Genomic DNA, 141783 nt, shown 5'->3' with positions numbered 1-141783 from the left:
GAGCTTTGCCTTTTGTCTCAGCTTCTTCTTCACCATGACAGACCAATGCAGGGCCCCCATCACTGCTGATGCCGCACCAATCCGCCTGTCGATCTCCCGCTTCACACTCGACTGCGAACTGCTCCAGTGAGAGCCGAAGATCGCGGTCTAATGAGGCCAACAGAACCACATCATCTGCAAAAAGCAGATACCTAATCCTGAGGTCACCAAACCAGACACCTTCAACGCCCTGGCTGCGCCTAGAAACTCCCCACAGGACTCCCCAAGGGCCGTGGTCGAATGCCTTCTCCAAGTCCACAAAGCACATGTAGACTGGTTGGGCAAACTCCCACGCACCCTTTGGGACCCTGCTGAGAGTATAGAGCTGGTCCACTGTTCCACGGCCAGGGCAAAAACCACACTGCTCCTCCTGAATCCAAGGTTCGACTATCCGACAGAGCCTCCTTTCCAGCACCCCCAAATAGAACTAACCAGGGAGAACTTACCAATCCAACACGCACTACACCTACTCCTACAGGAGGTGAGCCCATTGGAAGGGGGACCCATCTTCTTCGGGCTGTGCCTGACCAGGCCCCATTGGTACAGGCCTGGCCACCAGGCGCTCGCCATCGAGCACCGCCCCCAGGCCTGGCTTCAGGCCTATCTGTGCTAGCAATGGAACGTTGCTGATTCGAATCCCATGAATGCCAAAAGTGATCCTACTCCATTGGGCCCTTCAGCAAGGCCCTGAACCTGCAATTGCTTCATCTTGGGTATGACGTTAATCTACATTCAGCCCAGCAAGGACACTTACAGGGAAAACTTGGAGGTTGGTGGCAGGATTGGTACTCCGGCGCTGGGAAAAAACTCAAACTGTTTCATTCAGCGTAGTGTGGTGCTGAGGTATCATCCGCTGCACAGCTGCACTCCGGTTCTCATCCCTGACATGGTTTGTTATGTGGTGGGGTGTCAACGTGCTGTGACCAGCATGTGCTCCTTTCCTTTCTCTCATTTAATATGTTTAATATTTGTTTCTGGTAATGCATTATTACTAATATATTGTTTCATCACATCATTAATCAACAGGCATATATTTGTAAGTCCCCAAAAAGTTGACAGTCAGATCTAAGATGCTCTGCTTCTTGTAAGTCTATGAAAAATACATTTGTAATTCTTTTAAAGCCAAAGAAAGATATGCATTTCCTGGTGGAGCTTAACAGTGAATACAAGAGTCTCCTCGGCTGCTTTCCAGACACCATCAACATTCACAAGGTACAATAAACATTCTTTCATATATCTCTAAAAGTGATGGAAATGGTACTAATGCATTGAGACAGCATTTGGTGTAATGTATGGTATGATATAATCAGGGATTGACATACTGTAACTGTATGAAAGTACCCATTCACCCTTAAAAGCGATACATGCAGCAATCGACTGTTGTCTTAGCGTTAATGCGTGCATATTTTATGTCCATTTGCGCTAATATGACATGAAATTGCATGGACATGTATACATATATATTTTTTTTCAATTCTAGTTAATATTGACTATATAATATATAAAATATATAATATAAATGTTTTTTTCCCCATCAGGCAGCCATAGAGAAAGTGAAGGATGCAGATAAATTGGTGACCACAAACAAGATTAACCCTCAGCACAAGCACACCATGGCTAAGCGCCTCAGCAACATGTCGTATTCCTTACAGGGTAAGCTCATTATTTGGCAGAATTCAAGCTAGTTATATGTTACATATAAGATTAGGTCTTATAAACTAGCTAGAATATTTAGTATTTAGTTTATATACACTTACCTAATTATTGTATTCTCCAGCCTTTAGAGAATATATATGGTTTTAGCACCGGCCCGCTGCATCCGCCGCTCCTACAGACATCAATAATTCACAAGTTGTACTGTAGGAGACACTTGGTTTTCTGAACACAGTAACTCTAAAAGTATTTTATGGATCATTTTCAAACTTTGCAGGGTCATTGTAGGGGTAAACAACTGGAAGTACTCAAATTTTGCGGCAGATTAGCCTAAAACTGAAGCAGTGCTGCATAGTGGTAGCAAAATTGGGGTGGCTTCAGACATTTAATTCCGTTCGCGCATTAACTGAAAAAGTATTATCTTTTTCAGACAATTGATCTTTTCAGCATGATAATTCACAAATTATCTGGCTGATCTTTTCCAAACATTCTACATTCTCTGGGTGAATATCTGGACCTCTTCAAATTTTGAGGCAAATTACACCAAAACGAAAGGAATAGCACTTAGTGACAGCAAAGACATGGATGAGATGATTTGAGATTTATCCTTGTGAACAGGATAAATCTTAGTCATTATTTACTTTACATTATGTGGATGAAAATCTACGCAGAAGAATGTCCACTAAATCCATCCATCCATCCATTTTCCAAACCGCTTATCCTATTGGGTCGCGGGGGGTCCGGAGCCTATCCCGGAATCAATGGGCACGAGGCAGGGAACAACCCAGGATGGGGGGCCAGCCCATCGCAGGGCACACTCACACACCATTCACTCACACATGCACACCTACGGGCAATTCAGCAACTCCAATTAGCCTCAGCATGTTTTTGGACTGTGGGGGGGAAACCGGAGTACCCGGAGGAAACCCCACGACGACACGGGGAGAACATGCAAACTCCGCACACATGTGACCCAGGCGGAGACTCGAACCCGGGTCCCAGAGGTGTGAGGCGACAGTGCTAACCACTGCACCACCATGCCGCCCCTGTCCACTAAATCAGATCCAAAATTGCAACTGCAATGACAGAGGGCAGCAAAATTGGAAATGCTGGCTGAATGTAGCTGAGAGCGAAAACGGAGCCTCCAGCAGCCATCTTTTACAGTATATGCTTATCTTCCGTAGATCTTTTAAACACAGATATTCTTTGTACAAATGTTTGTACAGATGAGTAATTTTACAACTAGTGCCGTGTTTTGTTTTTGAACGCAAGAGTAGTTTCTGCTGTGACTTCTCTGCTGATCCAGTTCTTCAGTTGATTTGGGGATCAGTGAAAATCCTGACAGTGTGCATGGTTTAGTGAAAAGTGAAAAGTACAGGAGTATTTGCAAGACTTTTCTTTCCCCGCTTGTTGTCATGGATACATGTTACAGTGAAGCTCCTCTATACTTTCTGCAGACTGTAGTGCCAAATATAAACAATAAATATACCAACCAAGGGGTAACTTAAGATCAAGATTTTGTCAATTTCCACTTCTGGGGACCTCCATGCTAAAATTATATATAGTATAAAATATATATATTTCTTAAAATCATGTGTTATTATGTGTTTTGTAGATGAGTAATTTTACAATTGTGGGGTGCAAGATAATTTTCTGAATATATTTATATTTTTAATATTGATTGTTGATCGCTAACTTCCCCGTTCAGCGAATTTTATCTGTAGCAGTGCAGCTTTTTAAATTGTGCTGGAATCTGATGGCAACCCTACATTCTAACCACTGATCTCTGCCCCCCCCCCAGCTGAGATGAACCATTTCCATAGCAATCGTATCCATGACTACAATAAGGTCATGCAGCTGTACCTGACGGAACAGGTGAAGTTTTATGAAATGGTAAGAACTGAAGCTTATTTTCTGAATAAGCAAAAGTATTAATTATCTTTTAACAAAGATTATAATTGCACTATTGCTTAGTTATTACAGCTGTCTATGTTTTATATGTCTATAAATAATAAAAAAATAGAAATAAAACAACTTGACATTAAAATACTCAATAAGCTAACAATGAACAGGAAAATAATGAAAACTTAAAATGAGACACTAGTGATAAAACCTGTAAATAGATTTTGTTTGGTACATGAAAATAGAACCTCAGAAAACAGGTTACGTAACATTTTTTTCTTTGATCTTGCTGTTGCTGAAAAGATGAGAAGAGAAAATGAGTTTGGGGTTAAAAATGTGACCTTTTCGTAGTGCCGTGTTTTGTTTTTGAAGGGAAGAGTAGTTTCTGCTGTGACTTCCCTGCTGATACAGTTCTTCAGTTGATTTGGGGATCAGTGCAAATCCTGACTGTGCATGGTTTAGGAGTGAAAAGTACAGGAGTGTTGGCAGGACTTTTTTTTTTTTTTCCCCTGCTTGTTGTCATGGATACACGTTACAGTGAAAATCCTCTATGCCTTCTGCAGACTGTAGTGCCGAATACGAACAATAAGTACACCAACCAATGATAAATTACTGTACCCTACAAATAATACAGAAACATGAATATAGCACCCTGAAATGAAAACCAACTCGAGAAGAGTGGGGGTAACTCAAGATCAAGATGTTGCCAATTTCCACTTATGCGGACCTCCGTGCTAAAAATCCCATTTCGGAGTTACATTATATATACTTCTTAAAATCATGTGGGTTTACAATTTTATGTGTTTTGTAATTGTAAGTTGTTCTGACCTAGAAACCTGGCACCAAGTATGCTGTTTAATGTCATTTCCTGTGTACAGGCAGCCAGGCTGCCGTTATTGCGAAAGGTATTTCTGTTAAAATATTTCTTCCTTTCCAACAACATGTCGGGACCTGTAACAGCCAGTGTTTGTTATGCTGATTGACAGTTTCAGGTAGTTGGCTTGCAGGCGTATAAGCACTTCCTGTGCAGTTGATTCATTTTTGTTTGTTTGTCTTTTACAAGACCTCTACAGACTCACTGCTCTGTGTTTTGAACAGAATGGTCAAGTTCAAATTGAGGAACCCACACACACACACATTGTCTTAACAACATTATAATATTAATATTATACTGGGTAATGTAGATACATTTGTTGAGGTGCATCTGGTTTGAGACCTTAAACTAAAACAGGAAAAACCAGCTACCTTGGTTGCATTTGCAGGAAAAAGTAATCGCAGCACAATGGAACATTATGGGTGCCTTGGTGTGTTATGCAACTTAAAAGTGTTTAAACTTAAATTTAGTTTTTTTTATTGCTTTTATGTTTCATGTTTTATTCTTTAAGGAGCACAGTAATGGCTCATCAACAGCATTTAAAAAGGATGTGCTTGCAATTCAGAAATAAATATTCCTCTCCTGCTTTTAAACTCACTTTTAAGTATGTCTCTCTCCTGTAGATTGCTGTTAAGCTGCGAGAGGCTCTCAACCAGTTTGCCACACTCTAGAAGACATCTACTGTACACATGGACATCAAGGAAAAATCCCTATTGCGGGGAAGATGATGTAAATGTCAGAATTTTCTGTTCTCGAAATTATCCAAAAACACTTTGTAATTGTTCCGAGACCAGTTCTTCTTAAGAGGAGGTACTGAAATCACTGCAGAGGTCAAAAGTCAGCGTATGTGGAAGAAAGCCATCTACTAAACTACATCTACAACCCATCTACAGTGGGAGTTATTGTAAAGAAACATTTTTATTTAGAGTTATGTTTAAAAAAGAGAATATATTTAGAAACATTTTCACATGCTGGTCCAGGTGTATATGCTTCGAAATAACATGCTTACTGTACTTCTTACCTCAGGGGTTCTAATGATAAATGACAACGGAATTCCTCCAGGAGACACCAAGGTTTATGTGTGTTAGTTTTCCTAATCATTACTAATTATTTAAATGTAACTGATATATTTGTACTTGTATGTATTAATGGTTTATAAAGTGCTTTGCATTACTTCGGTGGCTTCGGTGCTTTTAACATGATCACTTGTGGCACTGCAGTTAAATTGTCGCCATGCTAAAGTAGTGACCTTTCTTTTATGTTAACAAATGGGACATCATACTCTATTCTGCTCTTTCGGAGATCGTGGGGGTCTGAAGTTGCCTACATTTCATGTGTCATAAAACTTCTAAAGATTTGGAAAAATGATAAATATATAGTATCTACTATGTGATGTTTCTCTGTGAAACTTTTTAAATACGAACTGTATTAACCTTTCAATTGTATAACAATCATGTCATTATGAGTTATCACTGTGTTATTAATATATAAGAAAATAAAGTAATACCATTACAATTCTCAAACTGTATTTGATTTTAATAGATACTGTTTTGCATCACAGAAATGTTTCCCCCAAACCTGTGCAGCATGCGATTGAGGCAGCCAATTTTTACTGCCACTCAGCTTCTGAGGGGAATCGTGACGATTGTTTTCGTGCCCTTCCAGTTGTAAAATGACATTAATTATCTCTGTTTTTCAAGCCAGGCACAGCTGTTAGCAGCCAAAGCGAGCTCCCCCCGGAACGAACCGTGATTTCAAAGGGCACCCATTGGAGGAAACGGGAATCTGGCCTTCGACAGGAAATGGTGGAAATGGTTTCTCTCGCGATCCACCGTCAGGCTCCAGTGTTGCTCCCTCTCAAATCTCACGTAAAGGGTTATCTAAGAAAATGCTTGAAACGTTCATTCTAGGGTATTTGGGACACAGTTTTCTCAATGTACTCATTGTGTGATGTTCTGTTATATATATTTTTTTTCTTCCTCTCCTATTTCAGCAGCACAAGCCTCTTTGGGGCAATTCTCAGTTCAAGTTAATTAAATAAAAGGTGACAAAACTCTCTCTTCCTCAAAATAAGCCCACGTTAAAAATGAATTCATACATTTATACGCAGTATTTGATACTGTCATATGACCTACCCCAAATATTTATTTAGTATAAATATATTTTATATATTTTTATTCTGGCGTAAATTTAAGTAGCTCCACATTAAAAAAAAAATCGATAAGGAAAATAAAGCATAATTTGCATAAACAAAAAATACAGAATTAGCTTTGTGCATAGTAATATATAGTAATGTGTACATATGTAGCCTGTAATCAACCATAAGGTTGACATAATGTGCTGATTTCTCCATTATCCTACTTGCATTTTTTTCCTTTGATTTTGTTTACCCCATTATCCCGTAAAGGTTTTTTAAGGGTTATCGTATTTTATTTTTATATAATTTAGTAACCCATTTCAGAAAGCATATTGGTTACAGGTTTAGTTCTGCTTTGGACAGCATAGGAGAGCAAAAGCCAAGGTCACATAAGGTACCAGTATAGGTCAAAAGGGTCTGGTCCTTCACTTCTGAAAGCCCCGGGGTGATGTCATGTCATATAGACAAAGCCGTGTGCCATTTCCCAGACTCCTCTGTGGTCTATCTATGGCTCTCCCCTTTTTTTCCTCTGATAGGATTGTGTCGAGCTGTTTGGGCAGCGGAAGATACGTTTATCTGGGCAGAAGCGGACTGACAGCTGTGTTGTGACAGCCTGCGTTCGGAGATAAGGGACTTGGCACTGTCCCAATCAACAGCAGAAAACTTTTTGCCTTTTTTTCTACACTTAAGTAGACCTGGAAATAACATATTTTTCAAACTTGTGAGGCCCAGATATTTTCAGCATTACTCATCTTTGCACAAGGCATCAGTCATTCATTTTTTTACTTATGAAATCTTGTGCAACTGTATTTTTTTAAATAAATTGCTCTAGTTTGTGAAACAAAACCGTTCACCAATATCACCCTGACACTTTCTCAGCATATATTAAATCCCTACAAGTTTACCCTGAGAACACTGCTTGGAGCAACCTCTACCGCCCTAACAAAGGAAAGCATAATAAACTATTTACAGAGATACAGTTTTCAACAGCCAACAATGCCTGCAAGAATATTACATAACATACATCATTAGCCGTGTGAGTTAGATAATGTAACACACAGAAGTAGTATGTAGAACTGTGCAGATGGAGACTATTCCATGTTGAACTGCCTTCAATTATATCCATCACCCTTTTATAAGTATTTAATTTTCATTATTTTTTGACACAGCTTTTCCAGCCTGCTTTTCATTTTTTTTTTCTTCAGAATTTTAAAGTGCATTAGCCTGCAGTTAGAAGCATTCAGCTGACAAACAAAAGACTTAACTGCCGGCATTCTCTAGGCAAAATGTAAAATGTTTTCAGCTATTTTCCACAGCAAACAGCGGCAGCTGTGTTCTCATCCTCAGAATTATCAGCCAGGAAGTCGACAGATAAGTCCAGACTGCCGCAGTGCCGTTGCTGTGACCTTGATTATCACTGTCGTCTTCGGCCATTACGGCCAAAGGGGGGGCGGTGCTTTGGTTGTCATGGAGACAGGCGTGGCCGGAAAGTGCGCGGGCGGATCATCATGCTCACCTTCTTGAGTGAATAGTAATCCGAGTCCTTCCACGAGTACCATACGATGCCATTTGGACCCAGCAGATTCTTTCCGTTGGCTGAGTAACGACCACCCTAATTAAACACCAAAAACATTTTGTTCTAGTTTTAACCTCATAAAATCTTTATTTACTTCCTCATAGCCCACTCAGGTTCTTTGATATCATTTGCTCTGTTCCAGTTAATATGTGTATGTGGCTTTGGTTCATACGAAACATTCATACGGTTGATACAAAATTTCTCTAAAAAGCCGTAAAAATAATATTTCCAACGCTTGTTTCAAAAATCTAGATACCTATATTACAAGCTCATCATAAAATGAGCCAAAGACAAAATTTTACTACATATCCTATAACTAATTTTGCTTTATTTATGGCTCAATGTAAATAGTGATATAATCATACTGTACATGGCTTTTAGTATAATATCCTGATCTGAGCTGTGAATACTCAATCCATTGCTTAACATGGAGGATACACATGGATTGTGGATATGCAGGTGTACCTTGTAGTACACCCCGTTGAGGTTGGCGTAGAAGCAGTGATGGTACCACCAGCCGGCATGCGCGATCTCAGCACACATGTTCCCCATGTCGGGGGTGCTGAAGCTTTGCTTGTCGTGGTACCAGCTGAAGCTGTCCTCCACGGTGCCACTGAAGCCACTCACACGAAGGCGGTAGCCGCTCTCCTCATCACCCACGCTGCAAGGAGGGATAACACCCACTGTTTCGGATTACATACCCTTGGTTTGGGGGATAATGGGGGGGGGGTATTTAAGGGGGTCTGGGGGTTATAATGGCTGGCTTTGATTACTGGGGAGTTTACCCCCCCCCCCATAATTTATACCTATGCATCCTGTAAAAAAGGGTATGTCCAGTTTCCTTAATTTTTTCACTTTCCTTGGTTAAACTTTTATTATATGTCTCTGAAATAAAAATAATTAAACCATAATTTTATACTTGTCTGAAGTTCTTTTCATATTTCAATTAAAACACTTCCCATTAATTTCTAAGCATTTTAAGTGCAATAATGTTTCTGAATTTCACTGTTCTGCTATGGGTACAATCAAGCCTTGTTAGATTTGGCTTGATTAACTACAGTACAAGTCATGTGACTAGTGTGCCGTCATTCAGGAGAGTCACCATCCATGTATTCTACCTTTGTCCCTTTGATGAATCCTAATCATTTTACTTCTGTACAAACTCTTCTCCTGACAAATAAATGTGTTTGTCTTTCTGTCACATGCTCACACTTAGTTACTTTTCTACTATGTCAGCAGCCGCACCACCTGCAGTTCAGGTCAGGTACTTCACCTGAAGCTAAGCAGGTTTGGCCTTGGCCAATACTTGGATGGGAGCTGAGTTGCTGTTGTAAGGTGTTGGTGTAGCCAGCAAGTCAGCCCATCCTGTGGTCTGTGTGGGTCCCAGTGCAGTGACAAGGACACTCCACTGTACCAATGGTGCTGTCCTTCAGATGAGATGCAAAACTGAGGCCCTGACTCTCTGAGGTCATAAAGGATCCTGAGGCATCTTTTAAATGAGCATGGGTGCTATGCCAACTTTCTGCCAAAAAATTGCCCACGGCGACCTTTTCAAATCTGGACTCCTGTTCATCTCCTACATCTAACAGGTGAATTCTCTCCTGGCCCTTCACCACCTTAGCTACTGTGTGATAAGCTGATTGGCTGCTGTCACATCATCCAGGTGGGTGATACACAATGGGGTGGTTCAAATGGCTTCCCACTGCTCCTGTGAAGAGCTTTGTCTTGAAGAGTGCTATATAAATGTAACATTCATTCATTAATACTAAGTCTACTAACTAATATAACTGATACCCAGATTCTCATCCGCAATCATCTTAAAAAGACTTCTAATTTCTGTGGTATTCGGTACAGCCCTAGGAATACAGTAATTTCTCAAATTTCTATCAAACACATCTGGCAGCCAAAACAAATCAGCAGTCTGGGAGCAGCTTCAAAATTGCACGTAACTGGCAATATCAGCAATGCACTGTTCTATGTTGGCACTTTGCACCTTCGGAAAAGTGGTTTGTTGGTATACTATAGGTAGATAAAATAATAGGTTATGTGTGCATCAGATACATGCATTAACACATAAAGGAGGGTTTGCACAGGGAAATGTGCAAACTGCGTGGCAGACTGTCCCTCCAGGACTGGAGGTGACATAAAGTAAACAAGATGCAGTTTTTGCCCCTCCCAAGTGCAAACGGCAAGCTCTGACGATGCAAGAAACCCTGACCGAAAGTTCTCGTAGAGGGCATGCTTGTGCTTGCTCTTCCAGTCTTCCAGATCAATGCGCAGCATGTAGTCTCCCTGGCTGGATATCTCATGGATATGCTCATTGCCCAGCCAGAACTCTGTCTGCAGGTCCCCGAAACCTTCCCTGTACTCCTTCCAGCTGCAGCTGAAGTTTACTGAGCCATCCTGACGTCGCTGGATCACTGTCCACCCACCACCTAGACAAGGAGATGCAATACGAGCACAGATCCTCCTCGGGTTACCGTGGTCCATGTTATGATATTTTGACTTTTATGATGGGTAAATGTTTTTCACTTTCAGAATATTATTCAATAAATTACACGAGATATTCATTACTTTTTTATAAAACAGGCTTTGTGTTAATGATTCTGCCCAACTGTAGGCCAATGTAAGTATTCTAAGCATGTTTAAGGTAGGCTAGGCTAGGATATGATGTCTGTTAGGTTAGGTGTATTGCATTAAAATGCATTTTCACCTGGGGAGAGGCTGTATATAGTACAGGAGCATACATTGAGAAATTCCACTCCAGTGACACAGAGGATCATACTTAAGCAACACATCAGAAAAATTTCAACACTTTTTTCTTATTTTAGCAACTACCTGCTTACACGTTTGAGTACTATTTGTGGCCAGCTAATCCAGATCTGTTTGCCTGTTTTTCCATCTCAGATCAAAACACATCACAGTTGAGAAGTATGTGCTGTAGTCCACTGTTTCCCCTAGTTGACGATGCCATTCCCTCAGCCTTTTATACCAACACTACCTCAGCTAATTCCTTATGAAACTCCTGCCAAATGTAGCAATCACCTTTCCCAGAATGCACCAAAACAACTAGCCACAGTAAACAAACGGGCTTGTTTAGCACTTCAGCACATTTTACATAATCCAACCCGGTTTCAATACCATTTATATCCGTTACTCATTCAAATGTTTTCTTTATTTTGGTAATCCACTGTATCTGACTGCTTGCACTGATTTATATATTTAGAACATATTGTATTTGTACTGTAACAGTCTTAAATACAACAGAAATTACAAAAAAAATCCTTACCCTCAGTTTCCATGTCACAAAACACTTCAACTGGCACTGTCCTCAGTGAAGGAACCACAATATAGATTCCAGAGGTGTGCACCCCATTGTAGTAAAGGGAGGCGCAGTCAATAGGGCAATTTCTCACATGTTGGACCTCTGTAAGAAAAATGCTGTTAGGGATCTTACAGACAGCACAGCAGTCTTTGAAATTCTATCAGTGCTTTAAACATTTATTTTTTTTAATTTATAGTAAAGTCGTTTTTGAATTTTGCTTGTGATGTGCTGAAAGTCTGTCAGACTCCATTTGCGTAATCAAATGCCAAACCTAAGTATGAAAACTAAAACCCTTTTACCTTATTTTTTACAAGTGATCAGCCAGACTTAAAAATTTTCAGCAAGACTGGAACGTAGGAAATATTATCCAGAGACAGCCTTTTGGAAAATCTAGCTCCCTCTAGTGTATATTTTTAATAGGAACCAAGTATGTTACATGTTACAGAGCTCTTAGAACTCAAGTCATGATGGTGCAAAAAAACATCAAACTGTGTGATTATATTACAGATTGTGTTTGATTTGGATATTTATCTATTTATAATGGGAAATGCTTTGCATTATGCTCAGTTATGCTCAGTCTCTGCAGGGTTAACATTCATCTCAGTCTCAATAACTGAAACTCTTAGAAAGGATCACACCCCCAACCCCCAACCCCACTGCGAAGACCCACGTTTTGTCCAATCATCAACCTGGATGCAGGGCTTCCTGGGTGCTGAGGAGGGGGCTGGTGCGGATGATGTTGATCATGCAGCCGGGGTTGCGCTGCACCTTCTCCACCAGCACGGAGAGGTTGCGTAACTGCATCTGCATGTCGTAGATGAGGGCGCCATGGATGTGAAGCAGAGTGCCGGCCTCTGTATTCCGCTGCTCCAGGGCGTGGAACCTTTGCCCCACAGACAAGTTGAGGTTGTTCTTATCTTCATGCTGCCAGCGGGAAGACAGTGGTGATAGAGTTAGAGTCATTATAAGCACTACAACCCAGGGGTCGGGAGCCCAGGACCTGCTGGGGTGATGTACTACATCTGCTGCCTTTCCATTTGTCTTCATAACGCCAACACCTAAGAGAGATGGCTAAATTAGTTCAATATTTAGTTCAGTCAGGAACTCAAGCACTTAGGTAGAAGGAAAACAACATATACACCGGCCCAAGGGGACCAGATTTCCAGGTCACTTATGCAACAGATATCGAAGGCCCAGTTTTATTTTAAAAAGTTCAAGATGTGGACGAAGCACAGCTCTGGAATTCCAAAAAAGTGGTGTTTAAATGATCATCATCAAGTAACACTGCGAGTGATTAACGAGCAATAAAGATAAATAGCAAGTTTTTGACTTAACAGACTATACAGTACATAAGGACTAATATGAATCAGGCTACAGCAGCTGCTAAGTAAATTAAGGGTTAATAAGTAGTTTCCCATTCATCCTCCAACCACTTAGCTAGGTCACGCTGCCTGGAGCCTATTTCTGGCAGGGAGGTAGGGCTGTACCCTGAGAGGGATGTTAATTGGTCACAGGGCGCACGCACACTAATGCACCATGGGCAAGGCAGAGATGGCAACTAACCTGTGTTGCATGTCTTTGAGATGGAAGTGGACAACAGCACATCATAGAGAAAAGGGAGGATTCAGAAGGTGCGAAGCAACAGTGATACTAGAGTTCACTTATTATAATTTTTATTTATTTATTAATTAATTAATTAATTTATTTGTTTGTTTGTTTGTTTGTTTGTTTGTTTAATTCATCCATCCATCTTTTTTACCCGCTTGTCCTATTCAGGGTCGTGGGGGTCCGGAGCCTATCCTGAACGCTGCTATTATTATTATCCATCCATTTCTCTCATTTAAAAAACAAACATATATCGAAGAGTATCCCCAAAATCAGACTGGTCTCTCTGGGAGCATTTGAGAATGAAAAACATAGCTAGTCAGACCTGTGCCAGTCTAAATTATCATATAATAGAACACATGCTAATACACAGCATTAATCCATCCATCCATTTTCCAAACCGCTTATCCTACTGGGTCACGGGGGGTCCGGAGCCTATCCCGGAACCAATGGGCACGAGGCAGGGAACAACCCAGGATGGGGGGGCCAGCCCATCGCAGGGCACACTCACGCATCAGTCACTCACACATGCATTCCTACGGGCAATTTCCATCCATCCATCCATTTTCCAAACCGCTTATCCTACTGGGTTGCGGGGGGTCCGGAGCCTATCCCGGAAGCAATGGGCACGAGGCAGGGAACAACCCAGGATGGGGGGGCCAGCCCATCGCAGGGCACACTCACGCATCAGTCACTCACACATGCATTCCTACGGGCAATTTCCATCCATCCATCCATTTTCCAAACCGCTTATCCTACTGGGTTGCGGGGGGTCCGGAGCCTATTCCGGAGGCAATGGGCACGAGGCAGGGAACAACCCAGGATGGGGGGGCCAGCCCATCGCAGGGCACACTCACCCACACCAGTCACTCGCTCCTGCACACCTACGGGCAATTTAGCAAGTCCAATTAGCCTCAGCATATCTTTGGACTGTAGGGGGAAACCGGAGTACCCGGAGGAAACCCCACGACGACATGGGGAGAACATGCAAACTCCACACACATGTGACCCAGGCGGAGACTCGAACCCACGTCCCAGAGGTGTGAGGCAACAGTGCTAACCACTGCACCACCATGCCGCCCCTTATGATGTTAATATATAGCTTATTAAAGTTTGGTGTAAAATTTATTTTTTTTAATGAAACTGAGATAAATTGGTGCTATTATTATTGTTGTTGTTGCTGTTGTTGTATCCCACAAACCATTGCAAAATTATATTTGTAGAATAAACATAAGGATTGCATTGACCAAAGGAGTCACAAATATCCTCAAAAAGGATAAATATGTTTTGATACACCTTTTATAAAAACAGACTATCGTGGTCCCTATTCCAAGGTATTTACAATAAATAATTTCAGATCGTTAAGAGGAGCTATACATTATATACATTGCGGTATCTCAGTTCGGTTCCTGAAGGGCCATTTTGCAGATTTCCCAGCTCAAACACACCTTATTCAGCTCACCAGCCAATTGCTAGGTTTATAAGTTTGTTTGAGCAGGAAAATCTGTGTTGCAGACTAGACCTCCAGGACTGGTGACTGGGGAACCCTGATATACATTAATAAATGACTTTTGTAGTATTTTCCTTTATAATTATTGGGGGGGGGAAACTAAAATAGACCATTGAGTTTATCATTTTCACATCCTGCTCTGTTCATCCTTCAAGCTTCTGCAAATCTTTCAGTATGTCTCAGCACCTTCTCTAGCCAAAAACTCACATTTTGCTCTGCTATGTATAGAGCTGATTGATTGATATCACTTAAATAGTGGGCTGCAGACATAGGCTTTCTCCTCTATGTCCTCTCTTATTTATCAATGAAAATCGAAGTAGGAGGACGACAGGTCCTTTGTGGAAAAACTCACGAACTCGGTGGAGACCGGCAGACAACGAAAGGTCGGCTTTTACCAAGCCAACGTGACTAATCCCCCAATTATCACTGCGGCTTAGGTGGCCTTTACGGCCTGCCCGCTGCCCTGCTCAACACCGTGGAGAAAGGCTGCAAAAACAGCCACGTCGCAACCATTTGCTCCTGCCAGATGAATTCTCCAAACGTCATACTCGTAATTAATTTCACTCTCGAGTTTACCAGCAACTTGGCATTTACAGTAGTGCTGTGTTGCTCATACCACTTAGCCATCAGCTTTTCATCATCATCTGTCTATCTGTGTTTGCCAGTTTCTTTACTTTTCTGTTGCTTTTGTTAATTTTATTCAAGTTTAATTCCAATGGCCCGTAATGTGCATATAGGGCTTAACGACTTGGCACAGTTGATCTGCGCATTTTAAAGATGTATTTTCCATGATTTCAATCAGTCTGCCTTGCTTAAATGCCCTTTGAGTGCCTTTTATTGTGATTGTTAATCCTTGCGTTTTCCACAGCTTATTGCCTTCGTATGTGCCAAACGGACGGAAAGCTGGTTTCACCTGTAGCTCCAGGACGTTGATGCGATGCCGATGGTTGCGCAGCTCCTCCTGGAGCTCAGAGATTGTCTCCTTGAGGTCTGCCATCTGCTGTTTGTGCTCCTCATTCTCGTGCAGCCAGTAGGAGACCTCGTCCGTGCAGCGGAACAGGTCCGGGCAGCGCCGGCCTTCCAGCTGCGGCACGGTGGCCACCAGCCGGCACGTGCCGTTCGCTGTCGCCTGGTTGCTGTATTCACCGCACTGGCTCGCGTGCCTGCCCTCGCCGATGCCCGTTTCGTTGCTTCCCGATGCCAGCCAAAGGCTCCACACTGTCACGAGGACGCGACCCTGCAGCAGCAGGACCGTCATTCTGCAAGCGTCTAAGGTCACCGGCTTGTTCTCTGATGCCAGTAATCTGCAAATTAGCTTTACCCACACGGTGATACCAGCTCGAGATCTTTTTCCACTTCACAGCTTCGAGATTATCCAGTCAAGGAATACTTATTACCGAAATATCACATGGGGTTTCCTTGGAAATAAATCGAAATATATTTAAAATAAATATTTTAAATAGAAAAATATTAAAAATAATAATACATGTCTCATAATAATTTTTTGTTAATGATTCACATCAAGGATAGATGAACAATATAAAATATTATGATAATGGCAGTCATTTAAAAGCCTCACATTTGCTGAAGCAATTATAGATGTACGTGTTTGTAAGAGTAGCAAAGCGTTCTCTCGGTCACAAGCACACCACCTTGCTCACTAATCTATCTACATATCACACATTTCTTTCTCTTTTTTGACTTTAGTCCTTGTCTGCCCTGGCATGAAATACAAAATACAGCTTAATAACAGTTTAATGTAATGAGATAATTTCCATTGTCATGTTTACTGACCCAACATAATGAAAGTGAATCCTCTTCTAGATGTTTTGTATTGTACAGTCAGTAAAACCATGGCGGTTCAGCCCCCAAATACATTAGTTGCTAACTTATATGCCTGACTAAGTTTGTTTCGGTGAACTCATGGTAATTAAGGTGCATTTAAAACCACACAGTCCACAAATTGCGCTGCAGTAACTTTCTGTAATTTGACAAGTAGTTAAAGAGTTTGAAAACTGTCATAATATTTGTTGGCAATATATCTATCAACAAACACTTTGTAAATGTGATGCGACTGTAATGTTTTTCTCATGGTGTATAGGTGCCATTTATAAAAGTATCTGTTATTGATATATCTGATAAGAAATAACCTTCACCTTGAAAGATAAAAGATTGTTCATCAAAGGATTCAGTTGTAATTTAATTTAAAACAATTATCCTATAATGTTAGAAGTGATGTACTTTAAATGAGTTATCCACTGTATTGTGTAATTATTGTATAATTTGTAACGTGTAAATGAAAGTTACCTTGAGGTAAGATAAAATCATAGCGTGCACCTAAACTCTACCTCATATCTTCATTGCTACCTTACAGATATTTCTTCATACCAACATCCCCACATCCCTGAATATGATAACAGGATACGTCTTTAGAAGATGGGTGATGAATATACATCCATATCATACACTTTGGACCCACAGAAGTTCTAAGACTAATTCAGAATACAGTGATAAAAGAAATGGCTGGACATTACCTTGCTGAGATCAGGAAGGATCACTGACAAGGGACAACTTGCTCTGAGTAGGTGTCCATTTTCACCTCGGAAAAGTGAACTGGTGACCGGGTTACTGTGGTAAGACCTGTGCCCTATCTAACATACTGTAATCCTTCCTAATAGGATTTCTAGTTCTGAGAAAGACCAGCAGCACTAAATGCAGTAGATAAAAAATGCTAATCAGCTGTTAATCCCATCCATCTGGACATCCGTTTTACATTCATTTAGCAGATATTTGCGAATTTAACCTTTATCTTGCATTAGTAGATGAAGTAGATGACCGTGAGAACTTTGACCATGCCCCTAAGCCCATCACTGCAACTATTCTTTATGAAAATAACTGTATGGAAAAGTATTGTTTTTAAGAATGTTATATTAAGGTGGTTTAGTGAGAGATGCAGTAAGACTTTAAGGACTCGAGGTTAATATCGTAGTATTATATATTCATCCCTTGCAACTCCTCCCTCAGTTCAAATATATGAATTTAGGTGAACTGGTGTTCCTGAAGGGGTGGCATGGTGGTGCTGTGGTTAGCACTGTTACCTCACACCTCTGGGACCCGGGTTCAAGTCTCTGCCTGGATCACATGTGTGTGGAGTTTGCCTGTTCTCCCCATGTCGTCGTGGGGTTTCCTCCGGGTACTCCGGATTCCCCCCACAGTCCAAAAACGTGCTGAGGCTAATTGGAGTTACTAAATTGCCCGTAGGTGTGCAGGAGCGAGTGAATGGTGTGTGAGTGTGCCCTGCGATGGGCTGGCCCCCCATCCTGGGTTGTTCCCTGCCTCGTGCCCATTGCTTCCGGGATAGGCTGCGGACCCCCCGAGACTCAGTAGGATAAGCAGTTTGAAAAATGGATGGATGGCGTTTGTGAGTTCTCTGAAGTGTGTGATTTTTTGTGCCTGACCATAGACTGAGGTTCCCCACTTTGTGCCTGATCATAGACTGGTGTTCCAGGCAGGGTGTCCCCTGCTTTGTGCCCTGCCAGGTATAGGCTCTAAGCCAGGGCAATTCAAATCACGGTCCTCAAGGCCTGAGCACTGTTGATTTTCCAGCCTTTTTTTACCTGTGAGCCAGGTGTGAAGCCTCTGTGGCCAATCAGAATCAGTGATTATTAAACTAACTACCTGGGAGACCTGAAAACAAGGCCTGGATTTGGAATCAAGGTCCATATTTGAAGAGTCTTGCTCTAGGCTCATCAGAACCTTTAACTGGATATGAGGTTAGAATATGGATGAAAAGCCATTAAACTTTTAACCAATCTCTGTACAGTCAATGTCTATATATTTTAGGAACATTTTAATGGGTCTTCTCTATTTTTTTAAATTGTAAGGAAGCGTTCCAGATCCGATCCAGCGAATCCCAGAATATATTGCTTGATTTGTTGATTTGGATTGCTATTACTGTGTATAGTAAGAAAAAAACAAATTAAAAATTAATAACAAAATGATAAGAACGTATTATTTAATTTCATCTCATATCTAATTCTACAAGCAGATAAATATGCAATTCTTTTTTTAAAACAAAAAAAAGCATAATGATATAGTGGTTGGCACTGGTAAAAGAGAAAGAAATGTGTGATATGTAGTACAACATGCTATGGTGAACTATAGTTACTGAATGATGTTTTATGTGCACCCTGTGATGGGTTAGTGCCCATAGTTTCCGGGATAGGCTCTGGACCCCTATGACCCTGTGCAGGACAAGTGGGTATGAAATAATGGATAGATGGAAAAAAATTGCAGTTTCAAGAACATTATCAATGCTGGGAAATAAATGTTTAGCAGAACGATAGCCCCATCTACTGGTCGTGCCTAAATACAGTAATGCATATCCACTTTGTATTCAGGTTAACGAGTAGTCCTCTTAGTGCTGAACTGACGTGATGATTGATATCCCTTTCGGGTCAACTATTAGCAGATTAAAAAGAAAGCACTACTGCATTTTATACACTACTGAGTCACACCACTTGACAAGTAGCTGTCATATGGCATCAGTTTCATAACAAAACTAGCAATACATGTTGAATACATGTTGTGTAACTGTAGATAATTTTAGAAAATGCTGTTTAAAATTTTGCTAAATGATAAGTGATTAATTTAGTATATAATAAAGTGTCCCCTGTACAAAGATTTTGTTTTCCTTTAATCACACAGAAATTAAAATGTTATAAAATACTCCTGGAATGGCCAGATATTAACATTTTTTATTTCTTTTATATTCCTTTACCTTTCAGTGTGAGAGGTTGGTATTTCTTCATAGAAATTCAGGTTATCTGTGTTTGGAGTCTCTTGAAGGCCGTTGCTGTTTTAAATTTTTTTCCAGTTTCCTTTTTAGTAAAACCATCATTCTTAAAAAAGTGCTCCCCTGAGACAATCCCTTCACATATTTGACTAATCTTTTAATTAGCAATTTTTATCTGTGATTCTTTTAGAGATTCTGTCTGTTGTTTTACCTCTGAAGCCCAAATTCACTTACTGAGAAATCGCACACTTTTCTTCTTAATAGTTTAATTTCCAAACCATCAGCATCTCTGGCAGAAATGGGGAATCAGGACCAGCACATGCAATGCCAGAGTTTGTGATTCTCAAACACAGATTAAGTTTTGAATTAATGCTGTGTAAGGCTCCGGACCCCCCGCGACCCAGTAGGGACCCAGGTTCGAGTCTCCGCCTGGGTCACGAGTATGGAGTTTGCATGTTCTCCCCTTGTTGTTGTGGGGTTTCCTCCGGGTACTCCGGTTTCCCCACACAGTCCAAAAACATGCTGAGGCTAATTGGACTTGCTGAATTGCCTGTAGAACTGCATGTGTGAGTGAATGGTGTGTGAGTGTGCCCTGCGATGGGCTGGCCCCGCATCCTGGGTTGTTCCCTGCCTCGTGCCCATTGCTTCCGGGATAGGCTCCGGACCCCCCGTGACCCAGTAGGATAAGCGGGTTGGAAAATGGATGGATGGATGGATTAATGCTGTGTATTAGCATGTGTTCTCTATATGGTAATTTAGACTGGCACTGGTCTGACTAGCTATCTTTTTCATTCTCAAATGCTCCCAGAGAGACCAGTCTGATTTTGGGGATACTCTTCGATATATGTTTGTTTTTTAAATGAGAAACAGGGCGAAGAAAATAATGTTTGCCCCTTCTCACCCAGATCTCTTTAACCGTCTCCCTTCTCAGCTAAAGCTGAGAGCAGGATCCCCGAATATCAGAACGGCTCACCATCTGAACAGCTTCCTCCCCCAGGCCATTGCCCCCCCACTCAAAGACCCATGAGAAGCACATTGGTGCCAATGGGACCTGTTCATTCTCAGTATTTCATATTCCTATTGACCCCTCACCTATCTGCACACACCCCAGACAAACATGCATGTTGCTTATTCCTATTGACTCTAAACTTATCTGCACATACCCAAGCATTTTTATATGTCTATACTGTATGTTTGTTTATTTTTAATAGCACATTCTTTTTCTCTATTTCTCTTTTTATCTTTTTTTATTGTGCTGCGTATTTTTGTCTTGACGGTTTGTTTATATTGTGAACTCATGCCACTACCTGACATGAGTACACAATGATTCGGAAAAACTCACGGAATTTGTTTCATGTTTTGCTTTTGTTTGTGGGGAACTTCCACCCTATTACTAGATGATGCACAATGATTGTACCACAAACCTCCTACTTAAAAGTTTTATGTACCATTTTATAACCCCGAGTTTATTTTTAAATTGAGCTATCAGTTTAATTTCCTTAACCAAGGTATTTTGTCAGCTGTGTGTGGCAGCCAGGTTCAAAATGTATTAGCTTTAGAGGAGAGGAAAGAATGTTAATTAGCAAATTAGATCAAGCACAAACAGTCAGGATGAAATGCAGCAGTATTAAAAATGCTTTGAGTGTCTACGGTCAGCTGAATTAGTATCCCATCTGGTGACATCCATGTTTACCCTACTGTTTCAAACAGGGCTGCAGGAGAGATTTCCGAAGTGGGCAGGACCAAATAGTAAGCAAAAGATCTCTTAAGCTTATCCAACCATGTCTGATTTAGTACAAAAAATTTTGATTGACATTGGCTGGCATGCATACAATGTTACAGTGTTGTCTGGTACGGAATTGCCAATAATGCAGAAATGGCCTATTTGACGACAGCATAAACAACAAATTTCTGTACAGTTTGTTGCAAGTTTAAATTTACTGAGCTGCAGTATACTGTAACGTTACATATTATGTGAGGACACATTCATAGATTTATAGTTTCATTCCAACAGATATAATTTTGTGATGCTCGAAACAATTTGATGAGTTCAGACATCACAGTACCCAGCCCCATTTAGGGATACTTACCAAATGTTTGTTACTTTATTTCCCCTCTAAAGTGGTGAGGACGTATCGGAGTCTCTATATAACTGGGGGGGACGTGCCCCCACCCATACCCCCCTCCATCTGCACCCCTGGTTTCAAACCAATTCCACAACCCATGTGGCCCTAAAGTCCTTGTGAATATAAGCGACATAATTCCTTTATTCGTTCAATTAACATTTTTATGTAAATAGTGTCCTGCAGCAGGCTTATGCATGTCGTTTAATCTTGTGCTTATATTTTGCTTATATGTTATTTTATATCATACAAACGAAGATCATAGTATATAAAGTTTTGTTCAAAGTTCCCAAACAAACTTGTTTTGCCCTGGATGAAAGCTTCAGACTAGCCTCTTGAAATACCCTAGATTTTAATCTGGCCAACTCACTCTTTAAGTGATTTATCACTAAAAGCCTCCGCTGTCCACAACAAAACACTCAAATGTTCTCGCTTTCAGGTATGCGTCACAAAAGAAGTCGCAATAGGAAAAAAAAAATCAAGGTTAGGTTCCCGTTCTAATGGTATACTTGCGGTAAATGATGCCCTTCAAAGTACACAATTTATGCCTTAATAAATGACATTACGACAGTATCCTGAGACTCTGCTATAGGCAATTTGCTAGCTGAAGGCTGGAAACTGTGTTTGGACATATTAGGATACATTACGCTTTTTTCAAGATGATCATTCTAAGTACCATGGCAAGCAATTCTTTTTGAGACCCGTTAAATTGAATTTAAAGCATTAATACTTTCCAGTGAAACACAAAACACTATATATCTTAAAATTATAAATAAAAAAATTCTGATTTCCTTAAAGAATGTTTGCATCTTTTGATTTTGCTGGTTCTCCTTCCTCAAACAACATGTTTGTATGTAGGCTAAGTGGTGTTGCTAAATTCCGCATAGTTTGTATGCTACCTGCAATAGACTGGCATCCCATCCAATCCATGTCCCTGCTTTGTGTCCAATGCTGAAAAGAAAAACTCCAAGCCTCCCAGAACTGATCATTGCATGTATGTTTATTTCCGTGAAAATGGTAAATATATGCAGAAACAAGGCCCCTATCCAACCAATTCCAAACAATAAACATCTGGCATGCGGCAAAAGTACATTAAAATTTTAATGGTGATGAGGCTGTAGTTAATGATCATTATAATAATTATTATTATTATTCCCAGTTTGTGTTTTCTCTTCTATGATACATCCTCAGATCCTTTGGGAGCAGTAGCTTTTTAAAAGCGCTTCATCATTAATGCCCCTTTGCATTTCCATTTCTTGTTCAGTGTGCAGCAAAGCCTTTAGCAAGCAAAACATCAACTGAATTTAAAATTTTGCTGCTAGCACTCGGTTGCCTCTATTTTAAACAAAACCACAGATGAAAGAAAATACTTTTTGTTAAAAAAAAATGTATTTACACACAAAAAATTATGACTATTTTGAAAGAATCATTATTGATAAATCACAGTGACCCTGCAGCGGGTAAGCAGTATATCATTGTTAATTATTTCATTTTAATTAGTCGCTCATGTATATTTATTCCTGCCTTTTGCCTCCTGCAAATTTGTTTTTCCTTGTCAATCCAATTTTACAGAGAGATTAGAGTAATCTTAGTAATGACAGCTTTCATGCTCTCTGCCACTTGCAGTGGCGCCTAATTAATTTAGGTCCAGTTTCGGTAAATCTGACCTTTACGCATTCAGAGCTCGCATTAACACCTATCCTTCCCCTCCTCAACCAGTGCAGGGTAATTGTATCCTAAGTTCAACAAGTTGCAGCTACTTAATAATCCCCAATGTCTGACAATGTCTCTGCCGTTAATGTGCTCTGCATCATCCCTTAGCACCTCCCCTATCTTAAGGGACACAAAAGGAAATATCTCTCATGACAAGGTTGTCATGTAGGTATTGGTATAAAAGGAGGGAAATTTCGAGTTCTGACTTTACGGGAAACGAACAGGTCAGAAGCCGGCACGAAAGCTGCTCCCAGCAGACAGAAGGAGAGAAACCATACCAGCTGAGAACGACAGACCTGTTGCAGGAAAGGAAAAGAAAGCGAAGCAGGTAAAGAGATTTAAATTTGCATTCTATATGAAGTTTGTGTTATTATTACATTTGTGAGCCAGGAAATTTCCTAATGCTACAATATCAGCTTTTGGGCTTCGATTGTATTGTAACTTAAATCTAATGATGATGAACAATTACATAAAAATCCAGTGTATTCATTGAAGAACTTTTAATTTTTGTGTAATTCACATGAATTGAAAAATTGAAAGGTAAGCAAGGAAAGCAGTTTGGCAAGCAAAGAGAATTGGCACAGTCTTAGACTATTCCTATGTTGTATGTGTGCTGTCCTATGAGAGGGACAATTCTGTGCTGTAACTCTACTCTCTGGCTGCGGAGGAACCGGTTCTATGTGACACATTATGGGACTTTTAACTAGATATTAGGTCTTGGTCTTCATTACACCACATATGACTAATTAGAGTAATAGTTGACTAACCTGAAGAGCATTCGTGGATGAGAACCAACAAGTTTGACATTCAAATATCAACTAGGCACTTTTTAAGAAATATAGTCAAAATGAGTGAAGCGTCAAGTCATGCTATTCCATTGTCATCTGACGCACGAAACACAATCTCAGTTCTTTGGTGCATCAGACAGCTTGAACAAAGGGAAGTTTAAGAATAAACACTGAACAATAAATAATGGATAAAAAGTATACAACGATGACAATGAATATTACAAGTAAACAGTTGGTGCAAGACCGTGCATATAGAAAGCAGACAGCGCAAAATAATATTGTATGCAATTATGCAGGTGGAGACCTTTTCTGTCAGCGTTTACGAGGTAAGTGGGGGGGGGATCGCTGACTGTTACCCTGACGCTTGTGTTGAGTCATTGGGTGCAACCTCCCATCTGCAGTCCCGTGTCAGTCGTTGGCCTGACGATGGTGGTTCCAGCTTGGCTATTGGCTGTGGCCATGTTGTGTGCGCATGGCCAGGGGGTGACTGGGCAATGTTGGGAACATACAAAGTGCAGGGACCTCAGCTCAGAAAAGAGCATCCAGGTGAGTGTCCCAGCATCCGCTGCATCATTACCTTCCTGCAAGTGCGTGTGCATAATTACTCCCATTCATGTCATTTCACACTTCATGCCCTGTATCTGTACCCATCCATCCCATTCATATTTAATTACAATATCTGCCAGAGATAATACAGGAAAGTCTTATGTATGAAATTTCTCCATAACAATACATTTGCACACAATATCTAATAATGATCCAGACTTTAATGAATGACTTAGTTCAAGGAAATAATTAAATTGCAAATATCATTTTGTAGCATGTAAATGTGTTTTTCCGAATGAAAATATATGCTGAAATTTTTAAAATGTGAAACGATGGAGATAAATTTGAAGAGTGTGCATCACTGTTAATGACATTTAGGACAAGTTGACTGAAATTGCTCTCTTTTTAATAGGTATATGATATAAACCTTCTAAATGATAATTTTTGTATCACTTGTTAAAATTTTTTATTAAAAATATTTGTCACTATATGCTGCTTGCACTGCCTTCGACTTATGAAATACGAAATATGAATTAAAGATTAATTACGAATTAAAATAACTCTATTTTATATAAATTACATCATGTTAAAGAAAACATCAGTTTTGATTGCTGGTTTGTAATGTTTCAATTCAGGAATGTATAGAGCAATGCAGATCTGACCTTACGGCCGAGTCCCCTATCTACCCCGGCAATGGGCACCTTCACCCGCAGTCAGAGTCTGACGATGGTGATGGAAGTGTCCTGCTGGCCACCCTGCCCACCCCCGAGGAGGAGACGCTTACTGGGTACAGAGGAGTAGGGCTCCCGCATGAGAATAAGCGCTCCTATTCCATGGAGCACTTCCGCTGGGGCAAACCCGTGGGGCGCAAGCGTCGGCCCATCAAGGTGTACGCCGGGGTCCCGGAGGAGGAGGCCACCGGGGCCTACCCAGAGGAGGAGCGGCGTGACCTCCTCCATGACCTGGACTATGCCCTGGGGGAGAGCAACCTGGCCAGCGAGCATCCGCAGTCCACCATACAAGAGAAGAAGAACAGGCCCTATAAGATGAGTCATTTCCGGTGGAACGAGCCCCCAGCCAGCAAGCGTTATGGTGGCTTCATGAAGTCCTGGGACGAGCACAGCCAGAAGCCCCTGCTGACTCTGTTCAGAAACGTCATCATCAAGGACGCCCAGCAGAAGAAGGATACGGGGAACCCACAATAGCAGAGAAGGAGGGGACCCATCACCATCGTTGTAGACAGAGGCGGCCAAACACATCACTTCACTTTCCATTCACCATTTCCAATAAACCACTACTTAGTCACTCTGCCATCCCCCCAAAAAACACTAATATCATGAGTGTTGACCAGAAGGTTTACTGTCTTAGGCATCAGCTACCTTAACACACAATGTAGTCAAAAATAAATTCTGAATAATGTAATTAAGAAATGTTTTTGTGATTAAATACAGGATTATAGAATGGGATAAAGCCGTTTTTCGAGATGTACAGAAATATTGTCAATTAACTTTGTGGGAAACTATAAAAATATTCTTGCAAACATTTTCACTTATTTGATAGTTATACTATGAAGTAGTATGACCTTGCAAACACTGCAATGAAAACAAGTATGAACACAAATGGTGATAAACAGTCATGTTTATCATTTCTGCAGTGCAAAAATATTTTCCCCAATTCGTTGTTCAAACACACATCTCCATTCCATTATACTTATGCAATTTCTTTTGTTTTAATTTCAGTTTACTTTTAATCCAATTTAAATTACAGATATACGGTCTTGTTTTTTCTATATATTTAAATTTCCGTGCAAAAATAGACCTGCTAAGATGCCGGCACAAATAATTATAACAAACTTTAAAAAACAAAGAGGAGTTGAAAAAAAGAAAGATGTATAAGTTAACCATCAAACTATCAAAATTTACTATAGTCAAATAGAACCATCATCTACCAACAGAGACTTGATGGTGTGGCCATGAGTTAATGTGCCAATAAATCACTTGCTTTTGCCCAATATCATCCCCATGGAATCCAAAATATTTCAGCTTGCAGCCAACGATGAATGTCTCCTGGTGACCAGTTCTAGTTTGCTTTTCTCCTCCAACACATTTTGGTTAAATGTCTCATAAATGCACCACAATTTCTGAGAGTGAGTACAACAGCAAGAACGAGAATGATTATATTTTATCATCACTTTGCTGATAGTCTCAACCCAGCAGACATGCAATGTTGATATTTACATTGCACATTGTGCAGGATTGGTTTAAAATAATAAATTATTAAATATCAAAAATGAAAAACAAACATGTAGACAGAAAGTTCAAACCTTTGCATTTCTGCTACAGAATATCTGGGAATATTCTGCTTCAAGAAAGCTTCAAAGTGCAAATAAGCAACAATATATCCTAGCAAGAAGTTTAGCTATTTGTTTTCTTCTTTGGTGTTTATTTGTCAGCTTTTGTTAGTATGATCTTTATTTTTGTTACGAAATTGACATTAGGAAGGATCCATCTTGGGGGTGTTTGTGGCAACCAGATGTGTCCTTAAGCGGGAGAGAACAGAATCATAAATAACAGCCACAGCTCAAGCTGCCATGGTAAACAAAATATCTAAGAAGAAGCGATGCCTCAAAGCAGTGGCTCGCGAAATGAGAATGGCTCCATATGGATCATTGTATGCCCCAGTTCAGCTGTTGGAGTTTCATATCTTCAAGTGAAGAATATCACAGCTCAAGGCTCATATACTGACAGCATCTGTGGCAGCAGCATCATTGTCTAATAGTCACTTGTGCTAAAATCATCATTTCCAAGTACAGTATACTCTGGGTTAGCACTGTTCCTTTTGTTTTATGTCAAATACGATCAGAGGGAGCCTCATATGCTGTACTATATTCTACGCAATGGATTGCTGTTCCAATCAGGCTCTACCCTTAATGGGATTTCGTGGAATATTAATCCGTTATGCCGGGGATAAACTCCAGGCTCCCACGTGATTTTGACCATGAAAAGAAACTGGGAGCCAAGGAAACTACCAAAGTGCTTACTCCAGGGTATACATACCAGGCGGTGCTTGGTGAAAGCTGGGATAGTCATCAAGGATCCCAGTAAATGAGCCACAAACTTTTTCGAACTGATACTGTCAGGTAGAGAAGAAAGGTATAAAACAAGTTTTCATTTGTTCTTAGGTATACTTTAGACCAGGGTTCCCCAATTCCAGTCCTGGTGGTCCAGTATCCAACACAGTTTGCAAATTTCCCTGCTCAATACACATTAATCTACCAATCACCAGCTTTAGTAGGTGTGTTGGAGAGATAGAGGCATACCGCTCACATCAAATTGACAGGTTGGGTCAAAGGTCACGAAGATCAAAGGATTGGGGTCAAAAGGGGGCGGGGCCAGGCAAGGCCCAGGTGTGGGCCATGTGACGTCACAAATATTGTTCATGGTTGATGATAATTTTTCCAAATGTTGGGGATATGAAATTAGTTATGGTTGGTTATTATTCATTTTTTTCTATTTGATTTTGCTGCTGCTGGGGTCTGCCACCGGGGTCTACCACTGCCGCTGCCGTTGACGCGGTACTGTTGGAAGGTGAATGATTCCGGTCCGGAGGCTGGAAATGTTGCGGATACTACAGTCCTCTGTGGCTGACCCTCTGTAGGCTGGGTCTCTGAGGCTGGGTCCCTGTGAGCTGGCCCTCCGTGGCTGCCCCTCTGTAAGCTGGCCCTCTGTAGGCTGATCCTCTGTAGGTTGGCCCTCTGTAGGCTGGTTGTGTCTGCAAAAGTCTTGGACATTCTGAGAGCAATGTTGGAGCGTGTGTTGTACGAGTATGAAAGAAACCCTGTGAAAGTGAGAGAGCGTAGAATGAGAGGAGGTGTGTCTGACGCTGTCCTCCTCCAATGAACGCCCCTCCTTCAGCGGTTCGGACGTGTGTCTGTGAAAAGTGGAGGCGGGGAGGGGAGGGGAGGGGGAGCGGTGAGGGGTAGTGTGTAACCCCCACCACTGCAGCGCTCCCACGTTTGTGCACCTGTCTGACGCTGAGACAGAATAGAAAAGCCACACATCAAATTAACATTTTGTCTTTCAGTATATAACAAGATATTTTCTGTTTGAAGTTGGGGGGGTCCAGTAGTTTTACCCATATCCTGTTTAGTTTTCCCCATGCACCTGTTATTTTCCCCCGTTGTAGATCATCCCTGGGTCGAACTTAACGCCACTGTCTGCGCATAACTACAAACGAAATAAACACCGTGACGATCAAAAAAAAGTCAGACTTAATAAGTCAGAATTCTGAGATAACGAAAAGTCAGAATTACGACTTAAGTCAGAATTCTGTGATAAAAACTCAGAATTCTGAGATAAAAAAGTCAGAATTCTGACGTTTTAATCTCAGAATTCCGACTTTTTTATCTCAGAATTCTGACTTATTAAGTCGGAATTCTGACATATTAAGTCAGAATTCTGACTTTTTAATCTCAGAATTCCGAGTTTTTATCGCAGAATTCTGACTTATTAAGTCGGAATTCTGACATATTAAGTCAGAATTCTGACTTTTTAATCTCAGAATTCTGAGTTTTTATCGCAGAATTCTGACTTAAGTCGAAATTCTGACTTATTAAGTCAGAATTCTGACTTTTTAATCTCAGAATTCCGAGTTTTTATCGCAGAATTCTGACTTAAGTCGTAAATCTGACTTATTAAGTCGTAATTCTGACTTTTTTATCTCAGAATTCTGACTTATTAACTTGGAATTCTGACTTTTTTATCTCAGAATTCAGACTTTTTTATCTCAGAATTCTGACTTATTAACTCGGAATTCTGATTTAATAAGTCAGAATTCTGCGATTAAAAACTCGGAATTCTGACATTAAAAAGTTCTGAAATTCTGACTTTTTCATCTCAGAATTCTAACTTCTTTATCTCAGAATTCTGACTTTTTTATCTCAGAATTCTGACTTTTTAATCTCAGAATTCTGACTTTTTAATCTCAGAATTCCGAGTTTTTATCGCGGAATTCTGATTTATTAAGTCGGAATTCTGACTTTTTATCTCAGAATTCTGACTCATTAAGTCAGAATTCGGACTTTTTTTATCTCAGAATTCTGATTTATTAACTCGGAATTCTGACTTATTAAGTCGGAATTCTGACTTTTAATCTCAGAATTCTGAGTTTTTATCTCAGAATTCTGACTTATTAAGTCAGAATTTTGACTTTTTTATCTCAGAATTTAGACTTTTTTATCTCAGAATTTAGACTTTTTTATCTCAGAATTCTGAATTATTAAGTCGGAATTTTGACTTTTTTATCTCAGAATTCTGACTTATTAAGTCAGAATTCTGACTTATTAAGTCAGAATTCTGACTTTTTTATCTCAGAATTCTGTCTTCGAATTAAGTCGGAATTCTGACTTATTAAGGCGGAATTCTGACTTTTCACAGGGCCCACACCTGAGCCTTGCCTGGCTCCGCCCCCTTTTGACCCCAATCCTTTGATCTTCATGACCTTTGACCCAACCTGTCAATTTGATGTGAGCGGTATGCCTCTATCTCTCTTGTGTTTGAGCAGGGAAATCTCGAAAACGGTGCTAGATTCTGCCCTCCAAGACCGGAACTGGGAAATCCTGCTTTTGACCATTAGCTACACCAAATTCAAAGTAATAACAAAATGTCTGGGGGGAAAACTGCGTTTATTAAAATGTGCAATACAAGCATATAAAGATTCAAACAGCAGCAAGGGGCAAGTGCTTTTTACAAGCAACTGCTGAGACATTGGATGACTTACAGTAATTAAGTTTAAAATTAATGTGAATTGAAAATATTTCGTAGAAAAACACAACACAAAAAACAATGTACAGTTCAGTAATCAAAAATGAAATATAGAAATAAGTACACATGAGCATAAATACCAGAGTCCACAAAATTATATGAATCATAAATGTTATTTTCTTATAAATTAAATTATTTCTGAAGAATCTTACCATGTAAGATCATAATAGCACAAAAAGTACAGTGAAATAAATGATCCACTTCTCTACCAGATTTTATTAAAATGATTAATAAACAACCAGAAAGTAAGTGATACTGTCATAGGACTAACAATGACATCATAATTTCATCACAAAATCACTGCAGATTCTTCATTTTTGGAGCTATTACCATAAATGAAAGTGAAAAAGGTTTGAAATTGGACTTTACATCTATAGTTGATCCTCCCACTCCTAAAAGTGCTGGAGATGTATACTACTGACAACCTGCTCCCTTTAAGCTCATACACGACATTTTAAAATATGGCTCTTTGGTGAGGAGATTTAATGGATAAATTTGAAATGAAAAACATAGCATGCACATACAGTAACAGATGTTTAAGTTTAAGGGTGAATCTTAAACATATACTATCCGTTTTAATAATGTTCATTACTCGTGTGTTCTACAGCATATTCCTGAATAGCAATAGATGTCATGTAAAGAACAGCTTCAGTGTAGACCAACTTCAAATGATATTTCATTCACAAACCATAAATAACATTACTCCAAAAACCAGGCTCTCTTAAATTTAATGGCACCTTCTCAGAATTCACAAATTGTAATGTTTACATACCGTATTGCATATGGCGTACATTTGCCTCAAAATTTACAGTTCTATTACTATAAAGTTATTCTTATTTTACATTTCAATTTATTATTGAGGGGCGGCATGGTGGTGTAGTGGTTAGCACTGTTGCCTCACACCTCTGGGACCCGGGTTCGAGTCTCCGCCTGGGTCACATATGTGTGGAGTTTGCATGTTCTCCTCATGTCATCGTGGGGTTTCCTCCAGGTACTCCAGTTTCCCCCCACAGTCTAAAGACATGCTGAGGCTACTTGGGGTTACTAAATTGCCCATAGGAGTGCATGTGTTTGTGAATGGTGTGTGAGTGTTCCCTGCGATGGGCTGGCCCCCCATCCTGGGTTGTTCCCTGCCTTGTGTCCATTGCTTCCAGGATAGGCTCTGGGCCCCCCGCAACCCAGTAGGATGAGCAGTTTGGAAAATGGATGGATGGATGGAATTTATTATTGTGATCAGTCACAATCCTGGATCTGTGTGCCTGCCCAGATCTTCCCAATAAGCAGGTAACTTTCTCTGGTCAAACTCACCAGAGTTTTAGCACCTGCAGCTAATTTCTCCAGTACCTCTATAAATACTCCTTTGTTGAATTTCTGAGAGCTATAATCTGTGTTGTGATTCTTCTGTGTATTCTGACTCTGTTTACCAATTGCATTCCAATTCCGGTTTATGACAGTCTTGATCTGGCTTTTGACGTTTCGGCTTTTCTCGACGGCAATTCTTAGATTCTGGTTCAGCTACAGTACATTTTCTGAATAAACCATGGATCCCTCTGTGCAGGGTTTCCCACGCCCCCATTCTGTACAATTATACCCAAGGTAGCAACAGTGCAAAGGAACAAGAGAACATCATGTAGAGTTTTAGGACTCTGACAACTGCAGGTAGCTGGGAGATGTCGTGTCAGTTTCTGCATTTCTTCGGTGCAGAAAAGATTGCAAGAGACTATTGTTATCTGTCAGTACTGTTACACGAAATGAAGGTGGGACAAGGAAGGATGATTTCTGAATTTTTCAATAGAGAAAGAGAGATGCTGCTGTTCCAACCCCCTTCCTCGCCCAGGATCTCCTTGCCATGCGTGTTAGTACACACAGAGGTTGGGGAACTTCATCTCATAAACAGGGACAGATCGTTCCTGTTGTTGCCCCGCAGTTAAAGTGCCAGATGGACTGGGGGGAGGCCTGGGTTTCAAGAAAAACAATTTCGCCCAATCAGATCACACAATTTATACAGCATGCAATGCCTCGTATATTTACGTATTTGGTTCTGCTTTTCCAACGGTTATTGTAGAGCAATGCATACCTGATGGTGAGCTCAAAGATTTGATTGAGTTTGCTCTGCAGTAATGATGCCTGAAAAAAAGATTTTTTTTTCAAAATGTTTTATAAAAAAAAAAAGTCAAAATACTTGACTTTTCTGTGCAGTTAAGAGGAGCTCGGTAAAAGGAAACAGTAGTTATACTAACATACTAAATTGTTATTCTAAATTGTTAGATTTGTTACAAAAATATATTTGCAGTTATTTTGTTTTAGTAATTAAGTAATTTAGTACCCCTCATGACCAGGATAACTGGTTAGTAGGTGAAGGCAGCTTTTAACGGAAGACCCTGTAGCTGACCCGAATGAGTACTGGTGGAGGTGTGACGAGATTCCAAGCAGGGATAAGATCACTGTACATGACACCGAGGAACATAGAGATTTATTTATAAAAAAAAAACAGAATGCCTACTCGAGCACCACAGTGGGCAGCTATTTCCTCAAAGGGGGCCTTCTGGAACTTCTCCACCACTTGTTTTCTGCGTTCTCGTTCTTGCTCTTCTGTACCAGCATTATTCACTGAAGAATTATCAAGGCAGATCTGTGAGCATGGTCACTATTGATGAAACGCGTGCCATTTAACATAGAATGCGTTTTAATAGTTTTACTTGTATCATTTTAGGACAGTAAATATATTTTTTATCCTGGTCTTCTCTATTTAGCAACACCAAAACCAATAATAATAACTCTGTATAAACGCATTTGTAAAGCCAGTTCTCTGCATTAATCATCCCTACAAAATAACTCACCAATGGCCTTCTTCAAAATTTCAAATGTGATCTCCTCTGCAGGAGTGCACTGCAACAGTGAAGAAATGCGGATTTAGTACAACACCAAGATGCTACTGAAGGGATGCCGGTCACACAGCTACTAAATGACAAAAAGCTGAACTTCATATATTCAATATCCAGGTCAGGGGTATAGATAGAAAGAAATTTGCCGGGCCCCTGACGAAATGTCACCTTGGGGCCCCCTGCTTGGGTTGGTACATTCAATCTGAAGAAATACAGATCCCATGGTAGACAGAATTTGTCTAACCATGGCGGGAGGGTGTTAAATCTGCTAGGGTATCCATGCCTCTGATCCAGTGACTTGCTCTTTATCTAACCACCTTTTTTTCTGGGCTGTTGCTGGAGTCTACTTCCATTTGCAGGGAGACAGTGTCCCCAATACTCTTCCTCTTCGAAAGTCTGTCCTCATCTGCAAATAATACATAAAGACTTTCCCTCATGAACCAACCATGACAAACCTACAGCCCGTTAATGTAAACTATGACAATTACAGAGAGCATCTGTAATGTCCCATTAGCAACGGACATTACCTGTGAATTGTGGAATGTATGGGGTGGCCAGTCTTTCTGTGTTGTATCCACTGCCTCTCAGAACGTCTGTGATTTTGCTCTGAAGGAACAGAACCCCTCCTTCTACATTATCCAGTGTCTTGGGGATTCTAGTTAAAAGGTTTCAAGAGTTTCAAGAATCATGGAATGGCATGAAAGTCATCCAAAACCTCAGTTCCAGAGAGAATTGCCAATCATTGTGTGATAGTAAGCTTTTTGTAAGCAAATATGTCAACTCAGATATAACATATCCATCTGCTGGTTTTCAGATATGAGGCTTTTTATGAGATATATTTTGATATACAAATGATAAATGGGTAGACAGTTATCTGTATCCATGAAAGGCAGTGTGGATGCTGCAAAATGCATCTAAACTGAATCACTGCGTCACTGCCAGCTAGGAAAAAGACATGAAAAAGACCTCATTAGCCAGTGAAGAAGGCACTTCCAGGATCCCTAATACATTCAGTTAAACTTTCTCACATTAGTGCAGCACCCTTAGTAGCTGTTCCTGCTGTTTTTGAGCTTAGTTAGTAAAACAGCATAGAGATGCATTTACTTAAGAAGACGTATACACTCACTGGGGATTTTCAGTGAAGACGTCCTCAGGCAAAAGAAACGGAACGTCCTTCTGTCGATTTTCAATAACCTGAATGGAAACAGATGCGAATGTCAGATTATTTAACTGCTATTCTTCACACAACTTAGGTAATAACATCATTATCTGTTAGCCAACACATAAGTGCTAGATAATTTGCTTATGTGGAAATCTTGCAGAAGAAATCAACATTAAGTTTGATACCTCTTGACTTAATAGTAGGACATGACGACATTTATTGGGATTTATAAATCCACTTTCTGAACCAGTAGACTACCAGCGGCTGTGTGGTCCTGCAGTTGCACACCTCATGGACATGCTGGCAGAAGGTCGGCACAGTGGTCAGCTGGCTGATGACGTTCAGGTAGGCAGCGCACAGGGCATGGATGGCACAACGATTGTACACTGGCAGGCCGTCCTCATTGGCCAGGACCAGGTCCTTGAAAAGACACATGCAAAACCGGACAAAACATCTCAAATATGCCAAAGGGGACCGCCTTGGAAAAAAGCTTAGGCTTCCAGGAGGATGTGTACCTGTAGGGCCAGGGTGAGACGGATGAGATCCACAAGTACCTCTTCATTGGCCAGCTCCATGCTGATGAGGGCAAGCAGGGCATACAATGCCTCGAAGTGTGGCCTGGTGCTACTCTCCTCTTTGCAGGACATGAAAATGTGCCGGTAGAGATGCTGGGAATGCTGCCACCCAAAGGCCATAGAGGTCATTGCATTACGGCGAGGACCATTTGTACTGCTGATTGTTATGGTATGTTATTCATCAATGTCCTTATCTTACTGTATCAGGAGAGCTACTCTCAAATTCTCAAACTGGTTTTTATCCAGTCTCAGAAATATAGCCTATGGTTACCAGCTATAGAAGAGAGAAGGATTAAGAAGCACCTTATTCATGAAGAGATTGTCCTGCCGAGAGCATTTGTCTACTTTCAGCTTCAGCAGGGAGATGTCAGGGATGATGCTGTGAATACATAAAGTAAGCAGAGTTTCAGTGTCAATACGTAAAGATTATTGTCTCATTTTCGGATAAGTCGTAACGTGTTCTGTGTTATGTGTGACTGAATCATTTGCCAAAAACCGAAACACTGGTTTCCATAAGAGATAAATGGTAAACGCGTTTTACAATTTTTTTTTCATACCGTGGTAAAGCACAAGTAATTGAAAGCACGGTTACTGAAACCACAGATAAGGGGGGGTGTTATGGTATCTCTTTAAAAATGTCAAATACGGTGATGAACGTTTTTTCCAGCATCATTCAGCTTTAGTGTAAACTCTTTATTGTTAATAGCTCAGCTACTTTTAAGATTTCGCGGATGTTAAAATCGTTTTATATTTAGTTAAGCACATGTAATATTCATTTTATTAATCATTTATTGGGTGCCCTGGCCCCCCATTGTCTCCCAGCAGGTTGCTGGATTGGATTAATGAGCCCATCACTGTGTCATTGGCATCTATGCGTGACTAGGAACGATGTGCTTTTTATTATTATTTTCATTGCTTTAAAATTGTCATGATAGTCTTACTTGTATTTCTAAGTATGATCATGTCCAACCATGTCACACAATCCTGTCCTTGACATGCACGATGCTCTTTGCTCTTCATCTGAGTATTTCTCAGAGGATTCTGTTGCGTCTGTGAGATCTGTGAAGTCCGGAGCGTACCATCTGACCTGATAATGCAGAATTTGGGTCGATTGTCATGCCTATCGATGAGGCTGACCAGGATCTCCAGGACCAGGAGACGGACCTCAGCGTCCTCCATCAATGCAGAGGAGAGCAGGGGGTCCAAAAAGGAGCTGGGCAGAGCTGTCAGCATGTTAGTGGCCCGGAAGCCTCTTGTAACCTGGGGATATGAGGATGGAGGAGACAACAAACACTCACAATAGGAACTTTAGCTAGCTATGAAGGGATGTATAAGTCGTACTAGACAATTATACAATTTTTAACATGAGGAGAGTTGTTATTAATTTCTTGCGTGATTTTTCTCATAATTTTCTTTAATGTTTATAGTTTATGGGCTTTTGTATGGTTTATAGGTTTTTTTTCTGGAAACCTAGTATTCAGGCTGTTTTTTTCTAGAAAAAACAACAACTGTTGTAATGTTTGTATCCATGTCATCCCATCTTCTTTTCACTTTTGACCTTAGTACACATTGAGAGAGCACCTCCAAAAGTGACGGCCACATAAATCATTCGATTTTGGTCACCGAAATTTACGTCTAGGTTGATTGTAGCTTTTCTTGATTCTGAGAATTTTCTAGAATCACAGAGGCTTCATTCTGGCTGCTGGCTCCCAGCAAACATCCTGACTTTCTCAGGAGGCGAAAAACCAGAAAGAGAGGAAGACACTGCCTATTTCACTGAAATACAAATACTGTACCTGTTCTTAAAACATATATATTAATAGTCTCTTCTTTTGATACAAAACTAATAATACTCACCTGCAATAATGACTTCAGCAACATGACTTGTATCATTCTGCAGTTTTCAACCCTACGGTCAAAACACAGTCAAATTATCCAAATGAAAACCATACAGAGATAAGCCAGTGATGCCAGGGGTTGTCCTGTGACATAAAGGCACTATGTTAACAGTCAGATCATTATGCTGGAAAACTACAGTCCTACTGGTTAATATTTAGTGGAGCAGTGGCAATAAGTCTCACCCTGAGCTGGCAGATCCAAAGGCCGGGTACATTCCAGGAATGGGAATTTTGCCCATGATGAACATCATGACCTCTGAGCACTGGTATGTAGGCAGGGTGTTGGCAAATGACCCTTAGGGCGCAAAAAGCAGACACACTGTCAGAAGGAGAGCTAGAGGTAACATGCTCATAGAGTAGTTATGCTACGAGGTTTGGCAAAAGTTAAAATTTAAGTTCCATGAAAAGAACAACCCAAGGAACAAAAGTCAGCGAAGGTGAACTAAGGGTTCTGACGGTGCAGCATCAGTGACAAGCAAAGCATTTTTCGAACAATGTAGGGTTTCTGTTGATGAATGTTCCGTTGATGAGCTACTTTTGGAGAGGAAAGTGACATGGGCATATAGTATTACCTATTGTTATTATTGATGCATTATCTATAATATTTTTTCATGTATACTATAAATAGGCACTGCAACCCTCACCAAAGAAAGTAGGTTATTGTATATAAGTAAATAAATTTAGAAAAATGATCAGTCATGTTGTTATAATTATCCAGGTTTTATAGCACAACAAGGCTATGGAGTGGGTTTAGAAATGTACGTTGTATGAATAATAGTGCAGTCATTAGTTCAAATGTCACTTTTATTCTGTAAATATTAAAAGAATTTGGAAAATCCTCCATTTAGCATTTGCTCTTTATAGCAAATTCTTTGTTTTTAGAGTTTAATTTTAAATTGTGTTCTATGTCTGGAATCTTAAGGTACTGAATTGTACCTCAAGCCAACGGACCACTGAAGCTGTATGATATTTCAATGAGCGTCACAAACTAGTGCGTTCATTCGTTATTAAGAACCATTGTGTTTCCATCCATCCATCCATCCATTTTCAAACCGCTTATCCTACTGGGTCGTGGGGGGTCCGGAGCAATGGGCACGAGGCAGGGAACAACCCAGGATGGGGGGCCAGCCCATCACAGGGCACACTCACACACCATTCACTCACACATGCACACCTACGGGCAATTTAGCAACTCCAATTAGCCTCAGCATGTCTTTGGACTGTGGGGGAAAACCGGAGTACCTGGAGGAAACCCCACGACGACATGGGGAGAACATGCAAACTCCACACACATGTGAGGAGTTTAATATGACAGGCTTTACAGCAGTCCAATCTTAAGTACGTGTTGTCTGTGTCTTACCTGTATCTAAAGAAATCAATCAACACCCTTCTGACCAAACAGTACCATGGTATATCACATTTTAATGATCGCAGGCCTCGTACCAATCATCTTGATCACCGCCTCCTGCAGCTGCCTCTCCTCGTGCACCTTGACCTTGAGGCCACCGTCGCCACAGGAGTCGTAGTAGCCGGTCAGTTCGTAGTCCACGCTGAAGCGAAGCTGTTTCAGCAGGGTGTTGAACACCTCCAGTACGGTGGGCCCTGGGGAAGGGAGCCGCGGGGGTGGACTCTTACAGACAGCAGCTCAGAGCCAGGGATATTGGGATATAATTGCGGAATTTGGCACCTACTGAGAAAGATTATCACTCAATGTGACAGCGGGAGAGAGGCAGAGTTATATAAAGTGATGTGGAGAGGGAGGAAGATAAAATCCTGCATAAGGAGCATAATCTCACTTCCTTATTCAAGATCAAATCTAGTAATTTTGCCTTTATTGATATATAATTGCCAATAAGTAATTATTTTCTTTAATAAATGATTAATGATACCATGAACAAAGCCTGAAAGAATGTTAGTATATGTTTCATCCTAGTAGCTATTCTCAGAGTCATTGTTATAATTAGACAATATAATTAAAATGAAACATACCCAGTAGTCATTTAAAAGCCTTTAAGCAGTGTTATTCATCAGTAGGGGGGGCTTGTTTGTCTGGCAATTCTAATTTGGTTATACTTTTATCAGATGAGGCCTGGGGTAGTTGTCTCCTAGTTGTTTTTCAAAAAGATTCAAAAACAGATGGATAGTCTATTATTACAAAGTAGCCCTTAATCCCAGGCTGATAATAATGGAATTCTGACCATCCTGAAACTGATGCAGGTCAAAGAGTTTTTTTGTTCTGAATAATAACATATGGGGTATTAGTGGTGAGCGCCCTCTAGTGGTCAGATGTCATAAATAAATGTAGCTAACTAAGTGCACCATGTTAAGGCACTTGCCAATGGAGCCGCTGGCCTCTATGGCAGCTGCTTCAGAGAGCACCTCCACTATCCCAGCTCGCACTGTGGCAGAGTTCTTGCTGTTGGCATCTAGGTGCCCCAGAAGCTGCTGGATGACTAGATGGGAATGTTGGGACTGAGAGTAGGAAAAAGGACAAAAGGGAGACATAAAATGGGGCATGGAAACGGAGAAAGATAAAGGGGGAACATTTTACTTCAGGCCATGCTTTTTAGTAATTTATAGTAATGTATCTCATAACAAATAATAATGCATTCATAAAGCATAAACATGGCTATAAATATTTATCAAAAGGCATAACACATTATAGCCATGTTCATTATGCATTATGAATGCTCTATGAAGCTCTCATCTATAATGCACTATAGATAATGCAATATAGAGTAGTGTAATGTATGGTAAGTATAAGCATTAAGGATGCTTTGTACTGCATTATAGATGAGAGCTTCATAACGCATTCAAAATGCATAACGAACATGACTATAATCCATCCATCCATCCATTTTCCAAACCGCTGGTCCTGCTGGGTCGCGGGGGTCTGGAGACTATCCCGGAAGCAATGGGCACGAGGCAGGGAACAACCCAGGATGGGGGGCCAGCCCATTGCAGGGCACACTCACACACGCAATTTAGCAAGTCCAATTAGCCTCAGCATACTTTTGGACTGTGGGGGGAAACTGGAGTACCCAGAGGAAACCCCATGACGATGCATGCAAACATACAAACTCGGCACACATGTGACCCAGGCGGGGACTTGAACCCGGGTCCCAGAGGTGTGAGGCAACACTGCTAACCACTGCACCACCATGCCGCCCCCACAACTATAATGTTATGCCTTATTATAAATATTTATAGCCATGTTTATAATGCTTTATGAATGCATTATAATGCATTACGAATGTGTTTATAAATTACAATAACATGGCCTTAAGTAACATGTTACCAAAAAAGCAGACTTGGAGGGAATCAGAAGTCTTTTGCTACTAATATAGTTTTAGACCGTTATATCTGTTATGTTTGCTGTAATTGTGTATGGGAAGAACACTATTATGTGCATTGATTTACAATTGGCAATAAAACATTAAGCAACACAATAATGTTTTAAAACAGAATAATCATGGAACAGTTTTGGGTATTTTTAAATTAAATAATATGAGAAAAAATTAAAAAAGAAAAATGAAAATGTGCATATCCTGCAGTTACCCAGGTGTTGGGTAAGCAAGTGTACATATCGTCCACGCTGTTTCTGAAACTCCCACGGGAGAATCTTGTACTTTTCCCTGAACCTTTTTCCATCTGTATTTTTACAAAGTAACACTCTGCGCATCAGACATGCAGCTGACCTGGATCGAGTACATGATAATTTTGAAGCAGTGGCAAGCAAAGGTCTTGCCCTCCCAGAGAGAGTGGCTGTCGAGATGCCTGGAAAATAAACAAGAGAAGATGATGCACTGATGGAGAACGAACTCACTGCAATGAACTCAAAGAGCACACTCCCACGTCGTTCCAATTTTGAACTGGCTGCTAGCCATCACTCAGTTTCATAGCATTTTGCCATGAGGTTATGTATGATTTAATTTAAGTCATTAGTTTTAGCTGAATACATGGTGCCCCCAGCACAAACTCACATAAGCACTGGCGTGATAGCATTCTTGATGTTGCCATAAGCCGCACGTCCCAGAAGCTCCCGAAAACATCGTTCTGTCAGCTCAGCCGCACTGTCTGCATCCCTCTCAGAGACTTGTGATGGTGGCAGCGGTGGGGGTGACTGGCTGGGGGGGGGCGTGAGGTACATGAGTCATCATTACACGTGTGTCAGTACACGGGTGTCGTGTGATCAAATGTACTTAGTCACTTGATCGCCTACATGCGACAGCCCCCGGCACAGTCATCGCTGTGACACAAGCAACAAGAATTTGTCATTTTTCAATCTCTATCGTTCCCCAGCGGGGAGGCGTGCATGGAAAAAAAAGGCCTCAGATGCACAATATGCCTTGGCTTCCTCCGACAGCGCCTATAAATCCCTTTTGAACTGACAGTCTTACTTTAAATACATCTCTACCTTCATAAAAATTCCAGTCGATACATATTGGCTTTTTCTCTTTTTTCTCTTGACAAATTTTACTCCCATTTCACTTCTCTTGATAGCTGCATTGTGATAATGCAGCTATTAACAGTTACAAATTGGAATTCTGTGCTGTCTATTTATTGTCCTGTTGATTATTGTTTGTATTGTATTGTTTTTTTTTTGATTTTGTTACTGCACTTTGTAGCGTCTTATATTGGGGTAAATCCTGTCAACCGCCTTCTGCAACTGCACAAATCATAGAATGTTTACATCTCTGCACTATTTATTATCTCTGCACTTTTTATTTACTGTCTGTTTGCACCTTGCACAATCTGTTACTGTGATGTTAAATGTACTATATGTTACTATATGTTGCACCGGGGCCATGGAGAAACGTTGTTTCATCACTCCTTGTACATGTATGATGCTGCTGATGAGAATAAAGTAACCTTGAACCTAGATAAATTAAAAACGATTAGTAAGATAAGATATTATGGTAAAACTTTCTATGAATGCTGCATATACAAGAATCTATAAACACATTTATAACACATTATAATACATTAATAAAGCATTATAAACATGGCTATAAATATTAAGAAAAAGGCATAACACATTATTGCCATGTTTATTATGCATTATAAATACTTTATGAAGCTCTCAACTAGAATACACTATAGATACTGTACCTTCATAATGGAGTACAAAGCATCCTCAATTCTTATACTGACAATTATGGAGCTTATGAAGTATTATAAACAACATTATAATGTCTTATGAAGACACTGTTAGGTTTTACTAATTATACCAACCATTATAATGCATTATGAATGTATCTATAATACATTTTAGATGAAAGCATCAAGTAAAATGTTACAGATATTATTAAGATTTTATTTGTCCAATTATTCTAAAAAGTGAGATGAGAAAAGGCTAAATTTTTTCCTGCTGTTTTAGATCATCGAAAGTAAATCCATCTATACATTCGTCTATCCATCTATTCGTATTCGAATTGCTTATCCTGGGCAGGGACCTGGAGCCCATCCCAGGCTGCACAGAGCACATGGCTGGTGTAGGAAATTTGATGCTTTAATCAAAGGCTTTGTAATGATATACAGCAAACCACTGATGTATAATATTTACCACATACCACATGTAAGTTTTGGAGTTCCACTGCATTTTGCTAAAAATTGCCTGAAAAGTAATAATTAATTGTGCAAAGTAAAAATGTAATTTGATGCAGTGTGACAGCCTTCAAAATAACTCTTCAAAGTCAGTCTGCACTCTCTCGGGGACACTGACACCATTCGTGTTAGGCCTTCACATTAATGTTATTACCAGCTTATGAAGAAAAACACTGAAAGAGGCAATGAGATGCAATCTAGAACGATCTGTTTGGTTGTGAAGTATTACTCCTCTAATATTCCTCACTTAAGAAATGTAACAGCCAGCTGAAAATCGTAAATTTTACTCTGTGTCTGTAATTCTTGCAAAGCTCTTGCTGTTTCATTTGTCAAATGAAACAGTTCAATAATATAGTATATATCATTTTGTGAGCATTTCAAAAGATAATAGATTTCATCCTTACGTTACAGTACTTTAGGGTACATTGCACTCCTTTTGTCAGTCACATTCATCTACTAGTATATTCAATCACAATGATAAACAGAAAATGCCAGAATCATCATTATAACCGTATGAGGACACCAACCTCTCTCTGCCCCCTTCCTGCTGGAGGTTGAACAGCAGCGACGGTACAATCTTATCCATGTGTCGTGGGTCCCAGATGTTGGCCTGAAGCTCATCGTTCACAGTCTTCCTCACCACTCCCTGCAGACCCCGGATCCCCGCCATGCGGATCCTTGGAGACGGACGGGGAGATCTCGCTGACTTCACACTAGATATGCTTTCGACTTTTGGATAAACATGCAGCAAGAAAATGTCCTGAGAGACAAAGCTGGGGTGACTGAAGGATCTCTCTGTGCAGTGGGCAAATAGCGTTCTTAGAAACATAAACAGGATCGATTTTAACAGTTATGAGGTAAGTTAACTAAGTAACTTTGGCATAAATCTGGTTTAGCTGCTTAGAAACACAGCCTAAGGTCAAAAACTCTTCTACATGACTCACTTTGTCCGGATTTCAGGGTCGTCATGCGTGGAGTGACACATTTCGCTGAAGCGGAACACAAAGAAATCATAGCTGCGATGATATGAGGGAGTGTCTTCCTCGATGTTGGCAAACTTCACGAACTAGATGGATAAAAGGGTTAAATACTTATCGCCAAAAGAGTTCCGTGTACAGGACACCACAGGACGGCACAACTGCAACTGTAATCCATTACATTTTATTGTGCGTCATCTGAATTATGCTTCATGGAATTAATATCAAAAAAATCAAAAAATAGTTTACGTACTGTTGCAAACAAGTTGCAAATCAGCTATTCTTTTTGACAGCGGTGGAATCAAGCCAAATTTTACAGGTGAACAACCCTATAAATGTATCCATCGAGCCCTTCAGACCATGCAAATATATCTCATATAAAATTTCCCTTTATATTTTAATAAACGGACGCACATCAGACTAGACAGAGCTAAAACAAATTTGCAATGAGATATTTAAACACGGCGCCATGACAGCTCAGCCGGATCCAAACACAGACTTTGTTTCTGCTGAATGCTGCAGTTTCTCGGCGAGCTGGTCTCAGATTCTTCCACCTCCCAAATGGATGCCCTTTAAGAAACTTTGATTTGTCCTAGTTGAGTGAATCTGAGCAGGACCCCTGTGATGAACTGGTATAAAGCAGAAGCCATGCCATGCTGTGACCCAAATTCAAGAACCGCCTACCGAAAATGAGTCGATGGCATTTTATGAAATAGCCTGGACACTGTAGCTTTCTTGTTATGACAAGGAAGAAGAAAAGTCCGTCTAGCAGTTCATCTTCTCCGTCCATAAAATTCTTTCTTAATTTCAGAGTCTTTTATGCCATTCAACCAGGAGTAAATGAGATATCAAAATAAGAATTTGCAAATATAAATGCTTTATTTAGGATGCAAACCGATTACCTCTTTATCTCAGAGGAGAACTAAATGTATACAGTTTGCAATGAAAACTGTTACAGTTTGTAACATTTCAAAGCTTATTTTTTAGGCCCCAAGGGAAATAAATAAAAAGGCTACAGCAAAAATGATATCATCTTCCCGTAATATAGCAGCATTCCTGCCAACACCTAGAGCATTTTGTTGTGCTGTCTATTTAGATGCCGTAAGGGATTCCTGTACATATCAGAAGTGTAGCTGTGAGCCCCTGACTGGCTGGCCTAGATCCACCAAAGCAATCTCTCTTTAATCTTTCAGCTCCATATCTCAGCCTCTTAGAATAACTACAGCATGGACATGGACAAATGCGGAAAATATAAAGGAAACGTAACAGTTCTGGTTGTTTCTTTCTTGAGAGGTTTGTACAACATCTAATCCAAATTATTTCTTTGATGGATATTTTGATGACTGTCAGATAATGTCAATTACACTGCTGAATTACACTTGTATACCTAAAAATATGGTTATGTGTAACAAATGTTGCATATTTAACCTATAGGCTATTTTTTTAAGTTTATTGATAATCTGAATGCCTTTTAGTGTGATTCATTTGTTCCCTCTTGCCACTTAGCGTGGTGATCTGTAGTAGTGGCAATAAAATACTCTCCGTATCCAAGAAGCACAATTGTATGCATTGTATGTTATATTGTACAAATATTTTACTATGAATTTATAAGTATCCAGACAAGGTTAGATGAACAACCAAAATGTTGCCCTTTTTTCCAAATAACTTTTTTGGAGTGTGTGTAAGTATGCATTTCCTGTGCCTTGTGTCCTGTGTTTAATGGGATAGGCTGTCAGCCAACACCGCCATAGGTTGTTGGGAGATGGGTGGGTGGATGGATCGATGCATGAAAACTTTTGGCCAGTCATTCCACAAATTAGCATTATACCCTCTGGACAAATTGATAGAAGGCGAAAAGAGGTTTGAGCTTGTGAAGTGGCCTTTCTTTCACTATCCTCTCAGCAACTTCAATGAACTAACATTAGAGAGGTGATGTCAGCGGCTTCTAGCTGGGAATCTGTGTGGGAGAAGCCGCGGCAGGGTGGTACCGCGAGCCGGAAAAGCGCCACCCACCGAGTTCGTGCCCAGAATCTGCAGGTTGGGCTTATCGGCCTCCAGCAGCTTGCGCACCATCTTCAGGAAGCTCTCCACAAACAGGTTGATGCTCTGGCAGTGGCAGGCCATTAGCAGCTGATCCAGGGCCTCCATGGCGATGCACACGTACCTGGAGAAACAGGCAGAAGCAGCTCTTCAGCTGGACCCAGCTAATCATTTTTTGTGCTAGGCGTGTTTACCGAACATTATGGAAACGTTGAAAGGGTCCGGTGTTCCTGATGTTCCCAGAATGCTATCCCAGTACTACAACTATATATTACTATCCATCCCTACATTTTCTATAACTGCTTATCTTGTTCAGGGTCACGGGGGGTCCAGAGACTACAGGTGCAAGGCTGGGAGCAACCCATGATGGGGTGCCGTTCCATCGCATGCTACACTCATGCACCAGTCACTCACACATGCACAACTGCAGGCAGTTTAGGAACTTCAGTTAACCTCAGCATGTTTTTGGACTGTGGGGGGAAACCAGAGTACCCGGATGTAACCCCACGACGACACGAGGAGAACATGCCAACTCAACACATGCATAACCTTGCTGGAGACTCAAGCCCTGGTCCCAGAGGTGTGAGGTGACAGGGCTAACAACTGCCCCCAAAATAAAGCTAATATTGTATGAAACAAAGGACCTGGAAGAGCAGGGGTTAATACTGTGGCATTTCTCCTCTAAGGTCATGGGTTCAAAGTTGGATGAAGTATGGACTATTATGAAATTTTATTTCTCAACATTAATTACATTAATAGCATGCTCATTAAATAATGTTACCATGCCAACGTTGACAGAACCTTTGTTAAAATGTAAAATGCGGAAATTGAATTGGTTCTCTGCCAATTTTGAGAAGATATTTACAAAGTTCTGGAAGTGTTCCCTGTTAGCTGGGAATGAGGCAGCAGCTTTTAGCAAATGCAAAGCTAAATACCATTGCTGCCCACTGCGTGTGTGTCAAGATAAACAATGGGTTTCCTGCTCAATGCCGATCAGCAGGGTCTGTTTGCCTATTTACGGTACTGATTTTGCTTGTGTTAATGTCTCTTAAGATGCTCCCATAGGCTCAGCACACCACACACATTTTCAATTTTGTATTTCCTGGCTGATCTTGCTAAAAATCAGCCGCAGATTAAAGTAAGTAGTAAATTGTCAGGGGTTATTAGGTTAAAATAAAACTAATTTTCATTGCTCTACTTGGAAAGGACCAGTAGGTTTTTTTTTTTTTTTGGAAAGGTAAGTGCTGGAATATAGTACCAAATTTTTTTAGGAATTATTTTAAATTTATATTCCACTTGAAACCTTTTAAAATAAATAATTAATTTCTGGTGTTTGTGATAGCATAGATTTTTTTTTCTACACAATAAACCCACAATTTATCGATAGCTCCTAGTGCAATGCAAGTACTGTAAAAGATTTTGCATCTTCATGTTTGTAGCATAATTAGCATTTCAAATCATACACATAGTGTGGTCTGTTGCTCTTTGCTGAGAAAATATTATTATTATTTTATTTCCCAAAAAAGGAATTAAACTTTTAAGCTCATAAAATTAAAAAACACACATTTTTTGTGGAACTGAAGGCTATTTTCTTAGGCGTGACTTTTCAGCGCCCCGCTGTTTACCCATATCTGTGTCGGGCCACATCGCGGGATAGCCTTTCCGACAGGTAGGCCCCAATGCGGTCCAGCTTCTCCGGGGCCGAGAGGGCGTAGAAGGTCAGCTTCTCCATATTTGCTTTTACTAGTCCATCCTGAACACGCAACAGCAGGACAGAATATATATTACTTTTGCTTATTTAACAGACCCTTTCATCCAAAGCAAAGCACAACTGAGTCAGCAGAGTCAGCCAGTCCCTGGAGAAATTGAAATTAAGGGTTTTGCTCAAGGGCCCAACAGTGAAAGCACTGAAAGCCAACCATGGGACTTGAACTGGTGATTGATTACAAGCACAGAACCACACACCACCCGGTTATTGTATTTATACACTCCAGAAGTATATATAAATTATACCGATGGCACAATATCATTTTTCGTTTGCGATAGTGATATTAAAATTTTGAGTATATGCTGATACTGATATCAATTGCTTTTTAACAATTTGTCACCCCAGATTTTATAATTAGGAGTCCATTTTGGACCACATATACTACCTTTTAGTCACTTTAATACAGTATATATGTTGCCAACAATGTCCACTGGCCTTAACAAAACCATTACACATACAGCACTATGTAAAGAAGCAGATCTGCATTAACACTGCTCTTAATGTGGAGCCCATAACAACTATAACTATAACGACAAACCAATGCCTTCACCACTGCGAGGAGGAGAATTCAAGAAAACGAGTAATACTACTGCTTCCCATTACTCTGTGAACAACAGATTGTACCCGATTCAGTGTCTACAAATACAATGGCTTTACTGCTTTCCTTGCCCATGAATTCTTCTTTCATGTCATGGGGATTTGTAGGCTGTGAAGGCAGAAAGAAACCCTGTGGGCTGAGGTGCTGATAACAGGGATGCTAATAACAGGGATGCTATTGACACAGCTGCGAACAGCCTAGACTCAGACCCATGATACTGAATCCAGAGCTAACAGGGCCCTGTAAGCAACCAATGAGAGGCCTGCATGAAGCAATGGACCATCCTGAGATTCTGATTTATATTTTGTAATATTTTTAAGTGTTCGGTGATGCGTACAATGTTTTGGAGTGAGAATTTTTACGCCAAATCCTCCAATACAAGTAGAGTTATCTGAAAAAGTCCTATAAATCAACAACTTCTTGAAATGAAATTTAAATTTAAATTGAAATTACGACACAAATGTAAATTTATGCAGCTGGGTTTGACTGGGGCTAAAAACTATATTAAAGCATAGGCATTTATTTCTGGCTGAAAACTTTAACAGTGGTGACAGGCCTTAATTTCTGGTTTTCCTCGTTAATTACATGGTAGAGGAATACTCTATCTGAAGAGCAGCATTTAAAATGTTACAACTTCAAATAAAATAACATGCTTTTAAGATCTCTGACATAAAAAATGACCAGACTGCGAGGTGGTATGACATAAATGATGGGAAGCAGACTGAATTACCTCTGGGTCTTCCGGAAAGATGTTATCAACGAGCCTCTTGTATCGGGGTCTCAATGCCCCACAGCAGCCACAGACCCCTTTAATATACCGAGGAAATACAAAGACATGCATGTCAGTGAAGTGTTATTTGTGGTGACATTAACTCCTTGTTGGATAATTGTTGACTACTCAAACAAACACGTATCGTATATTTTGATTATTGATGATTGCTACATCGCAGAACTTGTTGTACTTGGACGACAGAAGAATCCATGCTGGCTTATCGAGGTCATATTTGCCATCACAAATCTAAGGGAGCAAAGGAATTAACTCAACTTTGGACTTTGATAACACAAATTTCCTCACAGAAATCCCTCTGTGCGGACGCTCAAGTTCATATTACCCAATTTACTTACGTAATGTCACACACAGATGTATCTATGCCACGGAAAACATTTACAATGGATAAAAAAACACAACAGGTGACCAATGTGCTCAGATGATTATTCTTTTAACAGAAAACTGATACACAGAAAAGTGACTCTGGGTTCCACTGAATACGACAAAGACTCATTGATGAAACGCTGCAGTTTACTGTTCTTCTTGCTGTACTTAAAGCAGAAGATTCCAGAGCAAGTCCCAGATAAGAGTCTTTATCAAATTAGCATCTCTTTCGTTGCTTTCCAGAGGTGAGGCTATAATCATTACCTACACACCTCACAATCGTGCCTTCACGAAGTCAGTGGGTGGGTGCGTGAGTCACCAAGGAGACCGCTGCCGGGGTGTCAAGCATCCGAGCCACAGGGATAGTCCCACTTCCCCACAAACATGGGACATCAGGATGCGAGAGGTAGTTCATACTGTTAGGAGTTCCACCCACTCATTTGAAAACATCACTTTCCGAGGAAAAAAACGGCGATAGCATTATAATTACTGATTCAACAAGTATCATGGTAAGATCTAGCTCTGACGAGAGAATATGAGCTCTGGATCTAGTGGGAACATGCAAGAGAAAGGTGAGTTTGAAAGGATTCAAAGGAATGGTGAGCTCAGACAGACCATAAGGGGGAGGTTGGATGCAGCCTCCACAAGCCTGTCATGTGTATCTTAAACATTAATAATTACAGATACACACACATAAAGTTTACAAAATGGGAAACAGGAATTTCTTTTTAAAACAGACATAACTGTGCATGACCCCATACGTTATGTACTGTAAATCACATGTAGACCCCATGTTGACATTTATATTTTTCTATTTATTCCATTTATTTGTGTGCACTTTGCTGTGTATCGGCTCAGCTTGTGACACGGCTAGAAACAGAGAAAAACAGATCATAAACATAATATTCCAGCTGGTGTAAAACCAGAGCTGATGCATCATTGTTGGTGATCATAAACAGTGACACGAAAATGATTTTTATCCATCCCACTGTGGTTCTGTGTCAAGCTACAATGAGATACAGCAAAACAGAATCTATAGCGAAACAAACAACTTAGCTTTCAGCTCTGGCACCAGTGCGGCGAAGATGCCCTATTTGGCTACTGGGAGCCTGCATTAGTGTACATTCAAAGGCTTCACTAAGAACTTACAGCAGAAGCCATGTTTAGTCATTGGTCCGGCTATTTGCCCATCAGCATTTTCATTTCACAGGTTAGCATCAGCGAGGATGAAGGTCCCCCTCATAACAAAGACCACAAAAACACAATTTGGATTTTACAACCAGTAACAACGCCAGGCTCATCGGGACTACTCAGAAATTCTAGCTGAGAACCATCATTTCAAAGTGTGAAAATTAGTTAGTCACTATGCTAAAATGACTCACATAAATCTGTGCTTATTTTACATTCAGGGGATTTTTTTTTCATCCAGTATGCCATGAAGAATTCTTCAGTATTATAAATATTGTAGAGAAATAAATTATCTAAGACAAACATGGCATTTTATGAAAACGGATCTTTGTGTTTCCTTTGTCTGCCAAAAAATGCCTCTTGACTGTTCGTTTTAAGCCAAGAAAAGGCATTTGCTACATATATTTTCCCAAAATAATGTTGCATTAATTCTTCTGAACGGGTATATATGTAGGTAAATATTACTGTTAATATTCAAAAACATAGCTAATCTGAACACCATTTTTCCTGTAGGTTCATTCCATCCATCCATATATCCATCCATCCATATATCCATCCATCCCTCCAGTTCAGGATTATTAGTGAGAACTAATGGTTAGCCATCTCAGTAGGATATGATCATCCACCCATCTACTGTACCAATCACTACAGTATGATGAGTGGGGGGTGGGGGGTGTTAATTCCAGATCCTGCCAGCACTGGGCACAAGGTAGGGGCACATCCTGCATGGCAAGTCAGTCCATCCAAGTGGAATGCGCCTCTTTTTGCTTATTTCCTTTCAAAGTTATGCAGTTTCTTCCTTCCCTAATCTATAAATCTTCTATGTCAGTCCTCGGCTTTCGAGTGGAAATGCCTACTGCAGCTAAAAAAGCAGGAGGGAAATATGCAAAAGCCAGCTGCGTCCTGCTCACTGCTCCTTACCTTATGAAGATCATCTGCTGGCTTCGGATACTGTTTGGTGCCACAATTTACACATTACACCCCAGTGTCTGTTAATATCAGGTAAACTGGCTCATCCAAACCATGTATTATTTCACAGACCAGAAGAGTGGTGAGTACGTTTTAAAAAGACTCTGATCATATTTTTAGCAAAGTTGAGGTCTTTGCTGAAACTGCAAACTGCAATGTTATGATTTAGGTCCACTATTGCCTCATATGTAAAGCAAATATGATATGGGGCATTATATAATCAAGAGGTGTATATCATATTATGGGGGCGGGGGGGGGGGGGGGGGAGAGAGTGTGGTGGTCAGACAACTGACATCTCTGACATTACAGATACCTGTGTTGACATTCTGGACAACATTGTCGATTGGTGTGACCTGAATCACTGGCAGCTCAACATTTCTATGAAGACCTGGTGGCAGACCTGGGGAAATCACGGTCTCTGGTCACCCCCCGCCCCCTGTCCATTCCAAGAAAAGAGCTGGACATTGTCCAAGACTACAAGGATTTGGGTGTCCACCTTACAGGTAGCTGAGTGTCCACCTTACTCAATGCATTAATTAACCACAAACTACATCTTAATTACAAGATATAGTGAATATGTACTTAGCAGCAAGTCATTGTGCTTACTGTTAACTTAAAAATTACTTAAACATCATTTTAAAGTGTACATAGTCATTATCTACCTACTAGATATTGCTGATTATAATTAAAGTACTTGCATAGATATAGGTATCTACTTTTAACCAGCAAATACTTCAGATTAGTACATTAATTAATACAACTAACTGATAAGTTCCCACGTATCCATTTACTTTACTTTTTACCCTTTATTAGTTGTGTCCCCTTCAAAAAAAAATTCAAGACATTTCTATTCACACTCTGTTGTCACAGTCAATATCTCTTAGCATCTTTGCGTGGTCCACTTGGAATTTGTTTTATTTCTTTTCTTCTAAGAGGGCAACTAGGAGGGCTAGAGCATGAAGTAGCTGTAGATAAAAAGCCCTCTCACCCCCATACCGATGTTCAATGAGTTAAGAGAGGTTTCTGAGCCCACCTCACCATGGTTTAGCATTTGCTGGTTCAGAAGGTTCAGAATGTGCTGTTTATGTAAATGAAATAAAATCCAGACACAAATTAAGATGCAAATGTATAAAAGCATATCTGTCAAAAACAAACCAGTATTGTCATTATTGTGGAATGCTGTGAGGAGTGAACCATAGTACTGCATTATCACTTGATGCAACTGTTCTTCTGTGACTCAAATATACTTTAAAAGAATTACTTGCAAGAAATAAATACATGAAGAGCTTCATGAATAGAGGAGGCAGAAGATAAATGACATTTACTTTAGATCTGATTACACATGCCTGGGAATGATTATATATATCAGCGTGTGACACATCTGAGTTATTCTACTGTAAGGTTTATATATTATACAGTATGTTGGATTATGTCCAAAGTGATATATTCAGGGGCGATTCAAGGATTCTTTTGTGGTAGGGGGTATAGGAGAGGCCATAATTCATACAGAGGGGCCAACATTACCATTAGCCAATGATATGTTTTGAATCGATGAGTGACAGCGGAGGGGGAACTCCAAGAGCCAATCAGCTCTCGGCTGGTGCCAGCACCCTTCTAGCCCCGCCCCTGTATATACCCCAGCATATATGTGCATGATTCACATTATGGAGGAGCTGAAGCTGATAAGGCGACGCTATTAATAATCAGTGAAACTTTTCGACAGTGAGGTAATCCGTACACCGGAATCCCAGGAAGCCAAAACAGCAGGAAAAGAATTCCGGTCACCAGCAACGGAAAGCAGGAACATACTCCAGGGAGGCCAGCAGTGGCTGGAAGAATGTGGATCACAGACTTTTCATCCCTTTAAAGCAAAATGCCTCACATGTCTGCTACCTCTGTCCAGGGCAATTAGCTAGATTGGAGTAACCCATCCATTCCCCGAGAGGGGAAGCGAAAGCTGATTATCAATCAAAGACAAGGGAAAACTAATTTCCAGGGCTGAATGCATTAGCAAAGTCCTGCATTTATTAACCTCCTTCCTGCCAAGAGATAAAAGAACCGCTCCAGATAGAGCTGTCAGATTCATACAAGTGAACAAATTGAAAAAAAGCTAACATATGTGTGGTTATACACTATGAGGGACAGGATGCTACTATTTAATTTCCAATGGTAATCAAGCCACTGGATCTCTGTGTTTACCGTATGGTAGCTTGTCCGGGTCAATAAATGAGATAGTGGGTTGTAGAGAATCAAAGGCCTAGTAATGTGATAGGGATCTGCAACATGACTATGAAGATGCAGTGGGGTTAATCTGGTTCTGTTGTCATATCTCAGATAGCATGCAGGTTACCTCTGAATCACTGTTTAGAAACTGAGCATAGCATTGCAACAGTCAGCTCAAGAAGGAATACATGTATATCATTTATGGCAAATGTTTATTTCTGAAGGACCAGATCAGTTTGCATGTCCGCAGAGATGGAAGACATTCCGATAGCATAACTTAGGTCTCCTTCGTGAATGTGAATATCCACTGAAGAAATACGGAATAAAGAATATTTAAAATGTAGTAACTCATATACACCAGACCTGCACGATCATTATATCTTTAATAAGCATTTATAAAACATTTATACAAGCAGCGGGTATCATATTGCTTTTAATTTTTAGTAAATGGCAGAATGTGAGATTTGACAAAATGTAGACTGTGTTCTGTGACTGACTTCTGATCATAGCAAAATTTAAATGTGATGTAACAATGACCAATTGTCTGGGCTCCCATTGTTTGTGTGGTAAAGAAGACATTTATATTAGTAAGCAAGCAAAACCTAATGATTTTAACATTTACTACAGTCGAGTGCAGTCTTTTGATGGAGAGGGGAAAAAGGAGGTCACTTTTAAACCGTTCTTATGGGGCAGCTTACTAAGCATGCTGGCATCCCATGTGTTAATGCTGCTGTATTCAGTATCACAATTGGCACCAAAGGGTTCAGTTAATCTCCAGGGTTGACTGACGCAGTGACAGGTTTGCTTTCTTCAGGAGGTTCAGAGGCAGGAAGGGGGCAGGTCACACGCACCAGCTGTGCATCTGATCTAGGTTCAATATTTTCTGTCACCCCAAAATCATAATTACCTGTCTGAATGACACGCGACAAGTGGTACGACGGACTTGGAAATATAGACAAATAACGCAACTGGGCTGCCGACTTTTCAGCACTCCTGTGCCATTATTTGACAAAGAGACGAAAATCACATTTCCAATTTCTTCCATTTCAGTAGAAATACACTCAGAAGAAAAAACAAATTCATTCTCAAACCTACTGATGGAGCTTCCCTGGCCTGACCTCAATACAATACGGATTGGAACGGAGGCTACAACACAGAGAGACAGTTTGTAAGAACAAGTCTCACTTTGGAATTTCACGGAAGAAAGCATTCTACGGCAGTCACGTAAAATCACAACATCAGTGTAACTCATAAGCACAGAGCAAGTGGCGCATTACTCAAACTGTCATGAGGAATGGCACTACTGAAATGCTGACACAGAGGGGAAAATCTGTAATATAATTTGTGTTATTGCTCAGACATGTTACGTAGGCAAGCAGAAAAGCCATTAGTTTTGAGCAGCTTAAATACCTTATTAAAAACATCACATATATTGCTACAAGATATTCGTCTCCATCAATTACAAAATAATCAAGCAGATGAATTATTTTTTTTTAAATGACTGCGTAGAAAGTCTTATTATTTAGAAGTATGTCGTTATTTTAACACTTAGGTAATACAACACAGTTTATTACAAGAGCATAGAAGCATAAGTAATCTCGCTGATGGGAAAGCTTTAACAGTGATTCAGAACTGATAGAGGAGAGTGAAGTAACTCAAAGAGTAGTGTGCACTATAGTGATGAAACATGCAAGCATCTACTGATGAAGACTGATGAAAACTGTCCTTACCATACATCGATAGGAATGCAGGCGAAGTTCCCTCCGCTTTTCGACTCGAGCTCTTCTGCCGTAGCCGAAGAGACGCTCACATGCGCACGCTCGGGAGACATGCAGGCGCACACACACATACGCGCGCGATCACACCGCCAAGCACCCTGCGTGTGATCAGACTGAAATGACCTTGGATTTACCCAGTAGCGCCGCGGAAAGCTTAGCCTTTGAAGGACAGTGGTGATTTCACACACACAGACGCACACGTGGTCTCTGCCCTACAGGGACACCGCACACACGCGCGCACTCGTGCGCTCCCTCCCTAACCGGTGCATCGCCCCCCCAAGTGTTTGAATGCAGCCAACACACGGAGGAGCTTAGATGAGGAGTGCTCCTTCACCAGAAGAAGAAATAGGAGAGGAAATTAGTCACTCCTTCTATCTGATCTCCCATCAACCCATTTAAATCAAGCCTTAAGTCGCTGCTGTGATTCTGGCATCAAATCGGAAATCTTACACCGCTTCAAATACTGCTAGGTAAACAATCTCTGCTTATAAGATGGTCTCAGCAGCTGCTTTCTTTTGACTACTCAGTTCTTTACCTCCGTTTCAAGTGGATGTTATCATACATTTCTGTACGAATCAGATATAAAGAAATAAAGCCCCTAACCAGCAAGTTATCCTTAAACCTCTAGCCCAGTGGTTCTCAAACTCGGTCCTCGGAACCCACTGCCCTGCTTGTTTTCCAGCTCTAGCCAAAAATCACAACACTGCGTGCCGCTGTCTAATTTCAGCTCCCCTACTTTGAACTGAATATGCTTCTCTAATAATTAACTAATTCCCCAATGGTTTAATCACATTTTCCAGTTTGCATTAATTATATTACATTTCTCAATAACTCTTAGACAGCTTAGTTAATCTAATTGTTAAAACGGATCCGATGGACACAGTTCCGGGTACAGTTTATAATGATGACACAAGAGAACATCGAAGTGGCTCGTCGCAGAAGCGCATCTCTCATAATGCCCACGTCACCTGAGGCTTTATGGGAATACAGCCCGATTGTGCGATTTATTATTCTGAGATAGTAATCTGATGACAGTATTGTGGATTAAGTTGAATTTTTTAAAGGATATAACTATATCTTAAGCACAAGAGCTGATCAAATGTTTTATATGTAAGTTGGGTAGAATATACATTATGTATTTTTTATTATTATATTTTAGATCCTTATTTTTATTTTCTTTATTTCCTTTATTCGATTCGTGCTACTGTACTAACCCAGCTAGCATTGGTTCGTTGGGCCGACGTCGACTGTTGGTCGTTATGTCGATGGTCAAAAGCGGACGTCGACGCAACATCTGGCCAACATAATGGTCTACATAATGAAAATAAGATTTTTGGATATTATTGTTTGTTAGATACACTAACTGCCTTTTAATACGCTAATTTCCTTTCTTTCTGAATCTATGAAATACACTTGATGTCGTCCAAATTTTTCGTCGGCGTAACGTCTGGCAGACGTCTCATAGACCTTTACTCTATGTCCAAGATCGAATTTATACAGATTTCTTTTTCAGATCAAGATGAACTGTACAACCTATACCTCCACAGAAAAAGTTTAAAGGATTCCATAACAATCCCTTTTCTTCGTTGGCTTCATGTCCTGACAACGTCGGGTATTGACTAACTCATGGTCAGTCCCGGACGTTGTCCGGACGTGCAGCCAACGTCCAGAATGTACAGTATACCACAACCATGGCAGCTGTTTTTTTATATGTAAATGTTTTCACGTGTAAATTACACTATTTTACAAATCTTTGTTTTATGTCTTATCTTATAGTTAATTATTTACTAACTATTTATTTATTTTATTATTTACAATATTTGTAACCTGGGTTACAGACGCGATGAACGTCTGTCGGTAAGCTGACGAAAACTTTCAACAGGATCAAGTTTATTTATTAGACACGCCTTGATAATAGCAATATAATTAAGTGTCTAAATAATCCTTTGCGAGTTTGCATGTTGACCTATGATGAACTCTTTAATTGGCAATTGAGGTTGGCACAACGTGCATTTTACGTTAGCTGCAGACGTTGAGTTGACGTAACCCAGACATTGAAAGTAGGTTGGCACATGGTCCCCATAATGTCCGTGGGACGTTGGTTTTACGTTGGCCACAGGGAATTGCACACATTTGCTTATCACTACTTGGGCCGTCGTTATGTCCGACATTCTACCAACGTTGGGCCAACGTTAAATGTTAGCTGGGAAACACTATTTAAACACATGTATTAGATATAAACCGCAAAACTGTTAATATTCTGTATCCAAACTGGACAGTCCGCCTTCTACATAGCTCTCTTGTTTGCTTATGCTCCTGCCTTAACTTGGATCACCTGTGCGGTTTGCTAGAGCATGGGAAAAACAAGATTAGTGTGTCGGGTCGCTCACCGATGCCAACACAACGGTCCACCAGATTGCTACAGTCTAGCACCAGCCTGCGAGAGCCCAGCAGGGTGAACATGGGCATCTCTCCAGTACACACTGGCAACCGGGATGCTCAACCATCCTCTCGGGACCAGAACTCACCCAGCAGCTTGAAGCCTGCTGTGCTGTTTGCATTTGGTCCGAGGAGATCCCCGGAGTGACCTTCAGTCAGTAGAACTCAATAATGAAAACAACAGGGAGTATTTGGGAACAGCGGCGTCAGCGTTGACAGACAGGCCCCTCACACAGCTAGTGCCCCCCCCCCCCTCCCCCTCGCTCTCTTTCTTTCGCTCTCTCTCTCTCTGCTGAGCTCTCACTCCGGCTGGGGGAACAAGCCTGCGATAGCCCGGTTCATTATCGATTCACAGTGAAGAATCAGCACGAGCTTTGGTTCTCAGCACATTTAGACTCCCGGGGGTGATGTACCGCTAACAGCTCGTTTTAAAAAGCCACGGAATTTGTAAACAAACGGTCCATGGGAAAAATTTGCATCATCAAAGAAACAGATGTTAATTTTTTTATGACGTTTATCAGAACCGTGAGGGAATACCAAAATAAGGTTTTGCCCACAAAACAAACCAGCCACACATTCATCTTCCAACCTCTTATCCAGTGGTACTCAAACTTTGTCCTCTGGAAAACAAGCAGGGCAGTGGGTCCCGAGAACCGAGTTTGAGAACCACTGCAATACACTGTTGTGTGGGAGCGGTCTGCACCTGTCCCAGGCAGTAGAGGGCGCAATTAAGGCAGGGACACCCTGATGGGTGAACAATATTTAAGACAGGCACTGATACGAAAACTCAAATATTAATACAAGATAGGCCTACAGTAAAAAAAATAAAAAAAAATGTGAGAACTAATATATATTCCAGCATTGTTTCAAAAAAAGTATTTCATGAGAATATCGAACAACTTAACTCGTAGAATTTCATAATCTGCCAGCTGCCTTGGATAGATACAATACACGGGTATAGAATAATTAAATGAATAATTAAAATTATCATAACTATAATTATTTTGAAGCATGGTGTTTGTATAAAAATATTTCGGTGTAGCAATAATAGAATCTTCCACCTGTAGTCCAAAAACATGCGGCAAAATGAACGCTTATCAATAAATTGCCCGTAATGCGTGAGGCTGTGCCCTGCGATGATCTAGAGTGGCATTCACAGGGCGCGCCCTGGGCATCCTATGATAGTATTCAGACTCAGTGCAACCCTGTACTGAATAAGTAGTTATAGGTGCAGAAATACAAGTAGACATACAAACAATTGTGTTCTAGAAATACGACTTATTAAAATATCGACTTATTAAAATATTTAAGTCACCAGCAGGGGGCAGACCTACCACTCACAAAAACATGACAACTTTCTAAGAAGGACAAGCAGAAAATGATCCGTATGGAAGTATGGGAGGTGTATGTTGCAGATATGTTGCAGATTATCCAGACTTGTAGATTGTAGCAAATCTAAAAGACAACAGGCTATAATAAAGCCATTTAATAAATGTTTACATTTTCTCTTAACCTCGGATGCTCTTTGGTGCCCTCCGTAGATGGTGTCGCCAACGACTGTAAATATTTGCTGTAAAAAAGATGGAGTTATAGATTCTACTGGTCTCGTGTGTCATTCTAGCCTTATTAGTTTGTTTTCTTTAGTTTTTAAAAGTAGAATAATATGAGTTGTTTGGGTTTATTTATTTCTCTTTATTATGGGTTCAACTTGCGCTAGTGACGAATCTGTGATATCCACTGCGTAATTGCTATTATAGTTATCATAATAAACATAATAAACAATGTGATCTTATATATTTTGGTGGGAGGAAAAAATCTAAGGATATTTGTGTGCTTATTTTGAAAAAAAGAGGAAATGGTTGTCGTTACTTCTAAGTATTTGTGTTGAATCTGCTTTAGTGAATCGGGAGATGCAAAAGGGGAGAGCGGATGAAAACATAAACGGAGAGGAATTGCTAACGCTGCTGTTACTGACAATGTAGCCGGCTGCAATGAAACCGTTTAATGGGTAACGTTAGCGAGTCATTTAACATTTCACAGACACAGAGCGCTATTTGGGCTGGCTAGATGGCGGCTTCCCTTCCTAGTTAAATCTGGTTAGTCGGCGAGCTGTTCAGCTAAGCTAGTTTCCCGTAGTTTCTGTCAAACGTGTCTAATAGCGCCATGGAGACCAATTTACAGAAGAGACGGGAAACTAAATCCCTCCGTGTGAAAGTCATCAGCTTGGGAAATGCAGAGGTGGGAAAGGTAAAGCTGTCTTACAGTAACCAATGTCGCCAGATCTGCAGGAATATAAAACTGCTTTTTATTGGTAATATGATATAAATGTTTTGCTGTCTTTGCAGAGTTGCATTATTAAACGGTACTGTGAAAAGAGGTTCGTACCTAAATACCTCGCCACAATCGGCATAGACTACGGTGTTACAAAGTAAGTCTCATTTTATAAACTGCTGCAATATAAAAAAAAAGAAGGGTCTAAATTTATGTTGGCCGTTTAAACTTTTTGAAGTGACACTGGCATGATCATTGCTAATTCTTTCTTTGGGTATTCTATACGTTTACCACCCATATTATTGAAATCCATAATAGATACTTTTACATTTATAACTAAATGAAGTAACAGTTCAATTTTTAATTTAATAAATATTATCTCAAAATCCATATTCTTTGTCGATCAGTCGGAATCTAGGAACATTTTTAATTTATTGCTACGGATTGTATTATGATGTAGTCAAAATAAAATCAAGCCATGCAGTTGATCTATTACAGTGCATAACCACTTATTTTGTCATGTTTCAATTACTCTTTTTTTTTATCTCTCTCTCAATTAATCAGAGTTCAAGTTCGGGACCGTGAGATGAAAGTCAATATTTTTGACATGGCAGGGCATCCCTTCTTTTATGAGGTCAGTCTCAGGATGTTACTGTTTTATTGCCTGGCATTGTTCACAAGGTTGCCATGATACGTTGTTACCGCCTTAAGCAGCGCTATGAAGCTGATATCGGCTGTCTTTTGGTCACATTTTTCCCGTGAGATATCACCAGCCCATTAGACAATTTTTACCTTTATTATTCTGGGTTATTTTTATGTAGACTTGCTTGTAAAAAAAAAAAGGTGAAGGTGACTTGAATTTACAGGATATGTCTGATATTAATTCACTAAAGGTATGTGCCTCTGTGTGCTGGGAGGCTATGCCTAAGATCAGAAGGGTGCTGGTTCACATCCCTGGGTCGGCGGTGTGATTTTACTGCTTTCTCAAAAAAATTGCACATCGTTTTACACAAAAAGGTAAATTAATAACATGTTTAAAATTTAAGAACACTGCATATCTAAGAATGAAATAATGTATAGTGTACACGATGAGACATGCTGTCTTAGTTAATAGGCTATCCATCCATCCATTTTCCAAACCGCTTATCCTACTGGGTTGCGAGGGGTCCGGAGCCTATCCCGGAAGCAATGGGCACGAGGCAGGGAACAACCCAGGATGGGGGGCCAGCCCATCGCTGGGCACACTCATACCATTCACTCACACATGCACACGTACGGGCAGTTTATCAACTCCAATTAGCCTCAGCATGTTATTGGACCCCCCTAATATATATTATAATTATGGCCTTTGTCAACCCCTCCCCAGTACTGACTCCTTGGCTGTGATCTTGTCTTTGACTTGAAAGTCTTGGAATGTCCGCCAAAATGTCATGTTTTTAAAATGTCTCTGAATCCGTTTTGTTCTTCGACATTGGTCCCGCAGGTACGGAATGAATTTTACAAGGACTCCCAGGGAGTCATCCTGGTGTACGACGTGGGGCTGAAGGAGAGCTTTGACTCCCTGGATGGCTGGCTGGATGAAATGAAGCAGGAGATTGGCTCTCAAACGAACATGGAGAACATCGTCTTTGTAGTGTGCGCTAATAAGGTTCTCCATTGTCCATTGTCTCTCTAATGCCTGTAGATTGCACCTTATTGACAGTGTGAGATGAAAGAGAAGGTCAATGGTTAGAAGAACAAGCAGGAGGAACAAATACCGAAAACAAATAGAAAATTCCTGAGTAATGGTAAAGTCTTAGAATAACAGTGTATTGTATCTAGTACTTAAATCCTCAGTCTGTTTGATTAAGCAAAGATTTACAGTGTAACAGGTGGTTCTCTTATATTGCATGTTCTTATGTGTCTTATTGCATTTTGCCTTTCATGAGGCTTCCCTATAATGCTCCATTGTTCCTCATGGCAGAGTAGCAGGATCATAAGTTATGTCGTTTTCACAGGTGGATCTGGCAAAGCGACGAGTGGTGGATGAGAGCGAGGGCCGACTGTGGGCAGAGAGCAGGGGATTCTTCTACTTTGAGACCTCAGCACAGAGTGGAGAGGGCATCAATGAGATGTTCCAGGTAGATTTCAGGTGTACAGATCGGTAGCAAAATGCGTGTCTGGCTTCAACAAATAGTATGGATGTTAGGGTCCTGTCAATGTTGTGGGATTGTGTGTGTAGGCGGGTGGGGGGTTTATGGCTGATTCGATCCCTGCTAATGTTGAATCCAAACCTGTTTATGCATTTATCATGTATTGTCTTTGCAGGCCGCAGTGCGGCTCAGCAGGTTAGGCCTCTGTGCCTGTGATTAGAAGGTCGCTAGTTTGAGTCCCATCCTTGGCAGAATAGTTACATGTCTGTTAGGCTCTTAACTCCCTGACATGTTTCAGTGGCACCAGATAAATAGCTTTGCTCTCAGTTGTACATGATTGTGTGTGTGTGTGTGTGTGTCTTTGTCAAAGGAGAGCATGATCAGATGTGTGAAAATAACAAACAATACATCATTTCAAAATACCTATTTTTAATGGCTGAAGGTATTTTCTGAAGAGAAGACAAAATTCTGTAAGAATATTGAAGCACCTTTTTTTGCAATTCTCTAAAATTGGTAGCTCATGTCTCATAGAGTGTAAGTTTGTTATATCCCTTTACATTACCCAGTGAAATGTAGAGTACTGCATAGAAAGAGTAGCATCCGCAGCACCATATTAATTTTTAGCAATATTGGTATTTGCGTTTCATGAACTGGGTCATTTGGCACACAGCATAAAAAAAAATGGCTTAGATAGACAGAATAGGTAGCGCAACACATTTAACTTTGGGTAGAAACTTGTTAAATCAGTCATTAAAAAAACCTTCATGTAATACACTCTGTAACAGGAACATGCGTTACAGATTCAATGTAAGGGAAGTGTTAAAAACAATTTTTTTGATGTGTCAATGTTTCCCTAATGGCAGATAAATGTATTCGTAAGTGTGTGTGGTTTAATTCCAGTAATGATGGGATTATACACGGGGTGGACAAAACACGGGAAACACTAGACAATATTACTATGAAAGATATAATAATGCGGAGTAGGGGCACTCTTCGACTTTTGCGTTTGGCATTATGTCGTCGTGATGTTTGACTTTTCCCTTTGACACGTTAAATAGTTGTGCGGTTTTTATAACTGATGCACCTGCAGCTCAAGCACCAACTCTTTGACGTCTTTGGAACTCTGCTCGGGATTTGCATATCAAAGTGCTAATTTCCAAACCTCTTTTATAGCTGACAGATACTGTTAATTGCCGTTCAGCCCAATATGACTGACTTTAATAACTGCGTTTGTAATTGATTTAGTTATTTCAAAGTTTTTTTTTTCCATGTGATGTTTCCATTATTTTTTCCAACCTTGCATAATCCAGTAGGAAGGCAGCTGTCTGTGTACAGCTTTCGTGGTGTGTGTGTGTGTGTGTGTGTGTGTGTGTGTGTGTGTGTGTGTGCGTGCGTGAGTGTGTGTGTGTGTTCATCAAATGTCCCCACAATGTGATAAAAAAAAATTTATTTTGGCATTATTCTTTGACAACCATTTTTCCATCCCCACGAGGGGAAATTCAATTTCATAAAAATCTGTCACTGCAATCAAAAAATTTAAAATGCCAAAAGCCTTATATTTTGTTTATTTAATTATGATTAAGGTTTGGGCTCGATGGGGCTTAAGGTTGTCATTGTTGGGATTACGGTCCTGCTCATTGAAAGGAATGGACAGTCTCCATAAAGATATGAGTACAGGTGTGTGTGTGTGTGTGTGTGTGTGTGTGTGTGTGTGTGTGTGTGTGTGTGTGTGTGTGAGCGAGCAGGTATACCTTGCCTTTGGGGACACAATGTCCCCACAACGTGATGAATACCGATTTTTTTTTTCCCTTATGAGAAAACTCAGTTTAATAAAAATCTGTGACTGCAATGCAAAGTCTTAAAATACAAAAACTCTTGTATTTTGCTTGGTTACTTATGGTTAATGGTTAGGGCTGGGTAGGGGTTAAGGTTATCATAGTTAGCGTTAGCATTTTTCCCATGGAAATGAATGAGCGGTCCCCATAAACACATGTTTACCCAACGTGTGTGTGTGTGTGTGCGCGTGCATGAGAGCGCACACAAGAATGTGATTATGTAATTTGTAATTAATGTTTGGTCAGTCGCTTATAAATTTGAATGCTCAGCTATTGTAATAGGTAGTTTTAATAACAATCTAAGGGAATCCTCAAGTTTGATGTTTGAATATTTTGACTGTTTTTATTCTTGCTCATATTCTTATTCTTTTTTTTATTGTCTTCTCTAGGCCTTCTTTTCTTCTATCACAGACATGTGTGAGAATGGGGGCAAACGGCCCGTAATGGAGGCCAGCCTGGGCTTCACCAGGGAGCAGGCTGATACCATCCGCAGGATCCGTAGTAGCAAAGACAGCTGGGATATGCTTGGGGTCAAGCCCGGTGCCACCAAGTGAGTAAGAGGCCGGGGAAAGTCCCCTTTTGTGTGTTCTGTATCTCCAGAACACAGCAGGGAACTCGCTTCAAGAGGTTGATACAAACCCTTATCTTATGTAGTTGACTTGTATGACTGGATTCTGTACAGGGTCTGAGTTATAGGTATAGTTGGAAAGTTCAGGTCCAGAAAATTCAAATCCAGACCGAGATTTTGATTCAACCAACCAGTTGTGCATAAAGAATGAGTGACAGAGTATTGAAGTTGTTGGTTGAAACAAAACCGTCGTCTGGATTTGTATTTTCTAGACCTGAACTTTCCACCTCTGGTTATATGTTCAGAGCAAAAATTAATTGAACATGGGTAGATACTTACACTGAAATCATTACCAAAGAGAATAACCACTGACTTTTGTCTGCCATTGTTATTGTATAGTCTCATAAGGTGGTTCTCCTCTAGTGGGCTGCAGCCCAAAAGTGGGTTGCATAACCACGTTCTTTGGGTTATGGATTGTGTGGTTAAAAAAATTTAACTCAATTGTACAAACAAATCTTTTTTGTTTGTTTGTTTGTTTTACTTTTATTTTACAGTAAATACAAACAAAATGCTTGGGGTCATGACTTAATGAGAGAGGAATAATGCTGGTGTGCGAGGCTACTCCAGTTGAGAATCACTGATTTTAATATATGCACACATATGCCTAAACATGTGGCGCAATTAAACATCTTTCTTTGTTTTTCAGACACCACCCTGAAAAATAGTTTAAATTCTAAATGGTGCTACTAATTCTAGTGCTTGTAATTTCAGCGATGCCTGTACCTTATTATGTACTGCAGTATTGTTATACATGCATGCATTTTCCCTGTCTGAAGCACGCTAATGCTACTTATCATAAGTAGCTCCCAGAATGCATTGCTGCTGGAGGTGTAGGTGATGCCAGGACAGATAGGGGTAATCATCTGAATTAGAAGATTACAGGGCTTGGGTGTCTCATTAGTATCCAACTCCCAAGCTGATCAGCCCTGTTTATTCTAACGCGTCCTGTTCATATCTGAGAGAGGTTTCAGGCAATTTTAGTTTAAAACAATAATGGTCTATGTGTGTCATTTTCTTAATGGCAGGGGTTTGCTAAGTCGCAACATCCTGTGGGTTTGTGTTTCAGGGAGGAGATCAACAAAGCGTACAGAAAGCTGGCTGTATTGCTGCACCCAGACAAATGCATGGCTCCGGGTAGTGAGGATGCCTTTAAGTCTGTGGTGAATGCTCGTACTTCACTTCTGAAGAACATCAAGTAGGAAACGTAACTGTTCTGACCCAATCCAGTTACCAAGATGAAGTCTACTCATCAATCCCTGATGGAAAAAATGAGAGTGAGAGGAGAGGAGATTTTCTCACAGCTTATGCAGGAGTTGATCTTCTGCTGCTCTTGTGCCACTCTAAAGCAGTGTTTCCCAACCCGATCCTTGGGGATTGCCAGACAGTACATGTTTTTGCTCCAACCGAGAGCTGGTACGGAACAAAAATGTAGACTATGGCAGGGGGCTGGGAGGGATCGAAAACATGGACTCTCTGGGGGTCCATGAGGATCGGGATGGGATACACTGCTCTAAAGTACTGTTTACAATAATGTTTATGATGTGAATTGAGTTATTTAATTTCAGTCATGTGAGTATATATAGCTGTTCTTTTTGAATTATTTAATTTTTGTTAATTTTGTTAAACCAACGCATGGTGTAAGGTATATAATACATTTTTATTTAGTTATTTATTCTGTTATCTGTCCTTATTTTTACTGAAGATCAGAAATACAATTAATTGCAAATATGCTTACAGACTTAGTGGTAAGTGTGGACCTCTGCCTTGTTCCATAATGATTGCGGTTATATTGCATGATAATACAGTGCAGTTCTTAGATGGAATTTATCTGCCTTTTGTCATTCCATGACATCTGAAAAGGAATACATGCTTTAGATAAACAGACTTATTTTCAGCAGTAATTATGGTTACCGAGTAGCTTAATAATAATAATAACGGTATTGTTTGTATGTTGTATGAAGGCATGGAGGCATCTAGTAATATATCTGTTTATTTTTCTGAAAAATATGTTGTACTTAATGTACACAGTACTAAGCTTGTGTGTGTCGATATTCATTTTCAAAATGCTATTGTGATGATTTTTTTTTCTTTTCTATTCACTGTTGTGTAGGATCCTTCTCAACAAAGTTCTCTCAAAGTTCCTAACCAAAATTTAAAAAACTGGTCCTGACATTAACATTTTAAAATTAATAATAAGCTTGTAAAAAAAGAAAGAAAAAAAAAAACTCCTCTTGGATACCAAGAGCATGTGGCTGGACAAGCCTTTACTTGTCATTAATTTCAGCATTTCAGAAATAATATTTTAAATATTGTTAGTTCGGTTTTTCTCTGTGCCTCTTGTCGAAGTTCATCCTGTTAAGTAGGTTTAGGACTACAGCTCTCTGCATGGTTTGGTATTAAAAACTGGCACGTTATATGCAATCAGTCCAATTTGGTTCATATGTCAGACAGCGCAGGCATGAGTCAGATAAGGATACATGAATATTATTGTGACCAAATGGATTCACTGACAATCGGTGCAGATGTGAATTTTGTTTATGATGATTGGTTATTTGGAAGTAATGCAAAGCCATTTATCATTCATTTACTGAGAGGAATAGAAATTATGCAGCTTTTAGTGTTGCCCGACAATTTAATACATGTAAATCGGATTATGTATTATGTAAATCTAATAGAAATATGTTGGATGACCTGAAAGCATATCCAATACATAAGAGTTTTTTTGTATTTTTTCTTGTAAAGTATTTTGTAGAACTGTAAATGTTTGAATACATGTTTGGATAATTTATGGCTTTTGAGTAAGTTGTTTTTAATACAAAAACATTGAGTTTCACAATTCATAATCTGCAGGGAATAGGTTGTTATAGTGAAATTAACTCATTGACAATAATAAACAACACGGTATACATTTCTGACCATTGTTACACTATGAGAATGTTTCAGGGTGTCAAGTCAGCATCCAGTATACAGTATTAATCCTTTATTAGAAAACAAACCGCATTGCATATTTAATTCAGGACGTAAAGATAAAATTATTGGTTTCATTTCACTTTGGATGTGGATCTGACTGTGGAAATTAGTATCTCATGTGAACACAAGCATATTTACTTATGAAGTATTTAACACAGTAAGTCCTGTGTTACAAATAACCAAATTTTTTTAGACATCTAAAAGAGTTAATAATGCATGTTTTCAACCAAAACTCATTGCATACATCCTTCCATCTGTTATCTACCTCTTATCCGAGGTCAGGGGCAGCAGTCTCAGAAGGGAAAATGCAGACTTCCCTCTCCCCGGCCACTTCATCCATCTCCTCCAGGGGAATCCCGAGACGTTCCCAGGCCAGCCGAGAGACATAGTCCCTCCAGCGTGTCCTGGGCATTCCCTGGGGCCTCCTCCCATTAGGACATGCCCAGAACATCTCACCAGGGGGGTGTCCAGGAGGGATATTCAATTCCAGTGTGTCCAATCCGAACTCACCCGCCCTACTACTGTGATTATACAGAAATAAAAGGGGGGAGGAGGACACAGAAACAACAATGATAACAATAACAGACATTAATCACCATGGGGAGAGAAAAACAATAATAAAGGTGGGATGGAGAAAACAAAGTGTAGGGGAATGCAGAGTACAAACAACCATAACACACATAACATTCATTAAAAGGACAAAAACTACAAAACATTAATAGTAGGCCAATGATAACAATATAATAATGATATTGATCATTCAACCTCGTATGCGCCCATTCTTGTATGTGCAAGTGTAGATGTGATCTGATTTGTCATTGGATGTGCTGGTATTTGATGCCGTCGGGGGGCGAAATATTAATTCTAATATTTAAGAACATACAAAATACAAGTGCATTGTTTTGTATTGTTTCTGTAATCTTCATGTGTGTGTTGTCTTCTGTATGACATGATCGTTATCTTAAAGACTTAAAGCCTGAAATCTCCCAGGCTTGCCCCAGACATCTGGAGGCTTATTGCAGATTTAAGCATCGCGCTTCAGATCAGGCCAATAGATTCTCAAACGGAAGCAAGTCTTGAGACATTCCTTCAGCTGCTGACTCCTCATGGCTTTGGGCGTGCCCCTGTCCTGCAGGATTATCTCTCTCAGATTGTCCCTGTCTTCCCTCTGAAATAAGGGTTAAGTGAGCTTTCCAACCATCTGGTGCTAAGATTGAAGCTGTCCCAGTTTCCTGGAAAACATCTTGATGAGGTCTTGTACGAAATTCTGTCTTTATGCATTTTCCAACTCCCTTATTATTATAAATATTGCGTAACAGCGATGGTACTCCACGAAAATCTCATACGGGTGACTGTCGAAAGATGAAAGAAAATGGAGATAAAGGAAATGGAAACTCAACATTAACTTCAATTTCTTTTCTGACATATTATTTGAATAATTATGGCAATTTTGCCACCCTTTTAAAGAAAGTGACACCTTACACTTCTCATATTGATTAACTTACATTTTTTTTTTGTTTCTTTAACAAGGAAAGGGTGGCAGCAATGGATTTATGCTCGGGATTACAGGTGTGAGAGGTAAGCACATCTATGAAGCCAACATTTGTTTAGTTTACTAATTGTGTTGTGTGTTGTTGCATTAAGATGTTTAGATGGATCATATAAGCGCATTCTCAGTTTTTGTAACCTACTGTACAAATGTTTAAAAAAAGAAATAATTGAGCCAGAGAGGGTTTACCATTAATTACATCGATCTGCATTTTAATTTGAATTAATGCATTTTGTGGCTGTTGGTAGTTCCAGTTCAGCTGAATTTTTCAATGCTTATGTTTTAGTTTTTTTGCTTATTTGTAATGTAGTTTTACTGATTATGACTTGTTACAATGACTTTATTTAGTAAATGATTTTTACTTGAAATTAAAATTATGTATGAAACTGTTATAATACTTCATGTTAAAGGTAGTGTAAAGGTAGTGTAAAGATAACCACTGCACCACCATGCCGCCCCTAAAACTGATTCAGATTCTGACTATTAAAATAGCAAGAATAAGAAAATAATGTGATATAGTGGTTATTTTTGCATTTTGCCTTTTTTAAGCACACAAAATGGCAATGAATTAAATCCAGTACCCATGTCTAAGGTAAACTGTCTTTTTAAAGAATAATTTGGTTGGACATTAAGTATGTCCAGTATTGAAAACCATGAAGCTGCACTAGAAAAACAGTTTGGATGGATGTATCCATCTATAGACAGCATGTGCTCACTTCCCCAGCTGTTACTAAAGGGCTTCTGTACATGGGCATGAAAACAGCAGGCCTGTTCATCTACTCCCTGTCAGCCGGTGCCCAGAGGCAGGCCTTCCTCAAAACATGGCGCATGAAAACAGCAGGCCTGTTCATCCACTCCCTGTCAGCCGGTGCCCAGAGGCAGGCCTTCCTCAAAACATGGCGCATGAAAACAGCAGGCCTGTTCATCCACTCCCTGTCAGCCGGTGCCCAGAGGCAGGCCTTCCTCAAAACATGGCGCATGAAAACAGCAGGCCTGTTCATCCACTCCCTGTCAGCCGGTGCCCAGAGGCAGGCCTTCCTGGAAACATGGGGCGACATCGAAGGTCACCTCAAGTTAAAGAGGGAGAATCACAGACAGGTATATTTCCTGAGGTTGCCTGGCTCACTAGACACACAGGTCTAATATCTACACTCCAATAAAAGGATTATATAACAAGAATGAATTAATTTAATCATAATCATTATGTATCTTGGGATTTTATTTCCCCTTGGAGCAGTGGGCTTGAATGATTTTGCAAGTGCTTATGTTTTAAATTTTGTACAGTGATAATTTCCTCTGTAATTAACTCTATTCATTTTGTCATGCAATATTGCGAGGTTTTGGCGAAAGCTTTTCCAAAAATTGTGAAATTCGTTACTGACTGCAATAAGAGATGAATGACTACATATCCACTCTGATAACAGGACGAGTGCAGTTAAAAATGTGGAATGGGTGGTTTAATAACTGCCTTGCAACCAGTGTGTTAGAATACTGCCCATGATTTGTCGTGATATATACAGAGACGTTTACAGCTTTAAAAAGTCAAATAAAGGGGTGCAGCACATTTGAAAGTAACTCATATCTCTATGTGGATGCCTGTGCTCCACAGGAACGCTTGTTGCTATCTATCCTGCCTCGCTCTGTTGCTTTGGAGATGATAGCGGACATGAGCACTTTAGAAAACAAAGTACTGACCCAGCAGTTCCACAAGATTTGCATTCATCAGTTAATGGATGTAAGGTTCACTAAACAGCCAGGCTAGCACACGGACACAATATGATTTACTGTAAACAGCTTCAAAATAGTGTGTTGCTTTGCCATGGCAATCTTCCTCTCTGTCCTTCAGCATCCTTTTCTGCTGACATGAAGGGATTCGCCAGCCTGACCACGACTCTGTCTGCCCAGTTTGTGATCACACTGAGTGAGCTATTTGGACCCTTTATCCACCTGGCAGAGGTATGAATCCAGTGACTTGATGGGTTCATCAGCACGAGAACACCCAGTGAGTCACTGCACCTACAATAGAGCTGATGACCTGTAGGTTACCAGTTCAAGAGACAACAAAATACTGCCCCAGCTCGGTACATGACATAAATAAATAGCATGGTTGAGCTAAAAACTGTAAGCTATGTAAGTCACTTTAGACTTTATAAATACTGAAGGGGGACGGTATGGTGGTGCAGTGGTTAGCACTGTTGCCTCACACCTCTGGGACCCAGGTTCGAGTCTCCGCCTGGGTCACATGTGTGTGGAGTTTGCATGTTCTCCCCATGTCGTCGTGGGGTTTCCTCCGGGTACTCCGGTTTCCCCCCACAGTCCAAGAACATGCTGAGGCTAATTGGACTTGTTAAGTTTCCCATAGGTGTGCGTGTGTGAGTGTCCCCTGCGATGGGCTGGCCCCCCATCCTGGGTTGTTCCCTGCCTCGTGCCCATTGCTTCCAGGATAGGGACCCCCCACAACCCAGTAGGATAAGCGGTTTGGAAAATGGATGGATGAATGGAATACTGAAGGATGCTAGTGACTATTTGTTTTCAAGCTGGTTTTGAGGTATATGAACACAGATGGAGGTCAAAATAAATGTTCTAATTCTGGTTAATGGATGCATGCGTTTTTCAAGTAGTTAGCAGATGCTCCAGATCAAAGGTGACCTGTTTAATTGGGGCAACAGCACTGTGCAGTGATCTAGCACTGGAATCAGCCTTTTTTGAGACGCTCAGTTGCTTAAATGTCAAATCTCCCTCTGACCTGTATAATCCTACCTGTCGGGAAATTTACTCACCCGATGCTTTTATCTAAGGTGACTAACTGAAGAGTTACAACTTGCGTATGTTTCCTGGACTCTGAACCTGCAAATTTGCATTGGTAGCACAATATTCTACTTGTTGAGCTACTGGAGCAGATGAAGAGTGCTCTGGTAATATAATCATGTAATCCCAATAATTCTGTAGCCCACCCAGGCTTTCAAAGCTGGAGCCAGACCTACTTTCAGGTAGCTTGGACTGGCAATACACCCGTGTTACAGCACTTAATCATTCTGCATGATGTTCCTGGGGGATCAAAAGATACTGTTTCTCTTCAAAAATTAGGTCCTTTCATCCATCCTTTATGAAGTAAAAATGTTTTCTAGATCAAGACTGTGAATGTATGATGCAATTTTGCATTAATACTCTGGTTAACATTCAAATTCTAATGCCCCACATTGTATAGAATCACATTTCAAAATAATAATAATTTTACAAAATTCTTTTTTTTGTGCATTTCAGCTGTGTGATAGCAGACTTCATCAACTTAGTGGCTCCCCCTGGTGGACTCTTTTATTAACAGGTGTAAGCAATGAATGCATCACTGGTCATAGGTTTCACAATTCATAAAACTGTTAAATTTTCATCTGCCAATTGCATATACAGTTCTGTGCTGCATTGCTAAGTGGCAGGGCAGAATTCCTGGCTTTATGCATAGAAGATGTCTTTCCTCTCAGGTGTGTGAATGGAAAGCTGAAGCATGACGTGGACATGTGGAACGGGATTCACTCTGGCTGCTTACTGTGGACTGGGCCTTCACAAATGGTATTTTGATGCCTGGTCTTGGGACATTGATATGGCCAACATGCTAGTGGCAGGAGACATCCAAGGGTGTTTTGCTTTTAAAAGCATCTAAGAAGCTATTCCATCTGAAGGCTACATTATATGTGAGACAAGCCAAACGTCCCCCACAAAGTGATAAGGCCCCTGTTATTTTGATATTGTGAGGAGCATTTTTCAGGTTCCCCAAGGATCTGTGCATGCAATCAATATATATCCATCCATCCATCCATTTTCCAAACCACTTATCCTCCTGGGTCACGGGGGGTCCAGAGCCTATCCCGGAAGCAATGGGCACGAGGCAGGGAACAACCCAGGATGGGGGGCCAACCCATCGCAGGGCACATTCACACACCATTCACTCACACAGGCACACCTACGGGCAATTTAGCAACTCCAATCAGCCTCATCATGTTTTTAGACTGTGGGGGGAAACCGGACTACCTGGAGGAAACCCCACGATGACATGGGGAGAACATGCAAACTCTGCACACATGTGACCCAGGCGGAGACTCGAACCTGGGTCCTTAGCAGTGTTGGTTTAGTAGATCATTTGTACTAATATATCAAATGTAAATATTAACACAATTAAGTGACTGATACTAAACATAAAACTTACTTTAACTTTAGCCTTTTATTTTTACTGTTGACAAATGTCAGAATATCATCGATTTAAATGCCATCAGGTGCATCAGAAGTCTCGCATATACACTCGAGATTATGTTGAGGCTACGAACCAGAGTACCTGGAGGAAACCCATGCAAACATCGGAATAACATGTAAACCCCATCAATATGGGTACCCAACCCAAATCTTTGCAGGTGTTATGTTACTTAGACACCCTCAGTAAACACAACTCTGAATGAAAAATTAAAGTTAGCCAGGTTGCAGCATTGTGTACCAGGGGCATTTGCTAGTGTTGTTCTTTAGTCCCACCCTCAAATATATGTAAGTGTAGATAGTGTGTTCTCATTCATTTTCATTAAACCCAGACCACCCCCCTAGTAAAGAATTAACCCCCCCCCCCTTTCATAATTCTTCAGAGACAGGTATCATGTGTGGGGTGCCCCTTGCCCCCCACCCCACTTTCTATGAGCTAGGGCAATAGCAAGGACAAAAAATATATATATGATTGGCTTGGAAAGTGCATATAGAGGTCATGCAAAAATCTTGAAAAAGAACAATCGCTAAAATTGCAAAACCCCCGCTACCAAAATATAATAATATATCACTATATATTGTGGGAGCTCTAATGCAGAAGTTGCGTCCGTAAGATATTACGCGTAGGTTAGGTATTACGGTATCTGTGTTGCGTGCTGCGCTCTAAACCTTAAGCTCCAAAGTGCATCGCAAGGCAAACAGGGTAATGGTGAACTGTTTAAATCCACAGTATATGATAAGCACTTATACGGTGATTAAGCAAGAAATGCCGGATCCAGCTAACATCGACATTGGTGTTTCAATGGAAGGCGAATTACTTTTCTTTGTGAATGGGAAAAAGGTACGGTAGGATTACTTTATTTCGAAAATTTAAACAGAAAATTATATATTACATGCGTATACTTGTACTTTATATATTCAATAAAAACCAGAAAAGTAAATCCCGTATTGCCATCTCAGCTCAAAATATAAATGCGGATATAATTATGCATGTAAGTATTTTATTACAATACGTATGCAAATCACACTTCGATTTGCTAAAATTAGTAAATTGGTAGGCTAATTAGTTTGTCAGTGTACTGATACACATATTGTAGTTCCATTCCTTCCATTCACTTATGCTTCTTGGGATCGCAGTTATTAGTGTAAAAAGGTTATTAAACGTTTATTCACAAACTACTAAACGGTACTGTGTACCTGTCTGTTCATTATTTTCACCGACAAAACAACCATCTTGCTGAGTGCAGATAAAAATGTGAAAATCTATTTATAATTAATTTTTTGAAAGTATTGTTTTTCCTTGTTTCACGTTATTTTTCAGATTGTGGAACGCAATGCAGAGCCAGAGATGACGCTCCTGACGTACCTCCGGACAAAATGTATCCTTACTGTGTGTGTCACATACAGAGTATGCACATTCTAGTCCAAATAATTTGTTCAGGTCATGGACCTGACGTGGAATATACTGTATTTCCGTTTTTAGATTATATATTTTTAACAATACATGTATACTAACGTGTTACAGATAATGATTTGATGAAAATATGATGTAAAACGTTTATTTGTTTGTTTCGTTATTTTTTTTCAGACAAAGTTATGATCCACGGCTGAATATCTGTGCATTGTGTGAATTGTGCAGTAGTAATATTCCAAATATCATTTAATTCCAAAGCTTTTCACACAGATTTGATTTAATCTTTTTTTTTTTTTTTTTTGGGGGGGGGGGGTGTATTTCCAGCTGACCAATCCTGCTGCATTGTACTATATTCAGGTTGATGATTGAGTGCAGGGCTGTGGGTTCAATTCCTGCCCTTGTCTCTGTATGTGTAATTTCTGTGTTCTCCAAATGCTTGTTTAGATTTCTACCTGCACTGAGAAACTCATGCTTACGAAAACTAATGTGTCTAATTTGCCTGTATTATGTTTCACTTGCACAGATGGACAAATGGATTGTGCAGACACTCTGTTTACACAAGTTCTTGTTTATAAAAATGTTTGCGATTTGTCAGTAATGACCCAATGACTTTTTTCCATTAGGCAAGCTCTGCTTTATATTGTGAGGTCGCTGTTACTTACAGAAGTAAAGCGTGAAAGTAAAGTTTTTCTGTCACTTGATCCTTAATATTATTCTACTCAGTGGGACTGACTGGGACCAAGCTGGGGTGTGCGGAAGGGGGATGTGGGGCCTGCACTGTGATGATCTCCAGGTTCAACCCACACCTGAACAGAATCCTGTATCCTGTTCTAGACATAAAAACACAAAAGTACCTTCAATGATTCGGTGGTGGGCTTGACCAGTGCTTTGAGTCTGGTGAATAAAAGCAAATGGAAAATTTGGTATTTTATAATAAGTATGGTGTTGCTTTTGACACAGGGTTATTATATCATTAGAAATTATTTACCAATGTGTTAAACACGTTGAATCTAGGTCACTGCAGAGGAACAAAGTTCGAGAGTTTCAATGTGATGTGATACAGAGTGTGACAAAGTAATTTTTTTAATGCCATGGCAACAGAATGTGTTGTTTCTAGGGAATTTTATTTATGTATAAACCCAGAGGTTTACCCATCCCCGTAACTGCATAGATGCTAGATAATATGTAGCATGCCCCTCTAAAATGAGGGTGACACATGATTCTTTGCAAATACCTGTGGGTCAGAGGTTTCGAATGAGTTTCTTACCCATTATATTGGAACTGCCTCAGTATTTGATATCAGAGTGCAGTCTGCTGTTTGGTCAGGCAGGTCCTGGTTGCAGGCCTTTATGAAATACTTTCAGTCACCATGCAGTCAATGCCTGCTTGGCTCCAGTCTGCTCGCTGCATCACAGTGCTGTCACCACTGTGGAGGGAATTGGCAGCGTGGCCACCCAAGTACACCCAGTACAGGTAAACACATGTATGCCTGTGTCCTATCGCATCTTACAGCAATTCCGATCAGATACTGAAGAAATCTGGTTTGCCTTTTTCCCTTGTTTTGTTTAATAAATTAAAAATATCAAAGCTGGGGAAAAAATCATAGCTCTTCCAGCAAGAAAAGGTTATAGATTGCATCTTTACAAGACTCATTTCATGTTAACCATATTATGCTTTAAAAAAAGAATTTGGTTGTATTCTATACAATCTTAGTCTAATACAATAAATCCTCAGGGACTCCCAGACAGGCCACATTTGTGTTCCCTTCCAGCTCCCAGCACATATGTACCAGTTATTTGGTATTCTCCATTACTTAAATATTTGCTTCAGGTGTGTTGGGTTCCTGTGGACTCAGTTGAGAAAGAAACACTGCAATGGCGTAATCTCTGGACTGGAGCTATGTGTAAATTAATGTAATGTAAATTCATTTACGAAAAAAAATTCCACTTTTCCACCCAGGAGCGGATTGCCAAGGTCCATGGCTCACAATGTGGATTTTGCACACCAGGAATCGTCATGTCCATGTACGCCCTGTTGAGGAACAGACCTCAGCCTTCCAAACTAGACATTGAGGAGGCATTTCAAGGTAACATTTACAAGCACACCCTGATTTTCCCAAGCTCAATACGCCCCTAGGTCAACAAGGGAGGGGTTTCACTTTGACCAATCGCAGTATTCTTTGTAAAACGTTGCCCCTGCTGTACAGAGATGCATATTCTTCCTGTTTCTGTGTGAGTTTACTCTGAAAATGACTTATGCGCCTCATGCTCATTTTTGTTACATTTCTTACCAACGCGCCACCCTGTATATAACTTGTGGAGCTCATGCAAAAATCTTGTCCTCAATAACTCAAATAAATTACTTAAAATGTAAAGTGCAGGAACTATAATTAGCTATTGAATAGTATTGTACTTAGCTTTGACATTGCAAAGTTATGCTATGTATCTTCTTATACATAAAGACGAAACTTTGACTGTCATTCCACCTAACTATGATCAGTACTATTAAAAATATCAAACACACCCCCCACAAAAGTTTATGCCTATGCTAATTTTTCACAGGTAATTTGTGCCGTTGTACTGGATATAGGCCAATACTGGAGGGGTACAAGACGTTTGCCATTGTAAGTATGGACCCTATTAGATATCACAATTGTAGTTAATCTGTATTTATTTCACTGCAAGGTGACACAATCTTTGTAGATGTTTAATTGGCAGTACTGACATTATAACTTAGGTCTGTATGGTGGAGGCCTGTATCTGTTTTATTAGGTGTTACACTTTATGGCTTTTTGGCTGTTGTTAAAATGCTTACCCAGTTGGTACTGTAGTGTTAAAGGATAGGACCATGAAATCTGTTAGCTATTGTACCTGGAATGCTTATTCTGTTGTATAGGCTTATATTAAAGTGAGGTACTCAACCTGAATTGCTCCAGTGAAATTTATCCAAGTATATAATTGGCTACAAAATCTGTAAGCTCCTTCGGGTGAAGGCATCAGGTAAATCATTGTATGTAACTGAACGACTGGTGTTCTGCTCTTTTAAAAACCTGCAGGACGGTGGCTGCTGTGGAAGAAAAGGAAAAGAGAATGATTGCTGCATGAACAGAGAAGCCAAAGATGTTAGAAATAAGCGATTAATTGCCATTGTTGACACACCACAACGAAATGTGTCCTCTGCATTTAACCCATATGTGACATAGCAGGGGGCAGCTAATTCAGCACCCAGAGACTAGTATTTGGGGGTGGTACCTTGCTCAGGGTACCTCAGTGGTGTCTTGCTAGGGAGGGATTCAGACCTTTAACCATTTCAGTTCCAACTGCACGTCACTAAGCATTAAGCCACCACTGTTAATGTGAGATCTCAATTTCCTTGAAGATGCACCTTGTTTCTAGGCCAGCATAGAGTTGTCATTACCTTGGCTTTCATGTTGTGACGTCGCAGTTATCTGACCAGTGAAAACATTCAAGCTTGAAGAGAAGTTGTACTTTTCATGATATGTCTGGCAATCCTGCAGACCAACTAAGCGTGTTGCATAACTAGTCGGAAGTGAACAGAAGTTGACTTATGTGTCGTAACACTGGTGCCAGCCTGTTATGACACCGACATCAAGGAGCCAAACATAATATTTAAAGAGCTGTGTGTGTCACCATTTCATATTGGAAGGGCAACTTCTCACAATGCTTTTGCATATTCAACCCCAACGTTCACACAGATTTTACATTCACATTTGACGTATGCATGGCATGTTGTATACATGACATTGCGGAGTATATGTAACTTAATCGGTTTTATTGAGTAAATACATTAAATAACAATACATTCTTTAGTTCTGATTCAGTACTTACCCATTCTTTCTTTTAAAATGTTTCTGTAATAATAGAGTGAAAACCACATTAGGTTAAATCTGTATGATTATTAGTAGCAGTAGTAATAAAAATAGTATAACTAGAATAATAGTAATAATTTCTCTGCATTGACAGTAAAGATTAATAGGTATTATATTTAAAAGTTTGATTATTTAAACTTTCTGCTGTTGCCATCCTTCTGAGTAATGTGGAATTATTACTAATTGCAGGGAGGTTCTGTCTCACAGCTGTATGACCCCTCTGAGTTCAAGCCTTTGGACCCAACGCAGGAGGTCATATTTCCTCCTGAGCTTTCAGTATGTGCATATATATATATATATATATATTCCGCATTTCTCCATTGTTTATGACACAGTTATCCGCCTGTTCTAACTGCAGCTTTCCGTAACATTCTAGCCTCTACATTTTAATTGGTATAGTTCTGTAACTTTGGCTGGTCGTATAACAGTGACTTTTTTCACAAAATATTGCTCTGGTAATCTGCAGTTTTTTTTTAGTATTAATATCAGTATTAGAATGTTAAAATGTACTTATAGTGTAACAAAATTATTATGGTATATTTTTTTGTTACTTATTTTTGCTCAGTAGCCATGTTCTATCAATTAATCACAGTCAGTGGAAACGGAGCGCAGAATATGCATTGCTGTGGTGTTTTTCTTGCAGCGCTTAGCCAAACAGGAAAATAAGAAACTGCAATTTAAAGGCGAGCGAGTGGTATGGATCCAACCCAGCTGCCTGACAGAGCTGCTGGACCTGAAGGCGAAATACCCAGAAGCAAAGCTGGTTGTGGGCAATACAGAAGTTGGTAAGTTACCGCCTTTAGGGAGGGATGGACATACTGATAGGTAAAATTCAAGGTAAAGGCAGTCTATGCTTATGGCAAACATGTTGAATCACAAAAGAAGACCTCTGGAATGCTTACCTTGAAACAGTGACCGCACTGCTGAATCAGATCGTTATGGCTTTCAGGTTTGAGCAAAATGTTTTTGCTTTATACTTATTGTAAATAAGGAAATCCATAAGGAAGGAGTTCATTAGTTTACTTCTGAAGTACCTTCATTTATTAATTTACATTTATTTAATTTTGTGAGAACTAAGGTGGAGCAATCAATGCAGGTGGGAATTGGCTTCAGATTGTAGATGGATTTAATCTTAGAAAAAACCTTCACTATAGTACAGTATACCATTACCAAGTGAACTAGCTTTTGTCAGCATAAAAATAGAAATTACAAATAATAAATTGTTGATTTGACAAAAAAGAAACACATTCGCCAAGAAAATTGTCGATAAGTGGTAATATTACAATGTTATTTTGTCTCCGATGTTTATAATATTGTCTAAATTATTACACCATTTTTAAGGTATTGAAATGAAATTCAAGAATATGCTGTATCCTGTGATACTCGCTCCTGCCGTCATCCCTGAGCTCACCGTTGTCCAACATACGAGAAATGGTCAGGCCGTCCCTGCATCTGTTATGATGGTTGTAGAATGAAGATTAGATTAAATACACATACAACTTAATCCTTCATCTGGGTGACTTCCAGTCAATCATTTCGGCATGAATTCAAACTGAACATTATCTGTTGTTTCAACTTTCAGTTAAAAAAATAAGACTATATGCAGAGTAAAATTAGCAAAAGACGTTCCGGAATCACCAGGACATATAGATTTGTATTATTTTCAGATGCACATGTCTATATAGTCAAACATGTGAAGATCAATTAGCCTACATGTGTGTAAGATCGTATACTGTATGGGTCTTTCTGATGCTTTAATGTATTAACATGCTAATTATAACACAATAAAAAGTGAAGCTTATGTGTCAAGGGATCTTATTTGGTGCGGCCTGTACCCTCACCCAACTGGAAGAGGTGCTTCGCAGCTCTGTAGACGACCTCCTGCCTTACCAGACGGAAGTTCTTCATGCCATACTGGAGCAGCTACGGTGGTTCGCCGGACGGCAAATTCGAAACGTGGCGGTGAGGTTGAATAACATGGCGACTGGTTGCATAACTGCCGGCATCATTTCCTGTTTTACAGGTGGCAGTGATATTTGTAACATTAATTTGATTTAGTATCTATGGTTAACCTATTGTCCTATTGTTTACAGGCTATAGGGGGCAATATAATGACAGCCAGTCCCATCTCTGATCTCAGCCCTGTGTTCATGGCAGCCGGCTGTAAGCTAACAGTCGTATCTAAAGGTAAATAGTGCTTCTGCATGAACTCTCTTAGGCAAATGCACTTGTACCGCTCTCAGAAGAAAGGGTAAAAATGTGTACCTTTGCGTGTCACTGGGACTGTACCCTCAAGGGTCTACCAATTGTACCCTTAGCTGTAGGTAATTGTACCTTTTAAGGTACAGACAGGTGCCGACTTTCAGGAACATTTATTTACCATTGATGATACAGTAATGTTGTTTTTACCTTTGGGATGATGTTCTTCAGAGTCTGTAGTCCATCAACTAGAAGGTTCATGTGGAATCAGTAGTTACTGTACTGACTGATGCAACATCACTGATGAGTTATGGCATTTCACATGAGAGAATGTGATATTATGTAGTCAAAAGGAACCTTTTGATAATCGTTAAGTAATCTTTACATTTTACACATCATAACCCTATAGCCATAGCAAAGACATTGAAAATGTAGCTATAATGTTTTATATGTGATGCTACTGTGTTAAACTGGAGCTTGAAAAATATGGGGGGGGGGTCAACTGTAAAAATATATTAAGTTAATAATAATATAAGTTCACCTAGACCTGAGATGTATGGAATGATCTGCTCCAGGAGGGAAACGAGTCCTACAGATGGATGACCAATTTTTCCCAAGATACCGAAAAACAGCCTTAAAACCGGAAGAGATTCTGTTATCCATTGAAATTCCTTACACAAGGAAAGTACGCAGAATTTTTTGTTGCAATTTTCAAATAGCTGATTATCAGTTCATCTACTGTGAGATATTGAATGATATGAAATGTGTCCCCAGCCCAATGCACCTTTGCATGTCTCAGCAGAGGTCCTCTGTGTCTTGCAGCCCCTTTACATATGAATCGATCTAGGGATTCCCAGGGACTCAGGTCACTTTTTGCATTACAGGGTCAGTACTTCTCGGCATTTAAGCAATCCCTACGCCGTGAGGATGACATCGCCATTGTGACCTGTGGCATGAATGTCATTTTTGAGGAGGAGACAAACACCGTCAGGCACCTCCAGCTCAGCTATGGAGGAATGGCACCCACCACCATCCTGGCCAAGGAGACCTGCAAGATGCTAATTGGGAGGTTAGGGATTTATCTATAAGGATACCAATACATGCCATGTGATGGGCTGGCACCCCATCCTGGGTCGTTCCTTGCCATACACCTGTAGCCTCCGAGATAGGCTGCAGACCTCCTATGACCCTGATTAAGACAATTGATTACAGAAAATGGTTGGATGGATGGATGGATGGATGGATGGATGGATGGATGGATGGATGGATACAAATACTGAATGAATGGGTAGATACCAATATTGGATGGATAGATGGATACCGATAATAGATGGATGGATGGATGGTATCTCGATACAATGAAAAAAAAAGAATTTTTATAAAGCATTGGTTTTACCTCTGAAATATGGCTTTAAATGTGCCTATTTTATTAACTGTATCTTTAAATTGTAATTTAATGAACGTACCCTCTGATGGACTGGACATTCTACCCAGTAGTGATATTCAATTAAATACATATTTTTTCTACAGGAAGTGGAATGAGAATCTCCTTGAGGAAGCCTGCAGCCTCTTATCCAAGGAGATGACCCTTGACCCCTCAGCCCCTGGTGGTTCTGTCACCTACAGACGCACACTGACCATCAGCCTCTTTTTCAAGTTCTTCCTCACCGTCCAGCGTAAGCTGGCAGGAGACTTAAAGGGGCAGGTAATGAAAGGCCACATGCAAAGGAGGCGAACAGCAGTTGTCTTAAAAACATTTATCAGATCACCAAGAAAAATACCATTAAAAGAGTTTTGTGATGATTACTCAGAAAAGGTACAGGTACGTGTAGCATTAAGCAATAAACAACAGCAGACATCAAAACAAGTTAAAATAGAAATATTGGGCCAACTTATAGTGTGTTTTATCCTCCCATTCATTGTCCAGGACTACAGTTTTATAATCAGATACTGAAATAAAGCCTATGCCATGATTCTTCTCATATAGGGGATTATTTTGGAAGATGTCCGACCAGACTACGTCAGTGCCACTGAGCTTTTCCACAAAGAGTTTCCCTCCTGTTCTCAGGTCTACCAGGTAGGTGGCCATCGTTTCCTGTACATGCAGCGATAAAGTGCGTACAGCACACGTGTGTCGCAAAGTTCTCTTAGTTAACAGAGGTACAATGCAGACTCTTCTCCCTTGTCTGATACTCGCCCTTCGCATGTCTTTGTAACACACACATTTATCTTGGAAATAAAAGCCTAGCCAACAATTATTTACAGAATACATTCACTACTCAGCCTGAGCCTAATAAACCCCACAAAACTTTTTTTCTTACCCTCATAAACTTTGCTAGAAACAAAATAGACCAGATATGCATGTGTATCGCTCTATCCAGTCTAAATTTTGCACCACATTACCTGCAAAAAAGACCTGAAAACACCAGAATTTCTTGCAATTTAATAGTACCAAGTGGATATGAAATCATATGGACGGAAGTGGTACAGCATTTATTTTCATTCTGAAATATCACCACGAATTGAAACCAACCTGCAGGTCAAACACAGATTAGTGTCATGCACTTACCCTGTTCTGAGAAATGAGGGGCAATATTTGTTTATATGTGCTGAGGTAATGAGTATTAAATCAAATGTTATTGTCCCAGGCAGTGCCCCCAGGGCAGAATGAAGAGGATGTCGTAGGTCGACCCATCATGCACCTCTCTGCCCTGAAACAAGCCACTGGTGAGGCAGTGTACTGTGATGACATCCCACACTACAAGAATGAGCTTTTCCTGGCGCTGGTCACCAGCACCACAGCACACGGCCAGATTCTGTAAGTGTGTGGATGATTCTTCTTTGAGTCCTTAAGTTGGCTGCTAAGAAATATTCTGCTACAATTGTTACTTGGCTGTGTTGCCATCAGGTCCATTGACTCCGAAGAGGCCATGTCATCACCTGGCGTCGTCACCTTCCTCACTGCTAAGGACATCCCTGGTAGCAACCTGACAGGACATGCAGTTTATGATGAGACAGTTCTGGCTGATGGGATGGTAATTATAGCGACCGTGGTGGTGTATTGATTAGAGATTGAGGGAAATCATCTGAATAAGCAACCATTTACCGGCTGTACTGATGAGAGAATGCTGGATGGTTTTGTCGGAAGCATTGTCTGAGTACTGCTCCTGAAGAACCATAATTCAATGCTTGTATTTCTAGATGCTTAAACATTTGTGCTGTATGTACAGTAGTCTGCATGTTACCATTCACACACACCTGTAGAAGTCAAAGGTGGGGGATCCTTCTTTGTAGAATCTGTGTCTGGTCTTTCTATAATCTTCCAGATAAGATTAACTAACGAACTTTCTTCTTAGCTCAAGACATTATTTGTGCCCTTACAGTGACTGTAGCAATGTGTACTATTGTAGCTTTTCAAGTATTTTTCAAGTGACCTTTACTGCAGGCATAGAAATTGATGATTTACTAAGTGGTGTCCAGATAGCCTCCTCCTAGCTTGGCACAGTTTCAGCATAGAAGCTGAGCACTGCCAGACAAATAGGCAGTGTAGCTGATGCAGCCGCACTGGGGCCCGAAGAAGGGGGGCCACACGGAGGGAGGGGCAATAAAAAGTTGAAGCAAGAAGTGAAGCTATCTTTCATTAACCATTGTGCAACTTGTTATGACACCTAACGACCTGTCAACAGTATTACTGGTACGGTCAGGATTTTGAGCGTAAAACACACCACTGTAAAAATTATGTAAATGATGTAAAAAAGGTGACATGCCTATTATTGAATCACATATGTGGGAGAATTACAGTTTGGAAGAGAATCCGAAATAAGGAGAGAAATGCATTCAATTATATACCGAAAATTGATATCATAATTGAGTACAGCTCTTTTTTTCTGTTCTCGGAGTGGGAAGTTGTGTAAATTTGATTGTGTGCATGGACAAGTCCCTAGAAATGATGAGGGGAGTCCCCTATAAAATCTTGCACTGGGGCCCAGTGGATGCCACTGGCATGGCTATTTTACCCATTGATGTATTAAACCCAATACTGCAGTGTAACTGGCATGAACTTTGCCTCTTTTCCCAAAGGTCACATGTGTCGGACACATAGTGGGGGCCATTGTTGCTGATACACAGGCCCATGCTCAAAGAGCTGCAAAGTCAGTGAAGATCTTCTACAAAGAGCTGAAGCCTATCGTCACAATTCAGGTTAGTAACAGTGCACCAACAAAATTGTTTTCGCTGCAATCTGGATTAAATCTGGAACATGCCATTCTACTAAGTTTAACCCAACCTTTGGCATTTAGCCCTTTAGTGTGGATTTAGAATTCATGGTAAACATTGCAGTATATAAATTTTTATTAAGGACTTTGCAGACAAACAATGTATTTATTATAACTTCTTATTGAGTATATCAGGGGAATTACAGCACAGATTCCTTCTCATTCAGTGCTTTATTTATGCACTAAACATAAATCAAGGCAGTGACCTTTGACTACCATTTTACCATATTTTTCATTTCTTTTACACAATACATTATGCTTTCAGTTTTTGCAGTATTTTTGCATCTGTGCACTTTATGTTGCTTTGCAGCTGTGTTTAAACAGATTTCCCATGGGACCAATAAAGCAGATCTTATCTTACAAGCGCATATAAAATCCACACTTATTGTGCTTTAACAAATAAGCAGAATAATCGAGTATATCACAAAAATGTGATTTTACTTTAAGCATATTTCCAGAAGAAGAATGTCCAATTTTTGTTTTTTTCCCCCTAATGCAGGAGGCAATTGAATGTAAATCATTTTATCAACCAGTGAGATCAATTAAGAAAGGGAACCTCAAGGAAGGATTTAAAGAGGCAGATCTCATTCTGGAAGGTGTGAAATCCATTGGGTTCATTTCTGGTTATTTTTAATGATTATTTCAGGATTATTTTAGATATGCAGTATGTCCCTAAGCATCTAACATTTATCTTGTTGTTTTAATTGCTATAATTTAAATAAATAAAGGGCATCAAATAATGAAACATCTGAAGTATACGAGAATAAAAGGTAACACTGAATGGCAGATCTATAACAATCTATCAACACATTCAGATCACATTATAATGCATTCATAAAGATAAATAAAAATATAAACATCACTATACATATTTATAAATAGGCATAACCCATTATAGCCATGTTTATTATGCATTATGAATGCTTTATGAAGCTCTCATGCATAATGCACTGTAGATCCCATCATATTGCAGTACTTAATTCTTATACCAAACATTATAATGCATTAGGTATCTATAGAGCATTATAGATGAAGTATTATAATCATCACTATAATGCTTTATGACTTTCTAAAGAAATTGAGGTAATGTTTTAATAATTCTTATGCCGACCATTATAATACATTACGAAGGCATCTGTAGTGCATTATAGGGGAGAGCTTCATTGGAGCTTATGAAGTATTATAATCAACACTATAATGCCTTATGACTTTCAATAGAAGATGCTGCAATATGCTTTATTCATTCTTATGCCAGCCATTGTAATGCATTATGGAGGTACTATATCTATAATGCATTATATATAACATCTTCTAGTAAAGTGTTACTGAATAAGCTCTTGAAGATTCACAAGCTCTTCTTGCTGGTTATACTGTATGCTTACATGCCGTCTGCTCTTGCTGTGCAGGAGAGATACATATTGGGGGACAGGAGCATTTTTACCTGGAGGCCAACTGCTCTCTGGCTCTTCCCAGAGGAGAGGATGGGGAAATGGAGCTGTTTGTCTCAACACAATCTGCTACCAAGACTCAGGTATGTAGGTCACCATGGAAATAGCACTTTTGGTGTGTAATGGATATAATGACAGATGATCACAAAAAGGGGAAAACGAATGAAAAAATAGATGGATAAATTGATAAATCCTTGAATGTAAACATTTACGTACATGAATCATTTTTCCCATGACTGCCCAGGATTTCTGGTTTTTGTTTAACCTCAGGGTTTAATTATTAATTGCAAGTGTCTAAATGCAAGCTTACTGTAAACCTTGCAGAATATTTACGCCCAAGTACAGGGATTTTCCTCACACACAGGCACTTAATTACTGAATAATCAAATGCTGTACAATTATTTGCTATTAAGTCTCGTATGTCTACTAATTTACTTTCAGAGCATTCCAGTGTTTTATTTATTAATCCCTTTAGTTGCATATTTCTTTCTCCTTTTTTTTTTTAAATCTTGGTGGATATTATCAGCAACTTGTTGCCAAGGTGCTGGGAGTCCCAGCCAATCGGATCGTCTGCAGAGTGAAAAGGATGGGGGGCAGCTTTGGAGGGAAGGAGTCTAGGAGCACACTGCTTTCAACAGTGGTGGCGCTAGCGGCTCATAAGTAGGTATCTCCTACTGTACGTCATTACCTTTATTTGAAAAAGCAACTTTACCTTATTGTACTACAGTGATCCCCCGCTATATCTCGGTTCAGCTATCGCGCACCCGCTATATCACAGATTTTTCCCCGACGCATCACAGTTCTTTGCGATGTGTGTATATACATATACATTACATATAATTATAATAATAATAATAATAATGATTTTGCTGTTGTGGACTAACCTGCCCAGCCAGCATTTATCTTACGAGGATTTGCATGCATGTTTTTCCCACCCAGATTAAAAACCCCTGTCCGCTGCATGCTGGACCGAGACGAAGACATGCTTATCACTGGGGGCCGTCACCCATTCCTGGGACGCTATAAGGTGTGAGACCAGGCCTGAAATCATGTAGTGCTGCTCATCTATCAGCTTCCATCTTTGCTTCAGTAATTTAACTGCAGTGATTTATTCAAATATTATCAGATGCCCATATTATGGACAAAAAAAACATACAATGGCAAAGTACTTCCTTGTGAAATTTCGGCGAGCTAATTGTTATCATTTTCTCTTGAGGTCGGCTTCATGAAGACCGGTAAAGTAATTGCCCTGGAAGTGACATATTACTGCAACGCAGGGAATTCTACGGATCTGTCACTATCAGTGCGTGTTTTTAACGTTTTTGAAAGATATGAAATAAGGCTGAATCTTACCCTTTCAAGAAACACATGTAATATCTGCTGTATCTCTATCCATCATTGCATATTTTCCGTTATTAATAATCATAAGATCTTTAAAATATTTGTGATTTTAAATATATTTGCGTAGGGATACGTTTGACATAACAAATCATGCATTGCTTTTTTTTTAGATTTTGGAAAGGGCTCTGTTTCACATGGAGAACTGCTACAATATTCCTCATATCCATGGAACAGGATATATGTGCCGGACGAACTTGCCCTCCAACACCGCATTCCGTGGGTTCGGGGGACCCCAGGGCATGATGGTAGCTGAGAGCTGGATATGTGATGTGGCGATGGCCTGTGGCCTACCTGCTGAGGAAGTGCGTAATGACAGTAATGTCCTTTGTGACTAAGCTTGTGATTTCAGAAAATACCACCATTCTGAATGTTTAGACTGAGTCCTTTCGTCACTTTGCGAATGAATCAAATTGTTTTGCAGACTCACTTCAGATTTATGTGACAGACCAAAGTACATGGCACTGGGATCATGTTACTTTGAGAAACACTTGAGAAATCACAATCGCAACTTGGATTACATCAAGTCAAGTCAAGTGGCTTTTATTGTCGTTTCAACCATATGCAGTAATACAGTACATAGTGAAAGGAGACAGCGTTCCTCCAGGACCATGGTGCTACATATAACACTACATCAACACAGGACTAGTGCAAGTGTGTAAAAAGGGCAGGCATTGCAAAAACAGTGAGACACGAAACAGTGCAATAGAAGATATAGAAGAGATGATAGTAGGTAAGACAGGCTAAGTGTAAAGTGTACATCCTCATTGCAAAATGAACAATGGCCACAAAATAAAAAATATGTGTGTTTTCAACAGAGCCAGATAATTATTTTAGGGTTCAGTGAATATTCTACTAAGATTTGCTTTTGTTTTATTTTATTAAGTTAAGACCGAAATGCAACACTTCAAATGTTATCCAACCCTGTATGTTTTCTATAGAAGCACTAACAGATCTGTTGAAAGAATTCCTCTAATAATACCTCAGATAATGAGACCAAAATAAATTATGCATCTAAGCATCTAAATATGATGTCATCCCATTGTGGCCACAAAAATCACCAAATGGTTCCTGCACAACCTGCATTATTCTCCGAAAGTCTGCATTTTCCCAGACGGAACAGCATGAAACTGTCCGCGGTTGACAGTAAATTTAAATGAATGTCTATTATTTGCAGGTTCGGAAACTGAACCTTTATGAAGAGGGAGATCTAACACCTTTCAATCAGCATCTGGAGCAATTTACTATCAGCCGCTGCTGGGAAGAGTGCCTGGTCCTCGCAAAGTATCACTGTCGTAGGACACAAATAGAGCAGTTTAACAGGTCAGGACTGGAGAAATAATTTTTTTTCTGAAAAGCATTTGATGGACAAAGGCTGTATATTGTACATGTGAATTATAGGAATATTCTCCTCTTTCCGGAGATTACAATGGTAGTATATTAACATTTACATTTTACATAATTACCAGGCACTTTTGTTAAAATCGACGTACAAGTGAGGGAAATAGCACATTACAAATGCACTTGCTGTCAAGGGATCAAGTAGGCATGAGTGTAGCTAGGCTGAGATTCTGATGAATGCCCATGTACACATACACGGAAAGAGTCGTCATAGATTTCTTATGGGTTTCCAGACAACATCGCTGGAAGAAAAGAGGGATTTCTGTAATACCCACCAAGTTTGGAATTAGCTTCACCGCTATTTTCCTCAATCAGGTAAATATCCTTTGTGTCCCGAGTTTACATCTAATCAGCTGAACTATTCACCTCTAGTCCGACTCACTCTGTCTCCAGAAAGCTCTCTCTGACTCACAGAGGTGGCAATTTCAGGTCCAGAAAGTCAAAATCCAGACCATGGTTTACTTTCGACTAACTGTGACTCTTTCAACTGTGACTCTTTATGCTCAACTGGTTGGTTGAAAGTAAATCATGGTCTGGATTTTGACTTTCTGGACCTGAAATTGTCACCTCTGCTGATTCACAACAGTGAGGCTGTGTTGTCGGTATGGTACCATCTAATCCTTGTAAGGGGGAAAATATGAGCTATTTCAGATTTTACAAAACTACTTTAAAACTCAAAGGCTCCTGTGCTCGGATAATTAGTCCAATTCGTCTTGTGCTTTTACTGATATGTTTCTTTGATTGAAAGACTCATCCAGCTGATTCACATTAACATTAGTGAAACATGCATGGTTATAGGAGACTGACCAATCAGCACACAGCAAGTGAAATCCTGGTCATTTTCATTGATTGGTAGTTTACAAACGCTGTCCATAGCTCATAGTGTCCCTACTGACATGGACACGAAATTGTTCTAATCTTCTTCATGTTCTTCTAGGCAGGAGCCCTGGTCCACATATACACCGATGGCTCCGTCCTCGTAACACATGGTGGCACTGAGATGGGGCAGGGACTACACACCAAAATGGTCCAGGTGCGTGTATTGCCCTGAGGTAGATCTTCTGCAGTGATAGCAGCTATAATGGTATTGAACAAACGGTCTGTATATAAAATGTAAAATATGGAATAATGTATTAGAAAAATGACTATGTTGTGCTGTGCTATACTGCAAGCAGTAGTAAAAGTACAGATTTGAAAAGTACAATGTGGAGCATAACAAAAAAGAATTCCTTTGTAATGGTTTACATACAGTTTTAGTTAAGGTATGATATATACCTTTATAGTCACTGTACCTCAAACAATGAAATGCCATTTAGTAGCACCAGTAGTACCAATCAGTAGCACAGCATATATAACATGCATAAAGCAAGGCAATAAATGTAGACACATGTATAGACATAGAAACTTGCAATATACAAAGGAGTATAAAAGCAGAATTATATGTACAGTATTTGTGGAACAGTGAAAAATGGTACCAGTGCAATAAAGAGGCGCAAATAGCAGAATGAATAATGTTTGCAGCTATCTGACATGTTGCACTGTTACCATTTTGCACTCTTTCACAAATACTGTACAAATATTTCAGGTTTTAATATTGTGATATATGTAAATTGTTGATAAGTGAAAGCAGCTGTGGATGAAAATCATCTAACGGCTATATTTCCTGTTCAGGTGGCTAGTCGGGCCCTGGGCATCCCAGACTCTATGATCCACATCACAGAGACCAGCACTAATACTGTGCCCAACACCAGTCCCACTGCAGCATCAGTCTCCTCAGATCTCAATGGCATGGCCATCTATGTAAGAGAGCAGCAGCCTGCAAATTTACTGATTCAGGGGTGACTGAGTTAAACATAAAAAGTCATAATCACAGAGAACTCAACTGGTTGGTTGAAACAAAATCTTGGTCTGGATTTGTACTCTCTGGACCTGAAATGTCCACCTCTGTTAAATGAAATAAAGGAATATTATCTTAAACCATAAACTTATACCAAACTGTTATATCTCTGATTATATTTTGATGACAAACACCCTGCAAGACAGATTGTAATAAGGAGATAAGGTTATGAGCAATATGAGGGAAGAACTGTGCAATAAATTATTTCTTTTACGTTTCCAGAATGCCTGCCAGACTTTGATCCAGCGTCTAGAACCCTACAGAACCAAGAACCCTCAGGGTACCTGGAAAGATTGGGTCAGAACTTTTCCTGCCAAACACCCATTAGGAGCACATATTTGCTAGTTCTGTATATATTGTCTGTGTTGTGTAAGCATGTGACATGCATGCCAATACTAACTGTACTTTTTAATTCTTTCCGTTACAGGTGACAGCAGCATATCTAGACAGAGTCAATTTATCAGCAAATGGCTTTTACAAGTAAATTACATTTCATACAATATCTATCTTCAGGTTTTGAGATACCTAAATGAGAAATGTCATTGCTTGGACGTTTTTGGATCTTCTTTATTTCAAACCAGGACACCTGATTTGGGTTATAACTTCGAGACCAATCAAGGACGGCCATTCAACTACTTCAGCTATGGTGTGGCTTGTTCAGAAGTTGAAATCGATTGTCTAACTGGAGATCACAAGGTAGCACTGAACACATTGAAATTGATTTCCCATAATGCCATAAACCAGACCTTCCCAATATTTTTTTTCCTAAGGATTAAATTCTATCAGCAACACAAAGCCAAGGGCCACTGCATACGATAATGTCCTGTAAATGCTGCTTTAAGGCAACAGGGTACGTATTGGTGCTCACCACGGTAACTACTGTAAAAATGAAGAGACAAATCCATCCATCCATCCATCCATCCATCCATCAATTATTTCCCGCTTGATCCGAGGTCGGGTCGCAGGGGCAGCAGTCTCAGTAGGGAAACCCAGACTTCCCTCTCCCCGGCCACTTTATCTAGCTCCTCCATGGTGTTCCCAGGCCAGCCGAGAGATATAGTCCCTCCAGCATGTCCTAGGTCTTCCCCGGGGCCTCCTTCCATGTCCGGGACATGCCCGGAACACCTCACCAGAGAGGTGTCCAGGAGGCATCCTAATTAGATGCCCGAACCACCTCATCTGGCTCCTCCCAATGCGGAGGAGCAGCGGCTCTACTCTGAGTCCCTCCTGAATGACCCAGCCCAGCCACCCTGCGGAGGAAACTCATTTCAGTTGCTTGCTCTCACGATCTCGTTCTTTCGGTCACTACCCACAACTTGTGACCATAGGTGAGGGTCGGAACATAGATCGACTGGTAAATCGAGAGCTTTGCCTTTTGGCTCAGCTCTTTCTTCACCATGTCAGACCGATGCAGCGCCCACATCACTGCTGACGCCGCACCGATCCGCCTGTCGATCTCCCGTTCCATCGTTCTCTCACTTCACCTACAAAAAGCCTAAGCCTAATCCCGAGGTCACCAAATCAGACACCCTCAATGCCTTGGCTGCTCCTAGAAATTCTATCCATGAAAACTATAAACAGAATCGATGACAGATGGACCCAGATCCAACCCTGATGGAGTCCAACCCTAACCGGAAATAAGTCCAACTTATTGCCGCCCATGTGATAAACCCAATGTACAGGCGCCCAGCGAGGGGGCAATAAGTATGCCCACCCCCGCTCAGCGCCTCTCCCCACGGGCAACTCCAGAGTGGAAAAGGGTCCAACCCCCCTCAAGGAGACTGGCTCCAGAACCCAAGCCGTGAATCGAGGTGAGCCCAACTATATCTAGCCGGAACTTCACAACTTCGCGCACCAGCTCAGGCTCCTTCCCCATCAGAGAGGTGATGTTCTATGTCCCTAGAGCTAGTTTCTGCAGCCGAGGATCGGACCACCAAGGTCCCCGCCTTCGGCCGCTGCCCAACTCACATTGCACCCGACCCCTGGGCCCCTCCTACAGGTGGTGAGCCCATTGGAGGGCTGTGCCCGACCAGGCCCCATGGGTGCAGGCCTGGCCACCAGACGTTCGCCATCGAGCCCCACCCCCAGGCTTGGCTCCAAGTGGGGGGTCCAGTGACCCGCGTTCCAGCAAGGGAAACCGTGGATCCAATATTTTTCTCTTCATTAAGGGTTGGACTCTGAGCCGCACTTCGTCTAGTTCCTCACCCAGGACCTGTTTGCCTTGGGTGACCCTACCAGGGACATAGAGCCCTGGGCAGCTTAGGTCCTGGATCACTGGAACACGCAAAGCCCTCGACCACGATAAGATGTCGGCTCCAGGAGAGGAAGAGACAAATCCAGATTTTTAATTAATAAAATAATGCAAAATGTTATTCCTTCTGTCATAATGTCATTTAAAATGTGTAGAATATTTATATTTTCACATTTCTATTACTTTTTCATAACATAAAAATTACAGTAGTTGATAACTCATGATGATATGGAACCGTATTCCTTCCAGAACCTTCACACCACCATCGTCATGGATGTTGGCAAGAGTCTGAACCCAGCTATTGATATTGGGCAGGTATGGATCTCTTTGCAGCATTTAGTTCCTTCCTAAACTAACATTAATGCTATGTGAACGCGATATAGAGAGGATAAAATGGCAGAGCCATGTGGTCTACACAGGTGGAAGGAGCGTTCATGCAGGGGGTGGGTCTCTTTACCCTGGAAGAGCTTCGCTACTCCCCCCAGGGCATCCTTCTCACTCGTGGGCCAGGCATGTACAAAATTCCAGCCTTCAGTGATATTCCCACGGAGTTCAAGGTGTCTCTCCTCAGGGATGCCCCCAATGAAAAGGCCATTTTCTCTTCGAAGGTAAGACGCAAGAGTCTTTCAGCTTACTTCAGGGACCTACGTATGATTGACATGACAGGACTTTTTAGGGCCAGGTGCTCAAATTGAGAGGGGTGCATTGCTTGAGGTAAATTTTACTGACCGGTGTGGGTCCTTCTCAGTAAATTTCATTAACCGGTGGGGGGGTCCCTCCAATAAATTTTGCCTGCCGGGGCAAAATTTGTATGATTATCTGGTATTGTCTTATTAAATTGGTGCACTTTGAACCTGAAATAGGGCACCTTCAATTGTTCCGGTAAAAGGGGCAGATGCTCAGGCACCCCCAGACCCCCACTCCTCCTGCACATGTATACTGCGATTACTGCAGTGTACTCTGCAAACTTCTCGCTATGCAAAGTATTTATCTGCAAATGCTCTTCAATTTCTGCAACTAGATTATAAATGTCCCATCTCTGTTCAGCTGTGGAATTTTCTGTCTTGCCTGTGTTCTTGCTGGTGTTTTTGTGGAATATTGCTGACTCACTATTGTAATTGTCGTATAATAAAAATTAGCTTTGTCATTATTATCTTCATTATGTGATCCTTACCAGGACAAACAGCTGGAAGTTGGATGGATGGATGGATTCTCAACCTCGTACTTCTGTGTCTCATTTCAGGCTGTAGGGGAACCACCACTCTTTCTGGCAGCCTCCGTTTTTTACGCCATTAAGGATGCCATCACTGCCGCTAGGGCAGAGTCAGGACTCAATGGCCCTTTTCGACTGGACAGTCCTGCCAGTGCAGAAAGGATACGAGTTGCCTGTGAAGACAAGTTCATCAAAATGGTATGTCATTGTGCGCATATTTATAACACAGTTCCATATTTAGCAGCATAATTAACGTAGCACAGCCAACATAATTCAGAAGCGGTCATCTTTATTATTGCTTAATATCGTTCTCATTGTTGCAGACAATGCAAATGGTTTGTAAAAAAATTACATACATTACACTTTTACGCTTTGTCCATTTCTGTAACTGGAGGGTAACGTAAGTAATACAGGCTAAAAAAACAATTCCTCTATTGATTACTGAATTCAATTAATCATTAAATTATACAGGTGCAGGCACAGATTACTTACCCATGTTCTTAATCATTATGTTGCTTGCCGACCTCATTATACCTTGCGGTGTATGTTGAGCATTCCAGATAAATTCAGTGTCAAAGATTAAAAACTCCCGTTATCAATGGAAAAAATACATTTCATTTGTCATTTTCTCATAGTTGCTTAGATGTGCATTACTCAAATTACACAGAATTATACAAAACCTGTTTGAATGTTTTGCTTTTCATTGTGAAGATTGTAATGCTGAGGTTAAACGAGTTCATGGTGTAATGCTGTCTGTTTTAGTGTCCCCCTCCAGAGGCAGGGACCTTCCGTCCATGGGCAGTGCAGGTGTGAAGACCAGATATGAAGAAGTTCAGCTGGGTCTCAGACAACATGCAGTGTCAGCTTGGCTATAACTGGTGTTGTAACAGCACTAAATGCATTAAGGAAAAAAAAGAAAACATGCTGCATCATAATAATCAAATTAATAATTTGCTAACATAATTACGGAAGAAGTTAACGTTTATTTTTAACCTACATATGTTGAAGAACTGATTGATAATCGATCACTTGAATGATAGAAATGCTCCATTCATCCTCAAATGACTTAACCTGTCAGCTGGCATGGGGGGATAGAGCGAATCCCAGGATGTACAGGGCAGGGGACACCCTGGACGAGATGCCACTCCGTTGCAGGGTTCAAACACATTTGCACATACTATGGGCAATTTAGAGATGCCAATTAATCGACTGTATAACTGCAAAAATACTATAGAACAAGAATAAAATGACACATGGCTCTTCTTAACTTTTATTTCACTGAGATCAATAAATTTACTGTCGCAGTGTTTCCCAACATGGTACTTAGGGACCCCCAGGCAGTCCAAGTCTGGTATTTTAAGGGTCACCTGCAGCCTGTCCTATATAGTATAGGGTATGAGGTCGGGACTCACCCTGGATCCCAGTCCATTGCAGGGCACATACACACATGGGTCACACTCACACACACATGGGTCATTTAGCCAAACTGCATGAGTAAACTGAAATAACTAGAGGAAATCCTGTGTAACATAGGGAGAACACACACACACACACACACGGTGGAGGTAGGAAGATATATGGGCAAGAAAGACATTTTCTGTATAATTTCAAGAATATGACCTACTTCTAACAGTTGGCTAGCTTAATAAGTTTTTTATTTTATTTTTTAATGAACCTTCACTGCCAAGCTTTTGTGTACACATTTCTCTTGTGTGTGTCTGTAAAATTTAAAATTCCCACAATGTTTCATTAGTTTTGTCCACAGCCTGTATGTGTTACTATTTATGCCATAATATGGTTTTTGAAGGTGACTAACAAGGAGTGTATGAAGTAACTAAATCACAATTACAAGAACTGCTACAAAGTTGAATTTTATTAGGTTGAATTGTATCATTATATCTTCATCTCTTTTATGTAAAAAAAAGTGGTTTATATGCAAGTTCTCAAAGCATCATAAAGCAACTTACATAGAGTTGCAGCTAAATGAGTCACAAAAATTGTTAAATTATTATTCCCAAGGGGAACAATCTCAAGAATCAGGTCAGCATATGCCAAACTCAGGTAAATTGAAAATGATACAGATAAACAAAGAGTAAGCCATATATCGCGTAATGAATCATCTTTCATTCACTTTTCCTACATCTGGAAAGCCAATGGATGCCTTCAATTAAAAAAAAAAAGTTTTGCCGAATGTTACACATAATGGATGGGTCAACAATGATATGGGCAACCATTTCATACGATTCATTGGGTCCAATGATTACACTGTATGCACACTGCAACACAAACTACAAAGCGGTACATGAAGAACAGCCAAAAGCCCAAATCACCAGAACCTAAGCAGCACTGAAACTTTACTGGAAGATCTGAAGTTCGCCAAGTGAAATAGATTTCCACTTCCTTCATCCTTCAGCGACCTGGAGGTTGGTTAAATATACCAGTACACACAATTCAGGATTTGTATGACAGTATTTCTTAGAAGCATAGAAGCTGATATGAAGGCAAATGGTAGCACCACTCACTATAGACTCTTGACCATATATTTTAGTTGTTTCTGGTATTTTGTCTACTCTCTATATACATTATATTCAGAAAGAGATTAGAACCGTACGACTGGCATTCGAAGAACCCTCTCCGGCAGCCTGTATCCCACAATGCACCACGACCGGCAGCCTTTGAAAAAGCGGCGCGGCCGATTCAAGATGGCGGAGCTGGAACAGCTTCTGGATGAAAGTAAGTCACAGGAAAACTAAGTAAGGTTTTTAAAAACGCTCGAGGGAAAAGTCGCGATTGTTTGCTGTTCACCGAGACGTTAACGACACGAATCAGTCCAAAATACTGCGAAATGTTAGTGGTATTTCGTGAACGCCGTGTGCTTTAGGTTGTTTATATGACGCAAATATCCCGTGTTTTGACCAGCTGTTTAACTTGAGGAACGTAGCTCTTCAACCTTGACAGGAATACTAGCTAGTTAATCCAGTTGCGATATCATTCACATTATTATAATTAATACACCATCTTCAGACGGAGAACTAAACAGCTTCGGTTGTCTTAAATTATGTACATTGCCGTGTTGTATGGGTTGGTATTGAATTACCTTAAACGTAGATAAATGCTGCGCATTTTTCCGGATAATTGAACAGTCGTTAACTATCTGGTTAGATATATATGTGTCTTTCGTTATTTAAAATCTGGTAGGTGATAATTCTGCATTTTCCGGTGCTATGACATTACTGTAGAGACAGCTAGGTAACGCTGTCAAAATAATACTGTAGCTAGTAGGTTAACAAGTTTAGTAGCCGTAGCTAATATTTACTGCGGTAATAGTTAGCTATGTGAACGTGGGTCATAATTGGTACTAGCTAAATAGATGATTACTTAAAGCAGAATATGGATGCATGTCTGTTCCACTTGACCTTATTTAATTGAACGCTAGATTTGTTACTAGCTATTATGTGTTTTTATAGTTTTTCTTGGGGGACATTGTCTGCTGGGTAGTTATGACATTGTAATTGTAATACAGAAATGGGCCCAGATGTAAAATGAAAATGGTTGGTTTTAACTTGCCCCATTGTTTACTTTGTTTGATGCTTGATTAATTCCAGTGAACCGTGTTTTGTTATGATGGGAAAGGTTGTTGCGTCGCTGCTAAAGAGTTACATAAATCATCAAAATCTTAGGGAGTGGGCTAATATAGTTGAGGTTTAGTTTATTTAATGTTATTAAACTGCATCAGATTCGTAAAGCTCAAACAGAAATATCGATTTAGTATTTGTATGTATGTATATTATTTGAATATGGTTTACCAAATAGTTATAGGTGAGGCTGTCTGATATGTTTTCTGGTCTGCTAAATAGTCTCTCCCTTTGAAAACCTAAGTACTCAACAATATAGGTTCCTTTCATAATTATGTTAATGGTACTTTGTAGGCTCACTATGTGTTGTACTGAGATTGAATGTTTTTGTTATTCTGTCCTGTCATAACTTCTCAGTGATTGATGTTATGTTTGTTCTTTACTTCATCTTTGTAGTTGCTTCTTCTGGTTTACCTCCTATATTCAAGACAAGGTTCTAGATTATTGTTTCAATTTAAAAGGTTAAGTCATGCAGCTGTTATTTTTGATTGTTAAATATTTTCAGGACAACTTGTTCACATTGCTTAAATGTTTTGCTAGGCTTATGAAGGATTATGAATGCAGTACATTTAGATTCTCAGTATTGGGTAGTATATTCAAGCCATGTATGTATTGTATTGTTTAGTTTGTCATATAAAGCTATTTTGTGTATTGCATTAAAAGTGAAATGTTATTTTGCCACACTTAGGCTGTTTGGATGCCCTGCAGCCAGGATAACATGCAAAGTGTTTTTGAGTCAGTGGAGCTTATGGAATTGTTTTCTGCAATATGACATGATCTTCTGCAAGGAATCCTTCCGATTCCATGCTTGTGCATTTGGTTACGGAAACAAATGCTGCAGTTGTCTCGAGAGACAGCCCAGCAGGTGCGTTGTGGGGTTCCTGCTGGATGTTCTGGTAGCACTGCGGAAGATGCTTTTTTTTAATGTTCTGTCTTTGTGCAGTCCAGCCTACTTGCTCAAAATGCAGTGTCGCTATGGATACCTAAATGGCAACCTGGGTAACATAGACAAGCAGCCCAGAGGTTGCTGCTTCAAGTGAGGCCAGACTTGGATTAGTCAGCTAAAATAACTAACTGTATAACCTAGCTGAAATTTAATTTGCCTTGAAAAAAACATGAATGCAAGGTAAATCAGTTAGATTTATTGCATAAAGCAAATGACTTTAGTCAGCAGTATTAACTTTGGGTTGTACCATGACCATGTCCCTGTAGATTGAGACCAGGGTGAAAAATCAAAGATTAGTCAATCACATACAACAACAACAACAAATTTTATACATCACTTTGGTACTTCAATGTATTTTTTTCTCATTCCTGCATCTAAAAAAATGGTTACATACTGAAAGCTAGTGTTGTCATAATTTTCTGTGCTAGTGATATCATTATCCAAAATTGTTGGTAATCACTGATAAAGATTAATTTTATATTAAGTCTGAATTAGACCTTCTCTTAGCCTTTTCAAGTACAGTATGAAAGGGAGTCACAGAACCAGAATTTTAGTGTCACCAGACAGTCATGTATACTTCCCACTTTTTTGCATGGCATATTTGCCTTTTTTTGCATTGTGAATTTAAAATCCTTTTTCTCTTTTTAGGCTCTTCTGCAAAAGCACTTGTGAGTTTGAAAGGTAATGCATTGTTCAGTATTTAAGCTGAACATACATTTCCTCTTTTGTTAATAAAAAGGCTATTATATTTATGATCATTATAAATATGTTTGAGGATCATATGCTATGATCAGATGCTATCTTTGCAATGATATTTGGTCCTTGTGGATGACATTCCTTTTATTGTAGTGAATTAATGTTGTTGGATGCATTTCAAATGAAGAAAAATTAAAGTGTCATGCAAAGAAGCATTTTTTAAGCCTGAGAGTGTTTGTATATGGGATGTAAAAACATTACTTTCAGATGCAAAATTAACATGCTGGTGATCCTTATTACAGAAGGAAGTTTATCCAGTACGTGGAATGAAAAACAAAGTTTACCAAAGTCTCAGAACTCAAGGGGAAGGAATTCATTTTCAGCCATGGATACAGTAATATCATTTCCGTTAATGTTGAAAACTGTACTTTTTGTCTTGCTTATTTCAAGCAACTCATTGTAAGTTTTGATAAGTGGTGCAAATATGACGTCATGAGTTAACTTGTATTTGTCCAATGCGTTCTAGCCAACCAGAAGCTCAAAGAGAAGTCGTTTGGTCTACGAAGATGACGATGGGCAGTTCACCTCCAGGTCTCCTAGAAGAAGTCAGAGAGTGACAACTGTGCCTCAGGTCTAAAAGAATCCACTATCCTTCCCTTCCCGAAGTAACCAAACATGCATTAGCGGTTTTGAAAGCACAGCAGCATGGACAACATAATCATTCTTATAAAGCACCAGTACTGTTGCTCCTGGACTTTTGGTGGTATTTTAGCGGGACTATGTATCTCCTATGTTTGTGTTTGTAATTAAATATAATTTTTTCTCGTTGTGGTACCACAGAAATTTTCAAGCTTCCCAACACCGGATAAGAAAGCATCGCAAAAAATTGGGTTGCGATTACGGAACCTACTCAAACTCCCCAAAGCACATAAATGGTGCATTTATGAATGGTTTTATTCAAATATTGACAGGTGAGTCTTAACTGATAAAATTATTTTGAGCAATTAAAATTTATCAGTTTGATATGCCTTGGATCTTTTCCACATGAATATTTTCTGGCTGTTTTGTACATAGGCCGCTATTTGAAGGGGATAATGACTTCTGTCTTTGCCTGAAAGAGTCGTTCCCAAACCTCAAAACTAGAAAGCTGACTAGAGTTGAATGGGGAACCATCAGAAGACTGATGGGTAAACCAAGACGGTATGGTGTAGTATTCTTGTTGCATGAAATTCAATGCTGTTTGTTGTGAGTGCTATCTATAAAGAAAGGACAAATTATTTCAAGAATATGCATTAACCTGGGACACTAATCCCTCATTAGAAAAAAAAGGTACCAAAACATTCCTTGCATTTACAAATGACATTTATGACATGTATGTGTTTTGATGGTCATACAGTTTGATAAACACCCAGTATGGTTCTTCCCAAAGGTGCTCGTCTGCATTCCTCACCGAGGAGCGATCTGCATTAAAGCAAAAAAGGCAGAAAATCCGGTTGCTCCAGCAAAGGAAATTCACGGATGTATCGCACTGTAAAGACCTTCCTGAGGAAATCCCACTGCCTTTAGTTATAGGAACGAAAGTCACAGGTAACATTGAGCTGTGCTGCTTTGATAAGGTGACGTTTTTAGACAATGGGATACAGTGTATTGATGTTGAAAGTGAAGTGTTTTTGAATTTTACAGCAAAATAGAAACAAATGGCTCTCTTCCCTTACAATAAACGTAGTGTTATATTTTAATGGATTGGTGCACTAGTTGGCTCCGATGGCTGTTTATCTTAAGACTGATAAACATTTTAATAAACAGGCCATATTGTAATCTGGATAATTTTTGGGGTCTTTCATGGACATGTTTGCTTTCATGCTATTTGTACTTGTATACTTAAATTACATAAATAGTAAATTCTGTGGCATTCTTTCACGGTATTCATTACTGTTTAAACAATTCTATGACCCAAGGCAGTCTTGTGCATTGAAATGCATCTTTTTTTGCTTCACAGCCCGTCTCCGAGGAGTTCATGATGGTTTATTCACAGGACAAATTGATGCAGTTGACACAAGTGCAGCCACCTATAGGGTGACCTTTGACCGGAATGGTTTAGGAACTCACACTGTTCCTGACTACGAAGTCCTGGTAGGATTGTTGGCAGGCTAACTGAGAATATGTTCTGCTTCATTGTGCGCACATATGATGAATTGCTTGAAATTGAGTGTTATGTGGCATGGATTTGAATGCACTGGGATGAAGAAAAATCTGAATAGATGGTAGTACCAATAGATGGATGTACCATTTAGCCAGTAGTTTTACATTAAGATAATGTCAAATATCTGATTCAACTCTTATCAGTGGCTAATAATGACAGATAATAAATGTTAGCTTAGCATCATGGCTATCATGTTTATTACTAGTCAAAACAACTGTAGAGTTGTACTTGATGTACTTGAACTTGATGTTGGGTCAGTGACACCACTTTTACCTCTTTCCTCTGCAGAGCAATGAACCACATGAAACGATGCCTATATCTGCTTTTGCTCAGAAGCAGAGGCCTTCCCGGTTCCAAGCCTTAATGACCCCACCCCGCGTGCCTTACGCCCCCTCCTCTCAGCCTGCTTTAATGGTACTGCCGTTCCTATTTCTATGCCCTGACCAAGATAGATTTTGCTTTTGATGCATTTAGCATAAATGTGTTGTATATGTTAAAGCTTAATTGGGTAATTCCATTAAGAAGTCCATTTGTCACATTCATAATGCTAATAAAAATGTCTTTCTAATGTGTAAATTAATACATGAATTTTGAGGATATGTCTGTATCCAACTCAAAACATTACATGAAATGATTTGCAAATTGACTGGGTGATATTAAGCTTGTCTATGCTCTGAGGCCTCATTTTTTGTCAATATGAAGTTAAATCAATAACAGTGGAATTGGCCAATTAACTTTGTTAATAAGATGATGATTTAGAATAAATTAAGCAAGGACAAATATGGGAATGCGTGTTAATTTCTTGATTTAGTTTTGGTCTCTGCGTGTTAGGTTTTCTGTACTAAAATGAGATTGAGACGAAGATAGTAATGTTCATAAACTCCTTAAGTGAATGAGCTATGCTTTTTGAAGGATAATGACCCTCTCTTGGGTCAGTCACCCTGGAAGAGCAAAGTGCTGGGCACCGAAGGAGAGACACTCGGGGGGTTCCCTGTCAAATTCCTTGTACAAGTTGTAAGTCTGCTTTTTATGTTAAGAAAATCCTGTGTTAAACTTTCATATTTTAAACTTATTTTCATGAAAACTTCTCTCCATTGCAGACACGATTATCAAAAATCCTGATGATTAAGAAGGAACATATTAAGCAGCTGAAGGAAATGAACACAGAGGCTGAAAAACTGGTGCTTAAGTTATTCTTTCATATTCTTTCATTGCACACACTTTTGTGACGCTTGTGAAACCATTGCACTATTCAGTAGTTCGATGACTTGACATATAGTACTGTGTAGTTATTTTTATTACTGTATAATAATATTAACTTATTTTTCTGACTTGACTACTACAAATTCAACTTTAAAGACAGACTTGGGGAATGGAACTTGTTTAACTTGGGGACTGCCTGTACCGGCATTTGTTGAGATGCTTAAATGTTGATTATTATTATTATTACAGAAATCCTACTCCGTGCCTATTGGGTTTGAGTTTCAGAAGAGATATGCCACAATTGTGCTGGACCTAGAGCAGTTAAATAAAGACCTGAACAAAGTCTTGCATGAAGTACAGCAGTATTGCTACAAGGTAGGCCAGTCGGGGGTTAAATAGTTCTGTAAGAGGAATGACAGAAAACACTCTGTGATGCATGGTTGATCATTCCTGTTCATGTAATGTTTTGGAAATGCTGATTCTATTGGTAATTAAGGGATTGGTGTCCTGTATACACTTGTTTGATTGCAAACAAAATGTTAAACCTAAATATACGGACAGCATATTTTTAGTTCCAGGATGATTTGTTTACTTATTACTGTAAATTAGCTGTAGACTCTGCATTTTACGTTCAAACAGTGACTCTAAGTAGAAAGGACATTGAAAGGACTACAGTTTGTTCTGCATTGCCCAAGACTATCTTGTAGTGACATTTATCATTAGGTATCGAGGTTGCACCACATCTCTGGCCCCTGTCCAGTGTTGATAATGTGATCTTCTCAGCTGGCCCCTGAGCAGGGCATGCAGCCGGCCGACCAGCCCACCGACCTTCGGCGGCGCTGTGAAGAGGAGGCTGAGGAGCTTGTCCGGCAGGCCAACGCACACCCCAGTGGTCAGCTATGTGTCCAGAACAAAGGCCTAACCCACCTCATCTCCAGCCTCACTACTCTGCTGCTACAGATAAAGGCAAGCTGCCAAACTCCTTTCGGTCCCTTTTCATATTTCTCATTCCATATTACTAATATTTTTCTTTTTTTTTTTTTTTTTTTTTTTTTTTTTTTAGTCCTTGGCAGAGGAAAATGATTTAAATTCATTTGAGTTCAAGTCTTTGACAGATTCTCTTAATGACATCAAAAACTCAGTAGACAGTTCCAACAGCAGGTAAGAATATACTCATTTCATTACCAGTCTATTCACAAGGTGAGTACTCATCAAGGTTGTTGTTATTGGTAATAACGATAATTTTTATAAATAAGGAATGAAAATTAAAGTTGTTTATAAAACCTAAGTATAATTTTTCATTAGTTTAATATTATTTAGCTAAAGTAATCATTTGTTTTTCCTCCTTCATGGAAATCGAGGAAACATAATTCAGTATGTTGCCTTTAGATGACCATTACTAAAACCCGAAACATGTTTTGCCCATTTTGAGGACATTAGCATGTAATGTACACTGTGTATTCATGTGGGGTTCTCTATAGATCAGATCTATAAAATAACAACCTGAAAGTTCCAGAGCTCATAGAAATACATTTACTAGATTTACTTAAACTGAATATAAATTGTATATAAATTATATTTAATAGAAATGTATGCCTTTTAAATATTCACTAATAAAACCACACTGAAATGAAGTAAAATTAAACTGCATTTCTAAAGAGAACTGAAAAATATAAAAATCTAAATAAAAAAAAAAAAAAATCAAACTGTAATAACACTGGTACTCATTCATGCAAGTATTCACCTACTTGAAAATCAAGCAAAACAATACAAGCTTACACGTTCCAGACTGGGCTAACCCCCCCCCCCCACCCCCATTGACAATCTGAAGACATGCGTTTCAGATTTAAAAATATTTAGATTGATAATACAGTGGACCTTTTAAATCTGGTTTAAATATTTATTTCTTTTTATTAATCAAGTATGTTTGTTTTACAGCTGTTTTCAGAATAATGTGGAGATCCATATAGCGCACATTCAGAGTGGCTTGAGTCAGATGGGGAATCTTCATGCATTCGCTGCCAACAACACAAACAACATTTGAGTTGTAATCTGTAGAGTTTTTCTAAAACAAAAAAAAAAATGTCTGTTTTGTGTCATGATGTGTAAATCCAGGGGCATAATATGAGATACTGGGAGAGGGCTTATACATGTCAGTTTTTCTGTTTTCAGTCACTTGTATGACATTGTTTAGTGTCAATATGTGGTGGTAGGGTTTTTGTGTTACTCCATGTTTGGAATAACTTGGATATTAGTTTTGAGTAAATATCTGAGTGAACAAATTTAGGTTCTCAGCTTTAAGGCTTTCTGCTTTTCTCTTGTTTTATAGTGTGATGAAAATGTACATTCACTCTAAAATTCAAAGGGATTGTTAAACTTAAACCCCAATTCAGGTCTCACATAATTTTAATGTTAATCTGATATTAATTGGATTTACATCTGTAAAATCCCATTTTGTTTTGAATATTGGTTATTTTAAACTATGCATTACCAAAATGTTTTGGGGGGGGGGGCAGGATGTCTTGCACAATACAAATTTGACATTTGACCTTTTGATGCCAAGCAAGACTGCATGTGTTATACCTTTCATTACTTCATATAACCTATATTGGCCTCTTGTGTGATTTGAGATTTTTTGTGCGTTTGTGGGGGGGGTGGTAATGCAGCACAAAATACTTTTGTATTTTGTATGATGCAAAATATGGAGGAATACTTAAACTAAAAGTTTCAACTTAAGTTTCTTGGTTCAGTTTCTGCAATACTTATTTGCAGCTTAATGTTTTAAGCCTTTTAATTTTGTAATATTGCAATGCAGATTTTCTTCCTACTTTAGCCTGTATTAATGAACATAGTGCTTTGTAAAGTATTGGTATAGATTACTGTAAAATTGTACTTTTTAGAGGCTCAGAAGGTTCTCAATGTTTCAAGATACTTTCTGGTATTTGAGAAGTAAATTGTGTAAGCATATACATTTTTCCACAAATTTTGTACACAGTTATAAAACAGTATTTTATAAGCAAGAGTGTTTTATTTACCATTGGTACAACTACTGTTGGACTGATGCCTATATTTAAGCCTAAATGAATAGGCAGTTAATGCACCACGTTACTTGCAGATCTTTACCTAAAATGAACGGAAGCATTACTTGTGTATTTATAAATGGTAATTTCAGTGGATGGCCATTCAGTTGACCCTCAAATTACCCATTAAACTGTTTATTTGTAAATATCTTTTGTTATTTGAAAATATTAAACACAACCTTCTTAAAGCGATTTCTCTACGTGGTCTGTTTTGTTGTAACTTCAAGTTTTTAATCAACAATGTGACACTGGTCATTCCTATTTACCTATGACTAATATGGTGGTACATCGAATACATTTAAAGGTTCGTTTGTCCTTGCGGCAAAACCGTGAACAATTTTCACATGAATTGCTAACAGCACGTACATAATAAGAAACAAGCGTGTATTTCAGCGACATAAAATCAAATAGTGCAAAGGCTGAAAATGTCCTGCATTGTGCTTGGAATTTGCGTTTCTATGTCATGTAACTTTATAGCAGACTAACCAAACAATTCTCAGTTAAGGATTATTGTGTTTAGTACTGTTGGCACAGTCGGAATTAGAATGGGTGTTGCGACGACGCGGTCTTCACGTTTTTTAAGAAACTCAATGAATTCATGTCTCAATTTATCATTTACTATAATATTCGACATTATACAACTCTCAGTACTCCTATTAATGTTTCTGTATGCGCGTATTATCGGCGCACTACCAGAGCTCCCAGCCTCCGCGCCAGCCGGAAGTTCCGGCGCGAGCTGGTCGGAAGTAGGTACGTGGCCACCGCGGTTGACATTAGTCAGGATGGCGATGGAGGTGCGGGCTCCAGATCGCAATGCCGGCGGCTCCGGTCGTCTGGAAGTCTCAATCGACGGCTTGACACTGAGTCCCGATGCAGAAGTCGAACCCGACGACGGCGGAAGCTCGAAGACTGACTTACCCGACAGTGGTAACCAAGTTCAGAGTCATTCTGGGGAGAAGGATGGAGAGGTGGACGAAACTGCCAGAACCGTGGAAAGGAAATGGGGCTTTACTCTCCAGGAGCTATATAATTTGGCACTGCAATTCTTTAAAGGTATTACCACTTTCCTACTGTCATTATAGACAACGCGCTGGGTTTTTCTAGTTGACTTCTTCAATCTGCAGTGGAGAACGAACTAGGGTAATTTTTGGTAATTGTGCGCAAGGGACTTGAATTACACTTCATTTTGCTGGGAAAACAGACAAGCAAATATAGCTTGTTGGTTTTTATTAGGTATAGCGTGTTGCTAAGACAAGCACTATAATCACAGTTCATTGTGATTAGTTAATTAGGCACATTTGCCAGGAGAGGGTGTTTCGTACATCGGCATGTAGTTGACACCTTAATGAATAGAAAAATCCTGTGTGCACTCGTTTGATGTTTTCAGATGTCTGAAAATTTAACACTAGTCTATTTTTTAAACTGAACTGTTGGTTACAATAGTAGTAGTAATTGTCAGGTTGATAATTGCTGCTACAGATCTGGAGTCACTCATTGGCGTTTGAAACTAGTTGATTGTGTCTGACCGAGTTTGACAGGTATTTCCACTGGAGGGTTGTGTACCTGTTAAATATAAAAAATGTTTTTGCTAATCAAACCGCTAAGTAACGTTTGCTCGCATGTTCTCGTTATGAAATTAATTTAGACTTTAATCTGAAACGGAACGACTGAGTTTAGGGAGTAATTTGTTAAAACAATGAAGGTTAAAGCAGAAATGGTGTTAATTTTAATTTGTAATCGGAGTCGTATAAAGTAGGGTCTTCTGGTTTCTGTGGTTTTGCAGACTAAATTTTCCACTCATTTTGATGTCTTTGCCTTGGCACACTTTCTGAGACGTGCTTTATTAAAATAGAGTACCCGTTCATCTTTATGAATGCTTAATGTAATTTTTGTGAATATCATTTAAACTTCATTTTCAAAGTTTTTGAACTTTATTTATTTATTTTAATTTTTTTTCCTTTGGTTTTGTTGATTGGGTATCTCCTGTAACAGGGTTTTTGCATGGATATAATGCTTTTTATGAGGCTACCTTCTGGACGAATACTAAAAAGGCAAAAACACTCAAATTAGTTGAGAACTCCATCATACACCACTTCGTCACAGGCATATGCTGAAGAATGTTTATGTAGTTCTTAGTACAACCAGAAGAGGGCATAATCCAGGCATTGAAAGAAGCGAGCCTTTCTTTATCTTCTGACTGCTTACTCCCCCACCCCCCGTTTTTTTAGAGAGTGTCGTTGTGCCGCAGGTTTTTGGTATTGGTAATGCCCGGAGATGCAAACTTGATGGTATGCTAAATATATCTTTGCTGGTTTTTCCTATTGCCAATAAGAACATTATTGTCTTATTTTTATGTGAGCTAAGCCCTCCAGATAACTGGAGAAACAGTAGAACCAATTGTTTTACCTGTTGCTTAGCAAGATTTGTCTCCTGAAGATCCTAGATCTCACTAATGTGGTGTTAGCAGTGGAATGAATTTCCTTACATTCCTGACTAGCGTTGGTCTTTGTTTAATGCCATGGTCATGCAATTAAGTGAAATTTCACTTCCGTCAGAAGATGTTTATTTCTTGAACGCAGTAATTCAATGTGTGGCTAATCCAGCAGTATGATTTTTAATGATCAAATACATCTGCTTTTGATTTCTGATAACTATTGACATAGTTTTATATGGAAATAAAGTAGACATTAGCATTGTTTTAGAATAACTGTTTTTGCAAATGGGAAGTGATTTTACCCCCCCTGCAGTTTCTTGCAGTACTCCATATACTGATCTTCTGTGCAACTATAGATAATAGGGTTGCTTAAAAAATTTCCAAGACTGGTTTAAGAGTGTGTTTATTATTTCTGTGTATGCATGCATGCTTTTTCTGCAGACTAAGTAACTTTAACTATAAAGTTTCTGGTCTGTAGACTAAAGTGTAATCATTGATTATTAAGATTTACAAGTACACGGTGCGGTGTAGCATGCCATACCTTACATATTTATGACTGCTCCACTTGGAATCACTATTGTCATTGTTTTTTCTTTTAATGCAGTTGGTATTATGTACTAGTCAGTGCACGATGCCTAGTTTTTCAGGTATGGGTGCTTTTCCTAAAAACGGGCCACGCCTCCAGGACCTGCGTTAAAGAGTAGGCCTGCCTTGCCTGCTCTAATTTTGTACCATTCATTTGCGCCACTGCTTGTGCTGATTTGCTTATTGCATTACTTGCATAATGAGGATGTGGCAGGTGGCCTGCTGCCTGTAGCGGAATGTTTTTTTTTTTTTTTTTTTTTTTTTTAATTAGTTGATTCAGTGGCAGACAGTTCATTTACTGCTGTTGTGAGATACGAGAGGCTGGGGCCTGCTTTGTCACTCAGGAAGGAGAGTCAGGCGATCTGGATTATTATTTACATTTATGTATTTAGCCCAGACTTTGGTCCAAAGGCGACATACAAGTGAGGAGCAGAGACCAGGGTCAGCCAGTATCCCTGGAGATATTGGTACTTGGGGTTAAGTATCCTGCTCAAGGGTCCAACAGTGACATCACTCTGCCTGCCTGGAGATTTGAACCGGCAATCTTCTGATCAGAGACACAGAATTATTATCCACAGAGCCACACTGCCCTATATTACTAAGCATTTGATCCATCTGTGTTTCCTTGACAGCAATTTCTCTGTACTTTTGTTAAGCAGCAAAGACTTTTAACTGCTACATGTCTGTTTCCTCTTGTCAGTTCATCTGTGTAATGTTTTTGTGTTACCCCTGTCTGCCTAAAAAAGGAAAACTTTATTATACGGGTGTTCCTACACGTACAGTGGGATTACCTTCTGATGAACCCACTGTAATTGGAAGATATTGTCGAATATGATATAAGTAAATAACTGTCACTGATTTAAAAAAACTACTGTAAGTAATTAAATACCAGTGATTGAAAAGTAAATAAATGAGTACAGGTTCATTTAATAATAATAATGACGCTTTATTGATCCCCATGGGGAAATTCTCTTTTCGCCTACCCCATCTTGCGCTCTATGACACACTGACACATATGCAGGTGAGATTAAGCTTGGCAGCGTAAGGGAACCACCCGTAGCGGCGCCAATGGAGCTGGGGGTTAAGGGCCTTGCAGACGTGGCTATTTTGCCGACGCTGGACTCCAGCTGACAACCTTCCGATTACAGGCACAGAGACTTAGCCCGCTGAGCCACATGCTCTCCCCAAAAAAAGGAGTCTGGATGAGGGTCGACCGCTTGGCTCACTCAGTCTGTTGGTTAAACTGAGAGGAAGAAAAAACACCATGCAATACATTAAACAATGTAGAGAGACTGGAAGCGTGGCTGATTGGCTGCTGCTGTCGCCCAGCATCAGTAGAAAGTATTCTTCGCATGGGAAGAGATCGAAATTCGAAGCCGAGTACTGAATGTGCATTGCTATCACACCAGTGTAACGTCGAAATATCATTCATTGAACAATCGTAAAACATAGAGCGTCTATAATTTTCAATTGCTACCAGATGTCACCTGATCTTGTTGGCCATCTGGACCTGACGTTCTCCTATGGACATACCAATGCTTCAGATCACACTCGTGTATTTGTTAATATCAGGCAACACTTATTACTGTGTATGTGGCTCCCACCTGCATGCTCCACAGAAAATAAGCTGAGGAATTCCTTTCTTAAACATCAATATGTGCGAGTAGACTTGATCAGAGACTGACTTATTGTAATAATTCAGAAACGTACCTTGTCTAAGAGATTAAAATGAATTTCATCACAGTGTTGCTTTTAATAAAAAATAAATGTATGGCATGGAAGTATCTGTTGTAACAATGCTGTATTATAGCTTTATAGGATATTACCAAATTCCTGAGGATTATGCGCCGCAATGTAATTGTAACATATCTTTACCTTTTATACCAGTTTAACTGGATTAACAAAGCCTGGATAATTTACTGGATAAGGAGTACACAGAAAATATAAGCATAAGACACTTAAGTTACATGGAAGTGAGTGAAGGGAGGGTTATTTACAGTTACACCAACTTACTTTGCTGCTTTATGGTATTATCATTGTTGTAATTATATGGTAATGTAACGTAGACGCTTCTATATTCGGGCTCCCTAACTCTGGTCCTGGAGGACCAGTTTGCGCACTGTAGATTTCCTTGTTCAGACACACCTACTAAACCTGGTAATTAGTTGATTAAGGTGCATGATGAGCAGGGGAATCTGCAAATTGTATTGGATTATGACTGATTGGATTATTATCCAGTTCCAAGATTTGGGAATGCTGTTCTGAACTTTTAAAAGGACAGTTAATTAGAATTGTATGAATAAATGTTCTTTTTTCCTTTCCTTCCTCCAAAAGAGAAAGATGGCAAAGCTTTCCATCCAACATATGAGGAAAAACTCCACCTTGTTGCCCTTCACAAACAGGTCTTACTGGGCACATTCAATCCAGACATTTGCCCAGAAGTAGGATTCTTTGATGTCCTGGGAAATGACCGAAGGTAACGCTTATCACCATGATCACAAGTTTTTAAAAATAAAGTGAGCTGCAAGCTACTGGTTTATTTATTGCCTTGCCTGGGAGTCAAAGAAAAAAGTAAAAAATATTTTCCCATTATTTTGTATGTAAACCAGCATTCATCAATTACACCTCTAAAATATGGAATTCACTACCTATAGACATCAGCGAAGCTAGCTTGCAACATATTTTTAACAGAAAGTTTAAAATGTATCTCTTCACTTTAGCTATTGTGTGATCTTTTTCATACATGCCTGAATTATTTTTGCACTCTACTTGCACTTATGCACTACCACATAAAATGCTGTATTTTATTTGATTTTATGACATTTAATGTTATGTTTAATAATTCTATGGATACAGTTTTTATTTTATTTGTTAGGTGGATTCAACCTAAGCTTTTACTCTCCTTTTAATTAAATTTAGGATGAAAACCAAATACAATATCCCAGTTTTTCCATATTTATTTAGAGGATTTTTGATGAATGTTTCAGTGTGCAACAATGGAAAATATGATATCAAAACAAATTGGAAGTTCCTATACATCAGCAAAATTATGAACAGTTCTGAAATGAGAATTGATTTTGTTTGAGCAGGAGAAATGTTATTAAAAGGTAAAAATGGCAGAGATTTGATCATTTTAGCGAAAGCACTTGGAGGCACCTGGAAGGGATCATTCATTCTACATGCCTTGTTAACTGAGTTTGCTGCTCCTTCAGGAAAGAATGGGCCGCCTTGGGCAACATGACAAAGGAAGATGCTATGGTGGAGTTTGTGAAGCTGTTGAACAAATGCTGCAATTTATTTGCGCCCTACGTCACTTCGCACAAAATAGAGAAGGAGGAACAGGAAAGGAAGAGGTACAGTTTACGGTTCAGCTATCAAATGCAAAAACAGAACAACGATTGTCAAGGTCTTGAAACCTTGGAGTACTCCATTCCCTGGCCATGTTTAATTCATATTTATTTTGCCCTCTGCTGACTCCTGTTTTTCTTTTTTTCTTTTTTTTGTCCAGGCAGGAGGAGCAGGAGCGCAAGCAGTTGGAGGAGGAGGAGCAGGAACGGCGGCGACTGCAGGAGGAGCGGCTGTGGAGGGAGCAGGAGGAGCGGCTGCGGCGGGAGGAGGAGGAGAGGAGGCAAGCTGATGAAGAGCGACTGCGCATGGAGCAGCAGAAGTGAGTCCTTGTATGACAGCTCCTGTAGCCCAACTAGCAAAGCATTGTGCTAATAACACAAAAGTCATGTGATCCCAGGGAGTAGAAGTACATTGTAACTCTCGTCTCTGTTCAAAGTTGTTTTGGATAATTGAGGAAATGATCACTTCTGTCCCAGAACCCTGGTTGTTATTAAGGTGATGAGCATAGAGCTGCAATATTAGAAAAACATGTGTCATGTTAATTCTTCTGTCATTCAGCTAATTTGATCTCAATCCTCAATTTCACTTTTTAAACTGTTTATTTCTTCAAACCTTAAAGATTCATTGAACGCTTAAGAAATGCTCATAGTGTTTTTAGTTAACGTGTCAATTAACATTAAAGCACTAAGAATTTATTGTGGAGTTTTGACACTAACACTTGACAGATTGCAAATACTGGAAACTGTGTCTCGATCATTCTGGCCTCTCTGGATTTTAAAACTGGAGATTTCAAGTTGTCAAATAAGCGTGCTTTGGATACGCGCCTGTGACTGGGTCTGACGCAGGCCCCCCCTGGGCGAGTTCATTCCGAACGCTTCTGAGACGGCCCCCGACTCTCTGCGCGCGGGTCCCCTGGCAGGCAGCAGATCATGGCGGCGCTGAACGCCCAGACGGCGGTGCAGTTCCAGCAGTATGCTGCCCAGCAGTACCCCGGCAACCCTGACCAGCAGCAAGTGCTGATCCGGCAGCTGCAGGAGCAGCACTACCAGCAGTACATGCAGCAGCTGTACCAGGTGCAACTGGCCCAGCAGCAGGTACACAGGGGGACGCGGGAGGGGGTCCTCAAGGCCACGAAGCTGTGCACTTATCGGGATATATTGGGGATCGTTAACTATTAGGAACAAACTTCTTTTCCCTCTGCACATTTTTGCATAGGCCTATTAGGTATTGTAGTTTATTTTATTTATTTGGTTCAGACTACCAGTTACTATACTGGTTCAGATTAAAGCGTACCAGTTAGGAGCAGAGAGCAAGCTTAGCTAGTCCCCGGAGTTGTTGGGGTTAAAGGCTTTGCTCAATGGCCTAATGGTGATATCGGTCTGCAAGGTATGGGATTTGATCTGTTATTGTGTCTAATAAACTAGTTGACACATAGATAATGTTCTTTTGGTTCCTGGAGTCCACCTGGCTAATAGTGTTGGGGCACGTGTTGGTTACTGTGGGGATATCGCTGCATAAAACGAATTATCCTAACAGGCTGCCCTACAGAAGCAGCAGGAGGCCACACCTGCGTCAGCTGTGACAGACAGTCGGCTGAGTGGCCCGCCCCTGTTGCCTGGAGACAGCCACACGGTCAATGGGCAGGCCGGGACACCCACCGAGAGCCCAGACAGGGACGTGGAGCTGGAGGCTGCAGAAGACCTGCTGGAGAATGGGCCTCAAGGCACACGTAGGTCCCAAGTCAAATGCTGTGGCCAAAAGTTCATGCTCATTTTGGCATGGCAGGTCAACCAGAAGGTCACAGTGACCCTTCCTGCCTAACCTTACATAGTCCAGCTGCCCAGTCTGTCAGTCAAAAACCTGCTTACCCAGTCTGTGTAGAACAGAAGATATTTCGGGAAACAAAGCGTAAATCAGGATGCATCTAGCATACTACTTCCAACATCCTAGTGCTTAAAGCTTTACAGGATAATTCAAACTTGGGGCAGTTTGCTTAGATCCTGTCGTCATCATTAGCGGGATGTAAATGTACAAGCCAGCCTGGTTATTATTTAATATGTCCAGTTTCAGTTGGTTATAGAAGGCTAAAAGACTGATAGTCTGGTATTACTAAGGGAGAACAGGGACTAGGCCTGACCAATATGAACAATATATGGACTTCCTGTCAATTCAAATGGTAATAAAATGAGAAATTTGGGAAAACTGCGCTTGTTACCACACATCAGCCTATCACATTGCAGAAATAAACGCAGTGTCAGCCAGTCATATGGTAGTATTTTAAGAGCTAGTAATCTATGCCCAACGAATGCACAGCATGGTTGATTGAGTTAGCAAGGTTGGTTGAGTTAGCTGAGCCTGCCACATTGCCACATGTTAGTGTTTTGGTAATATCACGGAAGAGAAGCATACACTCGGAGAAAAATTTGGTGTCTGAAGAAAATGACTCAGCAGCCACAACATCTTTTTAAAATAATTTAAATTAGATATTATGTATAAAGGATACACAAACAGTAGAAAATCCAAAGTGTAAAGGACTGGAGCTGTGTACTGTAAACTCTGCCAAAAATCTTTGCCATCTAAAACTGGAAATACTGCAAGCTTGTTTCACCACTTGAAACATTACCATCAAGTATAACATACAGAACACAAGTACTTGCAGTCACAAACACTAGCATTTAGGGTTTCCACTTTCTATCTGAAGAAATTTTTTTTTCTTTTTTTTTCAATGCGGTAGCACATTACTAACTTAGAGTTTTCTGGGAGTAGGGGCTAACACTGGTTCTACCCCATGCTACCCCAGCCCCGGCTCCAGTGATTACAGCGCCCTCCATGTGGACACGTCCGCAGATCAAGGACTTCAAGGAGAAGATCCGGCAGGACGTGGACTCCGTGATCACGGTGGGCCGGGGTGAGGTGGTGACAGTACGGGTGCCCACACACGAGGAGGGCTCCTACCTTTTCTGGGAGTTTGCCACTGACTACTATGACATCGGCTTTGGTGTCTACTTCGAGTGGACAGATTCCTCCAATGCGGCCGTGAGTGTCCACGTCAGTGAGTCCAGCGACGAGGATGATGAGGGTGAGTTCCTCTGATTGCTGTTCGCTACTGTTTTTTAGTGTTTATTTTTTAATGTTCTCTTTTGATTATTTTTTGTGGTCTGTAGTATATTATTCCCATGCATTAGACATTGCCATATGTACCTATACCACTATGTACCTAAACCACAAAATTTCAGAAAAAGGAAATCTAGATTGTCTGTCTAAGCAGATAATTTAGCTTTTAGCTTTACTTGAAGGGTCCTTTCATGACATGATTATATTCAAGTATTTATAAAACATTTTGGGTATAGATCACATATTTACACTTATTTACAAATATTGCAAAATAGGTTTAAATTCTTATGCTAACCTTTTCAATGAGGACATTATGACTCGCTAACAGCTTTTTCAATCTATTTTTTGATCATGCAACTATTAAAAAAAATATATATATATTCCTGCATGTTAAGAATCCTTGCATGTAGCTGTAGTTACTCCTGTCATTACAGGAGCTGATGTATGCGCTGCTGATCTGAGTCAATCATGTTAAACTGTTAAAGTGTTAATCTTTTCAATTAATGAGGGACTTTAGACCATCTACCAAACCTGCACCCTTACCAGTTCTTGAAAGTAAAAGCCCATGTCATGTATTTGTGTAAATTTTCAATGGCTTTCAATGTTGGCACCTGTGCAACTCAATGGTGACTCAGATTCTTAGTGACAAACCCTAAATAGCTCATTTTAACCCATGTAATTTGACAAGCTCTTCTGAAAAGAAAATTAGGAGTGGTCTGGAATTAGGAACAGGTTGCTCAAAGGTGAGGTCAAATACACAGAAGAGAATGCCAATGGACATGTTGTTCTGCTCACAGGTGAAGGTCAGAATGAGGAAGAGAAGACCCAGAAGAACACCAGTAAACCTCAGGTGGACGAGATAGTGCCAGTGTACAGGCGGGACTGCCACGAGGAGGTTTATGCCGGGAGCCACCAGTACCCGGGCCGAGGCATTTATCTGCTCAAATTCGACAACTCATACTCACTCTGGAGGTCAAAAAGCGTCTACTACAGAGTCTACTACACTAGATAAGTGGAAGGTCATGCTTGGAAGGCTTTGGCAGTAAGCATAGTTTGCATCGGGAAGATCTCCATACGACATAAACGCTGTCCTGGTGGGTGCCCTCTGTTGGCGGCGTCATTGGGACTAGGAGGCTGCGGAGCGGCCACTTACACACGCCGTGGTGATGTTGCTCTCTCGTCAGTCACGTTTGTGCTCCAGAGGGAGGAAATAAATGCTAATTTCAAGTCTGTAGCCTTCTTATTTAATCAACACTTCTGTAAATCCCTGTTCAGCAAAACACTGCCTTACCAATTTTTTTTTGCTAAGGACTCTCATCATCATGATTGTCGGTGGGTCTCATAAATGCTTAAAGTTTGCAGTCTTAATCGGCATGCTGATGCGCTTGGTACCACAGACGTAGCATGCGCTTGGCTTTTTGTGTATTTCAGCATTTGAGATGTGACACGATTTTTTTTGTCCTTGTGAAACTGGCCTAGAGAACATTTGAGGTGAAGGGAAATGTGAGGCATTGTGGGAGAAATGTGGCAGAGAAGAGACTGTGTTTAATCATCAGATGTTTAAAGACCAGAGGAGCACTGAACAGCAGGAGCCCAAGAAGAGATTCAAGAAACGTCTGTCAGGCTGTTCTGTTTTGGTTCCAAATACCTTGTTTATGCAATTGGGGGAAACCAAAGAGAGTGATATGATCCAATAAAAATGAACAACACTGGTGATAGTGTTGTCTCCTGACATCGACTGCTATTATGAAATATTCATTTTGTTTGCTGTCACACTCAGAGCAACATTATATTTGTTTATATTGCTCTTTATTTGAGAAAACTACTGCTCCTGCAGTTAGATACGTGGAGAAAGTGTTCTTTCGTCTGGTGGAAACGTGTAAAAGTACAGAATATTTAAGTCTGCCCTTGATCGTTTTTGTTTCCGATATTGTTTTAGCATTTTCAGAAGAAAAGAAACCACTTTAGCAGTATGGAAGTGACAGGAAGGAACATGGAAAAATAGTTTGGGTGTTATTGGTATTGAGGGGGATACATTGGGTGTTTGTACTTTGTAGTTTTAAATACATGAAAGAGATATGTGTCGTGATTGTAATAGTAATACCTTAAATGTACATTCTAATCTAAAGGGGTGCTTTAAATGGAATGATGATCTAAAGTAATATCAGAAATACATGCTTGTTTTGAGATTTTCTGAGAAGTCGCATTCATCTGCCTTGTATAAAACATCTGCCATGTGCTAATGATCATGTTGAATTATCAGGCTTTCTCCTGGAATGCCTGCTCCCACATTCCTTTAGCATATAGCCAAACACTGAAATCATAACTGTAAGTATGAAGAAAGACACTGGTGGCTTATCCTCAGTATTAAGTATTTTTGTGCAGTGGTTGTTCTACAGAAACTACCACAGTCGTCATACTTCACGATTTTCACTGAATACAGTTAACTTCAAGCTTATTTTCTACAACTTGTACACTGCAGCCCTCTGTCAGCTTATGACTGTTGGCTTTTCCTTTCCAGAATCTTCAGCTTTCTGTTTCAACACCAGCTTCTTTATTCTTACTGGGGTTCGAAATGGCTTCCTTCGTCTCCTGTCTGTCTCAGTTGCCACTTAGTAGTCTAGCACTGAAACTAACTTTGGTGGCTATGTGACAGTGATAAGACATGGTCACTGATGGGCATCCATACTACAGTTTAGTAGCCAGAAGTTATATTACCACATAAATGGCTGTCATCTATACGAAATGTGAAGTTATATTGCTATTCATCTGAGATTTGCTTAAAAATAGTTCTCAAGAGGTTGTGGTTAGTGTTAGGGTCACAGGACTAATGGGTTTATTGAACTTTTGGTTTGTGGAACTTAGAAGCTCTCAGTCCTTGTTTGGTTTTGTCAAAAAAAAAATTTAGTTTGAAGAATTATTGACCACCTTATAAGCACCGACTGTCATGTACAGAAACACACATTCACACAGTCCTGTTTGAAGGCCATTCTCATCTCATGAACCTGCTTCAAAATCTGCCTTTAAGGTTTTATTGTACATTAGGCAGAAGCTATGTCTTCAATCTGTTTGTAAATAAAACATTTTTTTCTGATTTTGTTAAGGTGTTTTGTGACCGACATAACTTTATGGAACTTTGGTACTGGTATTTTATATACCAATAGATGTGTGGAGTCATTTTAAATGATCAACTATTTAACACTTATCAGGTTCCTGGAATGGTTATTTTAAACTGAAATATATAAGGAAAGGAACTGAAAAATAACCAAACCACTCTAAAAACACGAGTTTCATGCACTGTTTATTAATCATTGTGATGCCAAAAGGTGCAGCCTTTGTGAACTTTGGTATAATTTTTGTGTAATTTTCAAAAGCAGGATGTATGATGACGTGAGTGGTAACTGTTATCTCAGGTTCCTGATGGGGACATTCAGAAATACAGCATGAGAATGTACTGTGAATGTTCATGTAGTAACAAAAATTATGGTGGAGTTTCTAACAGACAAGGTGGGAAAAGGCCCTGCTTATACAGATGAATGAGATTAAATTTAATATGAACCCTTGTTTTTGATACAGAGAAGAGTTATGGTGTACCGCTGTATTTCTCAAACTGGTCCTTGGGGGGACCTCCAATCAGTCCACATTTTTGCTCCCTGCCAGACAATCCACATTTTTGCTACAAGGAGCTAATGGGGAGCAAAAATATGAACCACCCGGGGGTCCCAGAGGACTGATATACATTATAAGAACATGTGTGATTTATCCCCACTGATACCATGTTAATATTACTGAAGCACAAAATCATCCAATAGTGAACTTTTATGTTGGAATTATGAGACGCTTGTTACAGATGGGCTGTAAATTCCAAATCTGAATCTGACAATTACCTTTTCTTTCCATGCTCAATAGAATAGTACTAGTTCCTTTTTATTGGGCATATATTTAATCTGGATTAAACGTTTCAGTTGTTTCAACACGTCTGAATCTCCAGAGTCATGATTTCGTTAAACTGCGCTCACTGGGATTCTACAAGGTCATATTCTAGCAATAGATGCCATGTACCGTACAGTCTATTAAGCAGAAGCTGTAACAAATGAGTCTAGTCAGATGGACTGCATTATCCCAACAATCTGATGCTCCCCCACCCATAAGACAAATGATGAGTCAGCTAGTACTTGATGCAGAATATCTCTCTCCAGTATGAGTAATGGAGTAGCAGTTAGATGCAGGTTGTCAGGGCTTGGTTTGTCTCTATTTCTCACCACTGGCCACGCCAACGGCTCTGCGCAGGGCGGAGAACCAGGTGACTTTCTCCTCCTCCGTATCTGTGGCACAGACCCACTGGCGCTTTGGGCTCTCCAGCACAAACGCATTCTTCACATCTAGTAGAGGAAAAAGAGGAATGCAGGTTTGCCAGATGGCACGCTGGTTAAAAATGTGGGCTTTTACACTGAATCCCTGGATGTGCTCTGCTGTAATACTCTAGTTTCTGACACAGAAACTATCACAGTTCTCTTGCATTGTGCTTTGTTTCATGTACATCCTTCACATTGTATTATTAGCTATTCTAACTTTAAGTATTTTACAGAGATTATGTCAGTAAAAGTGGTAGTAGCTTAAGTTATTGATTCCATCTAGCTGCAGTCTATAGTCCTGTCTCTATGTGCAGAAAAACAGAACATTGCAAGATTTAAATAATCTCGTATTAATCTACGCGGTGATGCCTACATTTTGTGTCCGTGATGTCACGCAGGGTCAGCACATGTAGGGCCACTGAGGCCAGGAAGGTGTGTGATGTCTTACAGCCGTGCCGGAAGGGCAGGTGGACCACACTCCTCCGAGTCAAAACCAGCGCATCATTAAACAAGAAGAGGCCCAGATCATCCACCTGCTCATAGACCCTTGTCACATAGTGATTGGGGTTAACAAAAGATCAATAATGACTAAGGCAACATTCATTTTAGTGCTTGGACATTAAAGACTGACAGGTAATTTACTTGCCAGAAAAATATTATCCAAATCAATGTAAAATTGAACGGAGAGTTAGACTGTCCTTGGAGCAATAAGGGGTTAAGAGCCTTGCTCAAGGGCCCAATGCTGAAATCACACTGCCCACTCTGGGATTTGAACCAACAACCTTCTGATCATAGGCACAGAATCCTAACCCATTGAGCCACACAGCAGCCATGACTTGTTACAAGATTGTATGTATACATTTTAGTCAAGGGGTCCTGGCACAGTATATTTTTCTTGTTTTATGCATTGTTTACACCTGAGTGGAATGGCGATGTCGCAATCTGGGATGCTCAGCAGAGCCGCCTCTTGTAACGTGATGAGGCGCCGGCTCCCCTCCCGGAGACTCTGCGGGGTGCAGCAAATTGTTTACATGCCCACATACGCTCCAGCGACATCTGATGCCCATGATGCAGTGGCTGGTGTAGGTAATGAATGAAACAAAAGTGCCCTTGCAGACGAAAATGTTTCAGATTATATCACATAGAGGTATAACAACAGCAATAACAACATAGTTTCATAATGCTTTTTTGAGTCACTCAATACATCAGGTTCTACTAAACACCTAGAAGGCATAAAGAGTACTTTTGAAAGTTTATTTTCAATAATGATATTAAGTTGCATGAGACCTTGAAGAGATTCACAAGTTATTAGGAAGGATGCAACCTTACTGGGCAGCTCTGAATCATCCTCTGAGTCTCCAGTATCTTCGAGTCTCCATCTGCATGCTGTTTCAACTGTCATGTAGAAATCCAGTGTGGTTAGAACTTGTGGTCTTGGTTTCATTGTGGTTTGTCATTTAATATGTACCAGTTTTGTCATACACCGAAATGAGTCAGTCTCCAGATGTGCGAATTATGAATGAGGACAACTGAAGCGAACTAAATTGTACTTGTTACTGGTATTCTGCAGAATTATAGGAAGAAATAATTTTTTTATCATTTAAAAACTATATGGGAATTAATGTACTTCAAGTTACTAAGCAATTCATGCATTCATTAAGCTAATCTGTTAAGTGTTTCTTTTCAGAATAAAGAATACCTGTTAAACTCATAAAACAGATAAATGGGTAAGACTGATGATAATCTTTGTCACTGCACATAGAGCAGTGAAATGTCATTTAGTAGAACCAGTAGTACCAGCTAGCAGAATAGCAGGTGTAATATGCATATAAGTGCAATAAATATAGATAAAGAAATATGCAATATACAAGGAAGTATGAGACCAGAAATATATGTGAAGTGTTTGTGGAACAGTAAAAAATGGTAACAATGTAACATATCAAAGAGGAGCAAATGGCTAAATTTATGAGGATTGTGATGAATTATGAATAAAAAGAATATAATGGCTATCAGGCAGGCAGGTTGTGGTGTACCTTGCGGAGAAACACCCTGTAGCTTCTCAGAACTTCCAGCACGGAGCTCAGGTGTAACCAGTCGGGATGCTCCGGGGCTGTGTACAGGAAGAAGGCCTGGAACAGCGTCAGGTACTCCTCAATACGAGACGAGGGCAGCAGTAGCAGCTCCTGAAGGCTAAGTGTGCAACATAGATGCATCAAATACTGACACAAAGTTTTAGTTAATTACTCTTAGTAATCCTTATATATGTTAAGTAATTATTTATCCAAAGCAACTTATACTTAAATATTTCACTGGAAAAGTATGCTTGGGTAGTATGAGATGGTACTTAGCTTCAAAGTTCAGGTCCTTCTACGAATCTACAATTTTCCACCATGAGACCAGGTACTCAATAGTCTAACATTTAGCTCCTTGCAAGTGCCTGCTCACAAAACAGTACCTCAGCATGCTGGTGGCCAGGGTCCTGTCATGTCTCCTCAGAAAGGCCCGGAAAGCAGGGATCATCACCCTACACTGCAAAAGGGACAAGTATGGCAACTTAGGACATGCAGTGTTTCTTCCATTAGAGCACTACCCTGATAGCTAAATGTCTGTTCTGCTGAGTTTTTCTGAGGCACACTTACAAAAAAAAATAAATAAAATAAACTGTCAGAGCAACAACGTGTCTGCAAAATTTGAAAATCATGGTGGTACTTTTTGAGTTATTATATTCACAAGGTGAAGTATCTTCTGAACTCACCCTTCCCATTAGATTTCACAGATCTTCACCATACAATGTGACTGCAACGTTTGAAAAAGATATGTCTAATACTTTTTGAGTTATTGCGCTAACAAAATAAGTGTCTGCAGTAGTAACACACCAGTCCCAATACCTTACAGTTAAGCATTGTTTACCTGTGGAATTTTATCTGAATTTTAATTCATTATATTTAAAATAACTTCCTTGTCTGAAGCCTTAGATAAGTTATATGATTGACTATCTTAATGCTAATTGGATAACAGCCGTCCTATCACAGTGGCCGCCTGAACCCACCCTGTCGATGGTCCGGAGGACAGTGGGATAATTGTTGAAGAAGTTGGTGTAGGTCCTCAGCTTGGAACAGAGCTTGAGGCACACATCTCCCACATGCTGGACTGACCCCTGGTCCGGCAGCCTTGCCGTCAGTTTCTCCAGGAAGACGCTGTGAAAAGAGGACAGGTTAGGTCATGACGCCGACTTTGAGTGAACTGGGTAGACGCAGCTGACGAGGAGCTATTCTGTTAGAACAGAATGAGTCACTTATCACGGAAATAGAACAGGATGATGTTTAATTCATAGAGAAAATGAAGCTGTTAATGTGGTTACATTGTAATTTTTTGTCCAGAATGCAATTTCCAGATATAGTGAGGTGGAAAGCCACCTTTTTATGAATAACTGCACCAGCGTGTTACAGCAGCTGCTACGAGCAGCTTACTTTAACCTTGCGTTTGTCATCATAAGAATTACAAGGAAAAATACTCAATTAATATAGGATAATGGATTTCACTTTGAAATGGTTTGAACGCAAACCATTGAAATGATTGCAAACAGTCTGAACAGTCAAAATAACTTTATTGTCAGGCCTAAACTAGTTAGAAGTTCAGTACAAGTACAGTATTCCCATACTTCATACTTGCCATTAAAGTAAAAATTCTTGATGTCAATAAATTTTGCCTGGAGTCAATAGAGTATATTCATTCATTCATTCATTCATTCATTCTTTGCTATCTATCTATCTATCTATCTATCTATCTATCTATCTATCTATCTATCTATCTATCTATCTATCTATCCATCCATCCATCCGTCCATCCATCCTGTTGTTCACCTTTCTGTTTCTCTACCCCTGTATTCTGTGAGAATATTAAATCATGGCTGACACATCATGCAGCCGTATGGGGATTCTTTTCTAGGGATACGCACGTGTTGACCTCCAAGATTTCCAGGATCGGGGAGAAGATTGTGAGGAGTTTGGAGGAACTGAGAATGGCCCGATTGGAGTCAAGGGCAGCCTTGAGGGGGCCATAGTATACCCGGACGATGGCCTGTAGCAACCGTATGTAGACCTTCTCACTGTGGAGAAGTTCAGCAGCCACCATGGCCTGTCCATTGGCATTGCTATGAAGACCCTGCAGAATGTAGAATATACCATGACACACTACACACACAGACATTATCCTCCTTCATATCCTGCAGCATAAGACTCTCTGTGGCTCAACAGGCCTGAAATGTGTTGGTCTTCAAGTTATCTTCTAAAGCTGGGCCACACACCAAACCAATGGCAAAAAATTTGTGCCAAACAAGTCTGGTGAACAATAAACTCCTATCCCCTCCCATTGATGGTGAAAATTTGCACTCAAATGTACCAGCATATCTAGAGGTTACAGTTGACATAAAGCACAATCGGAGAGCCGAGTTTTGCCGATTAGCTTCGACGCAAGTTCGACATGCTAAATCGGCCAAAATAATACCGATGCGGACCAATCTGTCCCTGACCATACTGCATGCACTAGTACTACAGGCAGTCGCTGACTCTCACCGATATTCCCCGACAGCTTCCAGTATCTTGCTGTGTCTAAGTCGTAACTACTTGCTGCTAAGGTAGCCCCATAACGGGAACACTTAATTTGAAATGTTTGGTTAGATACTTTGCTAAAATGAAAATCAACTTGCAGATTTCCCTGCTCTTACACCTTGATCAGCTTAAGGCTTAGTACTTGTGCTTCAACAGAGAAATCTGCAAACTGCGTTGGATTCTTGCCAATCTTAACTGGAATTGGGGAATGCTGCTTTAGGAGAAGCAGTTAGGAATGAAATCCACACTTTTCACAATGTCACACCAACAGACACACAGTAATGTCAAGTCTAGGGATATACTTGTGGTATCAGACTAATGTGATTCTGGGCGCCGGTCTGATCCCTTTGTGTTTTGACGCTATCGGTCCTGTCTGCACAGATCTCCTCGCATCTTCTTTGCAAGAACAATGAAAGGTACTGCAGGGGATTGTCCTACAATTCCACCACAGAAAGGAAGAGCAGTGAGACCTTTGCGACAAAATGAATCTGAAGATACTTGAACAGCCACACAAATGAGATGGATGGGCTTACACAGGGCTCTCTGGACAGTGCAGCCAGACCCTCGGTCAAAGCTTGGGTCACCTCTGAATTGGCATGGAACTCATAGGGGATAACTGTATCCCACAGAAAGTGGCCTGTGTGAGCAAAATAAGAACAAAATAATGTGTCTCTACTGCAGACACAACCAGGCCATTTTCCAACCATTAACATCTCTTGGATGCATTTTACTCAATATTTAAAATTTCCTAAAAAATTAGTTAATACAGAAAGCTTAACACAACAAAGCGAAAACAAAACAAGTGTAATTTTAGCTATGGTATATTTGTAACACTGTGTGCATTAATGCTTTGCTGATTGATTGGATTATACGATAAAAACAAACTAGACATCACCATCATGGATATTTTGAAGCGTTCCTTCAGTCAGGTCTGGGTTAGAACAGCACACATTCAGCCTCTCATCAGTGCACACGTCTCCTTCCCATTCGGTGCCTCACCTACCGCCCGACCGCTTATCTCCTGTGCGAGTGCTTTCAGCTGGGGCCCCAGCTGGACCCTGATGGTCCCCAGGGTCTCCTCCAACCGCTCCGCTTGCCTCGCCCAACTCAGCAGCTCGGCCTCACCAAAATATAGCCTGGGGGGGAACTCTGCCCCTCCTGACCACTCACTTAGAACTAGGGCATAGCAACAAATAATTCATCACATTAAAATACAAGGATAGAAACGTAAATATTTCAGCATCTTCCCCTTATGTAAATTTGTACATTTTATCAGATCCAAGTCTTTTTTTTAAGATCAGATTTTGATACATAATAAACTTTACATTTAATATCCATTTACTTCACTTTAATTGCTCTCATAACTACGGTCTCTGTAGGTTCTGTAAATAGCATATAACCCCCCCCTCATGCTCACTCTGTTGGTACGACCCAGTTGCCAGCCCAGTGGGAGCGCAGACTCTCAGGCCCGTCAGAGTGGAGAGCTTCACCATCAGCTCGGTTCCTGTCACTGACAGCGGCAAAAGATGAGGGCTGGGATGTGACAACAGCCATGATTTATAAAGGGGGACCAGATGTCTCAATGGCTTCAGCAATATATTTGACAGAGGTGAAATGTTTTTCTCAGAATTGCTCCTCATGGGAAATTTACAGTGAGGCCTATTTCTCATACTTGCTAAGTGATTTCATAATGACATGTCCCCTATTCATTCTATCAGTAACAAACAAATGTCAGGAAACAATAAGGAATTGTTCAATTTAACTGTAAACCACTCTGCTATATAATAGCTGCATTTAAATACTTTGAGAATTTCTAAAAACGTCCCAATGTCACAATGTAAGACGTGTAAACCTGAAGCTGCTAGAGGGGTGAAGATGAACAGACTTGCTCCTTCTGCTGGTGCTGCTACCCAGCCAGCCAGTCTCTCCCAGAACTCCCTAACATCTGGCCGCAGCACTGACTCCTGCGTCACCCTGCAGCCTGTGCAAAGGGACAGCCCAGTGTTCATTCTAATAACTCGCGCCCAAATGCGGAAATATCTGAGTTTCATGCGTGAAGGAAAACCACACTTAATTCAACCATAAATCAGCGCAGACATAATTAAACAGAGAAGTGGAAATGATCTTTCACAGCAACCTTAAGCAACCCTGAAACTGAATTTCAGAATTTATTGCAGGATGTTATTTCAATTCAAATTTACTTAATTTTGACATAGTGCTTTTCACAACAGTCACCCCAAGGCGCTTGGGTGTGTTTGGGTACGTCATTAAGAGGGAAGGAAGGAAGGAACTAAAAACCTCCAAGGAGGGAGGAAAAGAACCACTGGGGGTCCAAGGTGTTCTTGTGTGTTCAGTTTGTGTTCAGTGTTCTCTGTGCCATATAAGTCAGTAGTTTATCCGAGGTACTTCTGGCCATAAAGCAGGGGTACTGAAGGGCACTGCAGTATGTATATGTACAGTATCGTCATTCATTAGGTGATATGAAAGGATATTACATCCACCTTGTAAAAGGTTAAGCTCCTCCGCATCTCCTTCTGCCAGAACTGCCACATTCTGAACCATCACTCCCTGCAGCAACCTCTCCACCCTGAAGAGCAGAGCTTCCAGAGTGCTCCCTCTGTGGTCGTACAGCAGAGGCACCACTGCAGAGCGTGCAGCTGACAGCAGCAGCTGTGCATAAGCAGGTGAGTGTTATGGGGGGGGGGAGAGGGGGGACGTCTCACTAATAGAGCCACTTTAACAAGCCTGTCCAGAACACTGGGTCAAAGCTGCCTAGCTGAGTCATTTTTTTTCCATCAACAATTATTTTTTGCAGTGTAATGCCTCTTCTGCTTTATTTTGCCGAATTAGCATCCTGTAGCATTGCATTGCACCATACTGCATCTCAGCATCTCCAGCATCACCATCTCCTACCTCATATGCTGGCACCCTGGAGGAGACCAGGAGCAAGTGGAGGGGAGGCTGACGTGGCAGAATGCGAGATTCACCTTGCGTCCGGCAACTGAAAACAAGAAAGGGAGAATTATCCACAAAGTGTGCAACTCTTGTCACTACAGTGTATCTTTCTGTAAACAGTTCTAAAAACAGATATTTTTGTCTGCTGTTCTGGTGGTTGACGCGACATATTTTCTGATGTTCACTCTCTGTCCACTGGTGGGAGTGAGCTCCGGAACTCCGGCATGCACGATACAGAGAGCAGAGGAGAATTGTAAACGCACGACCGTGTAGAGACAAAAATGACAAGCTGTTGTGTAAATAAGATAAATAAGATAAGGCTATTTAGTTTGTTTAATAAAAGTACGATGTATAGACCTGTTCTATAGGAAAGGTAACCTTAAATGACTTCTGTTGTGATCTGGCGCTATATAGAAAATAAAATTAAATTAAATTAAATTGACCTTCAAGGGGGGGCGGGAGGTGTCATTGGGAGGGCAGGGTGCACCCCTAATATAATGGTAGGGGAAACACTGAATTTCAAAATTGTGAAAATCTCTGAAAATATCATGATATCACTTTTTAGGGCATATCACTCAGCCCTACTGCTTATCAAATAAAACATTTCTGTGACATATGATATTTTATAAAAACAAATTTTCACATGAAACCCTTTTTTTAACATTTTACCTTTTAAACATACTGCAAAATTGGTGCAGTCTTAAATGTCGCAGTTTAAACATAGCCTGAAATTAGCTTGGCTGAAATAGGAATATTAGTAGTCTCCAAACCTCTTAGCAGACCCTTTGTATAGTGATTGCATGGAGCTGGCCACATGACTGCTCATCAGCAGGGATCCCTCAGTGGGGGACAGCCAACCTCCCTGATCCCTTCGCAGCGACAGGCTGGACCGTGAACGGATTTTCTCCTGAACATTCAGGACACAGAATGAAGGTAATATGGCACCCACAGCAAACATGGTATCACCACTAGGTTTCATTGATGTCCAAGATGTCTGTGAAGAACAGACACATTCCTATTGTGAAGGTAGTGCAATGGCTTCTAACCATTTTTTTACAGCAAGAGCTACTTTTACAAAAAAAAACACTCTAGCAAGATCCAAAATCATGACGATAAACCTATATTTTGCCAATTGGGGGGTGGGGGAGGTTGGATGTTGCGTCATAATCTACTACAAATGTCTTGGTGATTAACCTGTCAATTGGGCTTAATCTGGTAGGCCGCCATTTGAAGCAGAGGATGCCATTGACTGTCTTACCCCTAAAAGCACCAAAGCAGCTCTCATGTCCTGCTGACTGAAACTTGCCCAGAGCTTCTCCCTACGGATGTTAGGACTGGCTGTCCCCGCTGACCAGCTGCTATTCAACCAGGCGTGTCTATACATCAGCGTACCTCCTGTGGTAACAAGCATTATAAAAAGTATTCATCCATCCATCCATCCATCCATCTATCTCCTAACCAACGATCCTAGTCAGAGCGTTAGGGGCCCTTGGAGCCCTATTCCATGCAGCAGAGGATGGGTAGGACACACCCTGGACAAGATGCAGAGCACACACTATGCTTTATGGGCAATCTAGAGACACCAACTAGCCTAACTGTATGTTTGTGGACTATGGGAGGAAAACCAGAGGAAACACAAGCAAGAGAGGATGAACAATGCAAATACCATCCATACCGCAGAGGTGGGATTTCAACCCCCAATCTTGGATCCATAAGCCATCATGCCCCCCAAAAAACATTCACATTGTCCTAAATTAATCAACAGATGAAGGGAACAGTTCTGAGTGTTACTCTTATAATTTATGCATTTTCATTTAGTAAAGATTCTCAGATTATTCGAGAATTCGAATAGGTATGACAGTGGTTCACCAATTATTGAAGGATATTAATAAGGCACCAATTAAACTCTTTTGCAAAACATACTTTTTAGTTTCTAACGTGGCCGCAGTTTTGACAATTGGAAAGAAAACTCACTCTTGTGCTCTGCCACCTTTTCCCGGATGCACTGTCTGATCCACCTCTCTTTCCGTCTCTCCTCCGGCTCCTCCTTGTCTCGCACAGGATCATTTAAAGTGCCATAGATGTCTGCCGCCTCTCGGGGCGTCAGGTAGTCCAGGCTGGAGACACACACTATATAGTGCCTTTTCCAGGCTCCGTACTCCAGGTCGGTGGGGGTGTAGGGGAGAAACCAGCCATGCTTCATGCACTTTGGGGCCCAATGACAGTCCTGGATCCACCCATGAGAAACAAAGTCACAGGTCCATGTTGCTCTTCAAGAATGATGCTGAACAGGGTCAAGCGGCTAATAAACCATAGTATCACTGTCCAAAGAAAAACGCGTCTCCAAAAATCCATTATTTCAGGAATATGAAAAAACACATTTTCTCAGAAGCTACTTTACAAAGTAAACCTAAAACAACGCAATGACTTACCCTTAACATCACAAACAGAAACCTATCTTTACATAGTCATCAGTGAACAGTTTCATGTTTTATATGGACTTGCATGGCAAGTATGCCAGTGTCAGCAAGATACTAACTTATCCTGCTTTATATTGACAATTAATGATAATATTTAGGTATCTAGCCATCAATATCAAGTTGCTAAAATTGGCAATATAAAGTAACTCATCCAAACCACCATCATGAATATTGATGTTTTTTTTTAACTAGTGTTCATGTATGTACTAGTTAAGCACTGATACTTCATACTTGACTTTTCATTGATCAGATAGATGTCAAACGCCATCAGTAGACAGTGGAGAATGGCTGTATTCCATAAGTCACAATTGCTGACAACTAGACATACCCAGTCTGCATCTTCGCTTATTTTACAGAGTCATCATACATACACGCGATCATACACGTGAACTCAAACAGGCATCACGCAAGCTCGTTTTCAAGTCTGCCTGGAAAGAGAGCCTCTCTAAATACAGACAAGCACTAGTGACTGTTAGGTCTGTGTATCTCTCCAGATTAATAGACATGAACAAAACCAATCCTAAATTCCTATTTGAATCTGTGGCTAGGTTAACACAGAATTCCTCATTAAACTCGCAAGTCCCGCAAGCTCTTAAGAGTGATGACTTTCTTAAATTTTTTAATGGTAAAATAACTAAGATTAGACAGACCATCCAGTGCACACCCTTACCTACTTATGGCTGCCAGCCTCCTGCTAGTCTTATGCCTACCAATAATGAGACCTTTGAATCATTCATTCCTATTACACACTCAGAACTTTTGAGCTTAATTTTCTCCTGTAAATCCTCTACTAGCCTTGTAGACCCAATTCCTACAAAATTCTTCAAGGAAATTTCACCGCAGATTAGCACTACAGTGTTAAATGTGTTAAACTCTTCTCTTAGGCTTGGATACATTCCAAAACCTTTTCTAATGGCTGTTATTAGACCCGTCATAAAGAAACCAAATCTTGAACCTAGTGTTTTAGGAAACTATAGACCTATCTCAAATCTTCCTTTCATTTCAAAGATCATGGAAAAGGTTGTAGTTCGCCAGTTGTCTTCTTTCCTACAAAAAAATAATGCCAATGAATTATATCAGTCTGGCTTTAGGCCAAACCATAGCACAGAAATTGCTCTAGTCGAAGTAATGAATGATTTACTTGTGGCTTCTGACCATGGCTGTGTATCTCTGTTGGTATTGCTAGATTTATCTGCAGCGTTTGATACTGTGGACCATAATATCCTCTTGGACCGGTTAGAAGGTGTAGTTGGCATTACGGGGACAGCACTTTCTTGGTTCCGCTCATATTTAACTGATCGCTGTCAGTATGCCCATGAGAACAATGAATCATCCAAGGCCACCAAAGTTAAATATGGTGTCCCACAGGGATCAGTCCTGGGCCCACTACTGTTTACCCTATACATGTTACCTTTTAGTAACATTATTAGAAATCATGGTGTTGGGTTTCATTGTTATGCAGATGATACACAGTTGTTCATATCTGTTAACCCTGATGATACATCACTGCTATCTCGATTAGACTGTCTACTAGATATCCGGTGCTGGATGGCAAAAAATTTCCTTATGTTAAATACAGAAAAAACAGAAGTTCTGGTAATTGGTCCCAAGGCTGCAAGAAAGTTTCACCACCTCAACGTTGGCAGCCTTCCTACACAACCTAACATGGTGGTTAGAAATCTTGGCGTTCTTGTTGATTCAGATCTATGTTTTGATGCTCACAAAAGAAGTATTACTAGAACTGTGTTTTATCATCTACGGAATATAGCCAAGCTTCGTAAGATGCTCTCACTTCATGATGCAGAAAAACTAATACATGCCTTCGTAAGCTCCAGACTGGATTACTGTAATGCCCTCCTATCTGGTTGCCCGTCTGGATCCTTGCATAAACTTCAGTTGGTACAGAATGCTGCAGCCAGAGTTCTAACAAACACTAAAAAATTTGATCGTATTACATACTTATCCTCCCTTCATTGGCTGCCAAGTCTCGAATTGACTATAAAATACTGCTATTAACCTATAAAGCACTGAATGGCTTTGCACCAGAATACCTTAGTGATCTGCTGACCACATATAACTCTCCACGCTCGCTTCGTTCTCAAGCCATGGGATATCTGTTAGTGCCTAGGGTAGAAAGAGCTACGGCAGGCTGCAGAGCTTTCTCCTTTAGAGCTCCTCAGCTGTGGAATGGTCTTCCACCGGATGTGCGGGTTTCAGGCTCACTCTCAATATTCAAGTCTAGATTAAAAACACACCTGTTTAGTTTAGCGTATAGGGACACTAGTTCTAGCCCTAGCTAACTCCTCACTCCCAGTCAGACCTATAGTGTGAGGTGTAGAGCTGGGTGGGGATTGGTGCCATTGGCTTTAGATAAACTGGACTGTCAGTGCTGTCACTCTAACTTCACAATCCCTTATGGAATTGGAGTGCTGACATTTCAGGGACTCCCCATGCCTGCATTCCCACTTGCCTCTCCCTCCTACTGATGCTGCCATAGCCATATCTGCCGGAGCTTGCAGATTGCACTTCATATTGCACTCATCTAGCTGTTAGCACTGCCTATAGCCTCCCCTACTTTGACTAATTGTACATTTTATTTCCCATACTCCTCCTGGGGGGTGCTGCCTGGAGACCTCAATCGCTCAAGATGTCCAGCATACCCTACTACAGTACATGTGACGTCGCCACCACCAGTGACGTCCCTGCATCCAGCTCGTCGTTCTACCAGTGTCATCTTCCATGTATGACCCGCTGCTTTACCTCTGGTTGACAGAAGACTCGGCACTGGCTTGTCATCCTCCCTGCTCTCCAGTTATTTCTCAAATTTCATGACTTGGCACTTAACCATCTATCCTATTTGACTCTCCCTGCCGGCCCCTGGAGGATGGGCTCCCCCTTTGAGTCTGGTCCCTCCCAAGGTTTCTTCCTTCTTGGGAGTTTTTCCTTGCCACTGTCGCCTATGGCTTACTCACTGGGGGATTTGGGTGCGGATGCTGTAAAGCGCTTTGAGACGATGTAATGTTGTGATAATGCGCTATACAAAAATAAATTTGTTGTTGTTGTTATTGAGCCTGAGACTATCCCAGAAAGCACAAAGCTTGGATTGGGGGAGTGGGGTGGAGGGGTTGCCCTTAGGATTGGAGCTACAGTTAGTGTTGCCATTTTATCATTTTAATTTTCATTAACAAGAATATTTTTTCATTTTTCGTTTTTAACAATAATAACCATTAAACCCACATTAAATCCCATGCTGAATTAGCTGCCCCTTGCTATGTCACGACATCACATATGAATTAAATGCAGAGGACACATTTGGTTGTTGCGCACTGTGTGCTGTGGTGCATTAACACTGACCACTGGTCACTTAATTCTAATTCTTAATTCTAAGAGCAATTAAGTGGTAACAGTTCACTTAGCTGCATTCAAAGTCTCACCAAAAACTGAGAACTGAAGCACAGCCCTGGAGACCACAGTGCAACCCACTAAGCCACAATGCTACCCATATGCCATATTAAAAAAATTAATCAATACAGAAACTATATTCTGCACTGTACTGCCTCACTGCGAATGAAAATGAGCTTTCTGTGTAAATTATACATTGCATATATATTGCTCTTTTATTGCAATAAACCCAAAACATTTTCAGAGCTACTTTTGAACCTGTGTGCCACTGACCTGCTCTGCAAGGACCTTCCAGTGCCAGCAAACCTGGGCGACGATGCAGAGCTCACGGGGGTTCAGGAAGGAGAGGATATAAAGGGACAGGAAGCGGGGCAACACACTGGTGAAGTCCATGTTGGTACTGGGAAAAGCCTCCATGAACCAGTCTCTGGTGAACCTTGGACCGCAAAGAAAGACCAGCAGCATCCAAAACACTGGTTATGTTCATTACATTTATTAAATTAATCTGTGGTAAAATATTACTTCACAAATTTTTGTAAATGTGTGTATGTATTGCATACTTAAGCTGGGATCTGGAGCATCTTCTTAGTATATCATGAATAAACAGTTTTCTTTGATTATCAGTCCACAGATCAAACCAGTGTAGTATGAGTGTTGTCCTTTCCTGAAAAAGCTATGGGGAAAAAATAAAGTAAATTGTGTTTCCAGTTTAGAGTAACCATCAACCAATCAGGTTATATAGATTTAATACTGAATATTTTTTCGCATTAAATTCATCGGTGAGTTGGATATTAAAAGTTATTTCTAGTGTAAGGGAGCAAGCGGCAGGTGTCTGACCTGGTGATTCGTTGGCTTATTGACAACTGGTGTCCAAGTACTTAGACGGGTCTCGGATGCGAGCAGTAAATCTTCAGTCAGTGCTGGTCGAAAATCTATGGCATTGAAATGCCGCTGCTTTACACTGTGGATACTTGCTCTTCCTCTGGATTTTACCAAATCCGTTTCCAGAGTTTCCATTGTAAGCAGAAGGATATCTGAAACATTAACATTTTATTCGATTGCGCAGTGAGACTGGTCACATGCTGCTGTACAACGAAGAGAACGATGTCCCCAGAAAACCTTAACAACTCTTACAACATGTTGAGAGTAGAATACATGATGGTTAGGGCCGTTACACAAACTAAACTTATGGCAAATCAAGCGCGAACCGTACGTCTACGTGTTCATTCGTAAGAATCTTAATATTATGAAAAATATCGCCAAATTAGACACGCAGCCTTTCATTTTACCGTAAGTAACCTATATTTTTCTTGCAGGATATTACAGACTGTTTAGTTCTTCACAGCAAGCGCAGGTTCCCATAGAAACGAGATAACAAACCCGTCAGCTGGTCACCGGTGACCCTTTCGCTGTATAGACATTTAACTATGGTCTTGTATACAATACAATATACAGTATATTGCTTGTTTTATATACAGTATATAGCTTGTTTTGTAGCTCTGCGTTTAAATAAAATATCACGGAAAGCTTGAGTTAAATGAGCAAACAAGTGAACTGCGGGCAGTAGTGAACTGAGCGGTGTGGTATGATAATTTAATCCAGAAATATTTTGTATGGAGAACATTTTCGCGTGCGTGCGCATATTGTTTAACTGTATATGTTTGTGTTAACGTAATTCCAATCATTTTTATGTATATTTTCATGTTTGATAAAACCCAGACGGTGTATCATTAATTCCAAACAGGCTGTAGTTGCGCCATCTGCATTTTACCAGTATCTGGGAAATCGAGTCCATTGTATCCGGCAACGGTAAACGTTTCAAATATATGAATGAATATAGGTTGAATGGTTTAGAATAAAATTATACAGGTCGAAATGTCTAAAATGGGTTGAAAACGGATGAATTTGATCTTTGTCTTTTTCTGACAGATTAAATCAAGTGTGCGGTCGTAGCTCATGGTTTCATGTGTTCATCCGTCCTATTACACTTCGGGTCAGTCCATGCCAAATCAACCAGGGGCTCCATGGGCATCATTCCTGATTTTGATGAAAACTTGGTATTTTGATACTTATAGAGAACACTGAAAATTCCCCAAGTTTTATTGAAAAATTCTGATGCCGTCCACAGTTATGGCCCTTTCAAATTTGGGTGCCACGCCCCCTTTTTTGCACTTGCAAATCGCGCATATAATTTGTAAGGGTTTTCAGGAGACCATATCTTCATTTCTAAGCATGCAAGAGAGCTTAAAATTGCTGTCATTAGATTCACATTTCAAGAGGTGTACTCTCAAAAATGACCTCTTGGCAGCTGAACGGAAAGACTTGAAAATCTCATATTTGACCCTGGGAGTTTATATTGAAGGAGTTGAGTTGAGATAGTTATATTTTCAGCATTTATAGTTCAGATATGCTTCTTTCAACTGTATAAATTTCATTCCCATCACTATCTACACAGTCAACCACATCCCCGATGTAGGGGGTCAGATGAGGGGTTTCTCACCTGTGACCATTTTCAGATGGCAATATATCAAAGAATAAATGGTTATTTAGAATGAATTTGCATCAGCTTACAGTATCTTCCTCAAATAACAAAAATATAGAATATTGGATGTAGGTGAGGTGGTGACCCCAGAGCTTGGGGGTCAGAATCCGAAAAAAGTGTCTGGGGTTGAACCAAAAACTGATTTTGGTCAGTCTTACCAAATCAATGAGGCCAGTATTAACAGCACTCTGACGGAGAGAAAACCAAAAATAACTGCATATATATATATATATATATATATATATATCCACCTCCAAAATCTGGAGGTGCATCTTCTAACAATTTTAGGTGTGTGAACATCTGTACTCCCACTCAAATTTCTCAATATGAGATATGATATGAGATCTATACATAAAGTGAGACGTGTCACTCAACTCAAAACATTGGAGTCATTAGTAGTCAAAACTCCTATATTAGTTCACAGTACTTAAAGATTTTAAATCACATCAACTTTTTTCATGCTTATTATTATTATTCTTTATGCAATTTCTCAAAGGGCATTACACTTCTGGGTTTATAGTGTACATACAAGTTCTTAATCACAATCATAACTGTTTTCAGAAAACGCATGGTCCTGCTTGTTCAAAAATACCAAGACTTTGTGCAAAATAATCAACTTTTATTGATATCTGCAATACATTGCATAATAATAAGGCAAAATAATTAAAGAATTTTGGCATTTCTTTGAATAAAATCTTACCCAATCACATAAAATCAGGCTGGTGGTCATTATATAACATTTTATCTATTATTTCATAAAGCAATAGTGGTCCATCTTTGTTATTTGGAAGCCCAATATTTTATTTGTAGTCATATACATAAAAACATATTACATATATTTCATAAATGTAACAATTCACAGCTGTGCAGAGGTGAAAGAAGCGATTTAAATAAAAAGCTGATCTATTTACAGCAGTAGCTGCTGTCAGTCCACAATCCGGGGTTCCCAAGGCGGACTCGTATACATGGAATCACAAGAATCATGAAAAGTTATGAAATCTGAGAAAAGCAACCCCCTCCATCATAACTGTAAACGAACATACATTTTATTGCTTGCACTGTCACTTTTAAGGTAAATAACCGCAAACTTCAGACCAAGTACTTTTCAGATCTTTAATGTCCTAAGCTGGTTCCCAAAATATTAAATTCTTAACAGCGGTTTGGTCATCCAATTTGTCCGGTGCCTTAATAAGCTTGGCATGTTAAAAAAGTAAATATATCATATTGCACCATTTGGGAGAGCTGGTTGGCACTGACGAGACAGAGAGTACACCACACCAAACCACACACAAAACTGAACTTGCCCTGACAGGTCTATAGGAGGCACTGTCTGGTCAAGATTCTGCAGCAGTGAAACAATGTTAATTACAGGCCTTCATTGGGGGACTCCCGATCATGACTGGATCATCTTGGCCATAGGCATGGATGCAAACTGAGTGCTTGCACTGTCTGAACCCCTCAACATCCTACCAAAATAAATCCATGCTGTAATTTTTTTTTGTAGGTGCATCACCACACCACTAAATTCACGATGTACATATGCAATATTACAGCCTCTTGCTATTTTATATTGAAAGATACATGTCAATAATAAGCATCCACCAATCAGCTGCTGGATGTTCTTGGTAAATCCTGGCTTTCGGCGAGGTTGAGCTTTTGACTAGTAATGAATGGGCATTAAGGATCATCCAGAGTAATCACCGGCCAAAAGCGGGCAAAAAGTGTAAATCAGTTTAGGTTATTAATAAATTCATATAATCAGCATAATCATTTGGGGAGACTCAAAAACATGATTAAGTCCTCGTTAGAAATGATGTCGTAATGTAATTTTGCAATGGTGCATGTCTAGCCCCATCCAAGCCAAAGTATACTAAAGGCTTGTGCTTTGTCCTGCCTGAGATAGGTTACAGGGCCCCCTGTGATTCTGACAAGGTTAAGAGGTTGGATAGATGGATATACCCACCTTTTCATAACATCATTCATATATGACCTGTATTTAATTATGGCACATTTGTCTCACTGAAGAAACAAGCGACAATCAACAGGTTATCAGCCTAAAAATACTTTACCTCAAGAAAAGGATACATGGATGAACTCAACTCCTCCAACTGAAGATGAAAAAAAAAACAAAGTTTCTCAAAATCTGAAATAATTTGATCCCCACTGCTTGCCCTCATGTACAGTCAAAAACATTCCGAATGTGACTGGTTGATTCTGAGCACAGCAGCATCCTTCGTTACTTATGGGTGTGCGCACTAATGCAACCAGGTCTTTGTATAATTTTTTTTGCAGTAGGAAAAAAATCTCAGAATTTTGACTAAGCTGAAATTATGACATTTTTAGCCAATCGGGCAGCATCGCTTCCTCTGCAGGATGCTATTTAGGAATACATCCAAACATACATTATTCACATCATGTAATCTGCTGCCAAGTAGTTTGGATTTCGTGTTATCTTGCTACCTTTTGAAAGCAGAAAAACAGAGTGGCACTAGTACTGTCTTCATTGCCTCGGTTTGAGTTATTCTTGTGATGCCAGTGTATGTCTAGGACATCTAGCAGGCTAACAAATGAAAGACGCATTTGATATTTTGTTACCAACTGTAGTTATTACATAACTTTTGTGCAATGTCACAACTGTTATGGTCTGTTGAAGCCAATAAAGTAATAACTACGGTTAATGCAATAGCTGCCTACGTGTTTAACATTATTATGCTATTAACAAAATTCCAATTTGGTTTGGTTTGTAAATAATGAAATCGTGATGTATATCATGGATTGTGATTCCTGCCATAATATCATAGCGTGACATCTTGGCCATATTGCTAACCACTAACTGCTAATGATCATAGTTTTGAAAAAAACGTTAATGTGAGAAAACTTACATTTGTTAGAAGTTTGTCCATGTTGTTATCACTGGCAAGCTTTTTCTTGTCGTCTGGCATTTCATCCACCTCTCCGTAGAGGTCAAAGTGCAATCGCGCAAGCTTCTCCTGCATCTCCCGAACATGTTCCATCTGATCAATCAAACATTCACTACCTGCATTAAAACAAAAGATGTAAAGCCTAAAATATGCTGAGGGAGGCTTTAATAAACCACTGCTGTCCTTTAATATTCATATCAGTAATGTGAAACCACGAAGACCAATGATAGAAAAAATATATGATATTTATTTACTGATCAATCATTAGAATTACCTGTGAATTCTGAGCCAGACCACTACTACCACAACTCCAAATACCATTTAAAATGTAATGTGTTACAGATTTTGGGGGTAAAAATATCCAAAATCTGAAAGGTGATAAATTCCACCAGAGATTTACCATCTTTCTCCATGACATGCTGTTATTTATGGATTACCAATATTTTTAAAAAAATCACACAGGCCTGTTCAAGGAATCTCGGTCTGGCTGTGTCTAGTCTCTTACTAGCAAAAGTCCTCGAAATAATGGAAAGGTTGTCTGTGAGAAATCAGTGCAGCATTAACATCATCAATGTTCCAGGCAATCAGCAGCTCTCAGTTACATTCTAACCAATCCATATGAACCTTCTCACCAAAAGCCTGTAGTTTGCCTGAGTGGAAGTCATTAAGGAGACTTAGCAGACCCTTCTCCATCTCCTGGACATCCGAAACATCGGTAAGGAAGGCGTGCTGGACTGGGCCAGTCTGACCCTTCCCTGATGGTCCTTGCTGTTTGGGTTTGGTATTCCTGAGGATAAATGTACACAAGAAACAAAACACACTATAACACAAAACATATCTATTATAAAGGTCGGAAAATTTTCATGAATCTTCTGATTAGTTCCATAAGATTTCACCCACTATGAAAGTGGGCACACCCAAGAAAAATGTATGAAAAACAGTCTAGAAACATTGGCTAATGTATGATAGACACAACAGATCATATTACTTTGGCTGCCCACAAATAGTCTCAGATAGTGCCGAATGGATCAGAACCAAAACCCACTTCCTAAACTTCGTCCTCTGCGTGGTCCCCGTGTTGCTCAAGCTGAGATTGCGATTGGTTGCCGCATTTTTTCGGGTGGTCGCAGGATGAGCTGGCTGGGCGCTGGGCGGCCGGGGGCTTTTTCTCTTTAACTTCTTCTCCTCCATTTCATACTGCTACAATCGAACCCTGAAGCAAGCCTGGGGCAGATGTTTGTACTAGGGGAAATTAATATTTACGGCAAAGTGAAATATTACCATAATGCTAACTGATATAGCAAACAGCACTCAAAAAAAGTTTACCCTGAAGCGGATAGTTGAAGAGTGACATTAAATGCTGTCCCTTCTTAAAGCAAAGGCAGATTAAACAAATGCTTCAATTCATGCGTTTTCAGGGTTTCCTAAATTACCAGTACACTAGACGATGCACTTTAATGTTTCAGAGGAATGGAGCTTGAGGACACCCCTCGTAAACGTTTAACTTGCCATTGAGGTGTAGGAAATAGTAAGAGACTACGTATACATTACGGGAATACGTACAAATATAAATGAACTACCTAACTAAACACTACGAAGAAATTACAATCGCGCTGTAAGTTTCAGTGACAAGTGATATTTAGCTATTTCATCAAATATTAAGTAGCTGGCTGTATGGTTGGCTGGCCAGCTAACTTTTTCTAAAACGTCCTGGTCCCATTAGCGTCAAATACAACATAGCCCAAGTTGTCATACACATATCTCCATCTTGTATTTTTTAAAATATGAATTATATGTTTTAATAAACCGTTTGTTTTTCACTCACCTCACAAGTTTTCATATCTCACTTCCTTCTTCTGGGGCAGCTTAGGCGTTTATGCTGCGGTGGCTTGTGGGAAATGTAGTTTCACAAACAATATTTTGGGCAGCCTGTTCTACGGTAAGTAACCCGGGTGGTCGCTGTTAATATAGCTATATTAACAGCTGAGTCGTCCTGAAACAGCGAGTGAAACCGCGAGTGAATTCCCAGTACCAAATCATTACATTTGCATAATATTTACCTATAATTACTTAGCCTATTATAATATATATTATAAAATGTCTTATAAAACACGTTGTATGGATGCCATCCAGTCCAGGGATAAGTAGTACAATCTTGTGACCTGTGCTGCCTGAGCTAGGCTCCAAGCCATCTCCCAATATGACCAGGATGTAAAATGAGGGGATGTTGTGCTGAATTAAGTTTAAATGGCTTTACCCGAGAATAAATTACAAATATGTTATAAATATATAAATAGTAATAGTATTGTAATGTTCTGAATGATATACAGTATAATGCAAATTGGCATAGTAAGTATAAATGGCATAGTAAGTATTGCTTAGGCGTGATTTTTTTGGGTATGAATACCAAAGCAAATGATCAATCTACCCATCCATACTGGGGAGGGGGGATGGACCATATAAAGCAAATATATTAAATAAATAGGATTTTGGCATCTACACTTGTTATATTATTTGAATCCACACGGTGGCGCCTCGCGTATATACTGAAGCGGTTTATTTCTCAGGCTCCTGGTATTTCATTTTGGAGTCGGG

The 141783-nt window shown here is 40.1% G+C and overlaps 10 protein-coding genes across 19 annotated transcripts in view; 6 read left to right on the top strand and 4 right to left on the bottom strand.

Moving 5' to 3' along the window:
- Window positions 1-5991, top strand: part of LOC125707350 (sorting nexin-9-like) — an 18151-nt gene extending 12160 nt beyond the window's left edge. For both annotated transcript variants that reach the window (XM_048974436.1, XM_048974435.1), the window contains exons 14-17: window positions 1162-1251; window positions 1578-1692; window positions 3494-3585; window positions 5092-5991. In XM_048974436.1, the coding sequence (XP_048830393.1) occupies window positions 1162-1251; window positions 1578-1692; window positions 3494-3585; window positions 5092-5139 (345 nt within the window). In that variant the 3' untranslated portion in view covers window positions 5140-5991. The remainder of the gene's footprint in view (window positions 1-1161; window positions 1252-1577; window positions 1693-3493; window positions 3586-5091) is intronic.
- A 1498-nt stretch (window positions 5992-7489) lies between these two features.
- LOC125707236 (angiopoietin-2-like) lies at window positions 7490-15879 on the bottom strand. The gene is made up of 6 exons (XM_048974218.1): window positions 15535-15879; window positions 12196-12430; window positions 11471-11608; window positions 10400-10616; window positions 8647-8842; window positions 7490-8217 (listed from the first exon to the last, which is right to left on the bottom strand). The coding sequence occupies exons 1-6, from the start codon at window positions 15877-15879 to the stop codon at window positions 8071-8073; spliced, it is 1278 nt and encodes a 425-aa protein (XP_048830175.1). The 3' UTR covers window positions 7490-8070.
- Window positions 15880-23393: 7514 nt separating this feature from the next.
- Window positions 23394-26027, top strand: LOC125707536 (pro-opiomelanocortin-1-like). 2 transcript variants are annotated; one of them, XM_048974765.1, is made up of 4 exons: window positions 23394-23580; window positions 24337-24366; window positions 24442-24586; window positions 25222-26027. In XM_048974765.1, the coding sequence occupies exons 1-4, from the start codon at window positions 23402-23404 to the stop codon at window positions 25789-25791; spliced, it is 924 nt and encodes a 307-aa protein (XP_048830722.1). In that variant the 5' UTR covers window positions 23394-23401; the 3' UTR covers window positions 25792-26027. The 2 variants fall into 2 exon arrangements, with proteins under 2 accessions (XP_048830722.1, XP_048830723.1); XM_048974766.1 differs by lacking the exon at window positions 24337-24366.
- Window positions 26028-30262: 4235 nt separating this feature from the next.
- Window positions 30263-55456, bottom strand: LOC125708046 (protein EFR3 homolog B-like). Of its 3 annotated transcripts, XM_048975528.1 has the most exons (23): window positions 55182-55456; window positions 48649-48725; window positions 47178-47305; window positions 45526-45676; window positions 43480-43601; window positions 43063-43212; window positions 40912-41055; window positions 40627-40705; window positions 39265-39400; window positions 38372-38530; window positions 37112-37223; window positions 36888-36939; window positions 36118-36290; window positions 35334-35409; window positions 34971-35132; window positions 34744-34875; window positions 34420-34487; window positions 33821-33948; window positions 33611-33699; window positions 33249-33297; window positions 32912-33018; window positions 32486-32535; window positions 30263-32364 (listed from the first exon to the last, which is right to left on the bottom strand). In XM_048975528.1, exons 1-23 carry the CDS (start codon window positions 55186-55188, stop codon window positions 32265-32267), a joined length of 2451 nt encoding a protein of 816 aa, XP_048831485.1. In that variant the 5' UTR covers window positions 55189-55456; the 3' UTR covers window positions 30263-32264. The 3 variants fall into 3 exon arrangements, with proteins under 3 accessions (XP_048831485.1, XP_048831486.1, XP_048831487.1); XM_048975529.1 differs by lacking the exons at window positions 47178-47305; window positions 48649-48725; window positions 55182-55456 and having other exon boundaries at window positions 43063-43264; window positions 43480-43524; window positions 45526-45662; XM_048975530.1 differs by lacking the exons at window positions 47178-47305; window positions 48649-48725; window positions 55182-55456 and having other exon boundaries at window positions 43480-43524; window positions 45526-45662.
- Window positions 55457-59563: 4107 nt separating this feature from the next.
- Window positions 59564-67322, top strand: LOC125708017 (dnaJ homolog subfamily C member 27-like). Its single transcript, XM_048975478.1, has 7 exons — window positions 59564-59915; window positions 60014-60096; window positions 60504-60573; window positions 61423-61587; window positions 61937-62059; window positions 64296-64456; window positions 65601-67322. The coding sequence occupies exons 1-7, from the start codon at window positions 59832-59834 to the stop codon at window positions 65731-65733; spliced, it is 819 nt and encodes a 272-aa protein (XP_048831435.1). The 5' UTR covers window positions 59564-59831; the 3' UTR covers window positions 65734-67322.
- A 6591-nt stretch (window positions 67323-73913) lies between these two features.
- LOC125707700 (xanthine dehydrogenase/oxidase-like) lies at window positions 73914-96554 on the top strand. Of its 2 annotated transcripts, XM_048974975.1 has the most exons (36): window positions 73918-74136; window positions 74617-74674; window positions 75433-75529; window positions 76074-76182; window positions 76669-76795; window positions 77271-77332; window positions 77765-77830; window positions 78788-78874; window positions 79242-79383; window positions 79940-80032; window positions 80409-80560; window positions 80692-80785; window positions 81373-81482; window positions 81682-81866; window positions 82328-82502; window positions 82785-82874; window positions 83446-83615; window positions 83706-83832; window positions 84878-84997; window positions 85571-85667; window positions 86478-86602; window positions 87046-87179; window positions 87459-87546; window positions 87736-87822; window positions 88031-88222; window positions 89095-89240; window positions 89552-89633; window positions 90256-90351; window positions 90990-91118; window positions 91438-91512; window positions 91643-91695; window positions 91797-91911; window positions 93716-93781; window positions 93886-94074; window positions 94710-94877; window positions 95442-96554. In XM_048974975.1, the coding sequence occupies exons 1-36, from the start codon at window positions 74002-74004 to the stop codon at window positions 95490-95492; spliced, it is 4092 nt and encodes a 1363-aa protein (XP_048830932.1). In that variant the 5' UTR covers window positions 73918-74001; the 3' UTR covers window positions 95493-96554. The 2 variants fall into 2 exon arrangements, 1 of the variants encoding a protein (XP_048830932.1); XR_007382346.1 differs by lacking the exon at window positions 95442-96554 and having other exon boundaries at window positions 73914-74136; window positions 93867-94074; window positions 94710-94849.
- Window positions 96555-97318: 764 nt separating this feature from the next.
- Window positions 97319-105861, top strand: LOC125707701 (protein lin-9 homolog). 3 transcript variants are annotated; one of them, XM_048974976.1, is made up of 15 exons: window positions 97319-97412; window positions 99909-99941; window positions 100259-100350; window positions 100483-100587; window positions 100797-100927; window positions 101031-101156; window positions 101386-101543; window positions 101956-102089; window positions 102448-102573; window positions 103072-103173; window positions 103260-103340; window positions 103612-103737; window positions 104146-104328; window positions 104426-104523; window positions 105301-105861. In XM_048974976.1, exons 1-15 carry the CDS (start codon window positions 97334-97336, stop codon window positions 105404-105406), a joined length of 1680 nt encoding a protein of 559 aa, XP_048830933.1. In that variant the 5' UTR covers window positions 97319-97333; the 3' UTR covers window positions 105407-105861. The 3 variants fall into 3 exon arrangements, with proteins under 3 accessions (XP_048830933.1, XP_048830935.1, XP_048830934.1); XM_048974978.1 differs by lacking the exon at window positions 97319-97412 and adding an exon at window positions 97425-97526; XM_048974977.1 differs by lacking the exon at window positions 97319-97412 and adding an exon at window positions 97536-99179.
- Window positions 105862-107149: 1288 nt separating this feature from the next.
- LOC125707581 (Golgi resident protein GCP60-like) lies at window positions 107150-119017 on the top strand. Its single transcript, XM_048974818.1, has 8 exons — window positions 107150-107495; window positions 111796-111937; window positions 112674-112814; window positions 112970-113128; window positions 113729-113903; window positions 114346-114538; window positions 115610-115888; window positions 116721-119017. Exons 1-8 carry the CDS (start codon window positions 107225-107227, stop codon window positions 116933-116935), a joined length of 1575 nt encoding a protein of 524 aa, XP_048830775.1. The 5' UTR covers window positions 107150-107224; the 3' UTR covers window positions 116936-119017.
- A 206-nt stretch (window positions 119018-119223) lies between these two features.
- On the bottom strand, window positions 119224-135087 carry LOC125707579 (epithelial cell-transforming sequence 2 oncogene-like). Of its 3 annotated transcripts, XM_048974816.1 has the most exons (22): window positions 135015-135087; window positions 134563-134759; window positions 134286-134398; window positions 133999-134161; window positions 129818-130070; window positions 129102-129238; window positions 128614-128750; window positions 127802-127889; window positions 127390-127558; window positions 126741-126869; window positions 126306-126398; window positions 125888-126064; window positions 125422-125525; window positions 125191-125322; window positions 124237-124442; window positions 123328-123475; window positions 122734-122807; window positions 122312-122468; window positions 121608-121673; window positions 121196-121284; window positions 120652-120824; window positions 119224-120305 (listed from the first exon to the last, which is right to left on the bottom strand). In XM_048974816.1, the coding sequence occupies exons 2-22, from the start codon at window positions 134740-134742 to the stop codon at window positions 120175-120177; spliced, it is 2919 nt and encodes a 972-aa protein (XP_048830773.1). In that variant the 5' UTR covers window positions 134743-134759; window positions 135015-135087; the 3' UTR covers window positions 119224-120174. The 3 variants fall into 3 exon arrangements, with proteins under 3 accessions (XP_048830773.1, XP_048830772.1, XP_048830774.1); XM_048974815.1 differs by having other exon boundaries at window positions 134563-135071; XM_048974817.1 differs by lacking the exon at window positions 125191-125322 and having other exon boundaries at window positions 134563-135071.
- Window positions 135088-136865: 1778 nt separating this feature from the next.
- LOC125707582 (coiled-coil domain-containing protein 28A-like) lies at window positions 136866-140745 on the bottom strand. The gene is made up of 6 exons (XM_048974819.1): window positions 140515-140745; window positions 140234-140412; window positions 139821-139975; window positions 139150-139304; window positions 138353-138375; window positions 136866-137927 (listed from the first exon to the last, which is right to left on the bottom strand). Exons 2-6 carry the CDS (start codon window positions 140377-140379, stop codon window positions 137873-137875), a joined length of 534 nt encoding a protein of 177 aa, XP_048830776.1. The 5' UTR covers window positions 140380-140412; window positions 140515-140745; the 3' UTR covers window positions 136866-137872.
- Window positions 140746-141783: the final 1038 nt, after the last annotated feature.

The sequence above is a fragment of the Brienomyrus brachyistius genome, chromosome 14 (genome assembly GCF_023856365.1).
Source record: "Brienomyrus brachyistius isolate T26 chromosome 14, BBRACH_0.4, whole genome shotgun sequence".
Lineage (NCBI taxonomy): Eukaryota > Metazoa > Chordata > Actinopteri > Osteoglossiformes > Mormyridae > Brienomyrus > Brienomyrus brachyistius.
Note: the sequence above shows the minus strand (reverse complement) of the source record. Positions and strands in the feature narration are given on the sequence as shown.

Excerpts from the sequence above, each read along its gene's own strand:
- LOC125707579 (XM_048974816.1), bottom strand. The coding sequence starts at position 134,742 with ATGGAAACTCTGGAAACGGATTTGGTAAAATCCAGAGGAAGAGCAAGT. Across the intron at positions 126,399-126,740 it reads CACCCCTCTAGCAGCTTCAG|TGACAGGAACCGAGCTGATG; the intron begins GTTTACACGTCT and ends TGCCGCTGTCAG. Across the intron at positions 120,825-121,195 it reads GACATCGCCATTCCACTCAG|GGTCTATGAGCAGGTGGATG; the intron begins GTGTAAACAATG and ends CTATGTGACAAG.
- LOC125707536 (XM_048974765.1), top strand. The coding sequence starts at position 23,402 with ATGACAAGGTTGTCATGTAGGTATTGGTATAAAAGGAGGGAAATTTCG. Across the intron at positions 23,581-24,336 it reads AGGAAAAGAAAGCGAAGCAG|GTGGAGACCTTTTCTGTCAG; the intron begins GTAAAGAGATTT and ends GCAATTATGCAG. Across the intron at positions 24,587-25,221 it reads GCTCAGAAAAGAGCATCCAG|GAATGTATAGAGCAATGCAG; the intron begins GTGAGTGTCCCA and ends GTTTCAATTCAG.
- LOC125707582 (XM_048974819.1), bottom strand. The coding sequence starts at position 140,379 with ATGGAGGAGAAGAAGTTAAAGAGAAAAAGCCCCCGGCCGCCCAGCGCC. Across the intron at positions 139,976-140,233 it reads CAGAGGACGAAGTTTAGGAA|GAATACCAAACCCAAACAGC; the intron begins GTGGGTTTTGGT and ends ATTTATCCTCAG. Across the intron at positions 139,305-139,820 it reads AGGCAAACTACAGGCTTTTG|GTAGTGAATGTTTGATTGAT; the intron begins GTGAGAAGGTTC and ends GTTTTAATGCAG.
- LOC125707700 (XM_048974975.1), top strand. The coding sequence starts at position 74,002 with ATGGTGAACTGTTTAAATCCACAGTATATGATAAGCACTTATACGGTG. Across the intron at positions 74,137-74,616 it reads TCTTTGTGAATGGGAAAAAG|ATTGTGGAACGCAATGCAGA; the intron begins GTACGGTAGGAT and ends GTTATTTTTCAG. Across the intron at positions 74,675-75,432 it reads GACGTACCTCCGGACAAAAT|TGGGACTGACTGGGACCAAG; the intron begins GTATCCTTACTG and ends TATTCTACTCAG.
- LOC125707236 (XM_048974218.1), bottom strand. The coding sequence starts at position 15,879 with ATGACGGTCCTGCTGCTGCAGGGTCGCGTCCTCGTGACAGTGTGGAGC. Across the intron at positions 10,617-11,470 it reads TTGTGACATGGAAACTGAGG|GTGGTGGGTGGACAGTGATC; the intron begins GTAAGGATTTTT and ends CTCCTTGTCTAG. Across the intron at positions 8,218-8,646 it reads TCAACGGGGTGTACTACAAG|GGTGGTCGTTACTCAGCCAA; the intron begins GTACACCTGCAT and ends GTGTTTAATTAG.
- LOC125708017 (XM_048975478.1), top strand. The coding sequence starts at position 59,832 with ATGGAGACCAATTTACAGAAGAGACGGGAAACTAAATCCCTCCGTGTG. Across the intron at positions 59,916-60,013 it reads GAAATGCAGAGGTGGGAAAG|AGTTGCATTATTAAACGGTA; the intron begins GTAAAGCTGTCT and ends CTGTCTTTGCAG. Across the intron at positions 61,588-61,936 it reads TTGTAGTGTGCGCTAATAAG|GTGGATCTGGCAAAGCGACG; the intron begins GTTCTCCATTGT and ends TCGTTTTCACAG.
- LOC125708046 (XM_048975528.1), bottom strand. Across the intron at positions 43,213-43,479 it reads GACCCTGAAATCCGGACAAA|GATCCGCATGGCGGGGATCC; the intron begins GTGAGTCATGTA and ends TCCGTCTCCAAG. Across the intron at positions 34,488-34,743 it reads TCTGCCAGCATGTCCATGAG|GTTATTGAAAATCGACAGAA; the intron begins GTGTGCAACTGC and ends GTTTCCATTCAG.
- LOC125707701 (XM_048974976.1), top strand. The coding sequence starts at position 97,334 with ATGCACCACGACCGGCAGCCTTTGAAAAAGCGGCGCGGCCGATTCAAG. Across the intron at positions 101,157-101,385 it reads CTGATGGGTAAACCAAGACG|GTGCTCGTCTGCATTCCTCA; the intron begins GTATGGTGTAGT and ends TTCTTCCCAAAG. Across the intron at positions 102,574-103,071 it reads CCTCTCAGCCTGCTTTAATG|GATAATGACCCTCTCTTGGG; the intron begins GTACTGCCGTTC and ends TGCTTTTTGAAG.
- LOC125707581 (XM_048974818.1), top strand. The coding sequence starts at position 107,225 with ATGGCGATGGAGGTGCGGGCTCCAGATCGCAATGCCGGCGGCTCCGGT. Across the intron at positions 113,129-113,728 it reads CTGCGCATGGAGCAGCAGAA|GCAGCAGATCATGGCGGCGC; the intron begins GTGAGTCCTTGT and ends GTCCCCTGGCAG. Across the intron at positions 114,539-115,609 it reads GAATGGGCCTCAAGGCACAC|CCCCGGCTCCAGTGATTACA; the intron begins GTAGGTCCCAAG and ends ATGCTACCCCAG.